The sequence below is a fragment of the Diabrotica virgifera genome, chromosome 6 (assembly GCF_917563875.1).
Source record: "Diabrotica virgifera virgifera chromosome 6, PGI_DIABVI_V3a".
Classification (NCBI taxonomy): Eukaryota; Metazoa; Arthropoda; class Insecta; order Coleoptera; family Chrysomelidae; genus Diabrotica; species Diabrotica virgifera.
The window spans coordinates 230117465-230251402 of NC_065448.1; the positions used below are offsets into that span (position 1 = coordinate 230117465).

General features: G+C 34.0%; 1 protein-coding gene across 1 annotated transcript; it reads left to right on the top strand.

Annotated features, from left to right (window-relative positions):
* Positions 1 to 27262: 27262 nt before the first annotated feature.
* On the top strand, positions 27263 to 117218 carry LOC126886783 (juvenile hormone esterase-like). The gene is made up of 11 exons (XM_050653822.1): positions 27263 to 27489; positions 30020 to 30235; positions 35316 to 35447; positions 35543 to 35696; positions 55960 to 56145; positions 56203 to 56399; positions 57126 to 57303; positions 66147 to 66313; positions 87214 to 87343; positions 105768 to 105900; positions 117019 to 117218. Exons 2-11 carry the CDS (start codon positions 30038 to 30040, stop codon positions 117176 to 117178), a joined length of 1635 nt encoding a protein of 544 aa, XP_050509779.1. The 5' UTR covers positions 27263 to 27489; positions 30020 to 30037; the 3' UTR covers positions 117179 to 117218.
* The last annotated feature ends 16720 nt before the right edge of the window (positions 117219 to 133938 follow it).

The following is a 133938-nucleotide window of genomic DNA, read 5'->3' on the forward strand; positions in this document are numbered from 1 at the left end:
TAAATCCCAGCTACATAGGACGTTTTTCATTTTTATAAAATTAGAACGTGCTTTTTCGATTCTGAATTTGATTTCTGCAGTGTAGTCATTATTTTCTGTTATAAGTGTTCCTAGGTAAGTGTACTTTTTTACTCTTTCGATCTGCTGGCCCTCTACTATAAAGATCTGATCTTGGACTTTATTAGTCGGTAGCTAAATATGCTTCCTCTGTATGTCTCAATAGAAACACACGGAGATTGTTGGTTGTGGTTGATACCCAATTAAACCAGACAACGCGAATGATATCAGGTACAATTAAACCAACACCGAACCAATAAGCTTCCCCGTCTGAGTTACACCTACCGCCGAAGCTACAAAGAAGTCATTCTTTTCTCACAGAATAAAGAAAATCCATGTTAAAAATCAACTACCCATCTATCATGACAAGTCTGACATCGAAATAAATAAAATACGCTCTAGATATCCCCCATTATAAAAAGCCACCTCCTTACATCAGGAAAGTTTCGACCTCACCAACGATTGGAGAAGAAAATGGGAGAGCGACTCACCAGAGGAGGTACACCAAATGACTTGTATCAATCAGAAACTGCCATTCTTTGGACTGCCCTGCAATACATGAACAACGCTGAGCAGAATAAATACAGAATAATTACAAGCAGCGGTAGATGTGCTGACAGCTTACATAGATGGGCAGAAGCCCTTACTCCCGAATATGACTGTGGTGCGCAATGTGACTGTCCGTCACATTGTTAAAGAATGCCGCCGAGGGTGGAGTTTTTGATGAGTTCCTGAATGCGACCCAAAAATGTTTTAGATTATACAGGGTGTCCAAAAACTCTACCAACAAACCAAGACATGAGATTCTTCAGATAATTCTAAGACAATTTAACCCAATTCGCCTAGACCGAAAATGCTTCCTAAGGGAGCTAGAGCTATTTGAAGATGGCGTCTGGTAATTAGTTTTTCTGAAATATCTCCAGAACGCTTCTATTTAGAAAAACGAAAATTGGTACACATATTTATGTTCCAGATATAAATCGATTCCATCCAATGCAAATTTCTATTACCGGTCATAGGCGTCCGTTTTTTGTAGGGTAACAGTTATATTATAGTAACTGTTTTGTTTTTAATTTTTAAGCATTTTTGGGTCTGGATTATTAAAATATAAGGCATTATAGTACTAAAAGGTACTCTTGCTTTAAGTCGGTAGGACACACCGTTTTCTAGAAAAATCGATTTGAAAATTTTTCGTTTTTTGAATATCAAAAAAAAATAAAAAAAAAATTATTCAGAAAAACAAAAACTGGTACGTTTATTTTTATTCCAGAGATGAATCGATTTCAATAATTGCGAATCTCTAGTACCGGTCATATGCGTCGGTTTTGGGTAGGTCAACAGATATTTTATCGCATAACTTTTTTGTCATTAATTTTTAAGGATTGTTGACACTAGATTATTAAATTATGAGGTATTCTAGTACTAAAATTTACTCTTGCTTTAAGTTGGTAAAATACACCGTTTTTTTGAAAATGTTTTTCAATTTTTTTAAATTCAAACAAGAGTACATTTTAGTACTAGAATACCTCACAATTTAATAATCCAGTATCAAAAATGCTCAAAGTTAAAGACAAAGAAGTTATGCGGTAAAATAACCGTTGCCCTACCCAAAAGGAACGCCTATGACTGGTGCTAGAAATTCACAATGGATGAAATCAATTTATATCTGAAAGATAAATATGTGTACCAATTTTAGTTTTTCTAACAAGAAGCGTTCTGGAGGTATTTAAAAAAACTAATTACAAGACGCCATCTTCAAAGAGCTCTAGCTCCCTTAGGAAGCATTTTCGGACATTTCATGAATTTGATTAAATTGTCTTAAAATTATCTGTGGAATCTCCTGTCTTCGTTTGTCGGTAGAGTTTCTGGACACCCAGTATATTTGATGTTTGTTTGTAATACTACATTTAACATATTCTATTGTTTTTAATTATGTATTCCTATTGCATGCCATTAGATAAAATAAAATAATGACTTTAATATTCTCAATAATCTCCCTCGACAGAGCACACTCAGTTTAATCTATCAGTGCGGTTTATAATATAGTTCAATAACTTAATATTGTATAGAAAAGCCGCATATTCTACCAGAATATAGTAGTAATTGCCCTCAAAATTCTTTGATATAATATTTCCATCAAACCATTCGAACTGGTATTATATTTATATTTATACTCTCCGAAGTATTATGCGATTCGTTTGATAAGCAGCAATCGACTATTACAGTGTGGTTAGTGGAATTTTAATGACAAATACCCCGTTTCTACTGTGGCTTAGCTGAGCTCAACCACCAATTGATGCATGATATCTTGATATACTATATATTATAGAGAGAGGACTATGTGGAATAGATCGGTATGATTAATTGCAATTTGTTGACCAGTAATAATATAAGCTGCAACAGTTATAGTGGATGAACTATTTTAGGTCAGTCATTGAGAGATATTCTTATTAGTCCAGAAAGCCACTGCGCATCCGCTAGGAAAAATATTCTAATTCGGATTTTTTGCACAATCTTACTCAAAAAGGACTCCTTTTAACAAATTTCCATGTTGCCAGGACCAAAAGGTGGTCAAAAATTTTTTAAACGTTTTTTTTTGTTTTTTTCCTAAAATTATTATTTTTGCATGGGAAAAAGTTTTTTTAGATTTTTTGGATCATTCCAAACAGAAAAGGTCTTTAGTGACTTTTCTCTAAAAATGATAGTTTTTGACATATAAGCGATTAAAAATTGAAAAATTGCGAAATCGGCCATTTTTAACCCTCAAAAACTATGTGAAAAACTGAAAATTTGAATGTTGCCAAGGTAGGTAGATATTCTTTAAACATCGATTGATGAAATCCCGAAGAGTTTTTGCAATACAATATTCAAAACTCCTTTGTTTTTTAATTGCTAATCAAGCGTGCGCGACACTATTTTCCACCGACAGTATGGTACAAATGAAAGGAATAAATTCGTTATTTCGTAAACTGGCGACTTTAGGGAAAAATCCCGAAACAGGTCGATTTTTATTTTTAAGTTATAATATTGTGGCATATATGGTATACTAGTGACGTCATCCGTCTGGGCGTGATGACGTAATCGATAATTTTTTTAAATGAGTATAGGGGTCGTGCGGTAGCTCATTTGAAAGGTTCTTCAATTCTCTATTGAGTAATGTAAACATTTACATAATTATTTATACAGGGTGTCCTTCTACTTCTTTTTTTGTCAAATAATTTAATTTAATAAAAATTTTTGGACACCCTGTATAAATAATTAGGTAAATGTTTTTATTACTAAATAGAGAATTGAAGAACCTTTCAAATGAACTAACACATGATCCCTATTCTCATTTAAAAAAATCATCGATTACGTCATCACGTCCAGGTTGTCATCAACCTGGTTGACATCAGGTTTGTCATAAAAGGACTGCATCATGGTACAGATACTGATGACATAAAGGCAAATCTAGCAGCACAAGGCCACGAAGCAGTGAACATTCACAATATAAAACATTATGTATCAAAAACCCCCTTGCCAATGTTTTTCATTGATATCGTATCGAAGGAAAACAACAAAGAGGTTTATAAAATAGAAAAATTAGGAAACAATATCATCAAATGCGAACCTCCTCGTACGAAAAGAACAATCCCCCAGTGTACAAGATGCCAAGACTACGGACACACCAAAACATACTGCCGCAAAGTACACAGATGCGTAAAATGTACAGGCAATCACGAAACAAAAGATTGTCCTCGGAAATCACGTGATGACAAAGTAAAATGTGTCAATTGTAACGGTGACCACCCGGCTAACTATAGAGGATGCCAAGTTCACATTCAACTACAGCAGAAGCTATATCCTACACTAAGAGAGAAAAGAATCATGCAACCTCATATCCAAACAAATAATACTCTACAAATACAACCTGATTTAACCTATGCTCAAATAGTCAACAAAAATCAACCACAGTGTAGCTATAACAACCAAACAATACCAGGACCTAACCAACCTAATAACAACTTAGCCAAGCTGGAAGAAATGATGCAAAAACTCATGGAGCAAATGGGCACAATGCTCAATTTGCTTACTACTGTCATCAATAAGATTGCTTAATGACTTCACAACTTAAATATAAAATAGTAGTCTGGAACGCAAATGGCCTTTATCAACGGGCTAAAGAACTCAAAACATTCATACTTAATCAAAATATTGATATATTATTAATTTCTGAGACACACTTTACAGAAAAACACTACATGCGGATTCCCAACTACAAGTTGTATTATACAAATCACCCAGACGGTAGAGCTCACGGTGGAAGCGCCATGATTATACGTGATTCTATTAAACACTCCGAAATGGAAAAATATAACAAAGACTACCTGCAAGCAACCAGCTTAACAATTGAGGAAGCACACGGCCCAATAACAATATCTGCCTTATACTGCCCACCTAAACATGTCGTTAAAAAAGAACATTTCCTAAAATATTTTAACACTCTAGGGAACAAATTCATTGCAGGTGGAGATTATAATTCAAAACATCCGATGTGGGGTTCTAGACTAACAACTCCAAGAGGCAGAGAATTAGCTAAAGCAATGGTAGAAAATAACCTGCAACAAATTTCTACTGGCGAACCAACTTATTGGCCGTCTGATTTAAACAAAATACCTGATGTCGTTGACTTCTGCATCACAAAAGGCATCGATACCAAAAAATGTAAAGCTGAATCATGCTTTGATTTATCATCAGACCACTCACCCTTTATAATAACAATCTCCGAAAAAATCTTAAACAAAGAACATCAACCAACTTTGCATAACACCAAGACTAACTGGTCCCAATTTAGAGAAAAACTAGACAGCCTGATCTCACTAAATCTGTCCTTGAAAAATGAACTCGAACTTGAATCAGCTGTAGATAAACTAACAGAAAGCATACAAATTGCTGCATGGTACGCGACTCCCAGCTACGAACCATCTCAAAACAGAAATAATGTGTCTCCCACAATTAAACAAAAAATTTTAGAAAAACGACAATTACGTAAAAATTGGCAACAGTCAAGAACGGCAGAAAATAAGAAAAAACTTAACAAAGCAACAAAGGAATTAAAGGAATTAATCCATGAAGAAGAAAACCATGGAATACAAGAATATTTAGAAAATTTAACACCAACTGAAGCTACAGATTATTCACTCTGGAAAGCCACGAAAAAGCTCAAACGGCCCCAACAGCATAACCCACCAATCAAAGATGAGGCAAACACCTGGGCTAGGAACGACAAAGAAAAAGCTGATCTTTTTGGCAAGCACCTTCAAAAAGTATTTACGCCATACCCTTCTACAGTATCTACAGAGGAAGAAACAGAACTAACCAGATTCCTAACAGCACCGTTTCAAATGGATCTGCCCCATACGAAATTTACAGTCAACCAAGTAAAACAAACAATAATAGATGAAATCAACATCAAAAAAGCCCCTGGATTTGACCTAATCTCTGGCAAGATTCTAAAAGAAGTCTCGGATAAGTGCATAAAACTAATCACCTTTATATTTAATGCAATTCTGCGTCTAAAGTACTTCCCTAGTTCATGGAAAGTGGCACAAATCCTAATGATCCTTAAACCAGGAAAAAGACCGGAAAATGCATCTTCATACCGGCCTATAAGCCTTTTGCCTATGATTAGCAAAGTCTTTGAAAAAATGTACGTAAAAAGGTTGAAAACGATAATAGACGAAAATAAAATAATTCCAGAACACCAATTCGGTTTCCGAGACAAACACGGAACCATAGAACAAGTGCATAGGCTAGTCAACCAAATAAACAAGGATTTTAACTCCAAAAGATACTGTTCTGCTGCTTTCCTTGACATATCTCAGGCTTTTGACAAGGTATGGCACATAGGGCTACAAATAAAATTAAAGAAGCTCCTACCCTATCCTCACTTCCAGCTCTTAAAATCCTACATAGAAAATAGACACTTCCTTGTGAAGCACGGTACCGAGCACACCAAGATATATCCCATTCACTCAGGCATCCCACAAGGCAGCGTTCTCGGCCCAATTCTGTATCTATTATACACAGCGGACATTCCAACATCTAGTACAACTACAGTTGCAACGTATGCAGACGACACTGCTATCCTGGCATCCCACACAGATCCAACAACAGCATCAAGGAATCTTCAATCAAACCTAAATAGAATTCAGCAATGGATGAAAGTATGGCGCATCAAATCTAATGGAACTAAATCATTACATGTAACATTCACGCTACGCAGAGAAACATGCCCCCCTGTATATATTGATAATTGTCTAATTCCTCAATCCGAGGACGCCAAATATCTTGGCATGCACTTGGACCGCCGCCTTACTTGGAAAAAACATATTTTTACAAAACGAAAACAGCTTGGACTTAAATTGAGAAATATGTATTGGCTCATTGGACGCAATTCCAAACTATCTCTGGATAACAAAATTTTACTCTACAAGTCCATCCTCAAGCCCATATGGACTTATGGGATTCAGCTATGGGGCACTGCTAGCGTCTCCAATACAAACATCTTACAGAGATTTCAAAACAAGGTGCTGCGTTCCATAGTTAATGCGCCATACTATGTATCCAACGAGGTGATTCAACACGACATCCCCCTAGAATCCGTGAAAGAAGCCATACAACGTTTTAGTGTTAAATACTTTGAACGAGTGTTAGTGCATCCTAATGCGTTTGCAAGACAATTAAATGTGCGGGACGTCTTTGAAGTGCGTAGACTAAAACGGCAACTGCCGTCCGACTTAACCAACTGAACGTAATCAAAAGTGTATTCAGACTGATAAAATTTTAGTTTTAGAATTGTAAAGAGGTTACTCACTGGAGTAACTCTCTACATGTCTATATTTTTTACCATAACAAATGCTTAATGCCCAATGGGCAGATTGTTGTACTCAATGGAGTTAATAAAAAAAAAAAAAATTTCCATGTTCTGTTTTTGAGACAATCATAAATTTAGTTTTTTTCTTGTTTATTTTTAGTCCGTATCGAATGCAATAATCGTTAATTCTATTTAGCAATTCTTGTAGTGATTCCAGGGCGTCTGCCATTATAACGGTGTCATCAGCGAATCTTATGTTATTTACTATTGTTCCGTTTATAGAGATTCCATCACTTAGCTCCGCTATCGCTTCCTGAAATATGGCTTCACTGTACAGGTTAAACAGTAGCGGCAACAGAACACAACCCTGTCTTACTCCTCTCTTTATATCAATATTCTCGGACTCCTGTTCTTCTATCTTTATATTGGCCTTTTGATTCCAATACAGATTGATGATAATTCGTAAATCTCGTCTGTCTATATCTCTGTTTTTCAATAATTCTATTAGTTTTTCATGTCGGACCCTGTCGAACGCTTTTTCGAAGTCGATGAAACAGGAGGTAAATATCCAGGTTCATATCTAAGCATCTTTGAGAGAGGACATTAAACGCAAACAATGCCTCTCTTGTTCCAAGTCCTTTGCGGAACCCAAATTGGGTATCATCCATATCATATTCTAGCTTTCTGTATAATCTTCCATGAATCACCTTTAGAAATATTTTGAGGGTATGGCTTATTAGTGATATTGTCCTGTAGTCCGAACAATCTTTGGCGTATATTGTTTTTGGTATTGTTACAAAGGTGGACACCAACCATTTCTGAGGGATTTTTCCGGTTTTATATACTTCATTAAACAGATCCAGTAGTACCGGTAGAGTTTCATCGTCTAGACATTTCAGTAATTCCGCAGGTATTTCGTCTGGACCTACAGTTTTTCCGTTTTTTGCGTTTCGTATTGCTTGTTCGATTTCCTCCATTATAATCTCTGGTCCCGTTTCGCTGTCGATTTCTTCCGGTTCTTGTCTATTATCCTCAAACAGATCTGTTATGTATGTCTTCCACTTTTTTAATTTCTCTTTGACTTCTATAATAATTTTTCCATTTATATCTTTAAGAAGGCCATCTCTCTTTTTTCGCTGTGTATTTGTGATTTCCTTAATTTTCTTGTGCATGTTAAAGCTATCATACTTTTTAGAATATTCTTCTATTTCACTACATTGATTTGCCAGCCAGGTGGATTTGGCCTCTTTTATTTTCTTTCTTATTAATCTCTGGATTTCCTTGTATTTTGCCTTACTCCTGCCTTTATGTTTCCTTCTTTCCTCCATTAGCTCTAGGATTTCTGAAGTCATCCATCTCTGTTTTTTATTATTTTTGTGGATAATATCTTCTTTCCTGCCTCTACTAACGTTTCTTGTAACTACAAAGCACATGACCCAATTTAGTTACTCACTGAAATTCCGTATCTACATTTTTTCAATTCCCCGGAAATTCCCATCAACAAACCTTTTGCCTGGGGCTACAACACTTTTTAACACGCCGAATTCGTTCTGCACAAACTTGTATAAAAGTTTGAGTGTGTTTTGATCAAAGAGATGCTTCGAATATAAATAAGCAACAGACACAACAAGCATACCGTTTAAGTCTTCCAAAGAATTACACCAACTATCACAAAGTTTGAATTTGTAGTCGAGTTGAAGAATGTTCAAGTAGTGCCGGAGTGGATAGTAATTCGAGAAAAAATGCGGGGGAATCGACTTTATCTATTTGTTCAGTTTTATTGCTTATTTTCTTGGCTGCTGACTCTAGGAAGGGGGAAAGTCAGTTTTTCATGACAACAGGGTTGTAGCCATATAAAATTATTTATGGATGCGAAAGTTATTTGATGGAAGTGCATTTTACCTAAGAATAAAACGATGGCTATCTTTCAAGTTATGTATAAATATATCAGTGCAAGAAAAGGTTTGAAAAGAATATATTAATGTTTTTAGTAAATATATTTATTATAAGTTTTGTGTCTTTGGATTTGTCTTCCTCAGGATTAAGATGAGTGTAACATTTTATTGTATATTTATTATACTTCACCTTGCCTGTTTGTTACCGTGAATTGTCATTAGGTACGTCCGAACCGATACAGACACAGTCCTCGTAGCGTATTTGGTATAGCATTCGGCCAGAGATCGAGAGGTCTTGAGTTCGAATCCGGAGCAATCCTATACGTTTTTCTTTATTTTTTTTGAAAGCAGTAAGCACAAAATTAGTTTGGTGTTTAAATAAAATTAAAATAAACTGTTTAAAGTATATTCATTTTTAAGAAATCATATAATAGAATTATAACTTCTTACGTGCGTACAAAGTACACACACATTCTTTTTTTAACTTAAATTACTAAATCATATAAAGAGCTTAATCCTATGTAGTCCTTTATTTTATCACACGTATGGACTACAGCTAGTACAGAACACAGAACAATGCTCTAATTTTTACTAGTTAGACTTTGCACTAACTCAAATGGTTTTCTTTGTTTGAGCCTTCTTTTTAACCCAGTATTGCAAAGGAGTTGCATGGTCTCGCCGTTTACATGACTATGGAGCTGTTATACAATTTTCTTAATAAGCCACATACTTAAGCTATTCCTCAAAATAATACAGGGAACACAAAACAAAAAGAATATAGAAGAAAATATAGCTGACACCCAGTTTGGATTCACAGGAGGGCTAGGAACGAAAGAGGCACTGTTCGCTTTTAACTTTCTCGCGCAAAGACGACTAGATATGAACCAGAATTTCTAGTCTACTTTATAGGTTATCAAAAGGCTTTTGATAGAGAACGTCAGCAGAAACTCCTAGAACTTTTAAAAGAAAAGAATGTGTATAGTCGAGATATACGTGTTATTGTCAATCTGTACTGGAATCAATCGCTGTACAGCGAAACTATTTTTAAGGAAACAATAACAGAGGAAGAACAGGGTATATCAGTAAATGGAAAAATCTCGAACAACATAAGATTCGCAGATAGCACCGATTTTTTGCAGACAGAATAGAAGCACTGCAACGATTAGTAAATAGATTATATTAAGTGAGTATAAAATATGGTATACAAAAAATGAACTTTAAGAAAACCAAGTTCATGATTATTTCTAAGCAACATACAGTAGGAAGGCTAGATATCGAGGGAAAACAAGTAGCAGGTGTGAATAACTACAAATATTTGGGAACCAGGGTAAATGAAAACAATGACCAAGGCAGAGAAATCAGGACAGGCATTGAAATTGCAAGACAAGAAATAATGAAAATGAAAACAAATGTTTGTTAATCGACACCTACCTCTGGAGCTGAGAATAAGATACTTAAGATGCTACGTGTTCTCGACTTTATTGTATGCAATGGAAAGCTGGACAGTAAAGGTAGACAATATAAAGAACATGGTGAGATGTGGTGCTGTAGAAGTATTTTGAAAATATAATGGATCCAACGAGTTACAAATGCAGAAGTGTTAAAAAGGCTACAAAAGTATTGCGAGGTGATAAAGAACATCGAAATGAGAAAGCTGGAATATTTAGGCCACATTACTAGAGGTGCGAAATATGAGATATTAAGGCTCATAATGCCGGGCAAAATTAAGCGGAAAAGATCCATAGGTAAAAGAAGAATTTCCTGGCTGAGAAACCAAAGATAGTGGTATAGCTGTGGCTCAGTAAATATTTTCAAAGCAGCGGCCAATAAGGTACGGATAGCTGTGATGATAGCCAACCTCCGATAGGAGAAGAAACTACAAGAACAAGAAGGAGCTGTTGTTAGTAACTGTTTGCCATCCTTTTCATATACAACCTTTTCAGTTGTATCTTCCATCTCAAGGTTCTTTGAAAGGGCTCCTGATCTGCTTTTCAAAGATGCACTTATTTGAATATTTATTTCTACAAGGTAACCAAAACTTTTGGTTCATTATTGCATATTAAACCTATAATAAATGTTTAGTAATATACAATAAAATTAAAAGAACTATTAAAACTGGAGCTATTAATATTTGTGCAATGAGAAGGATGGACAATGAATTAAGTACATCATTTTGGTTAAACCTATAAAAATCGATATTCGAATAATCTATAATTGCAAAGACAATTAGGGATCTTTCAAATTAAGTATCCCTTAACCTCAATATGTATTTAAAAAAAATCATCCATAACATCATCATCATCATCATTCTCTTTGCCTTATCCCTATGCGGGGTCGGCTTCCCTAATTGCACTTCTCCACACAATTTTATCTTGGGTCATATCAATGTTAATCCCCCTTACCAACATGGCCTGCCTTATCGTCTCCCCCCAGGTCTTCTTTGGTCTTCCTCTCCTACTCCTTCCAGTATTGGGTGATTAACGTCTCGACGTTGAACATGACCAAAAAATCTTAACCTATGCTTTCTCATTTTGGCATCAATTGGTGCCACATCTAGACTTTCCCTAATATACTCATTTCTAATTTTATTCATCTTTGTCACTCCACTCATCCATCTAAGCATTCTCATTTCCGCCACATGCATTCGTTGTTCCTCTTTCTTTTTCACTGCCTGTTTTTATAGAATTTTCCCTTCAGCTTCATTGGAATTTTTCTGTCACACAACACACCACTCGCTTCTTTCCACTTCATCCACCCAGCCCTAATTCTACTGCATGCATCTCCATCTATTTCTCCGTTACTCTGTAATCCCGATCCTAGGTACTTAAAACTATTGCTTTTCACAATCGTTTCACCATCCAAAGGTACCATTTTATTTGTAGTAACTCCATCTTTAAATGAACATTCCAAATACCCTGCTTTTGTTCTACTAAGTTTCAAACCTTTTTCCTCCAGAGCTTGTCTCCACTCTTCCATCCAAAAAATCATTCATAACATCATGATAAATCAGGCGCTCAGAGCAACAGTGGCCTATCCCACAAATTGAGCACTTTTAGGTTAATATATCAATAAAAGCAGCAACAGTAAATCTTCGGATTAACGCGGGTCTACACAACTTACCTCAATATTTGTCTAAATGGTGCTACATAATTTGTAGCGCCATCCCATAAGCACAATGCAAATACGAATGCCAAGATTGCATTTATCTCAAAACTTGATTTTTGGGATTAGGTCACGGTTGGTCTAAACGCCTCAAATCATCACTGATGATTTTAACTATTTAGAATGGGAAATAAGCCACAATATTATTAAAAAATGATTTTTATTAACGTTTCGACGCCCAAATCGGGTGCCGTTGTCAAAATATAAAATACTATTTTATATTTAAAATATATTTAATATATAGTTTATATTTAATTATATATAATTTTATATTTAAAATAGTATTTTATATTTTGACAACGGCACCCGATTTGGGCGTCGAAACGTTAATAAAAATCATTTTTTAATAATATTGTGGCTTATTTCCCATTCTAAATAGTTAAAATTGTAAAAATGCCACAAGAAAATAGCTTCAGAACAACATCACTGATGATGTAATGTCCAACACATCTTTCTTCAATCCTGACACCGCGAAGGGATTGTAGTGGCCGACGTGATGTCCTGTATTGTCCGTCTCCAAAGATTTCTGTTTCTGGTCATTTCTTTAACTCATGCATAGGTCTTTTGTATATTCCTATAATTTGATGGATCCACTTTGCTGGGGATCTTCCTCGTGATTTTTGACCTTTCCTTCTATAATGAGTCTTTCCATGTTTTCTCTATTTGGTCTCATAACATGTCAAACACATACAATATAGCAATTCGTGGTCATTTAACAATAAAATTGACGGGCTTAACATTTATTTAGCAGTTGACTCTTTCTGGGATATAATCAATGTATTCCATACTTTGCATCATACTGTATGAAAACCGTATGATACGAACGAAAAAAAAAGATACTGTCTTCATTTAGCTCTATAGACTGCTCGATCTATGTTAATTTATACCTCTATGGTTAAACCATAAAAATACTTGAATGGTATTATAAACTTCCGAAAATTATACAGGCGCTTTTGTGGGAAACTGAATTTTCACTGTATTGGTTACCACTTAATCGAAAAATTACCATATTCATTATTTACCACAGACATGTTAAACCCTTGGTTAATAAATTTAAAGTTTTACTAACTTATACACTATTAAATTTGAATTTTAATTTAAACTAGACGCACGGGCTCAACGCTTGTACATTAGTGCCATAACTTACTTCCTTAATAATAATTCTTCTTCTTAAATTATAGAAGACTATAAATAAACCTCTTTTGACGGTACGTAATATAGAAATATAACTTAGGCGTAAGTTTAGTTGAACAAACTTTTTATTTGCGTATTAGCTTAGTTTTAGAACGTTGGAAAGTTATTGCTCTTAATACATCATAAATTAAGTCCTTAATAAAATCCTAACCTTCTTGGAGTCGCGTACATTTTCAGGACATGAATAGTCGAGTTTTAAATGTGGACATTTCAAAGAGTGTTAAGGATTTCATGGGTAGATAGAGTCACGAATATATAATAGGTCTGGATCCCGCGTATAAAAAAAAAGTTGATTAATAGCAAGCTGAAAATTTGTTAATAGCTTAAGGGTGTCTAATCGGACAAACTTTGATATATGGGAACACTGGAACAGGGGAAGTTTTAACCCTCCGTTAGTCGCTATCGGTGTCACACACCGACGACAGAATTATTTATTCGGGATTTACAAAATAACTGGTTTTTTCTATCGCCACTTTCTGTACTTCTTCCTATCAACTAACCTCGTGTTAGTATACATTCTTACCTACTTGGGTACAGTTGTGCGAGTTTTATAGCTATTTTTGGTGCAAGACTCCGTAGCGACTAACGGTGTGGTTATTACTTTATTGGCATAACTTGCAGTTTAGGTAAGTATTTAGCACCTTATTATTGCATTTTATCGGAAAGTTTTGGTCAAATCTTATTTATAGATGTCCTTTGAAGCCGAACAAAGACGTTAGTTGGAATTATGGGAAATGGTTCCTAGCGAATATTTTCATATTATAAATAACAATATGTATATTGTTATACTAGGGTTTTTAATTTTATATCTGTTGTTTTTTAATAAAACATTTTTAAAAACATTTTTCAGTCATTCCTATACACAATATAAAATATTTGTATGAATTTTATAGCAATAACTATTTTTTTTTTAAATTGTCGGTCTCTGACACCGTAGCGACTCTTGATGCTCCGTTTATCTTAGCGACTAACGGAGGGTTAATTGTGGAACAGGTTAAAAATTTGGAACGGTCAGACCACGAAAACGGCACATTTATTTTGTCTGACAGAATATACTTGAACTCTCCGAACAGAGATTAAACTCTCATGCAAAAATCAGACTGCTATTTATCACCAAATGGGAGTTTTAATGAGTGGACCATGTAGAATATGTCAAATGACAGGAATTATGACAGGTGATAAATAGCAGTCTGATTTTTGCATGAGAGTTTAATCTCTGTTCGGAGAGTTTAAGTCGATTCTGTCGGACAAAATAAATGTGTCGTTTTCGTGGTCTGACCGTTCCAAACTTTTAACCTGTTCCACAATTAAAACTGCCCCTGTTCCAGTGTTCCCATATATCAAAGTTTATCCGACTAGACACCCTTAAGCTATTAACAAATTTTCAGCTTGCTATTAATCAACTTTTTTTTCATACGCGGGATCCAGGCCTAGAAGTCTTTCGGAGAATAGGCAGAGAGAAGGAACTGGAAAACACAATAAAAGAAAGGAAAGGCTATAGCGGGATAAGATGGTCAAAAATGCCCCCGCACCGATCAGCCCTGTTACTTATGTTTTCGATAAAGGATATAAAATTATGCCCTCATGCAAATTTTTAGCTTCCCAGAGGTCCTAGAACGTCTAAATCGAGAAAGGAAGAATTTTTAGGTTTTATTTTTTTTGAGCGTCATTTTACTTTAAAAACTCTAAAAAAATCAAGAGCTTGGCATTTTTTGAATACAAAACAACCTGATTTTTTTCAGATTTTTGTAATAAAAACTGAGCCCAGGAAAAAATTTTTAAATCTTCAAAAAATTTTTAGGTTATGGTAGTATGATTTGGCCAACTTTTAAATAGTATCTTTTTGTGTACTTTTTGCCGTTCTTTTGAATAGCAGAGACAGAAATTTTAATATCTGAGCGGAAAGAACGAAAAAATCGAAAAAACCGTATTTGGCTGTTTCGAGATGCATCTCAGAACAGCCAATTTTAGGATTTAGGATCCTGACTAAAACAACTGAAAAAAAAACTAAAAGTGTGAATTTTGTCATAAAATTTGGTAAGTGGGGTTATAACAATATTTGGAACAACTTTTCCAAATAACTTTTCGGTATCTTTAACGCGAAGCAAATCGAATCGCACATCGAAAATTCACCCTGTCTGTGGATCCGCAGTAGGCCGCGTTTAAAATTTAAAGTTCAGTTAATTTTTTTAAAATTTTAGAATTTGTAAAACCATCAACCTGTATGACTGTGCAAAATTTCAAATATGTATATATTTTGATAGCCGAAACATATATTGGTGTCTTTATCTTAACCTTCGGAGTACGGAGATTATTTGAATTACTTAGATTACGAAGATGGGTCAAGCGTGACCCATTCTCATTTTATTTATAAGGATGTTTTAAATAGTCAGTATTAATAAACAGTATCTTTAATTCAACAAAAACAAACAAAATCCTAAATTATTATATTTAAATTTTTTAAGATGGTTACCCATGTGCATATACTAGTTCGCTCCGGCGGCCAGATTTTAATACCCTACAGAAAACGGGCATAGGTAAATTTGCTCCGGCCATATATTTGAATACAGTGGAACCTCGATAAGTCGGATTAATCGAGACTGCGGACGATCCGAGTTATCGAAAATCCGAGTTAACCGGAAAATATGGTAAAAATTAATAAAACAAGGTATACTTACAGATAAACTCCATTATAATTGCAAAAACATGAAATACATAAAATATGCACAATACATCTAAATTACAAATATGCAAAATACATCTAAATTACAAATTGTACGTACAGTTGTATACAGTATTGTTTATTTCTTGGTAAAAAACTTGGTCAAAGTGAAAAAATGTTTGTTTTGTCTGATGAAAATCGGTTCGGGTTAGCCGGACTTCCGGGTTACCGGAGGCCGACTTATCGGGGTTCCACTGTACGTATACCCGTAAACAGAGACAGCTGCGATTTACGTGTACCTACAAACATATTGAAAATATTCTTCGAAATCCGAAGACCGGGTCAGGACTGACCCGGCATCATAGATGTTACGTAGAGGAAAAACTGTAATTTTCATGTTCACGAATTATATACGAAAAAATAGATTGAAACAAATAAGGAGGACTTACGATCAATCGGATTTGTAAAAAAATTATTTCATAAAATATTAAGAAATAACTGAATTTCGGGTCACGCTTGACCCAGACTTCGTACTCCGAAGGTTAAATGCGACACACTGTATCTTATCAATGCGATAATTTGTTGCAACTAATTTAGTCGTATTTTTATAGATTCAAAATATACAATCAAAATACTGACTAACTCACTAATTTTATCATAAAAAGTTCAAATTGATTGCATTGAAGTATTGAACCAATTTATGCGTATTAATATATTATTACTAGATGACCCGGTGAACTTCGTTGCACCTTAGATAGTGGGTCATAATTAGATAATGTGTTATAATTTTGATTCTAGGTCAATAAGGAACTTGCATAAATTTGAAATTCGAAAAGAATGTTATAAATCGCAACATAAAACAATTTAAAACATGTATCAAAGATAAAAAGTTGTTTTTGTGTTCCGTTTGGAACCTAAAGACAATTCTAAATTCAAATTATTGCAGCTATATTATTTTTACTACAAAAACGTTATTACGTAGGTCAAAATTTTTGACGTAAGAAAACTGTCAAAACATTAGAATGTGACTTTTCATTATTGCTATGTTTATTATAAACACGGCAATAATGAAAAGTCACATTCTAATGTTTTGACAGTTCCCTTACGTCAAAAATCTTGACCTACGTAATACCGTTTTTGTAGTAAAAATACTATAGCCTAAAACGCGTCGTGACGTCATAGGGTCGTGTGTCTAAATTCTGCACCAGCAAAGTAAACAAAATTGTATATAATTTTAATTTTATTTTAATTACTGACCCGACGAACTTTGTACCGGCGGCGGCGTTATTGTGAATTAAATAATGATATCTCAAAGTTCACTAACTAAATTAACAAAAAATCTAAAAAATATTATGTATGACAAAAATTTGCATCAATGTAATGCTTTTTTATAAACAATACTCTATTCTTGGTGCAAAATTAACAACGATGACGGTTTCCCGACGCGCAAAAATTTTCCGTGTGCCAAACCTGAAAACTCGTTACTTTTTAAACGAAGTTATTCTTGCAATTTTCAAACGGTAAGTCCGTTGGAATCATTAGTATACGCGGGATCAAGACATCATCTTCTTTGTATATTTCCAAACCATCTCTCTTATCAATTAAAACACATATTCTTCTATTTTAAAAACAAAACAGTACAGTAATTTGCATTGAGACATATTAAAAATATAACATTCTATTGATATGACCAAACCATCTCTCAAATGAAATCAAATACGTCATACTCTTTCACTCATGAATTGAAACACATATTTTTCAACTTTTAAGTAGGCAAAACAGTGAGTAGTATTGAGAAATATTAAACATATATACTTAATTTTCTTTTGATATGACCAAACCATCTCCCTCATAACTTACAAACACATATTCTTCCACTTTTAACTCGGTAAAATAGTAATTTGCATTGAGAAATATTAAATATAATATATAATTTTCTTTTGATCTGTCCAAACCATCTCACCCACGAATTCAAACACATATTCTTCCCCTTTAAGCCGGCACAACACTGATTTGCATTGAGAAATATTAAACATAATATCTTATATATTCGAAAACAATGTTATATAGTATATAAAATTCTTTTCATATGACCAAACCATCTCGCTCATGAATAAACAAACCCATATTCTTCCATTTTTTCAGCAAAACAGTAACTTGTATTGAGAAATATTAAACAAATTTGTATAAAATTATTTTGATATGTCCAAACCATCTCTCTTATAAATTAAAACACATATTCTTCCATTTTGAATAGGCAACGCAGTGAGTAGCATTGAGAGATATGAAACATATATAACATTCCTTTGATATGACCACACCTTATCTCTCAGGAGTTCAAACACATACTTTTGCACTTTTAACACAATGCGTGTAACGTATTGTGTTAAAAGTGGAACAATAATAAGTTGCACCCATAGAGCACTGCATGACTCAGTGCACTTTTAACTCGCCCCCATCAAATATTAAATGTAAAATGAATTTTATTTTTTTAATTCATACCTTAAAATTCTAAATATTAATTAATTATGACAATAACAAAAAATATTATCGATCATTTAAGACACGCAATAGTGTTCACGATATTTTTCGTTTGTTCATCTAGTTAACATGAATAAACTGGATGGTTTGCCCAGGCGAAAGCAAGTTTTTTTGACAATTTCGTAAAATTAAAAATTTCATATTTTATCCAATTTGAGTCCAAAAGTTAATCTGCTGCACTTTTCTATTATAAAATTTACCGTTCTTTCTTCTTCTGTGCTCAGAATTTTTCTACGACTGACGGTTCGCGCTAACGGACGGCATAACGCAGTTTGGAAACGGACTGCGCTAGAGAAGTAAAAATAGCACCGTTTTGTTCGCAACTCAGCAAGGAATATACCTGCCAAATTTCATGAAAATCGGTCAAGTGGTTTCGGAGGAGTTTGGCAACAAAGCCTGCGAAAGAGAATTTTATATACAGTCAGAAAAATGAAAGAATACCCATGAACGAACGTATAAAACACGCTGTATTTTCCTGTCACCGTGTCACAAAGAAAATTGTCCAGTGCAAGTACATGTAACAATAATTATTACATGTACTGGCGCTGGCCAATTTTTTGTGTGACACTGTGACAGGAAAATACAGTGTGTTTTATATGTTCGTTCATGGGTATTCTTTCATTTTTCCGACTGTATATAGATGTTAAACCACGAAATTTTTTAAAAAAAATAACGGTTAAAGATAGAAAAGTGAAAATTTAGGATTATATGTATCTTTTGCTTCTGAATCATATACAATTAAGAAAAATCGGTTTGTCGAAAAATAAAAAAAAATTATTAGGGGGGCAGAGCCCCCTTTAGAGGTACGGCTATGAAATATAGATAACAACCTACTCCATGTTCGGTCGAGTATACCTGCCAAATTTCACGAAAATCGGTCAAGTGGTTTCGGAGAAGTACGGTAACAAAGCCTGCGAATTAGAATTTTATATATATAGATAATAATTATAATACATATAATAGAGTTTTATGTATAGAAACCCTCAAGTATCTCGGAAACGGCTTGCACGATTTTTATAGGTTTTGGTGGGTAGGGATTTTCTAATGCAGCAGATATCGCACCTTGAAAACCATAGGGCAGTAACTGCAAAAATCATAATATTAAGTTATGAGCATTTTAAGTTTTTGTAAAGTTAATTTTATTTACTGTAATTCCAAAAATTAAGCTGCAAACCTGGTATTTGGCACAATTGTCTTTAATTTTACATATTTTTATATGAATTAAGAAGTACGTAAAATTTCTCCCAGGAAATAGGTGTTTTAGCACATACGGCCATATGGTATTAAAAAATATATCAATTTTCGCACATGATACAGTAAAAATTCATATAAAATAACAGTTTTTTTATTGATTGTACTTATTTATTACAAATTTTTAGTGTTAACACTTAATCAAAGTCTTGCATATTATAATCTGTCGCTTATATAATGTCTGTCGGTTATAATTCGCTTTTCTTTTGGGATCTGCAGTACGACGTTGTATATCAATTTGTTATAGTCTTGTCGCTTATTTCCAGTGTTGCAATCAAATCTCTATGCAGCACTCTGTTTTGTTGCATTCAAAGGATGTTTCCTTAGTAGATCTTGCTTTCATTTTACGAGCGTGGGTCACATTTTGCACATATTGCCATATAGATCTGGGGTTTTTTTTCCAATTTTAGAACCTTAGAGCATCAACTACTGCAGATAATGCCTGATGGTATAAAAAGAAGAACCGATTTTTGACAAAAGCCATAGGGATGTATCTTTCTGGTGCCGAACTTAAAATTTTTTGCAGACGCTGCTATATAGCATTAAAAAATAGATTTTTTTCTTATTAGACTACATTCAAAGGTCATTTCATGAAAAAATGCAGATATTGCCATATGGTTTTCAAGGTGCGATATTACAGTGATAATTACATTGTTGTCAGATTTTCCGTTTTTCTGGAAATCGAATGAACTTTCTTATTTCAAATGGAACACCCTGAACATTTTTTTGCTACATTTATTAAACAAAAATTTAAAGAAATTATAAAAATCAATTTTTTCGGTCCGTGTAGACATTATTTTACGTTCTTTGTATCATTGGGAACGAAAAAGGTCTTTTTCTAAGTTAATCGTTTTCGAATTAGGTATAAACAATTTAAAACTGAAAAAAAAAATCGAATAATGACTATTTTTAAGGTTCAAAAACACAAATAAAAAATATTATTTTTGAAACTGCGGAGTACCCAAATTCAAACTAAACACTTCTTCCAGGGGCTCGCTATAAAATTTTTTGGCACGTTTTATTCTAAAACATTGCTTTTTAATAATAATGTTAATGAAGCGCATATGAGAGGACGGGCGATCGGGCTGCATTAACAACTAAAAAACAATATTTTAGAATGAAATAAGCTCAAATTACTTACTGTTAACTGATAAAAAAAGGCTTTACCTTGAATTTCTATATTTCGCAGTTTCAAAAATAATATTTTTGATTTTTGTTTTTTAACCTTGAAAATCGTCATTATTCGATTTCTTTTCAGTTTTAAATTATTTATAACTCGAAAACGATTAACTTTGGAGAAAAATTATAAGAGAAGTTTTTTGTTCACAATGGTTCAAAGAACGTAAAATAATGTCGACCCGGGCCGAAAAAATTGATTTTTATAATTTGTTTAAAAAGTTTTTTTAAATAAATGTAGCAATAACTCCGAAATTATGGCCTTTAGGTATAGGGATTACAACATGGAAAATAATCAGTATTTCTTAAGGACTTCAAAACGCAAAATATATACAGGGTGTTACATTTGAAATAAGAAAGTTAATTAGATTTTCAGAAAAACGGAAGATCTGACTACAATGTAAGTATTATTATAATATAGGCCACATTACAAAACCCCTACGCATCACAATCTATAAAAATCGTGCAAGCCGTTTCCGAGATAATTGAGGGTTTCCATACATAAAACTCACTCTGTATAATATTATAATATAATATTATTATATTATTACACATTAATAATAATTGGTTCAATACTTCAATGCAATAAATTTGAACTTTTTGTGATAAAATTAGTGAATTAGTCAGTATTTTGATTGTATATTTTGAGTATATAAAAAATACGACTATATTAGTTGCAATAAATTATCAAATTGATAAGATACAGAGTGTCGAATTTAAGATGAAGACGGCCATCAAGCCCGAAACTATGTTTCGGCTATCAAAGTATATTACAGATTTGAAATTTTGCACAGTCATATAGGGTAATGGTTCACAATTTTTAAAATAGTCAATTGAACTTTAAATTTGAAACGCGGCCTACTGCGAATCCACAAACAGGGTGAATCTTCACATTTATAGTTTTTTTTCAGTTGTAGTCAGGATCCTATATGCTAAAATTGGCTGTCCCGAGATGCATCTCGAGACAGCCAAAAACGGTTTTTTCGATTTTTTCGTTCTTTCCGCTTAGATATTAAAAATTCTGCCTCTGCCATTCAAAAGAACGACAAAAAGTACATAAAAAATACTATTTAAAAGTTGGCCAAATCATACAGGGTGAGGCATTAGTATGACAAAGTCCAATTACTCGTTTGTCGTAAGAGATACAAAAAAAAGGTATTTAGGTAAAAGTTGGGGCACTGATAGGACCATAATATAAAAATATTTTCAAATATACAGGGGCGTGCGTATTGACAGGGTGACACAAACCAATGTTTTTTTAAATAAAACACCCTGTATATTTTTACATTTTTGGATTCTCCTCAATGTTTCCATTCTTAAAATATATGATTTTGTAATATTATACGAGGTAGTTTAAAAGATAATTAAGTTTTTTGTTAATTTCGTAGCAATATTTAGTGAGATCGTAGAATTGTAGTGATTTGACATCAAATTTTTATTTTATGTTCAAACGATTTTCAATATAGTCTACTATTGTTAAACATTAACCGTATAGCGAAATGTTAAATTTTAATATACAGGGTTGGTCGAAACTCGGTATGAGTATTTTCTTAGTTTTCTTAAATGAAACACCCTGTATATTAGTATTGTAATGAAATGATATTTTATGGTACTTTTTTATTTCTTAAGCATTCCCTATACCTAAGTGCTTTAATTTGAAAGTTATTCGTGATTCTTTAAGCCAAACATTAATTGCAAGAAAAATTACGTGAAATTTTATTAGGTGTCCGTGAAAATATTCAATCAAAAATAATTAAAAAAAAAATACATCATAATCTAGCCTGATCCTTAATTTAGTAATATTGGATGAGATATCCAAATAAATTCGTAGTTAAGATTGTTGGTGCGCAAAATATGAATAAAAACATACAATATTCAACCTAGTCGGCTATGACACTAAATTTCCTTACACAATTGACATTATACTATTTCTATAGTTCCAGTTGCTTTGTTACCATTACTTATATGAATTTTTCTAATGATGAACTGATAAGATTTTTGTGCTAATGGAGTATAACAAAAATTTGATACTAACAATAAGAATTTTTCATCAGAAATTCCCTGATAGACGACAACTACGAAGAGAAACGTTTAAAAATATACTAGAACGGTTTGAACGGACTGGACACTTAGATTATGATAAATCTGATCGAACAAAAACTATTGTATATAAGTGAAGAAAACAGGAAATAAATGTAATCCTTAGTGTCACTGAGGATCTGCATATTAGTACAACCGTTCTTACAATCTTAAGTATCTAGTCTGTTGAAACCGTTTTAGTATACTTTCAAATGTTTCTCTTTTTGGTTGTCGTCTATCAAGGAATTGCTGATGATACATTTTTATTGCAAGTAGCTCAATTTTGTTATACTCTCCTAGCACAAAGCCGTTTTAATCAGTTCTTCATTAGAAAAATTAATATTAGTAATGGTAACAAATCAATAAAACTATATAAATAGTATAATGTCAAATGATTAAGCAAATTTTGTGTCATAGCCAACTATGGAGAATTTTGTATGTTTGATTAAAATTTTAAGTCCCAACAACCTTAATTACGAATGTATTTGGATATCTCATCCAATATTAATAAATTAAGGATCAGGCTAGATTATTATGAATTTTTTTTGAAGATATTCTTCTTTAGCGGCGAATCGATGGAGGGTAAAATTGTACATGAACCACGCGCCTGCGCACACTGACAGTATGTAGTTCTGACAGTATGTAGTTCATTGCTAATCTTTCAAGATAGGTATGTATGTATCTGTACCCGTGCAAATAAGTCATTAAAAGAATATATTAGTGGTTTTAGGAAATGTATTATTTATTATACTTCTTGTGTTTTTGGATTTGTGTTTCCCTGTAGTAAAATAATAAAATATGTAGGCATAACATTTTTACAGTTTGTCGCCGTGTTGTGTAATTATATCCGAAACTTACGTGTCAATTCAAGTGGCTCGATGGCGTAGTTGGCAGAGCGGTGGGACAGAGAACGGAAGCACACGCAAGGTCGCGGGTTCTAATCCTGGACGATTCATACTTTTTTTTATTTTTCGTTATTTTAATAAAAAAAATTTGAAAGTGGTAGATAAGAAAGTTAGTTTAATTTTTAAATAAAATACAAATAACCTGTTATTTAGTATATTTGCTTCGTTGAAATTACCTATATAATAGAAGAATATCTTCTTACGTGCGTACAAAGTACACACACACATTATTTTTTAATTATTTTTGATTGGATATTTCCACGGCCACCTAATAAAATTTCAAGTAATTTTTGTTGCAATTAATGTTTGGCTTAAAGAATCACGAATAACTTACAAATTAAAGCACTTAGGTATAGGGAATGCTTAGGAAATAATAAAGTACCATAAAATATCATTTCATTACAATACTAAAATACAGGGTGTTCTATTTAAGAAAACTCAGAAAATACTTAATCCGAGTTTCGACCCACCCTGTATACTAAAATTAAACATTTCGCTATACTTTTAATGATTAACAGTAGTAGACTATATTAAAAATCGTTTCAATATAAATAGAAAACCTGATGTCAAATCACTACAATTCTACAGGGTGTAGATGTTGCTACAAAATTAACAAAAAGACGTAATTAACTTTTAAACTACCTTGTATAATATTACAAAATGATACATTTTAAGAAAGGAAACATTGAGGAGTATCCAAAAATGTAAAAATATAACCTAAAAATTTTTTGAAAATTTCAAAAAATTTTACTGGGCTCATTTTTTATTACAAAAATCTGAAAAAAATCAGGTTGTTTTGTATTCAAAAGATACAACCTCTTGAATTTTTTCAGATTTAAAAAAATAAAACCTAAAAATTCTTTTTTCTCGATTTAAGACGTTCTAGGACCTCTGGGAAGCTAAAAATTTGCATGATTATATCCTTTATCGAAAACATAAGTAGCGGGACTGATCGGTGCGGGGGCATTTTTGACCATCTTATCCCGCCATAGCCTTTGAAATATCTCGGACGTGTGATGAGAGGCAAATGATACAACATCAAGAGACTCATAATTCAAGGAAAAATAGAGAGTAGGAGAAGCGTAGGAAGACGACGCGTTTTCCGATTGAAGAACCCGAGAGATTGGTTTGGTTGCAGCTCAAGGCAACTGTTCAGAGGGGCAACTGCCACGAAGGCCAGAATAGCCATATAGAATAACCCGGCATTGGTCGCTAGGTAGGTTGTTACACGAGTGGTCGCGCGTGAGATTTTCTCTCACATAACCAACTTTTGCCTTTTTTTACAAAATTTTTCAAAAAAGAAGAGGTTTCATAAACGATAAAGCCATTTGCTTTAAAAAGACACGAAGTTTTTCTGTTTTATTATAATTATTATCTTTCTATAAAATGTGACTATTGATGCCGCCAATATTTAACATTAAAAAATATATGGTAAGTGGCCATCTATAACTAACCCGTGAAACAGAATATAGGATTTTCATATCATCGACCACATCCACGGCGCCTTTTAATACATGATTAGAGAGCGGAACATATGCAACACAACATTACCAAAATATGCGCATATATATGCATTACTTTTACTACAGATATGCAGGTATTTTTTCTAAATTTGTCTAAGTATGCAAATGCATCATACCTCCTTCATCCACTCAGCCCTTCAATTATATAAAATGTGACTATTGATGCCGCCAATATTTAACATTAAAAAATATATGGTAAGTGGCCATCTATAACTAACCCGTGAAACAGAATATAGGATTTTCATATCATCGACCACATCCACGGCGCCTTTTAATACATCATTAGAGAGCGGAACATATGCAACACAACATTACCAAAATATGCGCATATATATGCATTACTTTTACTACAGATATGCAGGTATTTTTTCTAAATTTGTCTAAGTATGCAAATGCATATTAAAAATACTCAAAAATAAAACAATATATTAAGTAGTAAGATCTTCAGAAAAGTTGCCTTCAAAAATACGTACAACTTTCCTCAAACAATCGAAGCCTTCATTTTTTTCTAAAACATTTTTTAATTTATTTCTAATTGTAATCCCTGTATTTCCGGGAATTTTTTGACAATGAGCAGAAAAAGTGTTAACAAGATTAACCGAATCACTTAATTGTAAATTCCTTTGTTCTAATAATTTTATTAGATCTGGTAGACAACTAAAATTAACTTTTATGAACATAAGTTCTTTAGCAATTTGTACGTTACTTAAAGAACAAAGTACGTTACTTAAGCTGAAGAACAAAAGCGGAATTGTCTACAATTTGATGGATTTTTGTATTTTGATGATTCTCTCTATGTCCGTCTTTATAGAGGTAAAAGCGAATTTGTCGAATAAAAACACTCTTTCCAGAAAAATTTCTTTTGTGGGACATGATGCTTTTGTTTGTCAGTTCCTTATTTAAAAAATGAAATGTGAAAATGAATGGAACTTACGATTTTGGAACAGGCCTTGCAAAATGCTTTGTCTCCACTTAGCTTTAACTCGGGAAAACACTTTATCCAAGCACTTTTTTGAATGGTAGACATATTTAAATTTAATATATACCAATCACTTCAAAAACACTAAATACGATACAACGTTTACTTTAAACAAATGTTGGCCGGAAACTGACAAAATAATTATTAGACCCTTAAAAGCAGGTAGGTACCTAGACACCCATAATTGTTAAATTCATGTAGTAATGGGAAAGTCCAGATGAGCGATAGATAGATAAATAACGAGCTCGTTCATATCGAAGTTATAAAATTCCAAATAAGGGAGGAAAATTTTAAACTTTTCTATAATTTATTTTTAAAATATGCAAAATAAATCGTGCTTAGCTTAAATATGCAATGTTGTGTTTGTTGTCTGAAAATATGCAATATATGCATCTATATGCACTTTGCATATATTCCGCTCTCTATACATCATAAAAGGATATTATTTAAGGTTTTAAGGAGGAAAATAAAATTAATTTTTATACAAAGTTAGTGACGTCGGTGGTCGCTTGATCAGAGAATCTCTCACATAAAGAGCACTGACTCAACAATATAGTGATTATAAGTAAAGTGAGTCACTATCTGAGCGGACGAGTCTATTAGATTTTCCAGGGAGGATAGTTAGGAGACTAGAAGAAACTACAGTGCGTATAATTTCTCAGAAAAAAAGTTGTGCAGAATTTTCCGAAACCGTGAGAGAAAATCTCATATAGCGACCACTGGCGGGATAAATAATCTTTTAAAATAATATTTTCGAATCACCCGGTATAAGTGTGATTATGTTTATGGTTTACTCGTTTTTTTTCTTCTGAAAGTATAAAACAAAAGTCAATAATCTAATCGGTGTTTAAGCGATATTGATTCCGAATAATCATTAAGCAAAGATTTCGAGAATATCATTATTGTTTACGTATATTATGTATTCATAAAAATTCTTTGGTTTTGTGATAATTAAAGTATACTAAATTTTCCAGCTCGACTAGTTTCATTTCTTTTATCTCACAATTTAATACGTTTTCCATCTTTTTGCCGGTTATTAGCGCGCTCATCACTGTATAGTCGTTGTAATAACGATAATTGTCCATATTATGTAGTGTAGTATATAGTAGTATACGTATATATAGTATGTAGTATAACATATAATAAGTCAGTGTTAATAAATAGTTATTCAAAGGAAGTTTTAACAATTTTGTATTGTGTTATTTGTATGTAAGTATTATGATAATATGACAATCTTCAAAATCTAATATTAGACGCTATGAACTTTGAAATTAATACACTAGTATCATCATTGTATTATGGTTCAAGCGTTTCCACAAAACTTTCTTTGGTCTTTTTTTTATTACTCTCAGGAACGTAATACTTAACTCTTAAGAACTAACACATTAAATTTACCTAGTACGCAGTCTCAAAACAGTCCTGGTAATAATATTATGCAAAAAAAATTCTATAATTTTACTTCACCATTAGCAAATATGTGGTGGATTAAAAAATGTTTAAAAATCTCGATAAAATCTGGCTTGTCGAAAAAGTACCAAGAGGCAAAAAGTTTTAAAAACGTTGTGTTTAACTAATGGACATGGGCGCCCATACCCATGGGTAGGGGGGACCGTGTCCCCCTGGCCTTTCGGGTGCTGTAAACTATATATGGTTATCCAAAGTATATAGTATAAGTCGCTGCTACGTGTTCTCAGTCTTACTTTATGGTGTCGAGTCCTGGACTGTGAATCGATCTAAATCGCTATTCGAGGCTTTCGAAATGTGGTGCTATAGAAGAATTTTAAAAGTTTACTGGGTGGAGAAGATTTAAAACTCCACAATACTAGAACGTCTTAGCAAGACTACTGAGATAATAAAAAGCATCAAGCAGAGAAAGCTGGAGTACTTCGGACATGTAATGAAAGGTCCCAAATATAGGTTGCTACAAAATATCATGCAAGGAAAAATAGCAGGCGAACGCAGTCCAGGACGAAGAAGAACCTCATGGTTGAAGAACTTGCGAGATTGGTATGGTGTTGATACAAGCATGCTATTTAGGGTGGCAGTGAATAAAATTAAGATATATATGATGGTAACCAACGTTCTGAAAAGACATGGTACATGAAGAAGAAGAAAGTATACAAAATATAATGTGCAACGTCTTCACGTCTGTCACCCCCCTAAAAATTTTTATATGGGCGCCCCTGCTAATGGAGTCTTAATACCAAAATAATAATTCAATTGGAATGTACACAAATATTTCGGGGGTTTAAAGTAACAAAACCCCTTAAAATTTTGATGGGCTGCATAAATTTCACTCTTACTTTTTTAAGATGTTCCTGCCATAAGAAAGCCACATGTTCAATGCCAATATAAAATCTCTGACAGTTTTCGATATATTGAAAAATCGATGTGCATTTTGTAACTTTAAAGTATTTAAAGGGCTGTAACTTTTTTTCTGAATAGACTATTAGACTATGCCACATTATATAGAGGTTCCACAGTAAAATCACTCTTCTGTCGGCGCTTTGATCTCAGGAAGTAATACCGACAGTACGCAATTGGTAATTCACCAGTGGTGGATGCGGGTTTTCCCTGTTAAAAGCCGTACGTTTCTATGCGAATAGCAATGCGAGAGTGAAGCAAAAGCGACTGCCAACATTGCGCGGTCACCATGCGCGACTACACATTTTACTTCCAATTTTTCGGAGAGTGGTTCTACTGTCCCTCTTTATACTGTGACTATACCTATAACAATTTAGCGACAGGACCAGGACCAACCCGGTGTGCGAGCAATTTCTTATGAAAATAAATATTAAGGAAACCAAAGTGATGCCAATCCGAAAAACCAAAATGTATCTTATCATTTCTCCATACGTTCAGGGTCCATCCGATCTACGTGGTCTCTCCCTATGCGTCGTCGTGGTCTTGTCCATCTCACTACGTCTTGAACGACTAGCTCTCTCAATGTGTCTTTGTTTCGTATTCTATCTCTGAGTGAGTGTGATACCTCATGGATCTTAGGGTTTTATCTATGTTATTCTCATTATTTGTTTGGTTTTTCTCAGCTGCGTAAGTCAGTAGTATGACGGGTCTAACACATATTTTATAAATGCGGACTTTGCTTTCGGTGCTCATATGTTTATTCCACCAGAATATATCCCTCATGATAAACTTCATTTTTGTTAATTTTGTGTCCATCTTCCTCTTCCTATTAATATTACTGTCTCTTGTAATTCTTCTATATTGTCTGCTATGATAGCTGTACCACCAGCATATCGCAAAATATTTATGGGAATTCCATTTATTTTGATTCAGTGCAGCTGTTGGATCAACCTCATATATTTTCCATCAAGACCAGTCATCCCTAACACCTGTAATAACACATCATCTCTTACATTGTCAAAAGATTTTTGGTAATTGACAAAGCCAATAATGAAGACATCATCTTCCTACAGGTGATAGCATTTCTGAACCAATAGCTATATGCAAAAGAGTTTTTTCGTCTTCCAAAAAATAGTTTAGTGCAGAAATATAGTGAACCATCGCACCTTTCCAACCACATGGCCACCCACCTCGCCAGGCACCTCGTTACGTACCTTGTCAGGCACCTCGCCGCGCACATCGACACAATGGCATGCTTGCCATGGTAGAAGAACATATATTTGTCTTTGTGGCGATGTGCAACTAAGATGAAAAAGACTACAAACGTAGTCTTTTGTACGTATACAATATTAAATAATTTATTTATTGGTTTTAGGTGAGCAACCAAATCAAAATGAATCCTCTAGCTATTCTTCTCCACATATTTTTAGTTTGTTTCTCGTTAAATGGCGCTGAAGTAGGACCAATAGTCACGCTAAACAATGGAGGAAAAATCCAAGGTCGAGAGTTCTCTTCTCACAACGGTAAGTCTTGTTACGCTTTTCAAGAAGTTCCATATGCAGCACCACCCGTAGGGAATCTCCGATTCAAGGTAAGTGGTATTAGTACCCATTATTTTACAGATATATCTTCTTCTTGTCTTATAAAGTTGTGTCATTATGTTGTGTTTCGTATAGGTTTTCATACTATAAAATATAGCAAATATTTCCACAGTTTTTATGGTATTTCTTAACTCAACCATTCTCTATAGTTCTTTCTGCTTTACCAGTTACCTTTCTGCAGATTGCTTCTTTCCATCACTTCGACTACTTCATCCATGAAATATCTTCAGGGTTTGCCTCCCTTCCTTATTTCTATCGGGCTCCACTCTGTTATTCTGTTTATCACATTTTCTTGTCTGCTCTTCTGATTTGTCCGTACCAGGTTAAACTATATCAGAGTTTATTCCCATTATCTTCTTAATCTCCATGTTTTATTCTATCTCTTTTTTTACTTTGCATCTTATCCTTCGGAATTCTATCGCTGTTGCTCTTATTTTGTTTTTGTTTTTCTTATTTATTATTTTCTCGAATTATTGTTGAATTATTATTCACACCCATAAGTCAGGATACTTCTTCCTTGTTATGGTGTTATATTATATTCTTCTCTTTGTTTGTATACTCATACTCATGATATTGTCCCACAAAACCGGGATCAATTTTATATCTTCTTCAGCAGTTACTTCTTCTTCTTCTTTAGCCTTAATAAACCGGGAGATATCAACAGAACTTCAAGTATAAATACTGGAAGGTTAGAAAAGGTACTTACAATTTATGGAAAAATCCACGGGTTTCCTGTGACATTTTCCTGTGAAAATTAGATTTTCCATGAGCAAAAAATGGGGAATTGCGATGAATGTCTGAGTCCTGTCATATCTATAGAATCGAATCGGGTCAATCGAATATATAAAAAAATTGGACATCTGTTTGTGATGCATTGTATAATGCATAAATCTAAATATATTCTGTGATATACTTAAGCCATACGCTAAATAAAAAATATAGAATGACAGGATACTATCAATTTTATAAAGAAAATTTTTTGGGCAGGAGGGTTGCAAAAGGACTAAGGGAGTATATAGATTTAAAAACATGTAATGAAAATAATGAAATTTTCACAATTTTCTGAGTCCTGCCAACTTAATAAATTAAACATAATTATTTGAAAATTATCGAAAAAAATGTTGGCATGACGTCTCCTAATATTTAACTGCACGTCCCTATTAAAATTCTGTGGAAAATGTTCACCCTGGTTCCGTGATTTCCTGAGTCATAAAATAAATTTTATTATAAAATAAATAATTTAAGTAGACATTATTCTAAATGGCAGGATGTTTATACACCTTTTTTACTATACATAGTTAAAAAATGTGTAGAAAAATTCGTGGAAAGTTACACGATTTTCTGAGTCATGCCATTTTGCACATATCTCAAGAATGTTAATATAAAGCTGTTTACAAAGAGGCAGGATGGTTGTATAGTTATTTGTATATAAAACAATCGTACGGTATTAAATATTATTTTCCTGAGTAATGTCTCGGATTTTAACACCTTTCAAATCTAATACCAAACTGTAACATTTTTATTTTAAGCGATTAGATCATATTTTTATCTAAGTAAACGTAATAAAAGTAATAGGAAGAAAATCAGTAATTTTACAATTCATTATTTATAGTAGGATGTAGGGTGTAAGGTGTAGGGGTTATACCTATTATACAGGGTATCCAGAAACTATTCTCAAAAATAAAGCCCGGAGATTCCTCAGATAAATTTAAAAAAATTTAACTCAATTCACCTAGTCCGAAAACGCTTCCCAAGGAAGCTAGAGCTCTTTAAAGAATGCGTATGTACCTAATTAGTTTTTTTTTAATATCTCCAGAACACTTCTATTTAGAAAAACGAAAACTGCTACACCTATTTATCTTCCAGAGATAAATCGATTCCATCAATTGTAAATTTTTAGTACCAGTCATAGGCGTCCGTTTAGGGTAGGAAAACGGATATTTTATCGCATAACTTTTCTGTGTTTAACTTTTAAGCATTTTTGACACTGGATTATTAAACTATGGGGTGTTCTTTTACTAAAAGCTCTTGCTCTTGCTTTAAGTCGGTAGGATACGCCGTGTTATAGAAAAATCTATTTGAAAAATTTTCGGTTTTTGAATTTGAAAAAAAAAAAAAAAAACTATTTAGAAAAACGAAAATTAGTACTTTTATTTCTCTTCCAGAGATGAATCGATTTTATCAGTGAATTTCTGGTATCGGTCATAGGCTTGGGTAGATCAACGAAATCTCATAACTTGCTTTAATTTTTAAGCATTTTTGACAGTAGAGTATTAAATTATGAGGTATTCTAGTACTAAAAGTTACTCTTGCTTTAAGTCGGTAAATACACCGTTTTTTTTTATTTTATTTTTTCAAATTTTTCTTAAATTCAAGATACGAAAAATTTTAAAATTGATTTTTCTAGAAAATGGTGCATCCTACCGACTTAAAGCTGGAGTACCTTTTAGTACTAGAATACCTCACAATTTAATATATTGTCAAAAATGCTTAAAAGTTAAAGACAAAAAGTTATGCGATAAAATAACCGTTGCCCTACCCAAAACGGACTCCTATGACCGGTACTAGAGATTCGCAATGGATGGAATCGATTTATCTCTGGAAGATGAATAGGTGGACCAGTTTTTGTCTATCTAAATGGAAGCGTTCTGGAGATATAAAAAAACTAATTACAAGGCGCCATCTTCAAAGAACCCTAGCTCCCTTAGAAAACATTTTTGGATTAGGTGAATTGTGTTAAATTGTCTTAAAATTATCTTAGGAATCTTAGAACTATATACACGGTGTTCCATTAAAAAACATAAGTTTGTGTCACCCTGTCAATACGGGTAGCCCTGTATATTAGAAAATATTTTTAAATTATGATCCTCTTTGCCCCATGTTTTACCTAAATAACATTTTTTCGTATCTCTTTCGACAAACGAGTAATTGGACATTCTCACACTAATGCCCCACCCTGTATACGAAATAATTATAAAGCCATCCTGCCTCTTTGTAAATAGACTTATATTTAGATTCTTGAAACATGCAAAATGGCATGACTCAGAACATCGTGGAATTTTTCACGAATTTTCTTACAAATCTAGGACTCCTGCCGTCTTACAAGAACCGTTTAACCTTCCTGCCGAGTACCGAAAAAGTACCTATTGATTGTATTTGAGTATTATAACTTTTTAAAGGCAGGACTCAGAAAATCACGGAATCAGGGTGAAAATTTTCAGCAGAATTTTCCAAGGGACAAGTATACTTAAACAGTAGGAGACGTCATGCCAACATTTTTTTTGATCATTTTGAAATAAATATGTTTAATTTATTTAGTTGCTAGGACCCAGAAAATCATGAAAATGCCATTAATTTCCTTACATGTTTGTATACATATATACTCCGTTAGCCCGTTTGCAACCCTCCTGCCCAAGAAATTTTCTTCATGAAATCCATAGTATCCTGTTATTCTACGGATATGGCAGGACTTAGAAATTCATCTCCCACTTCGCGTCGTTCGGCAAACTGCAGTCGCGTGTGGAAAAGAATGACTTTCTGCACTTGTTAGGAAATAGTATATTGTGCAACAAGTGCAGAAAGGTACTAATTTCTCACGAATTTGAGAAGTTGCGGTACGAGCGCAAGCGAGTGCCGCAATTCAAACGAGTGAGAAATTACCTTTCTGCACGTGTTTCACACTATACTTTTTCTACAAGCACAGTTTTTCCTAAAAATAAAAATCACAATTTCCAAACGACGATTAATTATAATAGGTACCTATGTGATAAATTTTAAACTGTATTTAATTAATACCTACTAATCAATTTAAATTCCTTATACCTAAATAAATTGCACAGAAATCAGTTAAAAAATTAATGCACTGCCTTAATTTGTTTAAATTTAAACAATTATTACACATTATTGACATTATATTTATGCAGTCACGGATTTACACAAAACCTACTTCATTCGACGTCTCTTGCACAGGTTGCTAAATCCTTATTGGTTATTTGATAATTATAAAATGTTTAATAAGAATAAAATTGTAAAATAAAACAGTTGTAACATCCATAATTTAGTTTCTATGCTATAGTTAAATATAATAATTGTCTTATAGGTTATATATTTGTCTAAAGTTTAACCACGGATGTAAACAGAATATAACGTTACTCAGGATGCGGTAGTCCACGGATGTAAACAGAATATAACGTTACTCAGAATGAGGTAGTCAACTGTGCAGAAAAGAACTTTGCGGCACAAAAACGTCACTTTTCTGCACACTAATGTCAAATATCTTATACTGTGAAAACATATCAAGTTTGCTAACATAAAACCGTGCAGAAAAGTGCACTTTGAATAGTGGTTGTAGAAAAATGACTATTTCAAACGCGACAATTTTTTCCACAATACCGTAAAAATCTTTGTTTTTCAATATTTTTATATTTCAGTAGATGTTGTTTCTAGATGGTTCCCTAGTGTGACTATTCTACTTATTAACCTTCCGATGACCAACCTTTTCTTGTTACACGGATGACCAAGCGGGGGAAAAAATTACCCCAGGTTAAAAATGTCAAAAATGACAAATAACAAAAAAATGAAGTTTTTTTTAATTTTTTTAAATTATTTTAAATTTTTTTATGGCATGGACTTTATGTCATTCAGCCAGTCACAACATGAGTATTAGTATCATGTGTAGTGCGTATGTTGAGTAAGTGTCTTGTTACTTTGCAAAGTCGACGTCATTAGCGTTAAACTACTTGGAATTACACATAATAGACGCTATTTTACTAAACATCAACTTCAGAATATATTTTTTATTCGTAAAATATAGGGAATTTTTTTTATTTCAAAATATGAGGATATCTAGAATGATATTAGAGTCAAATAAAAAAATAATGAGTTAAAACTTGAAAATACTTTTGAATTTATTAAAGAAAAACATACGCTGAGGTCACAATTTCCCCCGCTTGGTCATCCGAAGGTTAATAAGGCATTTACGTAACACACACACTATACAATACAAATTGGGCTAATAGCGTGTATGCTTGTTGAGTGTAACTACAAATGACAAAACATCGAGTGTTTTAGGACCCAATTGAACCAAAACCGTGGAGTGAAGTACTACAAACTACGAAAAATACAAAGATCTGTATGCAGCTACAACACAGCGATCCAAGAGAGACGGAAGACTGTCTTTATCTCAACGTTTATACCCCAGCGGTAAGTACAAGTTATATCTTAAACAAATAACTACAAAACTCAAAAATTTTGATTTAACAGCAGATTAATGGCAATTATTTTTTTGTTATTCTTAGAAGGACTTTCAAACCAGTTCATTGCCAGTATATGTATTCCTCCACGGTGGTTTTCTCATTAGATGGGACAGTTCATTTGAAAGCTTTGGTCCACAATTTCTAATGGATTATGGAATCATATTGGTTACGCTGAATTACAGACTCGGAGCTTTCGGTAAGAAATTTCAAAATAAAGTAATTGGGTTTGTGTTTATCTTGTCTTGTTACTTTATAATATCTGCTCTGAACTTACTCCATAGGTGGTCGATGGAATTGATATCATCCCAAAATCAACATTCGACTCTCGTCAGAGAATAAAACCTTGCTCCATTGGCGAAGGTCCCAAATGACGTGTTCACGGGCAAACTGAAGTCGAGCTTGTTTCTGACGTGCGTTCGATTTGGGCCCTATTCTAGGTTGTATGGGAGTCAAAGGGGCAGCCGTAAGTCTTCTCCTAACTGCCCACTAAGTGACGGTGACAGCTCGTACATTTCTCAAAGGTTGTTGTAGCTCAACTCCTGTTACGTGGCAATTCCGCAAGGAACTCAGGACAACCCTGATCGTCGACTGTCCCTACCGGTCTCCTAGTAGCGACAGTAGCGGCCGGTCAGGGTCGGCAGGGTCGGCAGTGCCGACCCACACATTTATAGATATAAATTTTTTTAATATTTGTATCTATGAAGTAAAAAAAATCTCTCAGATAATACAGACTAAATTTTATTCCTGGTTTTTAAAAGGATTTGATCAATCCGAGCATTAAAAGTGATCCCTGCGCATAACAGACTTCTCAAAAAATGAATGATCCGAGCCATTCATCTGACTTTTCGGCTAGCCGTACCTGGCCATACCCAACTCGTCCGTAGCTTGTCGATTTACACGTAAAACTCAACGAAATAACAAGTCGATGAGCAAGCGAAAGCGAACATACATACATTCTCTCCGTGGGCTTAAGCGGCCAGGTACGGCATATTTAAATCTGCCGGTCGGTGTTTCATTTGGAGCATCGCATCGGCAGAAATTGTCAAAAATAATCACGCCGTTTTACGTCGTTTGATATTGTAATTTTTTTAATTTGTCATTTAGTGGACATGATGGATCGAAGCATTTGTTAAAAATCAAAGTAATAATAGAGAATTAATAAAATTGTTTTAGAAATATTTACTTTCTGATTCGAAGTGTATTCGTAATACAGAATGGACTAATACATATAATCAAATAGTTACATTTTGAATAACGTTATTGAATCTGAGATTTAGAAAACCATTTGCTTTTCGCTCGAAGTAGATGAAACTTCTGATTATCATGGCATTCATAATTATCAATTATTGTTGTTCGATACGCGTTACGTGGTAATATTTATGAGAGGTTTTTATATTTTTGGTGTTTAAAAGAACAGATTAAAATTTATGATATCAAAAATAAATTGGTAGGGCAAACTGGGGCAATCCTATGACGGCGTTGCTGTGATGTATGGCGAATTGAATGGTCTCCAGGCAAAAGGTAAATCTATTGCATCACAAGCTTTATTTACTCACTATGAACTATGATGCGCATATTATAATAAATTTAGTTTTGCATGATACGTGTAAAAAAATAAAGAATATCGTCTTTTCTTGCCAGTTCAGCTCACCTAAATGGATTACTGCTTTAGAACAAATTTGTATCGAAAAAACAGCGAACAGTTTGTCAGACGCGATGAAATTTTCGCGATGAAATTTTAAATCTCGGTTAGTTTTATCTAAGCAATAATCTCTAGTAGTTTTAGTATCTGTAGCAGATAAGGCGACGATTTTGAAAGCGGCGATACCTCGATCCGTGAAGCAATCGGTTTGAGAATTTCATTAAATGGTTACTCTTTTAATATTCTTTTAAATATTTTTAAGACAGAGTTGGCCCAAGATATTCATTGTTGTTCAAAATCAGTCAACTTACATTATTAGTTCCAAAAATAGAATACGAAAGCTGGTGCAAAATCTCAGAGATTTCCGTAATGATAGTTTCCAATATATGCTCAGTGACGTTTTGGATTTGCTTGATATTTCCGAACCATCCCAAAAAAGACACCGACATCATACATACCTATCTCTAAAAACGAGTAGGTATATCTTGAAATTTTAGATACCTAATATTATATGCGAATAGATACTCGTTTTTCAAATTTTAAAAATTTGCAAATTTTTGACCTCTTTTACGACTTAAAATTTAAACGTTCCCTTTGCCAAAAAATTTCCAAGATATTTATTACTACAAGTTAGGTACTTAAAAATTATTCTGATCCAAATATTTTCAGAAAGTGGGATAAGTTACAAAATATCTATGTATAATTCTATGTAGTAAGTACTGTAATTCATTACAACAAACTGTTCATCAATTTTATTATTATCACCAATTTCTGCCTCAAATAAACGGGATTTATCTTGTCTCAAAAGAATTAACACGTAATGTCGAAACACCATGAAACAAGAAAGAATGTCAAGTACATCAAATAAAAAAAAACAAAAAACTACAAAATCTCCTATGATGATTTAAGCCTTTTAGTTTGATGGTATACCTATATGAGGAGACAAAAAAAACCTTGCTGACCCTGTCTCCAACGCCACGAGCCGCCACTGAGCGACGGTAACCCCTTGAGCCTGCAAACTACGTCATAAGTAGGCAACGGGCGAGAGGCCTCTGACTATAGCTCTCTCGTAATAACGCAACTACCTGGGCCTTCTTCACTGGTGAGGTATCCATTTCTAAAATATTCACTTACTGCACTTCGAAGTGTGCATACATATCAAAGTTTGAAAAGAGGCAGAGACGACCACCGACAAATTTATAGAGGTCTACATTGCATACCATTGCGCTCTGTGATACCTTGGTGTTATCACAATTTAATTACTGTGATACCCTTTATAATTCCTGTGTTACAGAACGTGACAGTTATCGGATACAAAAAATGCAAAATTCTTGTCTGCTTTTGATACATGATATCCGTAGAAATCAAGCAATTAGTTACAAACTTAAAGAAACAGGGTGGTTAAGTATGAAACATAGAAGACATGTACATTCAGTTTGTCAATTCCAAAAAATTATTATTTTGAAAACCTCACCCTCCCCCCGTATCTCTATAATAAAATAAAATTCCGTACTGATGCACAATATTAACATTTCCGTACAATATTAACATAAGACATAAAAACATCATTTCTACTCCATATCATCGTACACAGCAATACAAACGGTCTTTTACATATCAAATAGCCCAAGTTATAAATAAATATATTACTGCTACTAATTTTACTCAAAACAAATTTAAAAGGTTCGATATTGAAAAATTAGGAAATATTGCATACGTAGAGTTTTCTGACGTAGAACTTACATTCAAAGCGCATACTGGTAAACTAAGTTTATGTAATGTTACATTTTGATTTTATTTTATATAAATGGTAGTAGGTAACCCATACATATAATCCTAGATATTTTTTTTATTATTTGTTTTGCCCAGGTTAGCTGAAGAGACAGGACACGTATTGTGCCCCACATTGTATATCTCCTGAACTGAAACTCGCCTGGAGTTTTTTTTCTAATATTCATTATGTAAATAATATTATAGAATGAATAAATGCCTTTATCCAGATTTAGCCATGCGGCCCACACTTCCTCTAAGGGGAAAATTAACTCATCCAAAATACCTAGGGCATCAAAAGGATTTCTGGTGGGACTCTTTCCATGTTATCGAGCCCTAGGTTCTGGCCGTCGCGAGTAGTAGAGCTTTCTGCATGGTCTTGTAAAGATGTTCATTTAGACCCAGCTTTTTGATGTTTTCTATGAGGTTTTTCGGAATGACTCCCGTAGTAGAAATAACAATAGGAATTGTCTGGGTACTTTCCATTCTTCATTGTCTCCTTATTTGTATTTCGAGATCTCTATATTTGGCGATTTTTTTAGATTATTGTTGTTAGGTATCGCCACATCTATTAATGTTGTTTGCCTAGTAAATTTATTAACTAATATGAGATCCGGTCTTCCCGTGGGAGTTTTTTGTCGGTTCTTTCCGATCCGGTCTTTATTATCCAGATTTAGCCATACGGCTCACACTCCCTCTAAGGGAAAATTAACTCATCCCAGATATCTACGGTATCAAAAGGATTGAGCTCTGGTGGGACTCTTTCCGTGTTATCGACCCTAGGTGACTTGGTATGCAGTTGTATCTCCCAAAAATTTTTTCGTACACATCTGGCCGTTGCGAGTAGTACAGCTTTCTGCATGGTCTTGTAAAGATGTTCATTTAGACCCAGCTTTTTTATGCTTTCGAGGAGGTTCTTCGGAATGACTCCAGTAGTAGACATAATAATAGGTATCGTCTGGGTACTTTGCATTCTCCATTGTCTTCGTATTTGAATTTCCAGATCTCTGTACTTGGCAATCTTTTCAGTAAATTTACTAAGTAGATTATTTTTGTTAGGTATCGCCACATCAATTAGTGTTGTTTGTCTTGTTAATTTATTAACTAGTACGAGATCTGGTCTATTATGTGCCACTGTTTGGTCTGTGAGCACAGTGCGGTCCCAGTATAGCTTGTAGTTGCCATCCTCAAGCATACTCTCATGCACGTATTGATTATATGGGAGATGGTCCGTTCGGAGAAGTCCCAGCTTGATCGCTATCTCTTGATGAAGGATTTTTCCCACTGCGTCATGCCGTTCCTTATATTCAGTTGCAGCAAATGCCTGCCAGGCCCCTGTAAGATGTTGGATGGTTTCTTGGGCTTTATATCCATATCAGCATCTGTCGTTTTGAACCTGAGGGTCTTTGACGATATATTTCAGGTAATTTCTGGTTGGTATAACCTGATCCTGAATGGCCAGTAATGAACCCTCTGTTTCAGGGAACATCTTTCCTGATGTCAACCAATAGTTCGACGCTGTATTGTCGACATAGTCTTGGCTGACGTCATTGAGATGTCGCCCGTGGAGAGGTTTACCCATCCAGTTGCGCATTTTTTCGTCCTTAGTGAGGTGGTTTATGCGCATTTCTGGTTCCCTCAGTTTGATCGGTGTTGTGTCATCTACTGCGCATATAGCGCGATATAGAGTAGATGTTTCAGCTTGCCTCTGAAAATAAGTTCTTAATTAGCAACTTGCTTATCTAATTGCTCACCTATATCCATAGTCCTCTTCCTCCTAAATACCGCGGCAATGTCGTTCGTTCTACTGCACTTTTAGGGTGGTGTTTTTGTGCTTTTGTGAGGTGTGTTAGTACTTTTCGCTGAAGATTTTCTATATCCGTTTTTGTCCATTTAACAATACCTACCAAATGAATAGCTAAGCGCGGAACAAGCGTAGGTGTTTAGTGCCTTAAACAAATGTTTACTGTTAAACTGTGAACGAAGCAGCTGTTTTACCCTTCGTATAAACTCAGTAGTTATCTCAGATTTCATTTGCTTATGTTCAATTTTCCGCGCCTGCTTTACTCCAAGATATTTGTACATATCGTTTTCGCCCATGGCCTCGATGCTCTGGCCATTTTGCATATCGAATCCACCGGGCTGTACCTTTCCTCTGACTATATTCAAAACACGACACTTGTCTAGGCCGAACTGCATACTAATATCATTAGAGAATGTTTCTACAGTTTTTAGCATCTGTTGTAGGTGTTCTCGATTGGAAGCCATTAAGTTCAAATCATCCATATACAACAGATGATTGAGCTTCGCTACCACAGTATTATTGTTTTTAATGCTAAAACCTGAGTCATTGGAGTTTAATAGCTGGGAAAGGGGGTTCAAAGCTATACAGAACCAAAATGGACTTAACGGGTCTCCTTGAAACAGACCCCGGTTGATTGCGATATTTTCCGTTTCGATATTGTTTTCACCAGGTATTTGGAGGTGATTTTTAGTCTTCCAATCTGTAATTATATATGCCTTAAAAAGGCCACTATGTTATCATCGACTTTGTATATTCTCAATATATCTACAGTGCGTCCATAAAGTAACGCATAAAATCATTACTTCGTAAATCGGCGACTTTAAGGAAAAATTCCGAAACAGGTCGATTTTTATTTTTAAATTACAATTTTTTGTCATATTATATATCATACTAGTGACGTCATCCATCTGGGCTTGATAACGTAATCGATGAATTTTTTAAATGAGAATAGGGGTCATGTGATAGCTCATTTGAAAGGGTATTTAATTCTCTATTTACTAACATAAACAAGAACATAATTATTTATACAGGGTGTCCAAAAGAATTTTTGAATTAAATTAATTGAGACAAAAAGAAGAATGCATGTAACTTATTTAATTCAAAATTCGTTTTACTTTTGTCAGAAAACAGGAATACATGTTTATTTGACAAATAATAAATATTGCTTTTAGCTTAAATTCAATGTTAGAGCTGCCACCCACCTGCCTCTTGGAAGTTTAACATTACGCTTAAGCGAAAATCAATGTTTAGTTTTTAAATAAAACATTTTTATGTTTTCTGGCATCAATAAAATATATTTAGAATGAAACTAATTACATACATTCATCTTTTTATACCAATTAATTTAATTTAACAGTCTTATTCGTACCTTCGAATCGATCGCAGGCTATCATTTACAGTGAGAACCGGATTTATCAATTTTTGTTGAATTATTAAAAACTCGTTAAAAATTTAATACTCGTTAAAAATAAAATTTTATAGTTCAGTGAATTTTTAAATAAACAAATTAAATTGGTTCCCCCATTATGGGGGAACAAAGTTCATTAGGGACGTCCTCTCAGACGAAAGACATAGATAGTGTAATGGAAAATAATAGTTTTCAACCTAGTGCTACTTTGCCGATAGAAAAACAAAAGGATATCAAATATTTCAACTTGGTTTCAGATAAGTACAATTTAGATAATATTTGGGTTTATATTGAAAAAATTGGGAATGAAAGTGGTCTGTCCAGATTGCATCCTATGTCGATAGGTCACCTACTATTTAAGACCCTGAAACTTACACATATTAAAGAGATAAAAAGCATTGGCCGTAATCGTATAAAAGTTTTGCTGTCATCACGTTTAGAAGCTAATAATCTTGTCAAAAATAAATTATTAGACGCTCAAAATTTAAGAGCTTACATTCCAAATCACTTGTTGGAGGTTAAAGGGCTTGTAAGGGATGTAGACACCCAATTTGACATTAATTATCTTATGGAAAACATTGAATCTACCTCCAAAGTTTTAAATATTTATAGGACAAAGCGTAGAATCCAAAAAGAAGAAAAAATTGAATACGTAGATAAAAAACTATAATTGTCACCTTTGAGGGTAATATTTTACCCAACTATATAGGTTTTAATAGAGTCTATTTTCCGGTAGAACAATTTATTGGTAGGGTCGTTCAATGCTATCGATGTTTGAAATTTGGTCACGTGTCAAAGCAGTGTAAAAGTTCCCAGGAATGTTGTATTCAATGTGGGCAAACTAAAACTACTAACCATACTTGCGATAAAGCTATGTATTGTATACATTGTAAAAGTAATGAGCATGTTACGATATCAAAAAGGTGTCCCTTTTATGAAAAACAAAAAAAGATTAAAAGTATAATGATCGAACAAAAGACTACTTTTTTAGAGGCAAAACATTTGTGTGAACAATCATTTTCTGGTGTTATGAATCAAAATTATTTTTCTTTGCTTGAAAATAATGAACAAGAATTTCCTTCGCTTCCAAAAATTAATAAAAATTCTGTCTCCACTCAGCTAGGCCCACAAACCAATAAAGCGCGCTCTCTAATATCTCCTCAATTGAACATGAATAATTCACATGCATCTGTAGGAAAGAAAAGGAAACCAAATTCTCCTATCATACAATCTCCTATTCATAAACCTATCTTTCCCTTTACATTTGGACCTGCCCAGCCTTTACCGGCTAATCCACATAAACCCAATTATAACAAAGTTGAAAATAAAAATCAGTTGACAAAAACTATAACAAATTTTATAATGAACCTCTTAGAACATATTCGTTCAATTGAAGATATAAAAACGTTAGACGATAAGACTATAATTAATGAATTAGAACAGGTTTTAAATACTGTAAACAATAGTAGCTTCTAATGGCTGTACAAAATATTTTAAAAATTGGTCAATGGATTGCTAGATCTATTATGTCAAACAAAAACAGTTTAATGCAATACGTAAACAATAAAAAAATTGATATTTTGCTAATTAGCGAAACATGGTTTAAAAAAGATTCCCATTACAGTTTTAATGGTTATAACCTAATAAGAAGAGATAGGAAGGAAGACCGGTTTGGTGGCGTTGCGATTCTTATCCGTAACACAGTAACCTTCAGTGAACTAAAACTAAATTATAACTTTAATTCTGATATTGAAGTTTGTGGCATCAAAACAAACTTTAAAAATATTGAACTCAATATATTATCTATATACAAACCTCCTAAATGTAAAAGTACAGTATCTGATTGGGCAAATATATTTTCACAGGTCATTGGTTCAGTAGTTATAGGTGGAGATTTCAATGCACATCATACGATTTGGGGATCTAATTATAATGATGCAACTGGAATACAACTTATTAAAACTGCAGATGACTTAAATTTTACAGTAATTAATAATGGAAAACCTACCATTTTAACTAAATCAGATCAAAATAAATCAGCTATTGATGTTACTTTCGTTACAGCTGATCTAGTCAATAAAATTAATTGGTCTATACATACAGACACCTTGGGATCGAATCATTTTATGATCTATATGGAAATTACCGACATTCATTTACCTGAAGAAATTATTCCTAAAAGTAAATGGAATACAAGAAAGGCTAATTGGTCCATGTACGAAATTTCAGCAGAGCAATTTTTCAATAACTATTACCAAATGGAAAATACGTCGGACAAATATAATTTTTTAATTGATTGTATAAATTATGCAGCTCAACTATCAATTCCACAATATAAAGCTTATAAAAACAAAATCAGAAATTCTCCGCCGTGGTGGAATACAAATTGTGATAACATTATCAAGGAAAGAAAAGAAGCACTTTCAAATTATAAGCAAAACCGTAACTTTGAAAATTACTTAAAATGCCAAGAGAGCAAGGCTAAAAGTAAAAAAAAGTAAAGGAAATAGCTAAAGAAAGTTGGAAAAACTTTGTCTCAAACTTAAACAAAAACACTCCTTCCTCAACATTATGGAATCAAGCTAGAAAGATCAATAGAAAACCAATTACTAATCCAACATGTCTTAATGATACATTAGTCGATGAAATTTTTGATCAAGTTGCTCCTCCATCAGTCCAATTACTAAAAAGCTACAGCTATGCTTCAAATGAACAAAACCATTTTTTGCTAGAACCGTTCAACATTACAGAATTAGAATATGCTCTCAAAAATCGGAATAACACAAGTCCAGGTTTGGATAATATTAAATATCCCATGATACAACACCTTCCAAAAATAGCTAAACTCTTGCTGCTGGAAATATTCAATGAGATGGTCAAAAATGGGAGTTTAGTTCCACAATTTCAAGATGTCATTATAATACCAATACTGAAACCAGGTAAAAATCGCAACGTGGCATAATCATATAGACCTATATCTCTTATGTCATGCCTTCTTAAAACAGTCGAACGAATGATAAAACAGAGATTGGAATGGTGGTTAGAAAAAAAGAAATTAATTCCCAACCTTCAATTTGGGTACAGAAAAGGAAGAAGTACTTTAGACGCCCTTTCAACATTAGTGGTAGATATACAAGATACATTTACAGACAACAATTATTTACCTGCAATATGCATGGACATAGAGGGTGCATATGATAGAGTCTGTCTAGATATTTTAGTTGAAAAATTAGTCAAAAATTTCCAAATACCAGCTCAACTAGCAGGAACAATATATAATTTTTACTCATGTAGAAAGATATATCTCAGAGCACATAACAGTAGTCTCATAGGTCCACGATACAATAACTTGGGGCTGCCCCAAGGATCAGTATTGAGCCCTTTGTTGTTTAATTTGTACACTGCTGATCTACATAATAGCCAAATTGAAAACTGCACTTTGAAGATTATACAATATGCTGACGATTTCCTTGTATACTCTTTTTCAAAAAAATTTGATAATTGTATACAAACATTAGGTAAAATGCACAACTTGTCAAACAATTGGTTCCAACAAAATGGATTTGAAATTTCCACAAACAAATCTAGTGTTTGCATTTTCACACGACACAACTTACCAAATATTGATAAATTACAATTAAGCAATCATGAATATAGTTTTCAAACTTCTATCAAATATTTGGGGATGATACTTGACCGAAAACTAACATGGAAATCACATATTGAGTTTATGCTAAACAAATGTAATCAAGGAATAAATTTTTTAAAAGCAATTTCAAAAACGTGGTGGGGAGCAGATGTTGAAACATCATTACTTTTCTACAAAGCTTATATACGATCAATCATAGATTATGGTTGTGTACTCTATGGCTCTGCATCTGATCGGGTCCTAAGCAGAATCGACGTAACACAAAATACAGTTCTGAGGATTTGTTTAGGTGCTATGAAATCAACTCCAATTAATGCGTTACATGTCGAAGCTTTAGAGATGCCACTGAAATATAGAAGAGAATATCTAAGTAAAAAATTTATTATGAAATTACAACATAAAGATCCTTCCCTTCATATAAAAATAAGCAAATTGAATGAAGCTGATTTGACGAATAAATATTGGACACACAAGAATTCACCTCCACTTTGTGAAGCTTTTCGCAGTATGTCAAACTTTGATGTTACTTCTAATCCAGACGAAATCTTAGACTTTGAAGATTTTCCTGCTTTATTACATTTGCTAAAAGTAATTAAGCCAAGTTATCATGAAAATGCAGCTATCAGTCATAACATCTTAAGAAGTATCTTGGACGTTTTTTCGGAGTCTATAATTATCTACACAGATGCGTCGAAGTCAACGTTTGGCACTGGATGTGCCTTTTATGTCCCATCAAACAATACAGAAAAAATGTATAAAATAAATAATGCTTTCTCAATATTCAGCGCTGAAGCAATTGCAATTTATCAAGCTTTATTATATTTTATGAATACAGCAAATAAGTCTACAGTAATTGTTTCTGACTCACTTTCCGTACTGACAGCTATTCAGACAATAATATTTCCAAGTCATAATTTAAACAACTATATCTTCCAAATTAAAAAAATACTTTATGAAATCTATAAAAAACGAAGAGAAGTGCATTTCCTATGGGTTAACCTTTCAGTGCTAACGCATGGTCTCATAGACGGAGCTAACCTATTCATACCTATAATTAACGATCTATTCCGATATTCGGGCTAGGTCATTCAATAGCTTCATATTTTACCTAACCGTTGTTAGTATTTAAATATTGTTGAACGTAGATACATAGTTCGTTCGTTACACAAGATTTCGGTCTCAGAGACGGATGTTAGCTTTTGCGGCTGTACTAAAGGTAAGAATTGTAACTTTTAGCGTTGTATTTTTAGTGAATAAAATATTATTTTTTTACTTTTTAGAAATAGAAATGAACTACGAAAAGTCGAAAAACAAAGTACAGTTGTTACTAGTGTAATAAATTTATGTCCTTAGAACACATAAAGGGTATATGTGTGGAATGGTCAGAAAAAGATTGACTTTTTTTAAGTTTAAAATTACTTCGTATTATTAGAATTGCTTAAGTGTTGTTATTATAAGTGGATAATTTCATCATTAGTTTAAAAATAACTCAGCAAATTTTTTGTTTCTATTAAGATTTTAGAGTTTTTTTCTCCCTTTTTAGAATAGTTGCTTGTTTTTGTTAAGGAATTATTTTTGTCAAAATAATTGTTTATAAATATAATTTTTAGATAAAACTGCATTTATTTTAAATAAAAAAGTATTTAATTAGACCCTTGAAGTAATTAAATCTTGAAAATTTGTAAAATTTACAGTACTAGGGCATGTATAAACATACGGTCCCAGAGACGGACGTTAGCACTTATGTCAAAATATTTCACGTTAGCACTGAAAGGTTAAAGCACACATAGGTATCACCTGTAATGAACATGTTGATTTATTAGCAAAAAAAGCCATCACACATGGATCGTTAACCGGACATAAACCTTCTAATCCAGATATATGTGCTATTGTTAAAAATGAAGTTAACGAACAATGGAGACGAACATGGAACGAATCTAGCAAACATAGTTCCTCACAATATGCGATGATTCAACCTAAAGTGCCTACTGAGTACTGGTTTAAAAATTATTCGGTTCCCCGCAGATATATAACTTCCATTATTATAATAAAATTTGGGCACGCCTATTATCCTTTTCATTTGGCGAAAATTAACATTTTATCTTCAAATCTATGTCTAGACTGTCAAAAAGAGGGAGACTTAAATCATATATTTTTTGAGTGCTCAAAGTATACTCAACAAACTAATAAACTAATTGAAAATTTATTAAAATATAATATATTTCCACCTCATAATTTATGTTACCTACTTTCTCTAAATAAGAAAAAAATATATGACTGTTTAATGGAATTTATTTGTAAAAATAAAATCAACCTTTAAGCATTATCCACACATGATTATTTACCTTTGTTTTATCCCATATGTATTTACCTCCTATCCGCGACCTAGTCTAGTTATGTCTAAACGAAATGTCTTGAAGGGTCCCTAGACGAGAAGAAGCAAGTGACCCTGTCTTATTCCTACCTTAACTCCTGAATACAATAATTACAATATTAACAACCACCTTTACGGTAACGTTTCTTTATCTTTCTTATTTTTGTGTTGTTTTATATTTTTGAAATGTTTTTAGTTTTTAAAATATACTTATTGTGACTGGCTGAGTGGCGACAGCCCATGCCAAAAAAGGAAAAAAAAAAAAAAAATTTAATTTAAAAAAACATTTTTTGGACACCGTGTATAAATAATTATATTAACGTTTATATTATTGAATAGAGAATTACATACCCTTTAAAATGAGATAATACATGACCCCTATTCTTATTTAAAAAAATCAACGATTACGTCATCACGCCCAGATGGATGACGTCACTAGTATGATATGTATGCCAAAAAATCGTAATTTAAAAATAAAAATCGACCTGTTTCGGTATTTTTTCTTAAAGTCTCCGGTTTATGAAGTAATGAATTTATGCGTAACTTTATGGACGCACTGTATAAGCCATTCATGCGGCACTGAATTAAAGGCCTTTTTGTAGTCAATAAAGGCAGTAAAGAGGTTCCTTTTTTGGTGAATGCCTGGTTAGAAATGACTGAGTCGATGATAAGTTGTTCTTTGCAACCCATGGAACCCTTAGCGCATCCTTTCTGTTGAGGCTCTATGATATTGTTTAGAGCACAGTGTTGGTAGATACGTCGGGCTACACAGGATGTGACCAATTTAAACAAAGTCGGAAGACAAGTAATTGGGCGGTACTTGGCTGGATCTGGGGTGTTATTTTGATCCTTTGGTATTAAATAAGTGGTTCCCTGAGTTAGAAATGATGGTATTTCCTGCGGATTAGAAATACTACAAAACTTTTTAAGCCAGAAGTTCTGAACTCCGTCTGGTCCAGGAGATTTCCAGTTATGAAGCTCTTTGATGACATTTGAGACCTCTTAAGTCGTGAATGGTTCGTAGTTAGCAGTAACGTAGTGGTGACCGTTGTGCATCGTATCTTCTATCCAGCCGGCATTGTTGTTAAAAGCAGCTGGTGTGGCAAGTTGATTTCCCCAAAACTCATGGATTTTTTCTTGTCTTGGGTAAGACTTGTCGACACTTTCTACGGTGAAATTAATTTTTCGGTAGAACGCCTTCTCGGAATTTTCAAAAAGTGCATTGTCACATTTTCTGTTGTTACTAATATTGTATCTACTTAGTCGCCCTGAATAGATGGAGAGTTTTTGTTTTAATGTATCCAGACACTGTTGGGTTGTGTTATTTTCTGGATCGTATCTCGAGTGTCTTGCAGTGCTGCGCATTATTCCTTCACCTCTCCTAATGACTTTTCTACTAGGTACTCCTCGTAAATATTCTGTGACTTGGCCCTACATTGTCCATACGCAGTAATTCAGTCTTCCCTAGCAGTCTCTTTTTCCAGGGTGCAATTCTGTTACCAGTTTCTCCGTTATTAGTACCCCGTCATGTTCTGATCTTAATGCCCATTACATTAGCAATTGCTGTTGCTGCACAGTAGATGAGCATATGCAAATACTCTAATGTGTGAGCTTCTACGACGTAATTGGCTAGGACTTCAGTGTTCGCAATTTGTAACAGCGCACCTAGTTTCTTACAAGAGTTTATTCTTGGTAGCGGTGGTCTGCTAAGTGGGTTTGTTCCATTAAACTCCTGTACCGCACGTGCCATTTCGCTTACTAGGTTATCACGTAACTCGTTATTTTCCTGCTCTGTATTGTCAGGTTGAGCTTCTTGTATGGCAAGCTCAGGAATCTGCTCATGAACTTCAACAGGGACTTGATCTTTAACCCGGGAGTAGTCGCGCTCACTTCTGTAACGTCGATAGTCGCGTGTGATCTATCTCAAAATACGAATTTAAAACAAATTTTTATTTTGTACTATTTTTATCTACTTTTTATATTGAAAATATATATTTCTAACAATTTTATTAAAAAAACCTGTTTTAACGGCCACCTGCCAACATCGGCCACCTGTCCTAACGGCCAGTTTAAAAATTTCCCAAACAAATTATATGTAGACTACAAAAACTGGCAATACCGTCCACCTTTCTATATCGGCCAATAGTTCTTTCATTTTTAGTGACCGTTACTGACAAATTTTACTGTACAGTAAAACCTCTGTTAACGGCCACCTGCCAACATCGGCCACCTGTCCTAACGGCCAGTTTAAAAATTTCCCAAACCAATTATATGTAGACTACAAAAACTGGCAATATCGGCCACCTTTCTATATCGGCCAATAGGTCTTTCATTTTTAGTGGCCGTTACTGACAGGTTTTACTGTATAACGAAAAAAGATAAAATGTGAGATTCTATCTAACGGCGCGACTACTCGCGGGTTAATTGGCTCTCCCCAAAGCCATAAATTCCAGAAAAAGAAGAAGAAGAAGAAGAAGAAGAACAAAAAAAATTCCTACGCATTCCTACACCCTTCCTCGAGGCACTGACGAAATTTTTTCAAAATTGTAAAATTTTTCATCAAGTTATCGCGAAAAAGGATAAAAATTGAGATTCTATCTCACCGCGCGACTACTCGCGGGTTAATTACTACATTGTTATGGATCTCCCGTTCGACTTCGCTTCTGATGGTATTAAGTCTAGTCTCTGGGATAGGATTATTTCTTATGATTACCCGGTATTGATCTGATACTCGTTGCTCCGATACTAGAATATCTGGGTACTCTCTGCAAAATGCGGCATATAGCTGTTGTCGGTAGCCGATCGTTTCTTGACCGAGGTTTGTCACCTTATAGTAGAAGCGCAAAATGTTTTCATTAACCCTTAAACGCCCAAGGGTGGGTAAAAAATGTCCACCTAATGCGTATTCCCTTGTAACATATTTATTACGTGTTTAAATTTTTTTTAAAAATTATTTATTGTTAAAAAGACAACCCATTATCGAATGTTAATTTGGTTCTACCAATATTTTTGAAAATAAAAGCAGCATCTTGAGTTAAATATGGCCTGGCATAAAAAGTACACCCTTGGCAAAACTTGTTACTAAAGGTTTCTATATTATAATTTCTCGTTGGTAGGAAGATAATCCATATAATTATCGATGTATAATTACATAATTTACATAATTATCCGCCAATGAGGAGGCTGAAAGAAAGAATATGGAGAAAATCGACAAATCTGAATTACTGGCTTTTACTGGTATGTTAATTTTGATGTACATCGTAATTTTGTTGTAAGGTTTGTAAATTGTTTATATTAATATTTTAGAAGATGCTGTGTTTATTAAGCATAAGATTCTTAAGTTTAATCCATTTTCAACAACTCTCAATAAATATATTAGCTTTTTTCGAGGTGGACATTTTTTACCCACCCTTGGGCGTACATGGAACCTAAAAAAAGTTGGGCGTTTAAGGGTTAATGGACACAGTCCATTTCATGTGCTGCCTCGGTCGTCCCGCTTGAGTGAGCGCCGGCTGATGTTCCAGCGCAGCACCTTCAGCGGGTGGAGCTCTTGCTGTTGTTTGGCTCGCTTGTGGTTATTATCCAGATTTAGCCATACGGCTCACACTCCCTCTAAGGGGAAAATTGACTCATCCCAGATACCTACGGTATCAAAAGGATTGAGCTCTGGTGGGACTCTTTCCGTGTTATCGAGCCCTAGGTGACTTGGTATGCAGGTGTATCTCCCAAAAATTTTCGTACACATCTGGCCGTTGCGAGTAGTACAGCTTTCTGCATGGCCTTGTAAATATTTTCATTTAGACCCAGCCTTTTTATGCTTTCGAGGAGGTTCTTCGGAATGACTCCAGTAGTAGATATAACAATAGGTATCGTCTGGGTACTTTGCATTCTCCATTGCCTTCGTATTTGAATTTCTAGATCTCTGTACTTGGCGATCTTTTCAGTGAATTTACTACGTAGATTATTGTTGTTAGGTATCGCCACATCAATTAGTGTTGTTTGTCTTGTTAATTTATTAACTAGTACGAGATCTGGTCTATTATGTGCCACTGTTTGGTCTGTGAGCACAGTGCGGTCCCAGTATAGCTTGTAGTTGCCATCCTCAAGCATACTCTCAGGGACGTATTGATAATACGGGAGATGGTCCGTTTGGAGAAGTCCCAGCTTGATAGCTATCTCTTGATGAAGGATTTTTCCCACTGCGTCATGCCGTTCCTTGTATTCAGTTGCAGCAAATGCCTGGCAGCCCCCTGTAAGATGTTGGATGGTTTCTTGGGCTTGACATCCATATCGGCATCTGTCGTTTTGAACCTGAGGGTCTTTGATGATATATTTCAGGTAGTTTCTGGTTGGTATAACCTGATCCTGAATGGCCAGTAATGAACCCTCCGTTTCAGGGAACATCTTTCCTGATGTCAACCAGTAGTTCGACGCTATATTGTCGACATAATCTTGGCTGACCTCATTGGGATGTCGCCCGTGCAAAGGTTTACCCATCCAGGCGCGCACTTTTTCGTCCTTAGTAAGGTGGTTTATGCGCAGTTCTGCTTCCCTCAGTTTGATCGGTGTTGTGTCATCTACTGCGCAGATAGCGCGATGTAGAGTAGATGTCTCAGACTGCATCTGAAAATAAGTTCTTAAATTAGCAATTTGTTTATCTAATTGCTCACCTATATCCATAAGTCCTCTTCCTCCTAAATACCGGGGTAATGTCGTTCGTTCTACTGCACTTTTAGGGTGGTGTTTTTGTGCCTTTGTGAGGTGTGTTCGTACTTTTCGCTGAAGATTTTCTATATCCGTTTTTGTCCACTTAACAATACCAAATGAATAGCTAAGCGCGGAACAAGCGTAGGTGTTTAGTGCCTTAAACAAATTTTTACTGTTAAGCTGTGAACGAAGCAGCTGTTTTACCCTTCTTATAAACTCAGTAGTTATCTCAGTTTTCATTTGCTTATGGTCAATTTTCCGCGCCTGCTTTACTCCAAGATATTTGTACATATCGTTTTCGCCCATGGCCTCGATGTTCTGGCCATTTTGCATATCGAATCCACCGGGCTGTACCTTTCCTCTGACTATATTCAAAACACGGCACTTGTCTAGACCGAACTGCATACTAATATCATTAGAGAATGTTTCTACAGTTTTTAGCATCTCTTCTAGGTGTTCTCGAGTGGAAGCCATTAATTTCAAATCATCCATATACAACAGATGATTGAGCTTCGCTACTACAGTATTATTGCTTTTAATGCTAAAACCTGAGTCAGTGGAGTTTAATAGCTGGGAAAGGGGGTTCAAAGCTAAACAGAACCACAGTGGACTCAACGAGTCTCCTTGAAACAGGCCCCGGTTGATTGCGATATTTTCGGTTTCAATATTTTTTTCACCAGGTATTTGGAGGTGAATTTTAGTCTTCCAATCTCTCATTATATGCCTTAAAAAGGTCACTATGTTATCATCGACTTTGTATATTTTCAAAATATCTATTAGCCATTCATGCGGTACTGAATCAAAGGCCTTTTTATAGTCAATAAAAGCAGTAAAAAGGTTCCTTTTTTTAGTGAATGCCTGGTTAGAAATGACTGAATCGATGATAAGCTGTTCTTTGCAACCCATGGAACCCTTAGCGCATCCTTTCTGTTGAGGCTCTATGATATCGTTTAGAGCACAGTGTTGGTAGATACGCCGGGTTACACAGGATGTGACCAATTTATACAAAGTTGGAAGACAAGTAATTGGGCGGTACTTGGATGGATCTTGGGTGTTATTTTGATCCTTGGGTATTAAATAAGTAGTTCCCTGAGTTAGAAATGATGGTAATTCCTGCGGATTAGAAATAACATGATTAATTAACGTTGATAAGCACTCATGAATACTCCAAAACTTTTTAAGCCAGAAGTTCTGAACTCCGTCTGGTCCAGGAGATTTCCAGTTATGAAGCTCTTTGATGACATTTGAGACTTCTTCAGTCGTGAATGGTTCGTAGTTAGCAGTGACGTAGTGGTGACAGTTGTGCGTCGTATCTTCTATCCAGCCAGCATTGTTGTTAAAAGCAGCTGGCGTGGAAAGTTGATTTCCCCAAAACTCATGAATTTCTTCTTGGCTTGGGTAAGACTTGTCGACACTTTCTACGGTGGAATTGAGTTTTCGGTAAAACGCCTTCTCAGAGTTCTCCAAAAGTGCATTGTCACATTTTCGGTTGTTACTAACTTTATACCTTCTTAATCGTCCTGAATAGACGGAGAGTTTTTGTTTTAATGTATCCAGACACTGTTGGGCTGTGTTATTTTCTGGATCGTATCTCGAGTGTCTTGCAGTGCTCCGCATTATTTCTTCAGCTCTCTTAATGACTTTTCTACTTGTTACACCTCTTATATATTCTGTGACTTGACCAATATCCCTACGCAGTAATTCAATTTTTCCGAGAAGTCTTTTTTCCCATGGTGCAATTCTGTTACCAGTCCTTCCGTTATTAGTACCCCGTCGTGTTCTGATCTTAACGCCCATTACATTGGCAATTGCTGTTGCTGCACAATAGATTAGCATATGCAGGTATTCCAATGTGTGGGCTTCTACGACATAATTGGGTAGGACTTCAGTGTTCACAATTTGTAACAGCGCACCTAGTTTCTTACAAGAGTTTATTCGTGGTAGCGGTGGTCTGCTAAGTGGATTTGTTCCATTAAACTCTTGTACGGCACGAGCCATTTCGTTTTCTAGACTATGGCGCAACTCGTTGTTTTCCTGCTGTGTATTGTCAGGTTGAGTTTCTGGTATGGGAATCTCAGGAATCTGCTCCTCAAGGATTTCATTAGGGATTTGATCTAAAACTAGGTCTTGGTTATTAATCTCCCGTTCGACTTCGCTTTTGATGGCATCGCGTCTAGTCTCTGGGATAAGATTATTTCTTATGATTACCCGGTATTGATCTGATACTCTTTGCTCCGATACTTGAATATCTGGGTACTCCCTGCAAAATTCGGCATACAGCTGTTGTCTGTAGCCGATCGTTTCTTGACCGAGGTTTGTCACCTTATAATAGAAGCGCAAAATGCTTTCATTGATGGACACAGTCCATTTCATGCGCTGCCTCGGTCGTCCCGCTTGAGTGAGCGCCGGCTGATTATCCAGCGCAGCACCTTCGGCGGGTGGAGCTCTTGTTGTTATTTGGCTCGCTTGTGGTTGTGGTTGGGCTGTAGCTGATTGTATGACAGGGGCCCGCCTCCTCAACACCCTGCCACCGACGTCCCGCATGCTGTCACGTCCAGCGCCGGCTCCAGACGTGCCCTGGCGATCCCCAGGCAGCGATCCTAAACACAAATTATTATTCTCCATTCTCATGGGTGTGCATTTTATACCTACTGCCAGGTGTCAGTTTTTGTTCCACGGCAAGTATTCCTGCTACTCTCCGGGTATTGGCGCTACGAATACCCAGAAAGCATCCCCCATTCGCAGGGGGCCGCGCCTGATAGAAGAACTGACAAAAAACTCCCACAGGTTATTATTATTATTATTATTATTATTATAGAATATGTCCCTTACATTGTTTGCTGCATTCTCTATGCCATAGAGAAGTAGTCAAATTGTACAACACGTTGCTAATGTGCATAAAACCATTATTTTTTGGAAGCTCTGTAATCGATAATATTTTTTTAAATTAGTTGTTTAATTCAAATTACTAAGCATACAAACATAAAATTACTAAGCATAAACTATAATTCATCAAATGAGTTGTGTTTTGCTAGCAACTGTATTTTCATTGATTAAGTTAAATCTAAAAAATATTTTATATAAATACATATTTAATATTTTCAGGATTTTTAAGCACAGGAGACGAAACAATTCCAGGAAATTATGGTTTTAAAGATCAAAACCTCGCGCTCAAATGGGTTCAAATAAATATAAAGAATTTTGGAGGAGATCCAGACAAAGTAACGTTTGGAGGTCAAAGTGCAGGAGCTAATAGTGTCGGACATCACATTCTAAGTGAAAAATCTAAAGGTATAATAGTAAAAAATTGTTCAATTCGACTTAAGCGACTCAAACACTTTTTCGTAGGTCTTTTTAGAGCCGCAATCCAAGAAAGTGGATCACCGTTGTGTTCTAAAATGTTTATGAAGCATCCTAGATATTTTGCAGTTCAGCTAGCTAAAGCATTGGATGATAAAATAACCGAAGAAAGTTCATCCGCAGATATTTTGGATGTCGTTATTAATGTCAGTGCAAAAGATATTAAAGATAAGAGTGATTTGCCAGTAAGTCATGCTGTTCATTATGTTAACTTATGATCTGTAATATCTCATATTTATAGTTTACTTAATTATTTTGCTTGTGATTTATTGAACGTAGTAGCTGGCATATACTGAAAACATTTACTGATCTCAGAAACGTTAATTGTATTATCTATATTGTGTAATGTATTTATATTTCTCATTTTTTTTTCAATGAAACGAGATTAAGGGTGTAGGCGCAAAAATTTCGTCGGCAGTGCATTAATTTTTTTCGAATCCTGAGAAAACTAATGAATATTTTTGAAAAATTTAAACGCCGAATACGATATTACATTATTGCCGATGGCTGAAAGTCCGTTAGAATAAAAAAACGTTTCTTTTGAATGAGATATTTGAAATTAAAAATCACAATAAATTTTATCTCTTTTTTCATCCGTGTAAATTATTAAAAGAAACATTATAGAAGTTTTCAGGGACTTTTAGCCGTCGGCAATAACGTAACCTTTTCAGTTTTCTCAGGATTCGAAAAAAAATGAATGCATTTAAAAAGCATTGGAGCCGAAATTTGGGCCTATCCTCTTAATACCCAAATAATTTTTTTACCGGAACATAAGCTAGATCTTGTTTTCTATGTCAATACCGTTTGATCGTGATAATTTTATTTGATTTATCACTGACACTTTCAAAATTCGTTGTTTTCTGACATTGTGATCATTAGTTCTCGAATTATTGTTTTATTCGCTGTTTCAGATACCAGATAACTTGAGAAATTGTGTCGGAAATATAGGAAGCGCAGTGTGGAATCCAGTACTCGAAAACCAAGAAGACGGCTTTGTTAAAGGACTGATGCATGAAAATTTTAAATATGGAAATTTCACCAAAGTTCCTGTTTTGATTGGGTTTAATTCCGAAGAAGAAGTATTTTACAGTAAGAAACTTTTACTTTTACAAAGAACTTACTAGATATCATAAACAATACTACAATAATCAATAATAACTGATACTCAATGACAGAGCTATTCAAAAAGTTAATTATTACTACCATTTGGACTGCCAACTTTCTGTTTATACGTTATAACATATCGATGGGTTTTTGACAAAACATCGTAACCGACAAAACGCACATTTTACAGGAGAGGACTTTTTCTTCTACCGACATTTTGGTTAATATATATAATTAAAATTTTGAAACTATGATAAATTAGTACATAAAAAAATATGAATTTAAGAAAAAAAACTGCATATAACATTCTTTTATTAAATTATGTAACATACGATACTTTGGTAGACCTTGTCTGTGTAAATTTTAGTTGAAGATTGTCGCTTAAATAAACATACGATAGTTTCAAGGTATCAATCTATAAATGAATATTCAAAAATAATGTAAGTATCTTAACAGAAAAAATATTATTAATAACAAAAACGACAAAGAAAAATAAAATTGAATACGTATATTAATCTGTGACACTCTGTGACACTACTAAATTATTCTCATAAACTATTCAAAAAAATCTCAAAAATTTAATTCAAATGATACGACTTTCCAAAAAATCTAATTTTTGAAAACTTCGCAGTTTTACAGAATTACTACCACTTTAAGAGGGCATTTCTTAAGTTTGAAGAGATATTACAATTTTATAGGTGTTTTTTAAAGCTTAAGATGTAATCTTTAAAATGCACTAAACTATTTTGCTTTAAACATGAAATAAACAACCTTTTTTAAAAAAATTAAGAAAGATATAAAAACTGTAATACAAGAACCCAAAAATATCAGTTAAAAAAATGTTTGTACAAAGTCATCAAAAGTTTTTCTGTACAACTTACCTAAAATACATTTAATAACAAACTTAAAAAATTATAAATCTTATTTTTTTGAGCTCTTATACAATATGTCTGCGTAACCTGGAACCTATTGATAACTTTTTATTATCAGATATTAAATTTTATTAATTTCATACGAGGTATGTCAAAAAATATGAATCTTGTTCAAATGTAAAGTAGCTTTATATTTCACAATATCGAAAATTGTTAATAAAAAAAGTTGTTTGGAATTAAAAACTATGTTTCAATATTTGTTCTATATTGACTCATATACATTTGTTTCAGGTATCAGTGAACTTACTACAAGTGTATATACAGGGTGCGCCAAACCTCTGGTCTTCTTTGATTACGGCTAAACTATGAGATATACAAAAAAAAGTTTATAACAAAACTAATGTGTATCAAAGAGGTCTATAATTTAAAATTATTTTCAATTATACAGGGTGAGTCAGAACGACGGTATGAACCAAAGTTGTATTTTTTTAAATGGAACACCCTATATATTAAATCATTTTTAAATATATTATTTAAAAATATGAAAAATTTGTATAAGGTCTTATAGGCATAAAGTTAATAATTTTCGAAATATTTACATTTTTATTGAGAAAAATGGTAATATTTATAGGGTGGTGGATTATGTTTCCAAAGAAATAAAAATTTATTTGATATGTCAAAGTTTTTAAAATATAGTGTTATTTTTAAATAATTTAATATTTTTTACTTTTAGCCATAAAATATACAGTGTGATCACTATTTGCAAATACAAAATTTTCTCATTTTTTTTAAATGGGACACCCTGTATATTAGTTTTGCGTTTTGTAGTAAATATTACAACCTTTCTTTTGGTATAAGGTTGTATGTACCTAGCCTTTTTCGTTTTGTAGATATTTAAAAAAAACTATAGATTTTACGTTTTTGCGGATTTTTTATTTAAAAATTTTTTTGCAAAAAAAAATAATTATAATCTGGTTTTAAAAACATACACTAAAATATAAAATATGAAAATAAAAACGTAATTAAAGATTAAAATAAATCGTATGCTAGTATAATTCAATTGAATTTAATAACTTTAAATTATTTTACAAAAAATATTTTACCATATTAGTGAATACATAAATTAGTTACTAAATTAAATAAACAACCAAATTTTAAATCAATCGTAGTAATTTTTCTACCGCAGCAACTTTCCTGTACCAAATTAATTGTTAGTTATATTGTATTTACGAGTAAGATTAGTTAATATCTTTTTAATTTACGTACATCTTGAGAACGTATAAAGTATGCTTTGAAACAAATGAACGTTATGGAAGTATATTAAGAAGTAAATAGTATCTATGTACCTACTCGTGTCAAAAAAGCTGGTAATAATTTCTAATGGTTTCGCCCAAAACAAATGTCATATCCAAAAATTTTTTGGTTAAAAAATTAAAATTTAAAATATAAAAAATTGTTACAAAAATTTCAACTTCAAAAGTATTACCAGTTTTTGTGACACCAGTAAATACTATTTATATTAAGAAATAATTTGGCTGATACATTTAACATTTATTTGTTTCAAAGCATACTTTATAATAATTTTTATATTCTCAAGATGTATGTAAGTAAATTTAAAAGGTAAATTAAAAGTTTAACTAAACACAATTTAACTAACAATTAATTTGGTACAGGAAAGTTGCTGTAGTAGAAAAATTACTACGGTTGATTTAAAATCTGGTTGTTTATTTCATTTAGTAACTAATTTATGAATTCATTAATAAGGTAAAACATTTTTTGTAAAATAATTTAAAGTTATTAAATTAAATTGAATTGTACTAGCATACGATTTATTTTAATCTTTAATTACGTTTTTATTTTCATATTTTATATTTTAGTGTATGTTTCTAAAACCAGATTATAATTATTTTTTTTGCAAAAAAATTTTTAAATAAAAAATCCGCAAAAACGTAAAATCTATAGTTTTTTTAAAATATCTACAAAACGAAACATGCTAGGTACATACAACCTTATACCAAAAGAAAGGTTGTAATATTTACTACAAAACGCAAAACTAATATACAGGGTGTCCTTTTAAAAAAAATGAGAAAATTTTGTATTTGCAAATAGTGATCACACTGTATATTTTATGGCTAAAAGTAAAAAATATTAAATTATTTAAAAATAACACTATATTTTAAAAACTTTGACCTATCACCTAAATTTTTATTTCCTTGGAAATATAATCCACAGCCCTATAAATATTACCATTTTTCTCAATAAAAATGTAAATATTTCGAAAATTATTAACTTTAGGCCTATAAGACCTTATACAAATTTTTCATATTTTTAAATAATATATTCAAAAATGATTTAATATACAAGGTGTTCCATTTAAAAAAATACAACTTTGGTTCATACCGTCGTTCTGACTCACCCTGTATAATTGAAAATAATTTTAAATTATAGACCTCTTTGATACACATTAGTTTTGTTATAAACATTTTTTTGTATATCTCATAGTTTAGCCGTAATTAATGAAGACCAGAGGTTTGGCGCACCCTGTATATATTTTTTTTTTTGCAAATATAATATTTATGATATTTGCACAAGAACAACTAAAACCATAGTAGTCCATGTGGTGAGACCGCTCCCGTCTGAAAAAATTTCTGATTCGGTTTCTTTGTGGATTCTTATTAAAAAATGTCCCCTTCAAACAAATCTGAAGGGTGCCGGTCGCAATTTTTGGGCAGAAATTGTTTAAACAATTTTTTTAAACAAATACAAAAGATTACGTTTTTTTGCTCTGCAGCATATATTTTTAAGTTTTTTGGCTCATTCTAAAACGGGAAAGGTATCTTGTAATTTTTCTTAAAAATTGACAGTTTTCGAGTTATAGGCGATTTAAAATCTGAAAAATACGAAAATACGCATTTTCGAGTCCTAAAAACTCATACATATTTAAATTAGTATTTTTGAGGTTGCCAGATACTTAAATGGAAGATTAAACATTCAGCTTCAAGATTCTGAAGAGTGGTTGCGTCTAGCCTTAATTTATACCGTTGTTTTTTAATTGTTAAATGTGCATGTTTATCCGATTTTTTGCAGGTGCGGCGAGCTCCATTTCAAAAATCTCCTATTTTCCCCCGAAAAATATTTTTTCTAGATTCTTTGGAATATTCTAAATAAAATAAAATTCTTGACATTTTGCTCAAAATTTATAGTTTTAAAGTTATACGCGATTTAAAATCCGAAAAATGCCAAAAAACGCATTTTTGTATTTTAAATCGCTTATAACTTTAAAACTGTTAACTTTTGAGAAAAATTTCAGGAAACTTATTTTATTTAGAATATTCCAAAGAAACTAGAAAAAATAATTTTCGGACGAAAATAGGAGATTTTTAAAATAGAGCTCGCCGCACCGGCAAAAAAATCGGATAAACACGCATATTTTACAATTAAAAAACAACGGTATAAATTAAGGTTAGACGCAAGTATTCTTCAGAATCTTGAAGCTGAATGTCTGAACTTCAATTTAAGTATCTGGAAACCTCAAAAATACTAATTTAAATATGAGTTTTTAGGCCTCGAAAATGCGCATTTTCGCATTTTTCAGATTTTGAATCGCCTATAACTCGAAAACTATCAATTCTTGAGAAAATTTATAAGATACCTTTCTTGTTTAGAGTTACCCACAAAACTTAAAAAAATATGTTCCGCAGCAAAAAAAGTTTATCTTTTGTATTTGTTTAAAAAAATTGTTTAAACAATTTCTGCCCAAAAATTCCGCCCGGCACCCTTCAGATTTGTTTAAACGGGACATTGTTGAATAGGAATTGACAAAGAAACCGAATCAGAAATTTTTCCAGACGGGAGCGGTCTCACCACATGGGCTATTGGTTATGTCATTACCAAATTAGTCAATTAGTCTTCAAATTCTATTAACCTTTAACTACACGCGCTGGCGTACTTTGTACGCCAGATATAAGAATTCTACTGGAAATATATTTAAAAATTTAATTTTGACCTTGCTTATTTTTCTAACCTCTCACTGGAATGTGCTTTACAATTTGGTTTTAGTTTCGTTATAATCGGCGTTCTGGAAAGATCGTAATTTACATTTTATTATTTGTTGTTTCCGGTGGTGGACAATATACCCCAGGATTATATTACTATAAGTCGTAATATAAGTACATATTTTAATTGTTTTTTAGTCATTATGGCAAAAAATATATTTTTCTTTGTAAACAATACTTTTTCTCCTGTAAAAAATCACATTTAAAAAAAATTTTTATTAGTAATTTTATTTATCATGGAATCCAGTTATTCCATGATTCCATCCAGTTATAAATCCCAATTGGCTTACTGAAAAGGAACTCCAAGTATTCACTGAAGCCGAATAAGGTTTATAACAAACAACTAAGTGTATTTTAAAAAAAAAATTAAACAAATCCGCTGTTTTTAAGTGTATTTTCTTGTGGCGTACAAAGTACGCCACGCGTGTAGTTATGTTATAACTTGATGCGCGGGTAGTTAAAGGTTAAAAAGACAATACACCATAAAAAGCAAGTATTAAAAACTTACCGCATCTATTGAATAAGAGGTTTTATCAAAACTACCACTATTTTTGTTTTAAATTGTTCTACCGAAATAAAATTTGCACTGAGTTCTAACACATTTAAGATAATACTGAATAATCCTAACGGTCATTTTGGTCATTTAATCGTAAGCAGCAAAATATGCAAATGTAACCGACAATATTTATGGCGTTTACTATCATCTGTCGGTACTACCTTGCCGTTTACGATACCAAAGGCACAAAATGAGTTTGAATTGCGGTGGTTGGAATAAAAATTAAATTAAATTTTAGACACTTAGGATGTTATTATGGGAAAAATAATTTTGAATCAGCTCTAAACTATCGTAAGGAACCATTTAAGATAAAAAACCCATTTTCGGAAATTTGATGCTTACGATGTTTTGTCAAAATATGCTGACGTTCCAAACTTTACTAGACATTTTGCTGTGAATCTAGATTTGCTAGACTTATGACTTCACTTCACACCGAAGCTTCAAACTTTTACGAGCAAAGTCGCAGACTTTTACAATTTTTTTTTTTAAATTAGAATTTAAAGAGGAACTCAAGTACCTCAATTTTGTTGTAATCAACACACAGTTATCTCAAGGTATCAACAAACAGTTCTATTATGTTTTTTAATCATTTTGTCTGATTGAGCATGGAGAGGCTTAGTGCAAATTTTCTTAATAACCAAGATTTTTTAATCCTCGCTAGTGCATGTGTTATGAATGGGTTGAAAATAAGTGCAATTTCAGGCCATTTTGAAAAATAATCCAATGCAATCATTATCTGTGTCATCGGAAGTGGACTGCAAGTCGTTTTTCGGAAAGAGATTGTCCTATATCTCCACTACCGATACGATAGGTCATTGTAAAGATGCACCGATCCCTATTGAACTTTTATAGTTCCAATATATTTGGATCTTTTCCAAATATAATGGAATTATTATAATGGTGTACTGCGCTCAATAGGAATATCTGTATCTTCTCTGTATCTCTTTCAATTCCAAAATGTTTTTCTTCATTCTTAAGTCTTTATATTCTCTTATGCCTTTTAAGTTATTTTCTTTCTTTATTTAAGTCTTTCTAAGAAAATCTGATCAAATTCTCCTTCCTCTTTCTTTCTGCGGTCATCTGGAGACTTACTTCTTAAATTACATTCTCGTTTCCTTTATGGAGACACCCCAAGTAGCAATTTGTCGACGCGACAACGTTGTCTACCGCGTGGCAACGTTTTCTTACAACGTTGTTATTGCCTAAAAGACGACCCTATTCTGCACTGATTTGGTGGACGATTTTTGAGTTGTCTTGACGTTGCCTAGGCAACATCCTGTTTAAGCAACATCGTTTCGTAAACGTTGCATAAGACAACTGAAGCGACTATAAAAAGCATCTGCGCTTGCAATGGTTGCTCAAGGAGTCAGACTAGTTATGTTTTTTTACCTATATTTTTAACACCTGTGTGGTGAATGCGAAGACCAAAAAGTAAACTGTTTTGACATCGTATTGGGTATTTAAATTTATATAAATATATAAAGGACTTATTACCTAATGTGAAATTTATAAACGCATCTCAGATTACCGTCAAATATGGATATTTCACCTTTAAAAAACACACGCGCTCCTTTTTTTATGACATTTTTGACAACAAATATGCAAATTTAAAAAATCAAATTTTAATAAAAAAGTGAAAATTTATGTTGAAGATGTTCTGTATAAATTTAATGTATTGATGGTGCTTTTAAAGGTATCAGAAAATGGCTGCATTTTTTATATTCTGTGTTTTCATTTTCTTTACATCCCAAAAATCTCAAGTAAAACCAAAATGGCGCATTAAACAATATTACCAATATTACTAAAAAAATACCGTATAACCAACCTTAGACGGATAAGACAACTAAGTCCAATCGCCAACCAAACCCGGCCGCACCGACTATCAAGACCATTTTAGAACGCACCCTCTTATTGGGTGACAGAGGTCATGTGACCAGTGTCAAAAGTGTATCATTCTCATTAACAGCGTTGCCACATTTAGTAGATTTCTACTTTTTGGTAGATTTTTGATATTTTTTAAAAAATTCTAGTAGGCAATATTTTTTAGTAGATTTTTGGTATATTTCAACAGAATTTGATCCATTTTTTCGAATCATGAGGAAACTATAATAAGTATTTTTGAAAAATTTAAACGCAGAATGAAAGACTGCATTATTTAGAAAAACGAAAACGTTTCTTTTGAACGAGATATTTGGAATTAAAAGTCACACTAAATTTTTTCTTTTTTTCACCCCTATAACTTATTGAAATAAACATTATAGAAGTTTTCAGGGACTTTCGGTCCTCGGTAATAACGTAATCTTTCTTTGTGCGTTTAAATTTTTCAAAAATACTTATTAGTTTTCTAAGGATTCGCAAAAAATGAAAACATTTAAAATACATTGAACATTTTAACAGACGACATTTTGCCCCTACCCCCTTAAGTTAGCTGTTGTTTTTATTATAAAAAATCCCAAATATATCCCAAAAATCCTCAAGTATATTTTAGTTTTTGATTTAGTAGATTTTAGCTAAAAAATGGTAATAACCAGCTGGTCGTTTGGAATAATTAGGTTTCCAATTTTGTGGAATTCCTCTTGGGACATTTAGGACGGATGTGCATATCACTGTATTACTGTATTTACATGGCCTAAAAAGAATCTACTGATTTTGTGAAAACAAAACTACTGAAAGAGTAAAAACTGACCTGGCAACCCTGTCCGCCAAAGATGATACAAAGATTAAGGTTATCAAATCTCAAATCTACTGATAAAACAATGGAATGGAAACCAGCTATTAAAAAAACAAATAAACAGGTTGTTAAATAAATCGAAAATTTCCATCAAAATAAAATATATAATAATAAGAAAAAAATAAGGTTATAAAGTAAATTCTTTTTCTCCTCTGGAAGTTGCCGCAATCGTGTCACACCTCTAGAACAACACAGGGTCGTGACGTGACAGACAACTACAGAGTCGGCCAGGGCGTAAATTAGTTTAGCATTATAACATTTTTAAGTCGTTGCGATTGTTGAAAAAACTGAACTGTGATATGTAGTTGTCACAATGGTAATAAATAAGTTGCCCGTATAACTAAAGGTTGTAACATCGTAATGTCAGTCGGGGTAGGGGACGTTGGCCGAAACAACTGAAAATGCTCTCGGACAACGTTGTATACAGTGCATTTGTTTGTACTGACAACCAATGCGTCGAAAAATTGCTACTTGGGACTGGCTATGAAATTGTAGTACATTTGAATCATCTTGGAATTCTTGTAACTGTTCATATATTGACAAAATTTAATATAATATTGTGATAGGCTTCTGGTTTTTTTAGAATTACTAACCGTTGTATTTCTACATTTTAGATTTAGTGCTTACAAAATCCAAAGCAGGTTATATGGACAGCACCAACAAATATATGGTGAACGGAAACTTAAATATCAAAGAAGAAAACATATTACCAACTGGAAACAAGTTAAAGAAAATTTATACTGACAAGACGTTTGAAGAAGACTTTTTGGCATTGGTTAAGGTGGGTCACATAATTATTGTCAGTAGGAAGTCGTCAGAGACGAAATTGCTACTGAACCTCTAAAAATCATACAAAGAGCTAAATTTTGCCGAGTATGTCAATTATTTTTTGACACCAAAAAAGATACAAAAAGTTTTCCACTCCTACCTCTGGGGTCCTATTTTCGAATTCATTGGAGCATATTTCGCATACGAAATTAGAAGAATTTCGCTCGAAATCCAGTTTTTTGTATTTTCGAATACTTCGTGTACGAATTTTTTCGTATACGATGACTCGAATGGGTATGAACCATTCGAATTTGGATGCTCGTATACGAATTGTTTTGTTGTCATTTCAAGGTCATTTCAGTTGTCATTGATGGTTTTAATCGTTGTTGTATACAATATGTTGTATACAATGTTGTTTACATTGAACATTCTTTTCAATGGGTGGTTTAAAATATTTTTTTAATAGAAGGAAACGACATACTGTATTCTAGCATTGGATGTAAGCTCTAAGCTTGACATATGACACCGTTGCCATATCCTCAATTTTTTCATACTATCCCATTATATAGTTATTTAAAAATAGTTTTGAAACACCTCAGTTTTTTTTTGAAAAGTAAATAGTAAAATATCAGTGTAAATTCTCAATTTTTTCATACTATCACATTATATAAAAGTGCATTTAAAAAATCGTTTTGAAACAGCAAAACACTAGTAAAATATCAGTGTAAATACTGGATACAAAAATAATAATAAACAAAATAGTGGACTTTGCAAACCGATATTACTAATATTATGCAAGCTTAAGATTCGATTTTAGCTAATATTTTAGCTATTTTTTTAATAATCTGATTATACCATTAATTGAAATTATACAAGAAATTAATAAAATAAGTATGACAACACTGTGACTCTTCAGATGAAGGTTGAGTCCAATGTTGTTCGAATTTGCAGTGTTGCCGGTGCAAATTCTGCTCGTATACGTATAACATTTCGAAGGATGTTCAAAAATACAGATTCAGATTCGTATACGAAATTTTTTATTCGAAGTAACTCATATGCGAACAAATTCGATTGAATTCGAAAATACGACCCCTGGGGTCCTATTTTCGAATTCATTCGAGCATATTTCGCATACGAAATTAGAAGAGTTTCGCTTGAAATCCGGGGTCGTATTTTCGAATTCAATAGAATATTTTCGCATACGTGTTAACTCGAATGAAAAATTTCGTATACGAACGTGAATGTGTATTTTTGAACGTCCTTCGAAATGTTATACGTATACGAACAGAATTTGCATCGGCAACACTGCAAATTCGAATAACATTGAACTTATTTGTCATCTGAAGAGTCACAAGGTTGCCATACTTGTTTGGTCTATTTCTTGTATAATGTACAAGACTGTCTTAACTGGGGTATAATGTATAAGAATAAGATTGTATAAGAACGTTTAATGTATAAATATAACGACTTATAGTCTGAACAAATTATAAAAAAAGGGCCATTTTTGGGAGAAAAGTTGTTTAGAAGTTATTTTAAGTGTAATCGAATATTAAGATTGCATAGGTATATTAGTAATATCAATTTGCAAAGTCCGCAGAAAGTGTGCCATTTTGTTTAATATTATTTTTATATCCAGTATTTACACTGATACTTTACTATTTACTTTTCAAAACTTTACTTCAAAGCGATTTTTTAAATGCACCTTTATGTAATGTGATAGTATGAAAAAATTGAGGATATGGCAACGGTGTCATATGTCAAGTTTGGAGCTTAGATCCAATGCTAAAATGAGTACATAAAGTTAGGTTAGGTTATATTTTCAAGGCATAATCGTACATGTCCTTTCTTTCTTTTCTTCAAAAAAAATTTCAATGTAAAAATATTGCAGACAACAACACAATTAACACTATCAGCTGAACCTATCATAACAGCTGAAATGACCTTGAAATGAAACAATAATTCGTATACGAGCATCACGATTCGAATGGTTCATACCCATTCGAGTCGCCGTATACGAAAAAATTCGTACACGAAGTATTCGAAAATACAAGACACCGGATTTCAACCGAAATTCATCTAATTTCGTATGCGAAATATGCTCGAATGAATTCGAAAATAGGACCCCGTGTCTTGTATTTTCGATTACTTCGTGTACGAATTTTTTCGTATAAGACGACTCGAATGAGTATGAACCATTCGAATCGTGATGGTCGTATACGAATTATTGTTGTCATTTCAGTTGCCATGATAGCTTTAGCCGATAATAGTGTTAATTGTGTTGTATACAATATTTTTACATTGAAATTTATTTTCCATGGTTGGTTTAAATAATTCTTTAATAGAAAGAAATAACATGTTGTACGATTATGTCTTGAAAATATAACCTAACCTAACTTTATGTATGCATTTTAGCATTGGATCTAAGCTCCAAACTTGACATATGACACCGTTGCCATATCCTCAATTTTTTCATACTATCATATCACATTATATAAAGGTGCATATCAAAAATCGCTTTGAAGTAAAGTTTTGAAAAGTAAATAATAAAATATCAGTGTAAATACTGGATACAAAAATAATATTAAACAAAATAGCACACTTTCTGCGGACTGTGCAAATCGATATTACTAATATACCTATGCAATCTTAAGATTCAATTCGCAATATAGTCGGTTCGCTAAACTCAAACACAACTGGCTAGTGATTTTAGTAGGTAATTTTTTTGTTTTTGGCCAATTTTGCCAAAATTGGCAAAATTAATAACTATTTAGTAAACTATTTAGTAATTATTTTTTTTGCCAATTTTAGGAAATTGGCAAAATATTTACTAAAATCACTAGCCAGTTGTGTCTGAGTTTAGCGAACCGACTTAAATACCTTTTCCCAAAAAATGGCCTATAATTTGTTCAGACTATAAGTCGTTATCTATATATATATATATATTAAACGTTCTTATACAATCTTATTCTTGTACATTATACCCCAGTATATATAACAAATATAACATTATTTGTTTTTAATACTGCGATTATACCATTGATATTATACAAGTAATAGATAAAAAAATATGGCAACATTGTGACTCTTCAGATGACAAATAAGTTCAATGTTATTCGGATTTGCAGTGTTGCCGGTGCAAATTCTTCTCGAATACGTATAACATTTCGAAGGACGTTCAAGAATAAACATTCACGTTCGTATACGAAATTTTTCATTCGAGTTAACTCGTATGCGAAAATATTCGATTGAATTCGAAAATACGACCCCTGGGCTTTCCCATAACTCCCCCAGCCCACTTCATAGGGGACAGGAATGGTAATTATCGATTTACCAAGGATCTGTACGCCATAGAAAAAAATGTGTTAAACAAATAATGTAGCAGGGATAATTATAAAGCAAAATGTTTATTAGCACTTTTTGTATAGAAAGAACCTTTCTCTCAAAAAAACAACGTTTGAAGCGACCGGTGACTTTGAACGTCAGTTGTTAGGCTCGCGAAATTAATTTTTTAAATGAAATTTGTAAAAATTCTAAATCTTTTGATCAGAGTGTTCTGTTGACAAAACTCATAATGCTTGATTAAACGTGAGGGGTTTCGTATGTCACTCGAATGAAGTCAGTTTTTTATAAAGCTGTTAAATAAATAAACGTTTTACGATTTTTGCCATTTTTTATAAGTCTAATAATATTGAAATATATGCCTAAAAATCGCTAAATTTAAACCTTCATATCTCGATCGGAATCATACTTTTGAAACTGCTCTCCTTTTAGATTTTATATGTAAGTACGTTTTTTGAAATAATATACCTTCAGCTACAAATTCCAGCCAGTGCCATGGAAACCCAAACATTTGTCTATTATAACAAACAAGAAAAACCAAATGGAATTAGACCCTGAAAAACAGAAAGAAATATGGGAACAATATCTTAAAGATTTGTTTGGTTATCAGAGAACAGAAGAGCCCCCACGAATAGATCCAGATGAAAAACTAAATATTATAACCGAAGAAGTTATGCGGACAATAAAAGACGCAAAGAACAACAAGGCACACGGCGAAGATCTAACAACAGACGAACATTTTAAACACCTAAGTGATAATGCTCTCAGGAAATTAACCTAACTTTTTAACATTATATTTTGAACATGGCACTCTACCCTGGCTAACATCCATATGTGTAGCTCTTCCTAAAAGACAAAAAGCAAGGGAATGTGAAGACCATCGAACTGTATCCCTAATGAGTCATGCCGCTAAGATTTTTATGCGAGTAATAATTTATAACCGCATTCACAATAAGTGTGAAGAATACCTGAGTCGTTTTTAACCTTTAACTACAAGCCCTGGCGTACTTTGTACGCCAGATATAAGAATTCTACTGGAAATATATTTAAAAATTTAATTTTTGACCTTGCTTATCTCTCTGACGTACAGGGCCGTCTCAACCATACACGGCGCCAGGGTGCAAGACTCATCTTTGCGCCCCCTTTCGTCAGAAGATTATATAGGTTATAGGTACGCTAAAATTAAAAGTAATTATGTTGGCTTTCTTTATTTATACAGGGTGGGCCAAAGAAAACAGTCCACCTCGATATTTGGCAGTAGTTATTAGATTTTAAGGAAATGCCGAAACAGGTCGATTTTTATTTTTAAATTACAATTTTTTGATATATATTTCATACTAGTGACGTCATCCATCTGGGCGTGATGACGTAATCGATTATTTTTTTTAAATGGGAATAGGGGTCGTGTGTGGTAGCTCATTTGAAAGGATATTCAGTTCTCTATTCAGAAATATAAACATTAATATCATTATTTATACAGGGTGGACAAAAATTAATTTTTGAATTAAATTAATTGACAGAAAAAGAAGAGTCTATGTAATTTATTTAACTCAAAATACATTTTATTGCTGCAGAAAATAGAAAAACATGTTTATTTGGCAAATAAACATTGCTTTTCGCTTAAATTAAATGTTCAAACTACTAAGAGGTAGATGGGAGGCTGTTTGTGATTTCATTTAAGCGAAAAGAAATGTTTATTTGTGAAATAAACATTTTTTTCTATTGTCTAACAGCAGTACAATGTATTTTGAGTTAAATATATTACATACATTCTTCTTTTTGCGTCAATTAATTTAATTCAAAAATTACTATTTTTGGCCACCCTGTATAAATAGTGATATTAATGTTTATATTACTGAATAGAGAATTGAACATCCTTTCAAATGAGCTACGCACGACCCCTATTCCCATTTAAAAAATGATCGATTACGTCATCACGCTCAGATGGGTGACGTCACCAGTATGAAATATATGCTAAAAAATTGCAATATAAAAATAAAAATCGAAATGTTTCTCGATTTCCTTAAAATCTAATAACTACTGCCAAATATCGAGGTGGACTGTTTTCTTTGGCCCACCTTGTATATTAAAAAACATGGTTTCAGTATGCAAAAGAGATCTTATAAACTATACCATACTTTTTAAAGTAGGTATATCAAAATCAACTTTTCTAGCTTTTAAGTTGGAAAAAGTTTGTATTGTTGCAGCGATATATATTTTTACTTGCTTTTCTCTACTTATTAAAGCCAATTATTTTTGATCAATTTGAGTTTAGAAAAAGACCTTTTTCCTTCCGCTATTGTTACTGGAAATGTTAAATATTATCCTTAGACATGTAGAAATATTTGGGAAAACGGAGACTAAATTATTTTAGAATATATATTGTTATATTTCTATTTGATATGAAAATTAAATTTTGATAATTATAAACAAAATTCAATTTAATATAAAATAATTTCAATTTTCTCAACCACGGGCATATAAATTTAAAACAACCTGTATACAACAAATTGTTATATGTAATTTTAAGAAGTGATTAGAATAAGCGTACGAAACTCGGAACAATGTGCTTAGATAAACAAAGTGAATGACGCGTACCATTATCGTTCTTCTCGGAAGGTCGATCATTAGCCTATGCTAAATAAAACTCAGTGAAATAGATGATAGTTCATTATCGTTTTTCGCGGAAGGTTTCGATCATTAGCCTATGCTAAATAAGACTCATTTGAAAGAGAGAATAGGTCATTAAAATTTGTAAATAGTTAGAAAGTATTTTAGAATGGGAATTAAATATTTTCTTTTGAAATCCATTAAGCATATTTAGAAAGATTAAAAATTGGTTTTGAGGAATATTACGAATGAGAGTTGGTGGTGGAAAATTGATTTGTGAATCTGGAAGGGATATTTAGAAAGTAGGGGAATGGATGACAAAGTGAGAGCAGAATGTTTTGAGCTGTCGAGAAGTGAAGTCGAGTAGTAGACGGTAGTGTACGGAGAGTGAGAAAGCCGGTATAGTTCCGTGAGTGTGGAGTATCTATCGTGGAACGAGAAGTAGGCCAGGTCGAGAGTAAAAGAACCTCCTTGAGCCCAGAGTGTCCCGGTAGCTGATAGCAGTTTCGAAAAAGGTAGAACACAGCATCACGACAAAAGCAGGAACGAGAGCTATTCGAGCTAGTTTTTCAAAGGAGAACATCACTGGAAGCCAGGACGAGGTTTGATGGCAGCCAAGGATAGCAGGAAAGGGTCTTGTGTGAGGACATTTTCAGTTCACCAGGAAAAGGTCAGTCTCATTTGTTTGGACATGAATGTATGGGTTTTCGTATTAAATTCCACATAAAAAATTGAATAACATAATCAATAATATCAGAAAAGCTTCATCAAACTTAAATAGAGTTGTTCCTAATAACTCCTAATAGTTAAATGTTAATAAAAACTTTCAATTGAAAACCAAAAGGAAATAAGATTCCCATTTGTAAATGTTATGTTTAAGAATAATAAGAAATAGCAAATATTAAGCATTGATTGCCTTTTAAATAAAACAAAAAATATTTTGATTATAATTGTAACCCATATGTGTATTTTTTTTACTCTTTTCTTTTCTATCCCGATTAGGAACCATTAAGAAATATTTAGAAGCCACGGAAGTAAGTAATTAATTTATAATTCGCCCTGAGATTGAAAACATATTGATATGTGATCTGGTTAATTAATTAGATTAGTATTAATACATTGATTAAATTAAGTAACATATAAGAATATTATCTCATATCAATAATCAAGATCAAATCAACTGTCGTCCAACGTGGAAAGCATTGTAAAGTATTTCTAGTGGCAAATTTGAAGGATAGAAAGAGTAAAGCCGGTATTTGAAAATTTATATGCCTGTGGTAAAAAGTGAGATACTTACATTTGATAACATAAAATTTTAGATCTCTTTAGGTACAAATTTTACATAACTGATTTAATATTTTATTTTTACGATATTTACATTTGATATATTTATTGACAATTTATAATATTTGGGTAAAAAAAAAGTCGTCTTGGTAACATACTAGTAAAATTTCATATTTGGCGGGGATAATACTTCTTGAAAACAAATGTCTGTGACAAGAAGCCAAAGCAAGGACAAAAAAAAAACAAAAAGAACATTCAGACCAAGAAGATATTTTAGACACGACAATCATGGCATCAGAACAGCAAGAATTATCAGGAATAGATAAACTATTACAACTGATGCAACTCCAGTCACAAAAACTGGATGACAATCAACGAAAAGTGGATCGAAAAATGGATGAAACACAACAAAAATTGGATCAGAAAATGGATAAAGTGGAGAAAAAAATGGATGACAATAAACAGGAAACAAAACAAGCGATAGAAGAGAACAATAAGAAAATAGAGGAACGCATAGAAAAGTATGAAATGAAAATTAAAGATCACATGCAAAAACAAGAAATGAGAATGAAGGACCACATGAAAGAACAAGAAATGAAAATTCAAAATAAAATGAAGGAGTTAACGAATTGCCAGAAAAAAGAAATGGAAAGTTTGGAAAACAAGTTGCAAAACGCTATTCAAGCAGACATAGAAGAAGTGGAAAGAAAGATTGCGGAAATCAATACGCAACAAAATGTCGGAGAAAGAAGAGAAATGGTTATACATAGCACAGATGACGTGAAGATAAGGTTTGGCGGGGATGTAAGAAGATTACACCCAGTGCCGTTCATTAATAGCCTGAAAAAGAAAATACAACACATCGGAAATTTCGATACAGCAAAAGAAACTATCAGAAACCATCTCAAATATGAAGCAAGCCTATGGTTCGATAGTAAAGAAGAAGAATTCGGCAATTGGCAACAATTTGAACAAAAATTTTTGAATTATGTCTGGGGAAAGGTCCAACAATTGGAAATTAACAAGGAATTGCAAAATGGGAAATACAATGATAGGATGGGTGTATCAGAAAGGACATATGCTTTGCAAATTTACAATAATGCAAAACATTTACAATATAATTACTCATCGGAACAATTAGTCGAACTGATTGCAAGACATTTCGAGGAAACGCTGGAAGACCATATCACATTGCAAAATTACAAAGACATAGATAGTTTATGCCAATTCCTACAAATAAGAGAATCACGTCTAAGAGAAAGAAAATCAAGAAGGTCGCGAGAAGATTACAGGCCCCGAGAAACACAAGATTACAGAGATAGAAATCAAAATAGGAGGGACTATACAAGACGAGATTTTAATCCCAGAAGGGAAAACGAAAATAGAGACAACGGAAGAGGAAATTATGAACAAAGAAATAGGCAATGGAATGAGGACAGAAATCGAGAATACCAGAATAGAAACACCACACGCTCAAATCAAGAAAACAGAAATAATGGTAGACAAAATGAACAGGGATATCGAGAAAACCGAAACAGATCCGACAGACCAAGAGAAAATAGAAGATAAGTAAATAATACCCAGACAGATGAATATGACGGAGAGAGACATTATGACGAAAATATAAACAACGATGAGCAACCGGCGTCTTTTCACGACGGCGCTCACTAAAAACCAAAAATCAAACAGGAATCTTTTGTCACCCCAAGGAGTTTATTAAATTGGCAGGAAACAACGAAAAGAAAAATGGAGTTAATTTAAAATTTGTGGATGGATTTATCAACGAGAAACCAATTAAAATTATGATAGACACTGGATCTGAAATAACATTGGTCAACAGAAAACTAATAGAAGAAGTTAACTTAACAAATTTAATTTATAAAATACCTAGGGTAAATTTAGTGGGCGCAAACAAACGGACATTGGCAACTATAAATGAAGGCATACGAGTAATGGTACGACTGGGCAAGAATATGTATGCACTACAATGTGTAATAATGCCAAACATGTCACATGACATGATAGTAGGAGTGGACGAATTGGCAGAAAAACATGTAGTGATAGATTTTAAAAATAATACGATGAAACTAACAGAAGAAAAAGAAAAAGAACAGGACAAGGAACATGAGAAACAAAATACGGACGAATCAGGTAAAGAACAAACAGTGGAAATGAATTTGGCAGCGAAGCAAGGACAAAGAAGAAAAAGGAGAAAAGGTCAGAAAAAGATAAAAGAAAATGAAACCGGTGGCTCCTCAAAAGAAGAGTTGAGCCCAGAAGAAGAAAATTTGAGAGTATCAGAAACAAAGGAAACCTGGGATTCCTCAAAAGAAGAGACGGGCTCAGGAGAAGAAGAAATAAAGCTAAAAAATGAAAGTGAAAAGAATATGATTGAAACAGTGGTATTTGAAGAGGAGGTATATGCAAACGAGGATGCAGAATGCACGGTAAACATGTGTGAAGAATCTGAGAAAAAAGACAGAAAATTGATATGTGGAGAAGGGAAAGAAAAAGAATTGCGGTTGATGTTAAGAAACTACGAAAATTTTGATCAATGAGGAAAACAGAGTGGCTAAAAAATACGAACATTCATTTGAGGTGAAAAACTTGGGAAATTTTCGATCAAAGACTTACCCGATTCCATACAAGTATCGACAAGAGGTGAAAGAAGAAATAAATAAAATGTTGGAAGATCAAATCATCGAAAGATGTGATTCACCGTATGTTAACCCGATTGTGATAGTAAAGAAAAGCAGTGGAGAATTGAGATTATGTTTAGATGCCAGGAATATCAACCAGCACACTGTATCACAATATGAATCACCTATAAACATCGAGGCCATTTTTGGAAGAATCACCGGGTCACACATATTTTCGAAAATTGACTTAAAACACAGTTTTTGGTTGATACCGTTAGCTGAAAAGTGTAGAAACTACACCGCTTTTTCTATTGATGGTATTGTCTACCGGTTTAAGGTAGTGCCGTTTGGATTGCAGAGTGCTTGTGCTGCACTCGTCCGAGCTCTACATACCATTTTGAATCGCCACGAAGATTTCATAGTTCATTATATCGATGATTTATTAATTTTTTCACAAGATACTCAGAGTCATCTGAAACACATAGAAATAATTCTGGAAGAATTGGACACAGCGGGATTGAAATTAAACATTGAAAAATGTCAATTTTTTCAAAAAGAAGTCATTTATTTGGGTTTTCAATTGGACACCAAAACAGTAAGATTATCCGAAGACAGAGTCAAGCTCATAGATGAATACCCAAGACCAACGAATTTGAAAACATTGAGAGGTTTTCTTGGCACGATTAATTATTTTAAAAAACTGATTCCCGATTTGAGCCAAAAGGAAATCCCTCTGATAAAGTTGCTTAAAAAAGGAATAAAATGGAATTGGAAAGAAGAACAGGAGGAAGCTTTCGAAACATTAAAACGAGAATTCGCAAAAGGAACGAAAATATACCACCCCATTTACAATTTACCTTTTATACTCCGAACTGATGCGTCCATACAAAAATTTGCAGGAGTTCTGTCTCAAATACAAAACGACCAAGAAGTGCCGATATGTTTTATATCGCGAGTGACTAAAACACATGAGAGAAAATATAGTGTTACAGAATTGGAGTTTGCCAGTGTACTATATTGCGTAAACAAATTGAGGTTTTACTTATTGGGAGCAAAATTCACAATCGAAACAGACCATGCAGCTTTAGTACATATCATGAAGAATAGATTAGTAAATAATAGAATACATAGAGGTATTCTATTATTACAGGAGTATGATTTTGAGTTCCGATATATAAAAGGAAAAGACAACATAATAGCCGACGCTCTAACACGGGATGAGGACACGGGAAAAAAGGAAACAATTACTCTACAGGTGGGACTAAATAGATTAATACAAGAAGAAGGGATATATTCGTTAAATGAGATAAGGACAAACCAAGAAGACCTAGAGGAAAGAGAGAAAAGAAGAGCGGAAGTAGAAAATGACATATATTTTAAGAGAATAGACGGAAAGGAACTATATTTAGTGACACAGACATTGGCCGAAAAGATAATAAAGAAATTACATGAGGACAATGGGCATATCGGTAGCAGAAAAGTTTGGCTCGTTTTTAGGGAAAATTACATCAGCCGACAGGATTACCGCATTGCAAAGGAAATTACCCAGAAGTGCGATGTATGTCAAAAATATAAGAGTCGGAATTTCAAAAACGAAAATGTTGCCAAAAATATTGAAGCCCGAAACAAACTAGACATTGTAGCAATAGATATGTTAAGCGATCTAATTATGACCACTAAAAGGAACAAACATATTCTGGTAATGGTGGATGTGTTTTCAAAATACGTAAAATTATATAGTTGCTGCACCACAAAGGGGGAGGAAATATTAAGAAAAATCGACAATTTTATAGCCATAGTAGGAACACCAAAAAAGATCCTACTGGACAATGCAACGTATTTCCGAAATGATCGTTTCAAGGGACAACTTCGAAAACGAGGAATAGAGACAAATTTTGTCAGCATCAGGCATCCACAGAGTAATCCTTCGGAACGATTCATACAGGAAGTGACGAAATTTCTTCGCATTGCAACAGATGGTCAACATCGCCACTGGGACAGGAAAATGGCGGAAATAGAAAGGTATCTAAATACAATTCCGAGCACAGTAACAAAAGAGACCCCAGAATACATCATGAAGGGTGTATTGCCGATAAGGCCATGGGAAGACCAAGAGCCAAAAGAATATCAACAGGTGATTGAAACCGTACAGAAAAGATTACGGCGAAGCAACGAAAAATATATCCAAAGACAGGAACAAAATAGAAAAAGAAGACCAGTGACTTTCCAAAAGGGTGAAAAAGTACTCGTGAGGGCATTACGAGTATCAAATCTTCCTGGGGGCATTTGCGCAAAGTTGATGCCTGTTTTCGAAGGCCCGTACATCGTGAATAATGAAAATGGGATAAATAGTTATGAGTTGAGGCACAGGAACTCGGAAAAGATCCGAGGAATTTATAATATTCACGATGTATACAAATATCACGAATAAAAGACAGAATTACATGAAGTAGATAGTAAGTTAGGATATAAGAAGTAGATTAAAGTAAGGAAATATACAGGGAGTTGGTTTTGCCTCGAGAAAATTTATTTAAAAATGCAGATAAATTTTATCGAATACAAGGCGGGGATTTGTTATATTTCTATTTGATATGAAAATTAAATTTTGATAATTATAAACAAAATTCAATTTAATATAAAATAATTTCAATTTTCTCAACCACGGGCATATAAATTTAAAACAACCTGTATACAACAAATTGTTATATGTAATTTTAAGAAGTGATTAGAATAAGCGTACGAAACTCGGAACAATGTGCTTAGATAAACAAAGTGAATGACGCGTACCATTATCGTTCTTCTCGGAAGGTCGATCATTAGCCTATGCTAAATAAAACTCAGTGAAATAGATGATAGTTCATTATCGTTTTTCGCGGAAGGTTTCGATCATTAGCCTATGCTAAATAAGACTCATTTGAAAGAGAGAATAGGTCATTAAAATTTGTAAATAGTTAGAAAGTATTTTAGAATGGGAATTAAATATTTTCTTTTGAAATCCATTAAGCATATTTAGAAAGATTAAAAATTGGTTTTGAGGAATATTACGAATGAGAGTTGGTGGTGGAAAATTGATTTGTGAATCTGGAAGGGATATTTAGAAAGTAGGGGAATGGATGACAAAGTGAGAGCAGAATGTTTTGAGCTGTCGAGAAGTGAAGTCGAGTAGTAGACGGTAGTGTACGGAGAGTGAGAAAGCCGGTATAGTTCCGTGAGTGTGGAGTATCTATCGTGGAACGAGAAGTAGGCCAGGTCGAGAGTAAAAGAACCTCCTTGAGCCCAGAGTGTCCCGGTAGCTGATAGCAGTTTCGAAAAAGGTAGAACACAGCATCACGACAAAAGCAGGAACGAGAGCTATTCGAGCTAGTTTTTCAAAGGAGAACATCACTGGAAGCCAGGACGAGGTTTGATCGCAGCCAAGGATAGCAGGAAAGGGTCTTGTGTGAGGACATTTTCAGTTCACCAGGAAAAGGTCAGTCTCATTTGTTTGGACATGAATGTATGGGTTTTCGTATTAAATTCCACATAAAAAATTGAATAACATAATCAATAATATCAGAAAAGCTTCATCAAACTTAAATAGAGTTGTTCCTAATAACTCCTAATAGTTAAATGTTAATAAAAACTTTCAATTGAAAACCAAAAGGAAATAAGATTCCCATTTGTAAATGTTATGTTTAAGAATAATAAGAAATAGCAAATATTAAGCATTGATTGCCTTTTAAATAAAATAAAAAATATTTTGATTATAATTGTAACCCATATGTGTATTTTTTTTACTCTTTTCTTTTCTATCCCGATTAGGAACCATTAAGAAATATTTAGAAGCCACGGAAGTAAGTAATTAATTTATAATTCGCCCTGAGATTGAAAACATATTGATATGTGATCTGGTTAATTAATTAGATTAGTATTAATACATTGATTAAATTAAGTAACATATAAGAATATTATCTCATATCAATAATCAAGATCACATCAATATGTAGCTTCAAATATCGAGTGGAGATGTGTCTATATTTTTAAAAAATATTGGTAACAATTATTCTAACTCATGGAATAGATCTTCATAATCTATGTCAGATCTGTTCCAAGCGCTAGTTTTTTGTAAATTTAAACATTGTGTTGTTTTTTAAGTGTTCTTCCGAGTTTCTCCAACTCAATATACTTTCCATGAAAGAAAACTTATAATTATGTTCCCTCAACATTTCAAATCTTTCACTTAATTTTGCAATGGCAATGTCCAATATACATATAATAATTGAAGTCAACTTTAAAATTTTGTTTAGGCAGCGTTTGGACACAGCGATAAATCGCAACAATTTATAAATATCAATCGAGTTGCTTCAATTTATCATTGTGTGTAAACGGTAAATCGCAGCGATTTTTCGGAATTGTAATTGGATTGGAGTTGGTATCGGATTGCATTAATTTATTGTAACGATCGAGTTGTTTCAGTTTATAATCAATCGCAACAATTTATCGCAGCGTCTAAACAGCTTTAAAATATTCAATAAATCGCAGCAATTTATCGTCACAATAAATTGCTGCGATTTATCGCGGCGATTCGGATACACTGATAATTTTTACAAGATGGTGATTCATTGTCAGTTCACATTCAATATTGGTCAAAATAGTATATCGTCACCTTTTTTAAATTATTGCCGGAATAATCTAAATGGATTTCATATTTCATTTCTATATCGTAGGTGTAGTTAAAAGCCTTAATAGCCTTTGTAAAAAAATACCGAAAGTGCATTTGTTATTTGTAGTTTTTTTAAGGATAAAAAGCGCAAGTTTGAGCCTAGCAACTCCAAGAACACCAGGACACGGCGCTTGCCCCAGTGTGTTTTTCGGACTGTTTGCTTTTGCTGCCAACACTAAACATTCACCTCAAACCCTGAAGAGGACAAAATCCTAAACGGGGAAGCACATTGAACGCATTTCTTCTGAACATTATCCAGACAAGCAAATCAAACAATGTAGTAGTAGCCTAGCAAGTGTTCAGATTACGCCCCTTGGACTTGGCGCCCGGGTGCCTCGCACCCCTTGCACCCCCGGGTTAAGACGGCCCTGCTGACGTATAACTGGAATGTGCTTTACAATTTGGTTTTAGTTTCGTTATAATCGGCGTTCTGGAAAGATCGTAATTTACATTTTATTATTTGTTGTTTCCGGTGGTGGACAATATACCCCAGAATTATATTACTATAAGTCGTAATATAAGTACATATTTTAATTGTTTTTTAGTCATTATGGCACAAAATATATTTATCTTTATAAACAATACTTTTTCTCCTGTAAAAAATCACACTATAAAAAAATTTTATTAGTAATTTTATTTATCATGGAATCCAGTTATTCCATGATTCCAGTTATAAATCCCAATTTGCTTACTGAAAAGGAACTCCAAGTATTCACTGATGCCGAATAAGGTTTATAACAAACAACTAAGTGTATTTTTTCAAAAAAAATTAATCAAATCCGCTGTTTTTAAGTGTATTTTCTTGTGGCGTAAAAAGTACGCCACGCGTGTAGTTATGTTATAACTTGATGCGCGGGTAGTTAAAGGTTAATATGGTTTTAGAAAAGGTACAGGCACCAGAGAAGCAATTATGGGATTGACACTAATGGCAGAAAGGTATCTTAAGGTTCAAAAACAGCTGTATGTGTGCTTTGTCGATTATAGAAAGGCCTTCGACCGCATTAGACACGAAAAATTGATTGAGATGCTGAAATAAGTAGGGTTGGATGGACACGACATAGCTATAATAAATAATACATACTGGAACCACACAGGATGCGTTCGAACAGACAACGAAAACACCAATTACGTAAACATAGAACGAGGAGTGCGTCAAGGGTGCATTCTGCCCCCTCTACTATTTAATGTCTATGCCGAACATAAATATCATCAGAGCTTCTCTTGAAGATCGCACTGAAGGTGCTAGAGTCAATGGAATCATCATTAAGAATGTAAGATATGCCGATGACATTGTAGTATTCGCGGAAACAGAAGACCAACTAAAAATATTGATGAACATACTATCAGAAGATAGTCACAGACTGGGCTTTGATATTAACCTTTCCAAAACCAAAATCATGGTATTCCACAAGGACCCCCATGAACAAATTACACCCAAGATACAAATCAATGGTATCACCCTTCAGAGTTGCCAAAGCCTCATATACCTGGGCATAGAGCTAAACAGTCAGTTTGACTACTTAGAAGAAATTAGAAGACGCATTGAAATAGCAAGGTCTGGCTTCATAAACATGATTAAAATGCTCTGTAACCCCAAGCTATCAGTCACAATAATATTGAGGACACTAAAGTATTATGTGTGTCTATTGTTATATGGCTGTGAGACCTGAACATTAGAACAGTATGATATCAACAAACTGAATTCATTCGAAATGTGGATGTACCGCCGAATGCTAAGAATAAGCTGGACCAGCAGAACTACAAATGAAGAAGTACTGGAAATAATGAACGCACGTCCTCATCTGGTCAATACAATCAAAATTAAAGACGTCATATCTAGGACACATAATGCGCCATAGGGAATTTGAGCAGCTGCAGGCAAAATCGAAGGAATAAGGGGTATAGGAAAAAAGAAAAATTCTGGCTCCGAAACATCAGAGACTGAACCCACACAACAGGGAATGACATGGGAATTCATCAAGCAAAGAACAGAGAAAAATTTGCTATATTGATCGCCAACCTCAATAGAGAAGCCGCTTAGGAGGAGGAGGAGGTTTTGAAGATTGAGCTATAACAATTGACATTTCACAGCGATCGTCAATGAAATTGATAAATTTTTTTTAATCTCATGAGAATCGTAAAAATTGCACAAATCGCGCAACTTTTATTTATTTAACAAGGGGACAGAGTTGCTCGCGTCCGTGGTCTATCGTAAGGTACGATCACACGAATCCCTACTCGAAACGGCCCTTCTCAGGGCAGCGACGCAGACCTCAAAGTCATCTTCTGGAACGCTGGAGGTCTAAGCAACAGCAAGTTTTTAGAACTCAAACGAAGCGTTCTCGAAAATAACGTTGATATATATGTCATTGTAGAGGCAGGAGCCGCTACAGACACACCTCACCTCTACTCTACAGTTGGCTATTCAACCCATGTGCTGAAGAGGAGTCGACAAGTAGCGTCAGGAATTATCATCGGAATCAAAACCCCTCTAGTATGCAAGACTAACATAATCCACGAAATGCAGGATAGAGATAAACTGGAAATGTTCCAGGTCGAAGTCTGGAAAAACTCAAAACATGTCACCCTTTTCTTACTATACAATCCGCCAGATAATATACCTGCATTGGAATTGGTAGAGCAACAAATCCAGCCAAGTACCATCATAATTGGAGATTTCAATAGTCCATCCACGAGATGGGGCTACTCTAGAACCACCAACGTTGGGAAACACCTCGAGGACTTTTTGGATAACAACTATCTTGATGTAGTGAACACCCCACCTACGTTCTTATCGTTTAGACGAAGTCAATCAAGGCCCGATCTTGTCGTAACACACCCACACATTACAGGGAAGACCAGTGTAACCCTCCTGGACGACGCAGCAGGCTGTGGTCACCGCGCTCTGCTAGTGACATGCAAACTGGCAAAGGACAAAAAAGCCCAAAACCGCTCCCCGCGCTGGAATTTTAAAAAGGCGGATTGGAAAAAGTACACGGAATGCACAGATGAAGTCCTTACTCAACTAACACTACAAGAACCAGAAGAAGCAGCAAAGAAAGTAACCGAGGCCATACTTAAATGTGCAAAAGAGTGCATACCGCGAGGTCAAATTAAGGGGTATAAGACTTTCTGGTCCCCAACGCTATCCAAATTGAAAGCTGCCAGAAATAAAGCCAGGGGCAAAGCTGAAAAATCCAGGCAAATGAACGATTGTGTAGAGCTTCGAAAGAGACAAGCGATCCTAACTCAAGCCATTAAGTCAGGGAAAAGAGAAGCTTTCAAATCCTTCCTTGCTAAGCTCTACTTCCGAAAAGACGGCGTCAAAGCGCACAGGTTCGTTACTACGCTAAACAATGATGGAAACAAGCAACAGCAAATGCCAATGAGAGGCATGGCTAGAGAACTCACTACACATGCCGATATAGCAAACGAACTCTGTAAACACTACACAAAAGTGAGTAATATTAAGATAAATAAGAGGGAGAGAGCAAGACTGTTGCGCTATCCCACTCCCTGGCGGATGAGCAAAAGTATAAAGGACATCTGTACAGAAGATTTCTCGATATCAGAGCTGGAAGCGGCTCTCTCTGACACAAAAACGAAAAAGGCAGCAGGGATTGACGAGTTGTACCCGGAAATGCTTAAATATCTGGGTGCCGCAGCCAAAAACACCATTCTGAACTTGATTAACCTAACATGGAATTCAAGAGTCCCAAGTCAATGGAGGAAGAGCGAGGTCATACCCACCCTAAAGAAACAAAAAGACCCGAGCCTGACTGATAGCTACCGGCTAATATCCCTCACAAGCTCCTTATGCAAAGTAGCCGAAAAAATGGTTCTGGACAGACTGAACCGAGCCATAACCCATCTTGAACTGATTGACGACGCACAAGCTGGCTTCAGGAAACACAGGAACACCATGGACCATGTAGTCGAGTTTGCTCAAAAAGTCAAGGATGCTTTCCACCGTAAGATGTCAACAGTTGCAGTGCTAGTAGACCTCAAAGCTGCATACGACACAGTATGGAGAGGTTTGCTGTTACACAAGATAGCGAAGTCTGGAATTGACGGTAAACTGTTCAATTGGATAAAATCTTTTCTCGATGAAAGGTATCAGAGAGTCAAATTTCACAACCATTGTTCCAAATTCAGACTACAAAGACAAGGGTTGCCACAAGGAGCTGTCATCAGCTGTCAATTGTTCAACCTAATGATAAACGATGTGCTCGCAATGATTAGAAAGACACCTGGTGTTGATGCTCTCCTGTATGCCGATGACCTCCTAATATGGGCATCAAGTAGCAGTCTGAAAGCGCTCGAGGGAGTAATGAACCAGGCTCTCAAAAATCTAGAAAAATGGGCGGATAAAAACTGCCTAACTGTCAGTACAACCAAAACCGTATATCAAGTACTTACCCTTTCAACAAAGCAGACTGCTGTCAAGCTGACATACAAAGGAGTCGACCTGGAAAGAGAGGATGTAACAAAATACCTGGGGGTGTGCATAGATAAGAAAATGACGTGAAAACGTCAAATTGACGACATTGCAGAGAAAGCCACAAAGAGATGTCGACTGCTCAAACGTCTCACAGCAACAAAATGGGGCGCCACGCAAGATGTCTTGGTAGCAACATACAAAACCTATGTCCGGCCGATACTAGAATATGGGAGTGAAGCTACAATAACTGCGAGTACAAACACCACCTCCAAGCTTGAAGTCGCCCAGAACACTGCCCTTCGCGTAATCACCGGTGCTCCAAAATCAACACCGATTACATCAATGGAAGCCCAGACCGGTATTGAACCAATACAATGCCGCAGAGAGCAACACGCGTTAACCTTCTGAGAAAGGCAAAGACGAATACTTCCACAGAAATGGGACGAATATAGACAAGCAGCCTCACGTCTTAAAACACAAACCACTCCGCTTACAGTAGCAAATCAAATCATGGAAAAATACCACATTGACCTGTCGAAAGCCGCCCCCTTCCCAGCGCAAACTACACTCGCCCGCTGTCTACCAAACACAGAATTGCGTCTTGAAAACCATAACGACCCGAAGCACTTATCGTCAGACATTGTCCTAAGGAAAGCCGCCCTAGAGACGATACACACCAATTACCCAGCGCATGAGTGGCTCCACATCTACTGCGATGGCTCCTCGATGCCGGACTCGGGAAGAACAGGAGCAGGATATGTCTCAACGTTCTCCAAAGGCTCCATAGCTGTGGGTGCCCCTCTCACCAACTATGATGGCGAAATTGCTGCTATACACGAAGCCGCTAAAAGTCTCGAGAATCTACAACACCCCCAAAAAGTTGCCTTCTTCATCGACTGCCAAGCCGCAATCCTCGCCCTGTCGACAAATCGATATACCGACTGTGCCCAAACAATATCTTGCCGCGTCCAACTATCGAACTTGCTGGAAAAAGGGTGGCTGATTACTTTACAATGGATCCCTAGTCATGTCGGTGTTGAAAGGAATGAAGCGGCGGATGAACTTGCAAAAGAAGGCACTACTCTTCCACAGCCCCCTAGCTTCCAATCGTACACATCAGCAAAGTCCACCATTAAAAGAGGAATCAAAGCGAAGATAAAAGACCAGCAAATACAAGCCGGTGCTGGAAAATCTTGGGCCCACCTAATAGAGTCACCAATCCCTCACAACTTGCCGAGATCCATCAGTGTAGCCGCGTTCAGAACAACTACGGGGCATGACTACCTGGCCTCCCATCTACATCGCATCGGCGTCCGTGAAAATGACAACTGTCCACTATGTAATCAGCCCCAGATGGATGCTGCTCACCTCCCAGAGTGCCCAGCCCTGATAACAGACCCACCCGAGGAGGATGAAGATCGCCTACGAGAAACGGCTCGTCTATACTGGTCAGCGCGCCGCCAAATGGCTAACATGCCAAGGGTGGGCGTTGGCTAGTAAGTAAGTTATTTATTTAACATCTTTATAAAATCTGACTTTATTTGAGGCAATTTTTCATGTCCAGATTTTATTTAAAAAATTGTTTTCCCTTTCGTATACTGATTTAAAACCGCCGGTCGGTTCAAGAGTTGTTTATAAGGAAACTGTTCATTTTACGTAAAAAAATTCTAATAAACAATACTTATTGTTCAAAATTAGCTCAGCTACATTTCTCATTTAAAACATATTTTTCTACGACGTACCTACAGATTATTGGTAAATTAATGTTTTATGACCCCGTCCTCCTACGAAGGGGATTTTAGGAGGAAGCCGGGGGTAAGGGTGGCAAGCTTTTTTTCATCTTTTCTGGGGCGCCAAAGTTGAAATCCATTTTATAATACTTGAGATCTCTTTTTCAGTTTGCAACTGATGCTAAATATACCACTGGAATCTGTAGACAAATTGAACTTCAATCCAAATTTGCAGATGTTTATATGTATCAATTTTCATACGATGGTCTATTGGGAGGCGTCAATAATAGTGTACCTGGTATGATATACACTTATATATACAATTATTATTTTATGGAAGTGAATTTCAAATAACCAAGAAAAAAGCTAAATGATTTAAACATAAATTTACCGATGCTTCACACATTTCACGCATATCCTAAAAGTTTTGACACAAAATATTAATCGGATTTTTTTACTGAAGAAAATTTAAATACTAATTAGTTATCATAAATTACAACTAAATACTTATCTAAACTGTACTATAGAATTATGTGGAGTGGCCTTAAAAAAGCTAATAGGTCTGGATCCCGCGTATGAAAAAAAAGTTAATTAATAGCAAGCTGAAAATTTGTTAATAGCTTAAGGGTGTCTAGTCGGACAAACTTTGATATATGGGAACACTGGAACAGGGGAAGTTTTAATTGTGGAACAGGTTAAAAATTTGGAATGGTCAGACCACGAAAACGGCACATGTATTTTGTCCGACAGAACAGAATTAAACTCTCCGAACAGAGATTAAACTCTCATGCAAAAATCAGACTGCTATTTATCACCAAATGGGCGTTTTAATTAGTGGAATATGTCAAATGACAGGAATTATGACAGGTGATAAATAGCGGTCTGATTTTTGCATGAGAGTTTAATCTCGGTTCGGAGAGTTTAAGTCTATTCTGTCGGACAAAATAAATGTGCCGTTTTCGTGGTCTGACCGTTCCAAATTTTTAACCAGTTCCTCAATTAAAACTGCCCCTGTTCCACTGTTCCCATATATCAGGGTTTATCCGACTAGACACCCTTATAGTCCGTTCTTTAACGGTAAAATATTGCAAAACCTCTAAATTTTAAAGAACCGCTTGGATTGACATGAAATATGGCATACACATAGCTAACAAGTCAAAGAAAAAAGTGATATTGTGCCGATATGTGCTTTTGCCCTAGGGGTGGTTTTCACGGCCTCTTGGGGGTGAAAAAATATTCGTCCAAAGAAAGTCAGGAAATGGATAAACTGGCTAATTGTAAGTAACTTTTGTTCTATAGAGCTTTTTCACTAAGTCAATACTTTTCGGGTTATTTGGCAGTGAATATGTTCATTTTTTCAACAAAATATCCACGCTTTTAGACGGTTTTCCGCAAATAACTCAAATAGTAAGTATTTTGTCGAAAAACCATTCTGAGCAAAAATATAGCCTGTAAAAAATTTAAAAAAAATGGTGTATATATCACGTCTCTACATCTAGTAGAAGCAGAGTTATAGCTAATGAAAAATAGGTTCATATTCGTCAAATTTCAAATGGAATATTTTAACGTGAAATAACCAAAAATGAAGCACATTTCGGGGAAAACTTATTACAACTTATTTAAAGTGTTTAAAAAAAGCTTCATTTTTGTTTTATAAAAAAAAATTCTAGCATCAAAATTAAACCAGTTACGCTCAAAATAAAGTTAGTCCCTTTTATATATATAACACCGGTTTATAGCGTCCTGCACCTTCCGGTTCCTATTCTCCAGCCGCGTCGATCTGTCCAATAGGGTGGGTCGATTTTGTAAAAAAAATTTTTTTTTTCAAATTTTATAGGTGGGTAGGTTTCAAAAGTTGCACAATACTGAATAGTTTGAGATCATGCTTTTAGTTTTTTAACTCAATATAGTTTATAGCCCTCTACCTGCGTTTGAAATGTCAGATTTTTAAATTTTTTTTCTATGATTTTTAAACGGTAAAATAAAATTTAAACAAGCTGTTTAAAAAATAATAATATTTATTATTAATAAAACATACATTTTTGACAATTCCAGAAAAAAACTATGTACAGTAAATATAAGATTTTAAGTTAAAAATATAATAAACTGTGAGTAAAATTGCAATGTTAACACTTAAATTCGGCTTTACAATCAAAAGATGGCATAAGACCTCTAGACTCAAGTATGGTGCGGATTAATCCATCACGAGCCTTTTCACCTGCTACAGTGATAGATGCCTCAGTTACCAGTTTTACACAACGTTCAACTGCTTGAGTATGACAGGGAAATTTTGAAAATTCTATTTTAATTGAACATATGTTTGACAGCGTATCCACAAGAGTTGAGTTAGTAATGTCTCCTAGTAAGGGAGGTGACGTTAGTAGTAAATCGGCCCAGTGTATCATTTCAATGTAGTCTGTTGCATTGAAATTTAGTTTCGGAACTTTAAACACTCTTAACTTATTGCCTGATTCCTTTCTTGCTTTTATGATACGTCTGAGACCTAATTCTTTGATGAAACCTCTGTTGTCTGTAATCATAGCAAGCAAAAGATTCTCTGGATGGGCAAAAAATGCATTACGTTGTATTACTGGATCAACAACTATTTTCAGTTTATCTGATGAACATCTGGAGTATTGAATTAATTTAAAAATATGTTTGGGACCCATTTCACACGAAGGTTGCCCTTTGATGTGGAACCATACGGGAGCATATACTTTCATGATATAATCAACTAGTGTCTGTAGTTCTTCAGATGGGTCAATGGTTCCAATGTAAAGGCGTAATATGCGGTTGTCCGTTGTAAGTAAGCCAGCGAGAATGTGACATATTGCCAGGCTGCCTGTTAGTGAGTTCGTCGCTTCACACACCCAATGATACTGCCTCACACATTTCTTAAAGATTGTGCTTAAAGATTTTATCACATCTTCTTTTTGAGAAATAAGGTTGCCGGAGAAAGAGATGAATGCTTTAACACAGAGATGGTCGCAGGTTTCCAGTGCCTTTCCGATAGGCCCAGTGAATCCATCAGGTCCGCTGGTTCGCCTCTCCAATACACTAAATACATGTCTTAGAGGCAATTCGTTTGCATGTAGTAGGCAAATAAACCATTGAAGAGACTTTTGTAGACGTAACTTTATAAATCGAATTGCTCCAGACTTCCATCCAGTATTCGTTTTAGTACCGTCACATCCTATACATTTCAGCATATCTAACTTCACATTATTGGTTGAAAGTAAGATAAGAAGAGAATCACATATGCCTTTTCCGGTTCCAATTACTGATGTCGTATGTCCTAAATATTGTGAGTTTAGTTGGCCTTTGATAGAGATATGTTCTTTTGATACCAGTTTTCGATAAGAACGATCATTTTTCTTGTCGATCGTTAAGGTTTTATCTTTTCTCCCATTGAAATACGTAAATACTTTCTAGAACGCTTTGGTTTATATTACTTTGTAGATGTTCCCTTGCTTTATTTCGTGCTCGACGTACCTTGCTTTTATCTATAACCAAAAGTTCTCTTCGGAGGACACTAGACCGACATCTTGTAACACTGCAGTAGCAATAGCAGTCGCGGATCGGTTTGAAACTCCATATCTATCGCAGATTCTTGCGAGTTTTGGGAGACGTAATGTATTATAGGTCTTATTAGACTCTGAAGTTGATGTTGAAGGTATAGGTTCCGTATCAACGTCAACAATATCAACATGTGCTTCTGAAATATTCTTACTCATTTCGGACATCTCTCTTTTTTTTGCAAGGACTTCTATCGCAATGCGCGCTGTAATTTAATGGTAGTATTTTTATCGACGCCTGTTATCATCATTTTTCTTTCTTTCCTCTGGTCTAATAGGAAATGAGGCTCGATAATAGGTACTTTATGATTCTTAAGGCACTTGCAAAAATCAAAAGTCACGCATTTACACGATGCAATGTCAAAAAGTCTTGTCATGGAAGTTTCTCGGAAAGCGTCCACTTTTTCTGTGTAAGTATCAGACATTTTTGTTTTTGGATATCGAATTAACTTCAAATGTTCATCATAATACCTTTTAAGAAGGTCCTTAATGCGTTTTGAGCTTACAGTTGGAATTGAAGCTAAAGAAGCCCAGGTCTACCGCCTATAACTTCGGTTATAGGCGGCTGTTTACCGGAGTTTTGTTCTTGCAAATCATATCGCACATATAATATACACCTTATTATGTCACTAACAGTAGGTAAAACACTTGAAAATAGTTCAGACGGTATTCCAAATATAGGGCAGCGCACTTTACTTCGAATTTTTAAAAGTTTTGAACTCATTTTACAAACACACTTATACCCATCTATATTCAATAAACTAATTAGTTATTAAAAGTTATTACGGCAATAATACAGCACACAACACGAAGCAGTTTCAATTATGCCAAATCCGACAACAAATCATACAAAAACAATAGTGATCTGCCGACCTGTTCAGACAAAACTGTACTCCTGTACTGTACTGCGATTTCTACGAAATTAGGTGAAAGGTCAGTCTAGCAATCTCGCTCGCGCATGCGTGCAACTAGTGACAACAGCTCATCAGTAGCGTAACACACATTAATTTTCTTTAGAACCAACAATTTAGATGAATACAACTTTGTTTTATTTTGTAAAACTAATTCGAAAGTCAAGTCGAAAATTTCCATTTATGGGAAATTTCAAGTCCCGGTAGAGAGCTAAAACATATATATGTGATATATTTTATATTATTTTTATACTGTTTCTAATAGTCTAATGCAACTTCCGATTCATACCCATACTTGTTTTGCTCGATTTGAAAAATTCGACCCACCCTACTGTCCAATCTCCTGGTCGGAGATCTCTCTCAGATATGGCTTTCTGGATTCCACTTATCCAGGTTGTTTTCGGTCTGCCCCTTTTCCTTCTTTCCGGGGGTTGCCATTCCATTATTAGCTTTGGGAGTCGATGTTCCTCCATTCTTTGTACATGGCCATACCAACAAAGTTGTTTTTGTTGGACTTCTTCAATTATGTTTGTTTTTCTATTCATAACATCTCGTACCCGTTCATTCGTTATATGTGAGACTCTGGAGATGCAGGCCGATCTTCGCCAGAAGTCCATTTCCAGTGCAAGCAACTTCTGTTCTGTTCGCTTATTCAGTTGCCAGGTTTCACATCCATACAGTACCACGCTTTTAAAGATGCTATTATAAAGCTGTGTTTTCTTTTCTTTTGATATGGTTTTTGACCAAAGTAGCGAGTTCAAAGCTCCTATTACCTTCTTTCCTTTCATAATTCTTTCCTCTATTTCGAATTCTGTCCTTCCACTTTGTTGGATTCTCGTTCCAAGGTATACATAATCAGAGCTTGGCTCGATAACCATATCATCCTCTAGATGTAACTCACTTTTCTGTCCTCCTATACACATATATTTGGTTTTCTTCATATTAACGTATAGGCCCCATTTTTTGTATTCTCGAAACAGCCGGTTTGTCATAAATATTAGATCATCTTTATCCTGGGCAATCACCACCTGATCGTCAGCAAAATGCAGTGTGTATAATGTTGAGTCGTCGTTTAGCTGTATCCCCATTCCAGAACACGATTTGCGCCACTTATGCAAGACCTCATTTATATAGATTTTAAACAGTGTTGGCGATAAGCTGCATCCCTGTCGTAGTCCCTTATTCACCATGAAGCTATTGGATAATCTGCTGTTGATTTTTATGTTTGCTTGGATATTGTTATAGAATTGTTGCACTGCTTTTATTAAAGTTATATTAATAGGGGATTTTTCCAGGACTTGCCATAATTTACAAAGTGGTACGGTATCATATGCCTTAGTTAGATCAACGAATAGTAGATGTATTTCTCTGTCTCTGGCTACTTTTTTTTCATTGAGTTGGTTGAGCGTGAAGATGTGGTCGATACAGGATCTTCCTGCTCGGAATCCTGCTTGTTGTTCGATCTCTATAGGTGCATATTCATTTTCTATTTGAGCTTTTAAAGTTTTCCAATATAATCTGCTAAAGGTGCTGGTTACAGTAATACAGCGATAGTTCTTGCAGTCTTCCTTGTTACCCTTTTTGTGTATTGGGGTTATCCATCCTGTTTTCCAATTTTCTGGTATGTTTTCTCCATTTGTGTAGTTGTTGAAAATTAAGGTTATTAGTTTGATCAATTTTGCAGTTCCATTTTTTATAAGTTCCGCTGGTATTCCTTCTGGACCACATGCTTTTTTATTTTTTAGTGATTTAATCATTCTCTCAACGAATTCGTCATTTAATTCTACGACTTGACCATTTAAATTGTAGTGCTTTGGTGATGTATTTATGTATTCCTGTCTATTTTCTTGAAGTTCTTCTTTGTAGTGGGTTTTCCGTTTTTTTAAATCAATCATTTGAAGGTTTGTATTATTTCTGTTTTCATTTCTTAGATTTCGAATGAACCTCCAAGCTTCTGAGGATCTGCTTCCACCGAGATGGCATTCCACTTCCCTACATATCTGTTCCCAGGTATTGTTCTCATTTTTTGTTAACATTTTTTTATATTTGATTAATTCTTGGCGGTATTGGGTTTTATCATATGCGTTTTGTGATTTTAACCATTTATGATATTTCTGTTGTTTTATTTGTTTCTGTTGTTCAAGTTCATTGCTCCAGACGATGCTGTTATTTTTCCTGGTATTTGTTATCTCCTCCATGCCTAATGCTTCACTGGCTGCTTCCTTAATCGCAAGTGTTATTTTGTCGTAAATTATATTTGTGCTACATGTCAGGTCAATTTGATCAAGTTTTTGATCCAGTCTGTTCTGGTATAGGAACCTGGTGCTGTCGTCATATAGCCCAGTTAGTTTGTATTTGGGTTCTTTGATTATTTCTTCTCTTTCTTCTTTCGATGTTTCATTTATTGCATATTTGAAGAGGATTTTGATTCGAGATATTAGTAGGTAATGGTCAGATCCGCATTCTACACCTCTATATACTCGTGTGTCTTGGATTTTCCATTCTGATTTTTGTTTTATTATAATGTAGTCTATAATCGATCGTAGTTGTCTTGTCTCTTGATGCCAAGTGAACTTATGTATGTCCTTGTGGGGATAGAAGCCGTTTAAAATTTTTAGGTTAAATTGTTGACATATACTAATGAGCCTTTCTCCATTATCATTGGTTACTTCTTCCCCGTAGTTTCCTACAATTAGGTGGTCCTTCTGTCTTCCTGTTCTTGCATTCAGGTCGCCCATCATTAATATCTCCCGTTGATCTCCGATTTTAGAAATCGTGTCTTCAAGCTCTTGTTGGAATGCGTCTTTTTCGTTTATTAATGTATCTTCGGTAGGGGCATATATACCTATTACTGTGGTTCTGTGTCCATGGATGTTTAAGTTGACAGTCAGAATTCTCTCGTTTATTGCTTCCCAATTTGTTATTTTATTTTTATATCTCTTATCGATAAGGATTGATACTCCTTTGGCAGCTCTTTGATGTTTTTGTGCGCCACTGAAGATGTGGATAAAATTATCAATTTCTTCTATACCTTTACCTTTTCTTTTTGTTTCAGTAAGAACGGATACTGATATCTTGTGTTGTCTCATTCCTTTGATTACGTCTTCAATTTTTCCTTTTAAGCCTTGGACGTTCCATGTACCATAATTCATTGTCCCTTTTCGTTGCGGATGTCGTCGTGGTTTTTTCAGGTCCGGATTCCGAGGCTGGGTTTTCGGATTTTTAGCAGTTCCTTTTTTACGAATGTAGAGTCGCTAGCCCTACGATCCAACCCGCAATATGCAGGGCCAGAGTTTAATTTCCAAGTTTGCTTTCTTCTAGATGGACTGTCTTCTCTACGACTCTAGAGCTCCATCTGCCCATTTGTATTTGATTTTATACCATCCCTAAAATCGGGGGTCGCCACTTCCGCCATACACACCGTACCGAAGATTTTCTTCTCCGCCGTGGATACCGTTGTGGTCTTCATCCTTCACCCTGGACAAGGGACCCTAAGCAGGTACTAGTTTCCCGGGTCAGGAAACTCCTGGAATCTGCGGAAGGCAGGGATTGATTCACTTTCCCTGGTAGGACTGTCCAAAGGAGTTCCTACCCGCTACCCGAGGTAGCGGGTAAGTTAGTCCCTTTTGGTTTTGTTAAAAAAATCGGGAAAATCACCCCCTAATTAGTATCTTAAATGAACTTAATCGTTACGACTTCACAAGTTTCTTGACTCGTGTATATATTGTTTATATGATCTGTAAGTTTCATTGGTTTAAAGTCCTTATTATTGAAAGGGCTGTAGTTAAAAGGGGTTGAACGAGTCACTGATCACGAATGTATGCAAATTTAGAAACAACAAATCTTAATCAATTTTTTTCTAACAGAAAAACAAAAAAAATACATGATATTCAGAAAAGCAAATCTGACTTTTTTTGTTTTTCGAGATTTTTAGTATATCTAACAATTTTTAAGTTATTTTGAAAAAAAGCATATTTTTCAAAATTTAAATTTTTAAAAATTTTACTTTGAAACCAAATTTTTTCAAAAATAAGCACTTTGAATCGATGAAACTTACAGATCATATAAACACAACAAAGTAAAATAATTTGTGGAGCGGTAACGATTAATTTCATTTAAGTTGCTAATTAGGGGGTAGTTTTCCCGAAAAACAAAAGGGACCAACTTTATTTTGAGCGTAACTTGCTTAAATTTAATGCTAGAAACTTTTTGTAAAAACAGAAATAAAGATTTTTTTTAACACTTTAAAAAAGTTAAAATGGGTTTTCCCCAAAAAGTGCTTAATTTTTTGGATATTTCACGTCGAAATATTCTATTTGCAATTTGGTGAATATGAATTTACTTTTCATTGGCTATAACTCTGGTTCTACAAGGTCCATAGACCTAACTCGTACACCATTTTTTTGCTTTTTTATAGGCTATATTTTTGCTAAGAACGTTTCTTTCGACAAAATACTTACTTTTTGAGTTATTTGCGAAAAACAGTCTAAAAATGTTGTTATTTTGTTGAAAAATCAACATATTCACTCACAAATAACTCGAAAATTGTTGACTTGGCGAAAAAGCTCTATAGAACATAAGTTACTTAAAATTAGTCAGTTTATCCATTTCCGGACTTATTTTGGACATATATTTTTTCACCCCCAAGAGGGGGTGACAGTCTCCCCCAGGGCAAAAGCACACATCGGCACAATATCACTTTTTTCTTTGACATGTAAGCTATACGTATGCCAAATTTCATGTCAATCCAAGCGGTTCTTTAAAATTTAGAGCAAAAACCGTGAAAGAATGGACTATTAAGCTATTAACAAATTTTCAGCTGGCTATTAATCAACTTTTTTTTCATACGCGGGATCCAGAGCTATAAATGATTTCAACATAAATTTACCGATGCTTCACACATTTAACGCATGTCCTAAAAGTTTTGACACAAAATATTAATCGGATTTTTTTACTGAAGAAAATTTAAATACTAATTAGTTATCATAAATTACAATTAATAGTCGAGGGCTCATCTGTTTTGAGATGGACGTTGAGAGGTGACTCAAATTTTTTTGCAGAAATTGCTTGAAAATAACTTAAATAATAATATGTGAGTTATCCTCCCACTCAAAATGGTCCGGAACATTGTTTAAATAATCAAAATATCAAAATATGAAGGAAAAATTCGATTTTTTTATTGGTTTTTTGATTATAACTTTAAAACTGTTCATTTGTGAGAAAAGTTTTACTGACGTAAAAGTTGTGTAATTAAATTTCCTACAATATAGAATTGGTTACAAATTTAAAAAATAGTCACCCTTGTTGCAAAATAGCAATACTTGCGAAAAAAAGCATACCAAAACAAGTATTCGCATTTTACGTTTTTCAACCATTTATGCTACACTTAGGACCTTCATATTTTACCCAAGAAAACTTTATGATATCATAAAACAACACTGTAAATTTCATTAAGATCGGTTTAATAGAGTTTGCAAAATAAATTTTGCAATCCAGCTTTCGCAAAAAAAATTCATTTTTTAAATATGTTGCAGGACTGAAAATACAGCAGATAGTAAGTTGAATTTTTTTTGCTTATAGAAGTGTACTGTACTTTTCATTTGCAATTTGCAAAATTAAAATCGAATAATTACCACGGCGTCAGGAAATTTTTTAAATAAACATTAATTTTTGGTGCTACGCGCAGGACCGCGGTGTTCGATTCACACAAGTTGATTTCCACGAAAATTTCTTCTAATCTTTATCTAATATATTATTTTCTTACTCTATATTTCGTTGTATTTTAATATTTTAATTCCACAAAAATCAAACTAATTTTATTATTGTTTGTGAAATATTGTTTAAACAATTGCATATGTTTAAAAATAATAAACTTTTATTCTCTAAGTTAAAATATATGAACGAAGAAAGTTTTTGCTAAAAAAAGTGTTATTTAAAAGGATAAAGTATGTGTTTTTATTTTGCAATAAACAAATTTATTTATTTATATCGAAATGTAATAAAAATTAAAATGTATCAATCATTATTAAAGGTCATTGAAATGCCCAATCAGAGCAAACTATCCGCTGTCCTGCGCGCAGCACCGATAATTAATTTTAATTTAAAAAAATTCCTGACGCCGTCGCAGTTAATCGATTTTAATTTTGCAAATTGCAAATAAAAGGTACAGTACACTTCTATAAGCAAAAAAAATTCAACTTGCTATCTGCTTTATTTTCAGTCCTGTAACATTTTGAAAACACGAATTTTTTTTGCGAAAGCTGGATTGCAAAATTTATTTTGCAAAATTTATTTAACCGATCTTAATGAAATTTGCAATATTGTTTTAGTGTATCATATAGTTTTTCTGAGTGAAATATGAAGGTCCTAAGTGTAGCATAAATGGTTGAAAAAACGTAAAATGCGAATACTTGTTTTTGTATAGTTTTTTCGCAATTATTGCTATTGTGCAACAAGGGTGACTATTTTTTAAATTTATAACCAGTTCTATATTGTAGTAAATTTAATTATGCAACTTTTATGTCGGTACAACTTTTCTCCGAAATGAATACTTTTAAAGTTATAATCAAAAAACCAAGAAAAAAATCGAATTTTTCCTTCATTTTTTGACATTTTGATTATTTAAACAATGTTCCGGACATTTTTGAGAGGGAGGATAACTCAAATATTATTATTTGAGTTATTTTCAAGCAATTTCTGCAAAAAAATTTGAGTCACCTCTCAACGTCCAAATGTACTATTTTTACAGATCCGCCCTGGTCGATAAATTATCCTATTATGTGGCCTATTCTCCTCTACTAGACGCAGGTTTCTTCTAATGTCTCTCATGAGGTCCTGGAAGGAATTCAAATCAATTTCTCTCAGTCTTTCATAAATTATTCAACATCAACACGTAGCGCTACAACCCTGGGTGTGTACTGGCTGACTGTTCAACTTTCTTCCAATTTGTTCGGTCTTCCATCAACCTACGGTCAAATGAAATGTTAATTTTTCGGAGATCTGATTGGATGTTACCTCTCCATCGCATTTTGGGACGCCCGAGTGGTATTTTGCCTGTATGAATCTCCTCCCATACCAGCTTTACAAGTCTCTCGTTATGAAGTCTGTGCACGTGGCCTGTCCATCTTAGTCGCTGTGATATAATTTCGCGAACAATATCGGTGTCATTGTAGAGTGCTTTTAATTCGATGTTGGTTCTGATCCTATACTGGTTTGTTTTAATGTCATAGTAGGTTATTGATTATATTCAAAATAAGATAACTAAAAGGAACTACAACGTTAACGGGGTTTTATTATTTCATATGGTCAATGGACATCTATATATGAAAAGACCGCGGAGTGGTACCATTTAAAGGGGTGCGTTTTTGAGAAATGGGTGAATTAGTCCCTGGGCACATTTTACATTAGGGTGATTTCTATGCACTTTTGGTAAAAACATACCTACATAAAAATTGTTCCTGGTTAAATTTTCTATCTAAATATCACGTTTTTAAGTCAATGGTACTTTTTATTACAAAAATATATTCAAAATAAAAAGCACAAAGAAACCCAAAAGAAAGAAATTTTGTTTTTTGTCCCATAACTTTTGTCCACGAGGATATAGGTATAGACATTGCTTTACAGAAAAAAACCTACATATTTCTTCTTTAAAATTTTATTTAGTAGAGATAATTAGGATTTATAGTTTTAATTACCTATAGAAATCAATTACCTATAAAATGGTCTACTGTACAAAGTTGTACGTCTTTTTTTTTAAGAGATTATGGTTTTTCAAGGTTTTATACTTTTAACGATTTTTTATAATATAATATAAAAATAAAATAATATTATTATATAATATATTATAAATTATATAATGACTAATATACAAAAAATATTATTTTTTACATTTTGTTACGATTATTTTTGAAATTTCTCTTTTTTTTTGTAGGTACATGAATATACTAAATATTGCTCAATAAAGAGGGCTTACTTTCTGTTCTTTAAAATGGTTTATCATCTATATTTAAATAATGGAATCCGAGTGATTCTTTGATATTTTTTTACCTGTATTATTTAAAATTATTTCTTTTACAAAAATTACATAAACATTAGTCTTAGAAAACATCACTTTAGTTAAAATTATTTAAACGTTGACATTTAAAAAACTTTCAAAATCAAAGTCCATCTCTTCGTTAGCATTAGCTTCAATATCTTCCTCTGACACCCCAGTTATCTTAGAGTTCCCACAATTAGTACCCATGCACATGCACCCTTTGCAGAATATTGAACAACTAATTCCTATCTTCCTACAACCGCAGTTATTTTGTACATCCTTTGGTACATTTACATGCTATTTTTTCAAGCAAAGCTTCGACGGTAAATATTGGAATTAATCCATATTTTGAAGTTTGTGCGGCCGAGTCAAGTGCACCGAGAGAACAATTTCTTTTCTCCTAAAACACCGATTTCTTTGAGCAATATTTCTTAAAAGTTAACATATCCTATTAACTTAAACATACCGGTTCACATATAAAGAAACGAGTTTTTTAAACACAACTCAATAATTTCTTACAGATAATTTCTTCAATATTAAGAAATGCATTAATGGTTACATTTTAATTTTTTTATCCTAAAGTTTTTATTTCTTAAATTGAAAACTACAAATATTTTGCAGTATAAGAAATATAATGTTAAGTTAATCCATAGTTATATTTGAGGCGCTCAGAGCAACAGTGGCCTAACCCACATCACACAAGTTTACCAAAACGCTTTTATTACATTAAAGTTATGCATTACTTAAGTATTTTCAGATGCAGAGTGGCTCAGGCAACCATTGGTTGAGCTACTCTGCATCTAAAAATATTTAAATAAGGGAAAACTTTAATGTAATTAAAGCGTTCTTGGTAAAATTGTAGGATGTGGGTTAGGCCACTGTTGCTCTACGCGCCTCATTTGTGAACAAGAAATTTTCTTGCAATCAAATAAATATTTTAAACCACAAGAAATAATTTTTCAGAAATACCCTCTGTAGTAACTGTGGTTATAAAATAAAAACTTTGTCATTAATGCCGAAATGTTACTTGCAAAGAGATTTTCTTCCACAAAAGAATTGCGCAGATTAACTATTTATGATTTAGTCGTCAGTGTTTGTCAAGATGGCGTGATATGTTCATGTTCATATAGATGGATTTTTGATTTATTGGTGTTCTTTAAAAATTAACGGATAGTTTGAAGGTACGTACATATATAGGTATTAAATAAAAGTAAATTGAGTAATTTAAGATGTAATAATAATATTGTTTCGTATCCCAATGGTTAAAAAAGAAACATAATAGTATCTTTATATGCTTTTTAGGTATAATGATGGACGACTTTGAAATAAAGGAGCTTATTATTCTAACTGGGAAATATGCCACAATTTAAAGCTGGGACAGAATGATATAATATATAGCTTCAGAACAATATTAAGAAAGGAGTTATTAACCAACTGCGGGGCCTTCCAGAAATGGTAGAACTTCATACATGTAAGTACCTTTTTAAAAATGTGTATACTTATGAGTATCAACTATAATAGGTTTCTTGAATGTATCGTCTTCTATAAAAATATACAATACAACGCTATATCAAACATGGCGGGTGCAACGCTAAGGATGTTTTCTGTTAATTTACTTGAGATAAAGAAATCAGTTAGTCTAAAAGAAATATATGTTTATGGTTAAGAAATGTTATTGCCGAAAACCGTGAATTAGTTAATATGTATTAAATGACTTAGATGTAAACTAATAATACTTTCCCGTAATACAATTTCTTAATGATTAGGTGTGCTGTCTCTTTTAGATTATAAAAATTAAGAAAATTACATATTATTATGTCTGCTTCAATGTTTTACATTGGTTGTATTTTCCCTCTTGTTTTAGCTAAACAATGTTTATTGTGTGACTTAATATTATACAGATAAATAATTAATATTTCATTAACAAAAAGAAAAAAATAATCAAAGATGTGTAGGTTAAATAATGCCATGTTTGAACTAAATATGATTGATTATTATTAGTACTAATAGTAATAGTTCTTATGTGGGGCCGTGTATTTGTTCTTTTTTGTATTTCCTAAATTTGTCAAAATAAATATCTATATCTTTATAAAAAAAATTTTATTAAAGTAAGTTTACTCTTTCTACATAACGATTTTGTTTTAGTGAATTGCTGATATACAAGGAGCTATTAACAAAATAAGGAAAATTTGAGGAAGTTGGATTTGCCTCTCCATCCTTTTATTGTTGTGTAGAAGCCAGTGGTTTAAGAGCGGAGAAAATATTTATATGTAATAATAACGTTTTATATCTTGTTTTATTAATAAATAATGATTTTACCTTAACACAATGATTTATTTCGCCGTATGTAATATCACTTTATTTTCAAGAAATATTAACTTAAGTCTAAATATACGTTTATCTCTGTGAAATATATTTCTTAACATTAAATACATTAATTATTAATAGTAAAATAATAATATTCCTTACTAAGAAATATTATTGCTCAGAAAGAATAGTTTTGTAATGTGTAGAAAATATATTTTTATGACTAATAAAATTAATTAATATCAAGTGTAATTCCTTTCTGATAAATGGGTTTGAAGTTTGCCAGAAAGTGATAGTTCAATCATGTTTAAGATATATTTCTTTGGCTATAGTATAATTTATTTGAAATATTTTAGAAAATTATATCTTACATACAAAGATATATTTCTTAGGCAATATGCCAAGTCGATCTTTCTTAAATATTAATAAAGTTTCTTTATGTCAAGAATTTTTTTCTCTCGGTGTGGATCCAAAGTATTACCTATAAAAAATAAGATTCAATCATAACACACAATCACATAAAAAAGTTATAATGAGAAATTTAAAAAATAATCCTAAAATCATATATCGTTGCAAGTACTTATTACATTTTGAAAAAGCATATCTTATTCAAAAATAATCCTAGAATTTTTTATAATACACCATTTTAAAGTAAACAGAATAAGCTTTCTTTTTTATTATATAATATATACCTAAATGTAGAAAAAAAAGTTATAATGGGAAATTTAAAAAATAATCGTAAAAAACATAAAAACTCGTTGAAAGTATAAAATCTTGAAAAAGATAACCTCTTTAAAAGAAGTCGTACAACATTATACAGTAGAACATTTTAAAGGTAATTGATTTCTATTCCTCGTACATGTACCATTGCATATGCCTAAAGTTGCGTAGAAAAAAGTTACAGAACAATATTTGCGAAATAACAAAGAAAATTGCCCAAAATTGCTGTGAGTGACGAATTTTGAAAAATCATATATCGAAAACTGTAGATCGTAATGACCTCTACCAAACAATATTTTAAAGAAAAAATATGTAAGTTTTTTTTCTATGAAGCAATATCTATACCTATATCCCCTTGGACAAAAGTTATGGGACAAAAAACAAAATTTCTTTCTTTTCGGTTTCTTTGTGCATTTTCTTTTGAATATGTTTTTGTAAAAAAAGTATCTTTGACTTTAAACAGTTATATTTAGATAGGAAATTTAACCAGGAATAATTTTTATGTAGACGTGTTTGTACCAAAAGTGCATAGAACTCACCCTAATGTAACCTTTGCCCAGGGACTAATTCATTTATTTCTCAAAAACGCACCCCTATAAATGGTAGCACTCCGCGGTTTTTTCATATATAGAGATTCATTGACCATATGAAATAATAAAACCCCGTTAACGTTGTAGTTCCTTTCTATAGTACATAATCAATAGCCTATAGTGAGGTCCGAAAATTTTTCTAAGTATTTTTCGTTCAAAACGTCTGAGCTTTTCTTTGTTTGATTTGGTCAGGGTCCACGTTTCGCATCCATATGCTAGTACAGGTGTGACGATGGATTTATAGATTTTGATCTTGGAACTTCTTGTAAGATTTTTTGATTTTATAAGCTTATCCAGTGCAAATAGACAGCGATTTGCTGATTGGATTCTGTCTTTTATTTCTTCAGTAACATCGTTGTCACCTGTGACTACGGCCCCCGGATACTTAAAACGTTGTACTCTTTCGAAATTGAAGGTGTTGACCGTCACATTATGTGCTATCCTATCTGTTCGTGTCGTTCTATTTATACGCATATATTTCGTCTTCTCTTCATTAATCCTCAGACTTACTTCGCTTGTTGCTCCTTCCACCTTGTTGAAAATGGCTTTTGTGGATAGGATGGAGTCTCCAACGAGATCAATGTCATTTGTGTAAGCTAGTAATAACTTGGGACACTGAACCGATAGCAGTTCTGTTTATATTTCGGCCGACCTCATGGCTTTCTCTAATACAAGGATAAAATGTAGTGGAGATAACGCATCACATCACCCTGTTTGAGTCCACCGTTGATTTCAAATCTGTCAGACAGTTTATTATTTACACGAACTTTTGATATTCCACCCTCCATACAGGCTTTAGTAATCCGAATTAGTTTCGTTGGTATTGAGAACTCCGCCATGGCATTCCATACTTGGCTTCTTTCTATGCTATCATATGCCTGTCGAAAGTCTATGAAGGGATTGTGTATGGGTCGGTTATACTCCCATCCCTTTTCTAGGGATGGGAGAGTTATTATACAGATTAGTCATCCTAATTATTATTGTTCTGCATCTTGGACTTCCCAGCCTTCATGGTAAACTTTCCTAAACAGTAAGGCCCCAAAATTCTATATTGTGGGAGTCTGCCGCGAGATTGGTGGATTACCTTTTTTGGGAACAAAGGGTCTGTGGTGTTGTGGAAGTCAGTTTTGGGTATCTCTTGAGTAATAGCATGATGCTAGGTCTGACCAAAACGTAATATCGTCATTAGCATTATGTTCCCGGACAAACTGAAGCTCTTTCGAGGAAAGACAGTTATAAATATACATCTGGCTATTCAAAGCTTCAATCTTAGTCTTCCCACAAAAGGTCAGCATACGCCCCTGTTAGAAATTGCATACCAGATACGGATTTTACCTGCAAATTTCGTTTTGTGTTTATATTGTCATTGTCATTTTTATTGTCATTGTCATTTTCATTGTCATTGTCATTGTCATTGTCATTGTCATTGTCATTGTCATTGTCATTGTCATTGTCATTGTCATTGTCGTTGTCATTGTTATTGTTATTGTCATTGTCATTGTCATTGTCATTGTCGTTGTCATTGTTATTGTCATTGTCATTGTCATTGTCATTGTCATTGTCATTGTCATTGTCATTGTCATTGTCATTGTCATTGTCATTGTCATTGACATTGTCACTGTCATTTTCATTGTCATTGTTATTGTCGTTGTCATTGTCAGGACATTCCCATACTTTGTCCGTAGAAAATATATCGTTTCCTCTTATTTCAGATTTACTCAAAGTGAAAAAATATAAAATGTTTCATCAAATATAATGATTTTTCATTGCCAAAGTGAAGCTGCGCTTGAGAGTTAAAACATTTACTTCTCTTTTGATATTTAGGACCATTGCTCCTCAATTAGAAAGATATCGTACTCTTAGATCTGTAGGGACAAGCCAATCTCCTAGTTTACATTCCAACCTGGTTTTTTGCTCTTCTCATCAATCTTTCTGACCTCTGTGCAGTAAACTCACGTGGTCTTCCACTTTTTGGTAGATTTAAGCATGGTATACCCTGCTTGCACTTCATTATTCTTCTATTAATCGTTCTCTGTGAAGTGTTTTCATTGTGGAATATTCGACAGATTTTAGCTTTCTGTACTTACCTAACCTAATTGTAGATATTTTTCTTATTTATAATTTATCTTCTTCCTTTTCTTTTGACATTATGTTCCTGGATAGGTCTTTGTCTCTCTGGCTATGTCATTCCATTCATATCTCTCTTGTTCTATTCTCCTACACTGTCTTATATTCATGGTTTTCAGGTCGTCTTCTACGTCATCCAACCATCTAGTCCTGGGCTTTCCTTTTTTTCGCCCTCCTACCAGCTTCCATTGTAATATTTTCTTAGTCGTTTTTGTATCTTCTTGTTATATTTCTAATTTATACGATATCTTAACGCAAAAACTTCGAAATAAATACATCCCAACAGACAGTAGACAAAATAAACAAACTTTAGTTTCCGAAGGCAACTTGATAATATCTATTATATTTTTGTTAAAACTTAAGTCAATAAATTTTGTGGCAAAACTTTTAGGACATACGTTACTTCATCTCTTTTAATGCCACGTCCCACAACTAATATTGTAACACTTACTTTCAGGTGTCGGACACACCGAGGAGCTGAATTATTTATTCCAATCGTCGAAAAACAGCAATATTAATGAATACCCGCCAGAAGATTTAAAAGTTCAGAAAGATCTCCTGACATTATGGACCAACTTCATTAAATATTTGTAAGCTACTTCGCGCTCAATTGGTTTTCGTAAACAAGCGCGTGTAGAAGTGTAGATTGATTACACTGCTCTGTGAATTTATTTTACTCACAATCGGTTAGTAATTTATGGATTTCTAACCTTTGAAGTAATCAGGAAGCGAGTTATTACTTACTTTACTATCCCAGCTAGCCGGGAAACTACTTTCCCGGCTAGCATCTGTCAAAGTACATTCAAATTCACTATCAGACATTTTTGTAAAATAAACACAATTTGATTATATGTACAATTAATTGCGTCGTGTATCGCCTAAATGTCAGATTCAACAAACTTGTTTTGTTACCTAGCAACGATCTCACAGGTTACTTAAAATAATTCATCTTATCACATAATGAAAATGGATACAGATATTTGAAACGAAATTATTATTGGTGGATTGTGAGTATTAGAAATCCATAAACTACTAACCGATTGTGAGTAAAATGGTACACAAACCTCGCGGGAACTCATTCTAGCCTCGCGCCTGTAGTTTACCTCGGTGCTTCGCACCTCGGTAAACTACCTTGCCGCTCGGCTGAAATAGAGTACTTTCCCGCTAGGTATGTAATATACTATTACATACTTCCTTGAGTTACATCATCGTACTAACTTTGGAATGCGAAAAACGAATGTGATAAGGATAAGCAAATTATTTTATGAGCTGTAGTTTTTCTTTAACGCTTTTCTTTAGTTACGACGTACTAAAATTAAACATATTATAAAAAAAATCAACTAAAAAGCAAAAAATAAAAAAAATCAAACTCAAAGCATTATTCTAAAAAAAATGTTCGTTAAAAAAATGAAAAAATCTAACAAATTCGTTAAAGAAAAGCGTAGACCGCTATCCTCAAACCGTTTATACGATGAAGACGCGCCCCACGCTTTTCTTTAACGAATATGTTAGATTTTTTAATTTTTTTAACGAACGTTTTTTTTTCGAATAATCCTTCTAGTTTGATTTTTTTTATTTTTTGCTTTTTAGTTGATTTTTTTTATAAGTTTAATTTCAATCACTCGTAACTAAAGAAAAGCGTTCCTTAAAAATATTTTTTTCATATTTTTTTATTTTTTACTTTTTAATCTTACACTTTCCAAACATTAAAATATATCGTCATGTTTAAAAAAAGGATGTAAGTATATGACAGATACATTTTTTGCGTTTATTTCAACTTTTGATACATACATTGTACATTTTCTGTAATTTCTTCATACATTTCTTAAATCAAAATCATTAATTACACCCATTACAGTTTTCGCAGTTCCATCTCTTCTAAAGCTTTACTATTGCACAGCGTAGACCCTGTTAATTTCTCGCAATGCAGTCCTTAGATGCGCAAGCCGTCTAAAGGTACGTATCCATACAAGGGTAAACCTCGCTCAGTGTACTAGCTCCACATAGTGGATACGTGTCGGTGATCGCCGCTCGGCGCTTACCCTCTTCGATTCAACCGGTTTGCGGTTTATATGTAAGGGAGCGCATGCTGTATCTATTTGAGCAGGTACACCGAGCGGGGTTCACCCTTGCATGGATACGTACCTTAACCCTTAAACGCCCAAGGGTGGGTAAAAAATGTCCACCTAATGCGTATTACCATGTAACATATTTATTACATGTTCAAAAATTTTTCAAAAATTATTTATTGTTAAAAAGACAGTCCTTTATCGAATGTTAATTTGGTGCTACCGATATTTTTGAAAATAAAAGTAATATCCTGAGTTAAATGTGGGTAGACACAAAAAGTACACCCTTGGTAAAACTTGTTACTAAAGGTTTCTATATAATTTCTCGTTGGTAGCAACATATTCCATATAATTATCGACGTATAATTACATAATCGACATAATTATCCGCCAACAAGGAGGATGAAAGGAAGAACGTGGAGAAAATTGACAAATCGGAATTACTGGCTTTTACTGGTATGTTAATTTTGATGTACATCGTAATTTTGTTGCAAGGTTTGTAAATTGTTTATACTAATATTTTAGAAGATGCTCTGTTTATCAAGCATAATATTGTAACAAAAACGAGCGTTCGGGTATTTATATACGACTTTATTATTTATTTATACAAGTTTACTTTACAAACTTTAGCTTAAGACTAAACTCTATTTACAAATATGCCCGTATTTATACCCAGTTGTTATTCTGGAACAATCGACGCCCATCTCTAGCTATCAGCGTGTTCCGCCTACGGGTCGTACGTTCGAGAAGTTCCTGCTCCTTTCCGCCGAGGCCTAGATCATTCGATGACGTCATTCTCGAGGTGTTTACTGTTATACGGCGGTCGGCCAAGATTTCTCTTTTGTTACACTGCTCCCCTCTTAAGATCTGAGCGTCCCGATCAGCAACTCTAGATGAAGGCCCAGGATGGCGGAATCTACACGACTCTCCAGCTCTGCATACACCCTTCAAGAAGAAATAGCAGTCTACTGTCTTTGAAGGGTATGACATCTTCGGGTTCATGCAACACACAGTAATTCGTACGCCAGTTTCTCTGAAGATCACTTCAAGCATGCTTCTCACAATCTTCCAATCCAGATTTTCTACTGCATGGCCTATTTTTGGTAAAGCCAAATCTTGGATGTCATAATTACACACGGTTTTCTTCAAATTAGTTAGAGCACGCCATATGTTCTCGTAGCTTGGCGTGTCCGTGTAAGACTTCCTGGTCACCATATACAGCAAAGATCGAGGACCATCTTCCAATCGCAGTACTCTTCCAATTTTAGGGTGCTGATGTCTTAACTCGTCCAGGCGGCCGAACTTTCTATTGAATACGGACGAGATTCCTTTAGTCATCTCGAGGTCTTGGGCAACACAGTGGGCTAGAGAGACGTTTTCTGGAACACCAAACAGATATTGCTGAACTTCTGTGGTCACGCCGAATCTAGCACTCTTTCTCGCTGCGTAATTTGACATAAATTGATTAAAACTTGGCTGTGCGGCGTCTTTCATCTCCTGTTGGAGGACTCGGGCTTCTTCCGTTTCATTTGAGCCAGCATATGGTGCAAGACGATTTATGTGAATAACTTTTGGTTTACCGTTTGGCAACTTCTTAATTCTGTATATTGCGTCATTTATTTTCTTCTTAACTTCATACGGACCTTCCCATTGTCTTTGCAGTTTAGGACACAAGCCGCGACGACGTTGTGGATTATAAAGCCAGACAAGATCACCTACTTCGAAGCTTTCATTCTTGCATCGAGAATCATATTGATCTTTCATTCTGTCACTGGCTATCTGGATGTGTTGTCGGGCAAATTCATGAATGTTGTTCATTCGTAACTTCAGGCGGTCGACGTATTCTTCGCCTGCAACATGTTCCTCGGAAGGTCTGCAGCCAAACTCTAGGTCGCAGGGCAAACGAACTTCACGACCCAACATCAGGCAGGTTGGTGTTTGACCTGTAGTTTCATTTACGGCCGAGCGGTAGGCCATCAGGAATAAATGAATGTGTTGGTCCCAATCTCGCTGATTTTCAGATACAACCTTGGACAAGTGTTTACCCATCGTTCGGTTCATCCTCTCGACCATCCCATCTGATTGAGGATGCAGGGGTGTTGTTCTGGTCTTATTGACACCAATCAATTTACAAACGTTTTGGAAAAGAGCTGACTCAAAGTTTCGCCCTTGGTCGGAGTGGATCTCCAAGGGAACACCAAATCGGCTGAAGAATTCTTTAACAAGTACCTCTGCAACGGTAGCAGCTTCTTGATTTGGTAATGCATAGGCCTCGGTCCATTTCGTAAAATAATCCATGGCTACCAGGATGTATTTATTTCCAGCATCAGTTTCTGGAAATGGACCTGCAATGTCGATTGCTACTCTTTCCATAGGACTGCCAACATTGTACTGTCTCATGGGTGCTCTCTTTTTACCAACTGGACCATTACCGGATGCACACAGTTCATATTTCTGGCACCATCTTCTTACATCATCTTTACAGTTCACCCAATAGAACCGTTCTCGAACCTTTTGCAGAGTCTTCGTAATACCAAAGTGTCCACCTGATGTACCGTCATGCAACTGACGCAATACTTCTGACACTTTACTTTTAGGTACAATCAACTGAAGCTTAGATTCTGTACCATCATCGTTCTCAAAGGTTCTGTACAGAAGATCATCTTTTAGTATCAGGCAATTCCATTGGCTCCAGTAGGCCTTGACTTCCGGACTACATGCACTAATGTTTTGCCAACTAGGTCTCTCACCTCGACGCATCCAATCCAATACTCTTTTTATACGTGGATCGTCTTCTTGGGCTTCTTGTAACTGTTGTGGCTGCCATTGCTCATTAACGACGGTAGTTCGTCTCACAGGGCAAAGCTGTTCATCTACTTTAAGCCGGTGGTTACAACTTTCACTGCATGGCCGTATCGAGGAAGCATCTGTATTTGAACCAACTCTTCCAGCCCTTTTCATGCGTCTCTTCGGCATCGTGTCACGAATCACCCTCCGTACCATTTCCACCAAACGTTCATCTTTTCTCTTATCGCCTTTTTCCACGGTTATTACTCGATTGTTTCGTGAAGCTTGGCTAGCTGCTTCGTGTTCCAAGGCAATAGCAAGTGCTTCATCTAAAACTTTCGGTCTTGCTAGTCGTAAAGCTTTCTGTAGTTCACTATCTTTCAGCCCATTGACGAAGGTATCTACCGCAATTTCTTCTAAAATACTGTCTGGCGCCTCCGGATAAGCCAACCGCACCACACGAGCAACATCTGCTTCAAATTCTTGCAGATTCTCACTTGCCCGTTGACTTCTACTTCGCAGTTGTGCTTTGTATACTTGTTGTAGATGGGCATCTCCATAGCGTTTTTCTAGACGAGTGAACAAGGTCTGGTAACAATTTTCTTGACCCTTAGGAATTGATCTTAATATATCTGCAGCATCACCTCGCAAAGCAGCAGTCAAGGAAACAGCCTTTTCCTGTTCGGTCCAATGATTGGCGGTCGCAATAGCTTCAAATTGTCTAAGATATATGGACCAAGAGGACTTTCCATCGAATGGTGGTAATTTGAATCTCATATTATGCGACGTTTCGTCTCTCGGTAGTTCATCTTTCACTACAGGATCTAACGCTGCTGCATTAACTGATGGTTGTACTTTTGTATCGGTTATAATGCTCTCTAGTTGTTTGATCTTTTCTTCTACGGTTTCTACACTTTTCTGCATCTTATCGAATGTTCTAGAAACTTCTTCAAATTTCTCGTCATTCCGTCTACAAACGTCTTTAATTACTTGAGAAACACTTTCAAATTTATCGTCGCTTTTTCTAGAAGTTTCATCGATCTTTTGAGAAACACTTTCAAATTTCTCGTTGTTCTGTCTACTAACTTCTTCAAGTTTCTCGTTGCTTCTTCTAGAAGTTTCATCGATCGATTCAGAAACAGTTTTTAATTTCGATAAGATTACTTGTTCTGCTGACTGGAAGTGGAACGTCTTTGGGTCTTCTCCGTTCTTCGTGAGGACATCCTCGAGTCGTGCTTGTAGGACTATCTTGAGCCCACTGCTGTCCAGATCCCGTTCCTCTAGCTGTTCACGGAGCTGTTTTACTGTAAGTTCTTGTAGCAACATCTTTGGTCGGCACACACGTACTTTCCAAAATGTCTTTTAACAGTCTTTCCGAATACCGAACAATCAACGCACTTTAACTATTCCCGACGAATAAAGTCCAAAAGTCTTTTAAAGTCTTTCCGAATACCGAACAATTAACGCACTCCGGTTATTCCCCACGAATAAAGTTCAAAAGTCTTTTAAAGTCTCTCTGTAATTCACTTATTTATATCGCACTAAGTTAACCGAACACCGACACCAACTGTAACAAGAACGAGCGTTCGGGTATTTATATACGACTTTATTATTTATTTATACAAGTTTACTTTACAAACTTTAGCTTAAGACTAAACTCTATTTACAAATATGCCCGTATTTATACCCAGTTGTTATTCTGGAACAATCGACGCCCATCTCTAGCTATTAGCGTGTTCCGCCTACGGGTCGTACGTTCGAGAAGTTCCTCCTCCTTTCCGCCGAGGCCTAGATCATTCGATGACGTCATTCTCGAGGTGTTTACTGTTATACGGCGGTCGGCCAAGATTTCTCTTTTGTTACAATATTCTAAAGTTTAATCCATTTGCAACAACTGTCAATAAATATATTAGCTATTTTCGAGGTGGACATTTTTTACCCACCCTTGGGCTTACATGGAACCTAAAAAAGGTTGGGCGTTTAAGGGTTAATGATCGCACTCGGCTCAATGCAACGTAAGCTTTGCAGGCTTAATGCAGGCTTTTAAGCCTGTCCTTACGCAAACACTTTCGGGCCCAAGTTCACGGCAACAGTAGTCAGTAGTCAAACCTTGCGTTTTATGGACAGTCGAAGCCCACGACAATACTAAGGGCAGCATTCCTCTCTATGCGGTGCCATAACTTCTTTTCGCTGAAAACTGGATAAAAATCGGACAGAAACTGGATACATTGGAACCTTTATTGTTTATGTATGAAGCATAACGTAAACAATTAACGTAAAAAGTGTACAATCTGTACAATTTTCAAGTTTGTACATTGTAAAAACAAGAGAATTTAAGCATTTTCCATTAAAATGGTTTTTTTTATTTAAACAATTTATAAACACAAAAACATTTTTCGATTGACTATACGTGTATTAATAAAGGCAGTCAAATTAACGTCTAAAAACTTGACGCAAACGATTGAACTAAATAAAAGCGTTTAAAAATAGGTATATTTAAACATTCAGAGAAAAAACACACTTTTTTACTTCTTCTCCTTAGCCTTCTATCTATCGTCCACGTTTGGACATAGGCCTCTCCCATTTCCTTCCACCGCTCTCTATCTTGAGCAACATATTTCAAATTTCATCATTAACCCACCTGATCTGTGCTCTTCCTCTCGATCGTTTATTTTCGTAATGTATTGTTGCATTCCAACGTTGGTCTTTGTGTCTAGCAGTGTGGCCTGCGAAGCTCCATTTAAGTTTGACAACGTTTGTTGTTATGTCCTCGACTTTTGTTTTTGATCTTACCCAGTCGTTCCTCTTTTTATCTGACAGTCGTATACCTAACATTGCTCTTTCCATTGCTCTTTCTTTTATGGTAAGTTTAGCTTATCCAACTATAAGTTTTCCAAATCCTGCACCACATACTAGTCTCGCTCTCTTAGTAATTTCCGCATTTTGGTTCTCTTTGTCAAGTTTCAGGATTTGCCTAGGTAGATATATTTCTGGACTTTTTCTATCTCACTGCAATTTATAGTTATACGTCTAGGGTCATCTGTGTGTGTCATTAATTTTGTTTTTTTTTTTTCGTAAGGCCTACTAAATTAAATTTGACCGCTATTTATTTAAATAATTATATAAAAAATTTAAAAATCAAATTTTCAAAAAATTATTATTTCCGTTTTAAATAAGCACTGTAAATTATATTATTTTTTCTACGAGCGTGCAAAAATGTCTAATTTCGCGCACGCATTTTAGTTTAGAAAATTTCACTTTTCCGCACGCGTGTTACTTTTCCGCACGCGGTTTTTACTTATCCGCACGCGTGTTAATTTAGATATGTTAATATGACCTTAAAGTAATTATTATAATACATGCAATAAACTAATATTTAGATATTATTTACTAATTTATTTCAAATATATCTTATTGTTTTAACTATTTAGAATGGGAAATAAGCCACAATATTATTAAAAAATGATTTTTATTAACGTTTCGACTTTGTTATTTATTTTTTATTTCGGCACCCGATTTGGGCGTCGAAACGTTAATAAAAATCATTTTTTAATAATATTGTGGCTTATTTCCCATTCTAAATAGTTAAAATTGTAAAAATGCCACAAGAAAATAGCTTCAGAATATCTTATTGTGTACCTGTTTTAATGAAATTAACGCGACAATTCGATGAAATAAAATTATTTAGACATAATATTCGAAAATCAAATCGGTAGACAATAACAGTCGTTTTGAATCATCGTCATGGAAACCAAGATCGTCGTCATGCTAACTAATTATATTGAAAGTTTGGTTTTGACAACCTTGTCAAAGAATTAATTTGTGTATGTATTTTCATATTAATTAAATTAATTGATTAAGATTTGGTAATTTTTTAAAAACTCTTAGAAAAAATATTGTTCCTAACTCTTGCAGAAAGTATCTTTTCCGCACTCGACTGCTTGCCGAACTCCCGCTTCGCGTTGTTCGGCAAACTGCAGTCGCGTGCGGAAAAGAATGACTTTCTGCACTTGTTAGGAAAATAACTATAATAGGAGAAGTTGCGCTATGTTACCAGTATTAGGCAGAAAAACATTGGTTAAAAATATTTAATAATTTATGAGATATTTAATTTCTTTATTAAATGTTACTATATTTTCAATTGCAAAAACGCGGTTGTTACCAAAAGAATATAAATCTGTGTATAACCTCATTACTCTTATTTGTAATATGTAAAAATGTTTTCCATAAATGTATTGATAAACTCAAATTTAAATTTAACTCCCCTAAAAAGTAGCATTTGACAATTATTGTTCTAATTTGTTTATAATTTGTTTTTTTTAGTAACGTCGCGGGGATTAAACATTTTGAAATGCTGTTCCGCAATTTTTCACTAATTAACAATTTTTTTTGTTTTTTCTTCTTTTTTTTCCTTATAGTAAAAGATATAGTTTTGCTTATGGAGGGAGTTTCATTAAGAATGTCCAATCTCTGTGTTGTAGATTTTAGACCTCAAAAAATTTAAGATTTAACCAAAATCGCTTAAATAAAATATGGCTTCTTATTGAGTTACAAGGTGTTTTATTTAAAAATTAAAAAAAATATTTTTGCTCAGTATTTTAAAACTATTCGACGTATCCTTTTTATACTTTGTAGAAAGTTTAAGTACTATACACCCTATGAAATTATGTTAAATACAAGTTTCCGGCCATGACCAGAGGCGTACGACATGGGACAGTAAATGGTTGACCCTTCGCAAATTCTACGTCACTGGATAAATTGCCATTTTAGCACAATTTTTAGATTCTGCAATACTCTCTATGTAAATAACATCCTCTTTACTCGTAACGATAAAATCATTAGCTTTCGAGATATTTGAAATTAAAAATTAAGCGCCACAAATTAGGACCTAATCAAAATAACTGTACCGTTACATGTTTAACTGCAAATATCTCGAAAACTAATGACTTTATCGTTACGAGTGGAGAGTAAGTTATTTACACAGAGAGTATTGGAGAATGTAAAAATTGCTATAAAATAGCAATTTCGCCAGTGACGTAGAATTTGGAAAGGGTCGACCATTTTCTTTCCCCTGTCGTACACCTCTGGTAATAGCCGGAAACCTGTATTTAACATAATTTTATAGGGTGTATAATAGCAGCTACACTTTCTACCGAGTATGAAAAGGATACGTATAATAGTTTTAAAACACTGAGCAAAAATAATTTAAATTTTTTTAAATAAAACACCCTGTAATTCAATAAGGGGCCATATTTTATTTAAGTGATTTTGGTTAAATCTTAATATTTTGAGGTCTAGAATCGACTACTCAGAGATTGGACATTCTTAATGAAACTGCCTCTATAAGCAAAACTATATCTTTTACTATAAGAAAAAAAAAATAAGAAGAAAAAACTAGAAAAAAACTTTGTTAATTAGTAAAAAATTCCCAGGAACCCGATTATAGAAACAGCATTTCAAAATGTTTAATCCCCGCCACGTTATTAAAAAAACAAATTAGAACAATTTTGAAATGTTATTTTAGAGGAGAGATAGATTGAAATTTGAATTTATCTACACATTTATCGAAAACATACATAAAAATAAAAGTAATGAGATTTTAAACAGGTTTATACTCTTGTGGTAACATCCGCGTTTTTGCAATTAAAAATATAGTAGCGTTTGATAAACAAATTAAATAATCTCATCAATAATTATTAAATATTTTTTAACCAAATTTATTTTTGCTTAAGGCTATGGGTACATAATTCGCAAATATTTTACGTATATCCCTACTTTTTCTGTCTTTACACGGCAAAATACGTGTAGTAAAATTCACACTGGTATGGATATGTAAACATTACTAGAATGTCATTCTACTTGAAAATGTCATCATTAATTTAAAGAGATGGGTTTTGAATGTTCTTGGATAACTGTTATTTTTATAATTGCAAATTATTAATTCAGTTAATAAATGTGATAATTTTTTCACTAACTATGTATTCAGTGATTGTAATAATTTATTTGTACAACAAAGACTAATACTCAATCGAGAAAAGAGGAAAAGTGTTAAAGTGACTTTTTAATAATATATTGTTATGGAACGCTTACAATTTTGAACATCTTTAACAACAAAATACTTGGATCACAGAATATATTATCCTGATGTATTCTCTGCTTGGATCTTCCACAAATAATATACAATAAATATCTTTTTATTCAGTTCACGTCTTAAATCAATTATTTATCAAATACACTATATATCAATAATATTTAATCAATAACTCAACATATTCCCGATGTAATGTCAAATATTTAAAATTGTCACTGATTGTCTGTGTCTGACTGACAATATATGCTGACAATAGTATATTCGGCTGAGTGCGTTGTAAGACAAAGATAGATTTGGAAAATATTACCACGGCATTGTGTTCATTTTTTTCGAATCCTGAAAAAACCAATAAATATTTTTGAAAAATTTAAACGCAGAATGAAAGATTAAATTATTACCGAGGGCCGAAAGTCCCTTAGAATAAATAAAAAGTTTATTTTGAATGATATATTTGAAATTAAAAATCACACTAAATTTTCTCTTAGATTTTCACCCCTGTAACTTATTAAAATAAACATTATATAAGTTCCCAGGGACTTTCGGCCCTCACTAATAACGTAATCTTTCATTCTGCGTTTAAATTTTTCAAAAATACTTATTAGTTTTCTCAGGATTCGAAAAAAATGAATCCCCATTTGAATAGCATTGCAGCCGAAAATACGTACCGATCCTCGGCGCGTGTGCTCTGTTAAGAACTAAATTTGGATTATTCTATGTAGTTAACTTATCTAAACTTACCCTAATATAACTTATTTTTTTAGAGACCCTATGCCAACTAAGAAATGGACCAAAGCCAACGGCGAAAATCTGATTTACATGGATATAAACAACGAGTTGCAACTTAAGTCAAATCCTAGATACTATCAAGAAATACGAGAAATTTACAATGAATATGCAGAAGAAATCCAATACACTTACTAATCTTTTTTATTAACGTATGAAATAAAGCATTTTATAAAAAGTGTGTTTAATTAAATATGTATAGGTACTAATACCCATCCTACATGATAAGCTTGATAAGGAGTTGAATAGACTGGGCTCCAGATATCCCCCATTGTCAACGGCCATAATATATCCTTACATCAGTCACACATAAACCTCACCAACGCCTGGAGAAGACAATGGGAGAGCGACCCTCTCATTGAAGAGTTGCGCAAGACAGGAAGTATACCAAACGGCCTGTCTTCTTCTTCTTCTTCATCTTTTTCTTCTTCAATTCTTCTTGGTAAATTGCATTCAGTGCTTGCCCACGACTTGTTTGATATTATCATCTGTCCACCTCTTCTGCGGTGTGCCTACTTCTCGCCTGTTATCTATTGGTTTCCAGTTTGGCAATTTCTGTGTCCATTTTTTGGGATTATATCGGGCAACATGCCCGACCGATTGCTACTTGAGCCTTGCTTTACGTTCCGCGACATCAGCAATCTTTGTTCTTTTACGAATATCGATATTTAGAATCCTGTCTCTCAAACTAATCCCTAGCATGGCCCTCATTATCGCTCTTTGGGTTATGCTGAGCTGCTCTAAGGTTTTCTTTGTAAATGCCATGGTCTCCAGTCCATATGTAGTTACTGGCAACATACGCTTGTCATAAACTCTACGTTTTAGACAAATTGGTATGTATATACCTTTGTTCTTCAAAATAAAGCTTAACCTGCCGAAAGCTACTCAAGACAAATGTATGCGTCTTTTATTTCTGCTATTATACTACCACGCTTTGAATTGCCCCTCAATACATGGACAACGGTGAACATACTAAGAACAAGTGGCGGTAGATGTGCTGAGAGCTTACATAGATGGGGAAAAGGCCTTAATGCTATTCTTGTCAATTCTATCCAACGACAGACTTTCCACCATATTGAAAAATTCCCTGGAAGACGATATCCTGAAGTTTTTGATGAATTCAGTTCCGCAATGCCATCGAGAATGTTTATTCTGATATTATTAGATATTCTTTATTATATTATTTCTAAACGCTTATCTAAATATTTAGAAATACACAATAAAATTATAAGAAATCATAATTGGAGTTGCCATTAAGTCATTGTAATGTAAACAACTCGATTTGCATCCCACGTGTTGGGAAATTCAATAAATTACCTAAAGACATTATCCTTGTTGCTATGCATTTTATTTAAGTATGCAACTTTAATGCATCCATATAATATTTAAAGGGTTTTTGTCCGAATATTTCTTTGGTGGCTCAGCTGGCATCCAATCTGTCTAACACTGATGATGATTTTTTATAAAATCGAAAACGTTTTGTTGTGACGTATCCCTTAAAGAGACTTTTAATAAAAATTTTATACTTTTTATAAAGGATTTATTCCAATTTTGGTGATTGATGGGATACAGCCAACTACAGGAAATTTTTTTCTTTTCCTTGTGGTTTTTATATTATTATTTGTGCAATGAGAAGGAAGGGCAAGAAAGTACATCATTTTGGTTAAATCTATAGAAATCAATATTCGAATAATACATCATTGCAAAGACAATTAGGAGATCTTTCAGATTAGATAAATAATCATCACTGATGAATTTAAAGCTCGGATTATGGGCAAAATGCCTTTTTTTGCCTATTTTGCCTATTATAATTGTGTTTTGCACTTTTTGCCTTTTTTCGTAAATTCCGCCTATTTGTGCCTTTTTTAAAATTTCATGGTACTACCCATGATAATATTCTATTACTAAACCATTCTATAATAAAATTTTGGGTCAATAATAAAATATCAATGGTTTGTTTATATAACAGATTTCTAGGAAAATGTACCTGATCGAGACTTGAGGGTTAACTATTTGGAAATCCCTAAGCTTTATTAGTTTATTATCAGTTGTACAGTCGGTTACTGTATCAGAGTTTAGTCACAAATTGCTATATCCTAGTTTAGTTTTGTTGCGTAGACCGAAAAGCAAAGAACACGTTTTAAAACGTTTTAGATATTTGTGTGAAAAGATGACATCTAAATTAAGGCTATGGATCGCAACTTATTCGGAACTTTCTCTAGAAGGAGATGAAGCATTTTGTAAACCATGCGGCAAATCGGTAAGTTTTATTTTTTCTCTTTTTTTCTCGTCCCACAACATAACTAAATTCTAAAGCGGTTTTAGAATTCTAATTATTTTTTTTTTAATTCTCAGATTTCAAGTAGAAAATAGTACTTTATTGACCAGCATTGTGGAACCCCACTTCATAAACGTAATTTGGAAAAATTAAATTCCTCTAAGTTAGCCCAAATATCTCTGCGGGATAGTTTAAGCAGTTAAAAAAAAAGGAGGAAGACGCATTTAAATTTGATTTATGCCAGATGATGATTGTATCCAACATTCCTCTATATAAAGTTAATAACCCTAGTTTTAAATGCTTTTTCGAAAAATATCTTAATAAATCCTTACCGGACAAGAGTACATTGAGAAAACATATATAGTTCAGCTCAACAGGCCTTAGGGGCCCAAGGCTTCAATTGTTTTCTTCCATTTCTTTCTGTCTTGTGCTAGGTTTTTCCAATCTTGTACCCTCAGCGATTTCAGATCTTCTTTTGCAGACTCCAACCATCTTCTTCGGGGGCGTCCTCTTTTTCTTTTTGTATCAGCCTCCGTGTTTATTAGTTGATTGGGAACTCTTCCTTCTTCCATTCTTGCTATATGCCCAAGCCATCTTAATCTTTGAATTTTGGCGAGTGTTGTTATTTTTGGTTGTCCATATATTTGCATTATTTCTTCATTCGTTCTTCTTCGCCAGATATTCCCCTCTTTTAAACCTCCATATATCCTTCTGAGGATCTTTCGTTCCCATCTATCTAATTTTACTTCCATATCTTTATTTAATGTCCAGGTCTCGCTAGCATAGAGTACCGTAGGTCGGATAACTGTTGTATATATTCGTTTTTTTGCTTTTCTGGATATTATCTTCGACCTCAGTATCTTATTTAGACTTCCAGCACTCTTACTACCTTTCGCCATTCTTTTTGCTATTTCTTGGTTCTCTTCGTTCCTATTTGTTAGTGTTACTCCCAAGTAATCGAATTGGCCGACAATTTCGAAGTTATATTCTTTACTTGGGCTTTGTATCTCAAAGGACTGTCCCAGATGATTTTCATTTCCCTTCATCACCATATATTTCGTTTTCTCTTCGTTTATTTCTAAACCATATTCCTTGGCTGTTCTTTCTAGTCTATTGAAGATTTCTCTTAATTCTGCAGGTCTCCTTGTTATTAAGGTAATATCATCTGCGTATGCTACACATTGATGCCTGTGATGATAAACTGTGCCTTTAGATTAGATATTGCATTCTCGTATAATCTTCTCTAAAATTAAATTGAAGAAATCTGTTGATAACGGGTCACCTTGTTGCAGGCCTCTATTGGTGATAAAGCTATCCGAAACCCGTCCTTCTATCATAACTTTACTTTTAGTGTCACTAAGTATGCATTTAGTCAATCTTACTATTTTTGGTGGAAATTCAAAATATTCTAGTGTTTCATATACTTTACTTCTTTTTATGGTATCGTATGCCTGTTTAAAATCAATAAATAACATATTTAATGCTAGGTTGAATTCATATGAGCTAGATAAAATTTGTTTCATTGCAAAAATTTGGTCTATTACCGATCTTTGTGCTCTAAAACCTGCTTGATATTCACCTAGACAATTTTCCACTTTTGTTTTAATTTTATTTCTAATTAATATGGCCAGAATCTTATATACTGTATCTTGTAGAGCTATTCCCCTGTAATTTCTACAATCTGTAACGTCTCCTTTTTTATGTACAGGACATAGGATAGCTTCTTTCCACTGATTGGGTATATTTTCTTTGATCCACACTTCGCATATTAACTCGGTGATTTCTTCTTGAAGCCCTTCGCCACCATCTTTTAAAAACTCTGCAATGATACCGTTTTCTCCCGGTGCTTTGTTGTTTTTTAAGTTTTCTATGATATCTATAATTTCTTCCTTGGTAGGTACTTCTTCATTCACATTTGGGTCTCTTTCTTCTTCATGTGGTAGTTGCATCTGCTCTATTTCGTCTTGATCGTCTGTGCATAATATATTCTGGAAATAATTGGCCCATCTTCTTAATTTTTCATCTATTCCACCTATCAGATTTCCCTCTTCATCTTTATAATATCATGATGCGGTTTTGTACTGGTTTCGGTCGCGTTTTATTTCTTGGTAGAAATTCCTGACTTGTTTATTAAAAAAATCTTAAACTAAAAAGGGGTAGTTCCCTGGATTGGCTGTATACCTTATAGTTAAACAAACTGGAACATGAAGTAAAAACCACTTCTATGTAAAAGGTATATTTACTAAAAATTTTTTAGAATCCCAATGGATTCAATAAAATGAGTTCATCAGAACGTTTTCAAACCTATCGGTCCATCATCAGTGAATCTATGATAGATATATCTATAGATTCACTGATGATGGACCGATAGGTTTGAAAACGTTCTGATGAACTCATTTTATTGAATCCATTGGGATTCTAAAAAATTTTTAGTAAATATACCTTTTACATAGAAGTGGTTTTTACTTCATGTTCCAGTTTGTTTAAAAAAATCTTCTTCAATTCGGTCTAATTTCTGCTCTAGATTTAACCGTTTCTTTCTTCTACAGATCTTCTTTGCTTCCCGTCTTTTTTCAGCATAGGCTTGTTTACTTTCTTCATTATTTCTCATTATGCTGTTTATTCTGGCTTTATTTCGCTCCCTAATTGCTTTCTTACAATCTTCATCGTACCAGTCTGTTTGTTTATTTTGCCTTTTTCTTAGTAATACTAAGTCGGCTGCCTCTTGAATGTTTCCCCTTAGCTGTACCCATCTGCTTTCTATATCATCTACTGTTGTCTGGCTTTCTATTTTCTGTTCAATTTTCTGCTTGAATTTTTTCTTAACCTCTTCATTCTGAAGTAGTGCACCGTTATATCTTTTCATTTTTGTGCAACTAGTCTTAGGGATTGTGGGAATTATTTGCTCCATTTTGACTCTGACCAAAAAGTGATCAGAATTTGCATCTGCACCTCTATAACTTCGGCTATCTTGTATGGCTCTTGCATGTTTGGCTTCTATTAGCAAATGATCTATTTGATTTACTGTTTGTCCATCTGGTGATACCCAGTTACCTTTATGGATTTCTTTGTGGTCGAAATAAGTGCTCATAATTCGCATATTGTGTTCGAAAGCAAATTCTATTACTCTTTTTCCATTCAGGTTACTCTCCCTGTGTTTACTTTTCCCCCCTGTTATTTGTTTGTATACGTCCTCTCTGCCAATCTTGGCATTGAAATCTCCTACAATTATTTTTGTGTCGTATGATGGTATTTGGTAGAACAGATGCTCTAACTGTTCATAAAAGCTATCTTTAACATCTTCTTCTGTATTTTCCGTTGGTGCATGTACATTTATAAGGGATATTTTTCTGTATTTTCCCCTCATTCTTATTTTGCATATTCTGCTTGTGACTGCCTCAAAATCTATCACCAGACTGGCAAATTTTTTCTTTATAAGGAATCCAACTCCAAATATACGTTCATTGTCTCCACTGTTGAAGAATACATAGCTTCCCACATCTATGCATAAATTTTCTTTTTGTTTGAGAAAACATTGAGAAAACATAATGTGGAAAAATGTTATGTGGAATGTATTTCAAAAATTAAGCGGGAGTTAGAGGGCAATTTTTTGTATATTATCGTGGATGAAACGACAGATGTATGCGGCAGGTATATAGCTAATTTAATGATTGGAATTTTGAACGAAAACTTTGCGAGAAAACCTTATTTAGTTGCCGTTAAAGAATTGGAAAAAACAAACAATTTAACAATAAGTCCATTTATACAAGATAGTTTAACAAACCTCTTTTTACCCAACCCTATACCAGTGAATAAAATAGTTTTAATGCTTTCAGATGCTGCGGCATATATGTTAAAAGCTGCTGTTAATTTAAAGATTTTTATCCTAATTTAATTCATTGCACTTGTGTAGCCCACGGGGTAAATAGAATTGGTGAAGAAATAAGAAATCTGTTTCCGTTGGTAAATAATTTTATAGGGGAACACGGGGCGGAATGGCACGTCTAATTTTGATGCCTTGACTAGTCAACCAGTTTTTATTGAAAATGAAAACAAACTGCAGAAATTAATGAATCAATTATTCTAAAAAACAATAAATAGAATAAAACTTTAGAAAAAATCAAGATAGTTGACAATTTTACTTGATACAAAAAGTAGTTCACTTTTCCCATTCCGCCCCGTATGCGGGGCAGAACGGGATTTAATTTTTTTAATAGGTTTTAATGAATACAGTCATAAGAAAAGCATGGAAAAAAAGTATAATTAGTGGGAAATAACTTTATTAATATTACGCCTAACATAATTTTTAATTTGCACATTGGAGTCAGAGACTTCTGCCCAACCTCCAGGTGGCAAACCCAACTCAAACTCTTGCTGCGTTCGTTTCCTGGGGAAAATTAACATCGGGGCCATGTAAGATCCACTAGCGGAAAAACACAACTCCACAGTCACAGTTTCACCTCTCTCAGATGATGTTAGCGTGCCTACCTGCCGTTTGCCCTTCCTTGCTAAGATTTTAGAATGTCCTTTTGGATTCACGCTAATGCCGGTCTCATCACAATTGAAAATACGATCAGAAGTCAGTTTATATTTATCAATGCATTCTTTTAGAAGAGATTGGAATTGTGCTACAGCTACCTGCCCGATTAAAGCCCATCGCACGAGCTCCAGAGGTTGCCTCAGGTTTTCTTAAACTTAAATCGGGATGTCTCTTCAAAAAGCCATTAATCCAGTCTTGCCCTGCTGTTTGATTAATTTGGTTAAAACTATGAACGATTCTATTGCGGTGTGCTAACTGATACGCTAGCCTACGTAAATCTTTCATGGATAATCCAAACAATATTTTTTCCATGTCTTAAACGTAATTAACAAGTTCTAACTCCTGCTGTTCATTGAAAATAAACGTAAATTTTCCTGACTGTTTGTTAATGCGAAATTCCGGACTATTCCGCTTTTTCTTCACATATCTAGCCAATGTTGATTTTGGTACACCAAATTGAGACGAGGCTTTGTCTAAACTTATATTACCGTCAATTACTGCGGATATTGCCTGTTCCATAGAATCCACAGGCCAACTTTGTTTCTCTGTTTTTCTAGCAGTTTTGCACCATCTGTAACAAGAAAACTTGAAGGTAGTTTTTTTGCTTAAGCAACAAAAGATAAAGCGGGGCGGAATGAGACACGTCTCATTCTGCCCCGTACCGTTCTGCCCCGCAGTTCGTTATTTTGAATTTCAAAGTTTTGTGAGGTTATACAGCAATATTTTAAAGAACTATGGGGGTTTACAGCAAGCTAAAATGTCTATTTCAATAGTAAGTAATGCTGAATAAGCAATAAGAAAAATTTAGTCACTTACCTTCAAATCTAAAATGGACAGAAAGTGCAACAAAACAACTGAAATTCACAAATACGTTATAAATACCACCACCGCTTCGCAGTGAACAATGGCGACTACCAGTTACAGAACTACTCATCGAAGGGTAGCTTACTACCAAACATCGTAGGTGGCAGCATAATACACACGTCAGAAAATACAAATCTCATTCTGCCCCGCCGGTCCATTCCGCCCCGTATTCCCCTACATTTTATGAAAAAAGTTTTTGTAAATGCTCCGTTGAGGGTGCAAATATATAAAGAAAGACTTCCCGGTGTCCGTTTGCCACCTAAACCAGTAATTACAAGGTGGGGAACCTGGCTCGAAGCAGTTTTTTTTACTTTGAACACTGCAATGAAATAGAATTAGTTATGTCAGAATTTGATGATGATATTTCCGAAGCCATTCGAGAAGCAAAAAAATATTAAAAAATTACAAATTGAAACAGGAACTCGCTTATATCAGTGACAATTATAAATTAATAGTTACCACAATTACCTTATTAGAAAAACAAGAGATAAATTTATGTGAGTCAGTAAAATTAATAGATAATTTAAAGACGAAAATTAAATCGGCACCTAGAAGTAACGGTCAATTAATTTAAAAAAAAATGAAATATGTTTTCGACAAGAATGAAGGTTTTTCATTTTTATATAATGTTGCTAAAGTTTTGAATGGGACATTTTCCGAGGAATTACAAATTATGCCAGATTTATTATCCGCTCTGAAATATGCTCCAATTACATCTGTCGATGTCGAACGTTCGTTTTCAATGTACAAATTAATTTTAAGTGATCGAAGACATAGTTTTAAGACCGAAAATATTTAACAACATTTAGTTGTTTCTATTAATGATAAAATTTTAAGTGGTTATAAATAATAAGTTATATTCCTTTATTGCCTATATTTTGCCTAAATGTTAATATTCCTGCCTTTTTTAATAAAAATCTTTGCCTATATAGGCGCCTTTTTCTTCAATTTTTGTTGCCTATAAATCCGAGCTTTACTGATGATGTAATGTCCAACATATATTTCTTCAATCCTGATACCGCGGAGGGATTGTAGTGGCCGACGTGATGTCGTGTATTTTCCGTCTCCAAAGATTTCGGTTTCTGGTAATTTCTTTTAACTCATGCATAGGTTTTTTGCATATTCCTGTTTTTGATTGATCCACCTTGTTGGGGATCTTCCTCGTGATCTTTGACCTTCCACCTTTCCTTGTATAATGAGTCTTTCCATGTTTTCTGTATTTGCTCTCATAACATGTAAAACACATACAATATAGCAATTAATGGTCATTTACACAATAAAAGTGACGTGCTTAAGATTTATTTTAACAGTTGTCTCTTTCTGAGATATAATTAATGTATTCCATACTTTTGCATCATACTGTATGAAAACCGTATGATACGAACGAAAAAAAAAAGAGAGTGTCTTCATTTAGCTCTATAGACTGCTCGGTCTATGTTTATACGTCTATGGTCAAATCATAAAAATACTTGAATGGTATTATAAACTTCCGAAAATTATACATGCTCTTCGTGGGAATTTTCAGTATATTGGTTACCACTTAATCGAAAAATTACCATATTCATTATTTTCCACAGACATGTTAAACCCTTGGTTAATAAATTTAAAGTTTTACTAACTTATACACTATTAAATTTGAATTTTAATTTAAACTAGACGCACGGGCTCAACGCTTGTACATTAGTGCCATAACTTACGTCATAAATAATAATAATTCTTCTTCTTAAATTATAGAAGACTATAAATAAATCTCTTTTGACGGTACGTAATAATATAGAAATATAACTTAGGCGTAAGTTTAGTTGAACAAACTTTTTATTTGCGCATTAGCTTAGTTTTAGAACGTTCGAAAGTTATTGCTTTTAATGTACTCTGGGCTAATTAGCAAAATACATGGAAAAGTTATTTACCAGCAATTTTCTTGCTGGAATCGAATCTTATGAGTCTATATATGAATAATATAGGTATGCACAGTCCTCAGATAGTGTGCTCCTTTTTTTATAAACAAAATGGCGTCCGGAAATCGTGTTTTTTTCAATTTTTGCTCTCTGAGTAATGAGTAATGAGTATTTAAAAGATATATAAATTGGTGTGCAGAAAGAGGACAAAAATAAAAAGGTGATGGTTTGAAAATTATGATCATATTCGTTATATCTTTGCCGTAAATGCCGGTCAAAAACCGGTTGTATCTCAAAAACCACTCATCACAATTAAACCTTTTTCTTTTAAAAGAAGCATCCTGCCGCTTTTTTCCAATGCTGTTTTTATGATTTAATTTAATTTAATATTTCCTGAGATATTCTATTTGATTATAAGCCAAAAATTTTTTATAATTTTAAAATACTTGTGAGGCCGCACAAATAGGCCAATTTCAATTCTATATAGTACACTAGATAGGTACATTGTCTACTTATATAAAAATCATAGCTATTCTTATGTATCATCATTATTGTGGTTATTATAGCGACCATAAATTTTTAATTAACAATTCAATTGTTGCTACACTGTTAATTCAATTTTCATCGTTTTCTGGAATTTTAATCTATATAAAAAGAGCTTTGATACTCGTATTAACAAGTTATTTAATTATTGGTAAGCAATTTCTTATCTAAAATTTAGTTGAAAATTGAAGATTTTGTTGGAAAAACCCGCATTTTCCGGGGAAAATTTTCGTCAAAATAAATCGCAAAAAACACGTCTCTATGCAGAATTAAATTACGGTGAATTTTTATTTAGGTATTTTTGGTATAAAGTTAAAATCTTTAAAGTTACAGAGCAAAAATTGAGAAAAACACGATTTTCGGGAGCCATTTTGTTTATAAAAAAAGTAGCACACTATCAGCGGACTTTGAATACCTATGTTATTAATATAATATTAATTAATATTAATATAATTAATTATTCCGACTTTGTTATTAACAAATTTTTGCAAAAATTAAGAGGAAACAGTAGCGATCAACAGGTAGCGAAAACGCGTTCCAAGATTGCGGCTGTAATTTTGAATATTTTTTCGAGATATTTGGCACACGTATTCGTAATATAATAAAGAATGGCGGTACAGAGCCCAATTTGAAAAATATATTAATATGTGGAAATTACTCTATAATTAAATGCAATATTAAAAAAATGAGCCTCTACCGCCATTAAGAAGAGCAAAAAAATAAACTTTCTTCAAATAAACTTTTTTATCCGATGCCTAGATTTTGTGTCATTTTGGAACTACTAATGAAATAAAAAATTAGAGTAGTTCCAAAATGACACAAAATCTAGGCATCGGATAAAAAAGTTTATTTGAAGAAAGTGTATTTTTTTGTTCTTCTTAATGGCGGAACAGGCTCGTTTTTTTAATATTGTATTTAATTACAGAGTAATTTCCACATATTAATATATTTTTCAAATTGGGCTCTGTACCGCCATTCTTCATTATATTACGAATACATGTGCCAAATATCTCGAAAAAATATTCAAAATTACAGCCGCAATCTTGGAACGCGTTTTTGCTACCTGTTGATCGCTACTGTATCACCTTAAGGTTCACTCACCGTTTTTGCTCTAAATTTTAAAAAACCACTTGTATTGACATGAAATTTGGCACACATAGCTAACATCTCAAACAAAACAAGTGATATTATACCGATGTCTGCTTTTACCCTGAGGGTGAGTTTCACCCCTTTTCGGGGGTGAAAAAATAAACCTTTAAAATAAGTCCGAAAGCGGATAAACTGATTAATTATAAGCAACTTATTTTAAAGATTTCTTTTTTCACCCCCGAAACGGGGTGAGACTCACACCCAGGGTAAAAGCACACATCGGCAGAATATTACTTGTTTTGGTTGACATGTTCCAAGTGTTTTTTTTAATTCAGAGCAAACACCGCGAGTAAAGGTACTATAAACCGTTATTTTTGCAATAATTTACTAATAACAAAGTCGAAACGTGGTATAAGCTATCACACTAGTGACAATCGATTTAGCGTATAAAAATACTATGAAAAAGACTACAAACTTGCTGTAAATAACGCATTTCCAGCATTTTGGCCAATAAATAATTATTCTGTTATTAACAAAATAAGAACACATTTTGAGTAATCCTCACTAGTCGCATTCGATTCAGCGATCAAGAATACACCAGAGAAGACCTTAACAGTATCCAATATATTTACAGGGCTTCTAATAATTCCTGAAAAACTCCTAATTTTACCACAATTTATTAATAACAATTAAACGCACCACATTTGGGCTTCCACACCACTTCCATTGGATTCAGCGCTCAAAAAACCTATAATACCAACATCAAATCGCGGCGAGCTAAAAGTGTCACGGGACCCCCTATGTTGCGACTAGACTATATTTATAAAATATAATATACCTACTTCAGAATCAACTTAAAACTTACCGGTTACTGTAAAATTTACTATTTTTTAAAAACCTATAATAAAATTAAGAACACTTAAAACTTCTTTAATACACCCTAAATGTTCCCTTAATGTACACTTTTAAGTTCACATTAAACCTGTTACCGGTTTGCACTTTAAAACAAAATCTAATAACTTTTTAAACATTCTCATAAAATCTTTACTCTATCGAAAAGTTCCATCCGGCTTCTCTTATTACGAGATGTTTTATTGGAACTGAGACACAATCAAAAAATGCTTTTTATTTGCAATATAAAATTTAATATAAGACCCAAAGGAAGTATACTATCCGTGACAACAGAAAGGCCATCTCCTCGTCTATATTACTTTGGGGTGCATGATATTAATTTCATGAGGTAATAAATTGAGGGAAGTTGAAGAAAAATTCGAATAAGTTTCAACAGTCGGGGATTTTATGTACGATCTAGATATGCAAACCGCGAATGCAGAAACGAAATTTTAACATCCTTCCTACAGAGGCAAATAACATTTATTTCCTTGTATTTATTCATAACGATTCGATATTTACAAATGTCATACATTACAATGTAATAAATCATGCACTCCGAAGAAACCATGACAATAATAAACGACAAAGTTATAGAAAAAGTTAAAGAATAATATATATGTTATAGTCAAAGCCCGAATTTCAGGCACTCCTAGGTTTGACTAGGCAATCCTCAGTTCTGACTGACGGTTTTAGTCAAAGCCCGAAATAAATTACATTTTCGGCCTTTGACTAGTCAAACCTAGGAGAGACTGCGTTGGTCAGACAAAGGTCGAAATTTAATTATATGAAATCGGGGTTCGACTAGTCAAACCCCCATCAACTATTAAAATGTCGTAATTTGTTAGATTAGGTTAAATGGAACGTCATTTTTTAATTGTAATGTTTAATATTTTTATATTGTCGTAATTAAAATAAAAAAATTAGTGTTTATTCTTGCATGTTGAGACGTTATGGCATTTATAGTTGCACAATACGTTAGACTTTTTACACATACGTGGTTTTGGAGAGCAATCCTTATTACAGTGGTATTTTATAAATCCTTGTCCTGCAAATTTAGAATCTTTTGTACTAATTTCTCTAAGAGACAGCTTAACGTCTGAAACATCTTCGAAATTAGGAAAATTCTATTTGCATTCTCTTTTTGATTTCCTGGAAAAAGTGTGTTTACTGTTCCGTATTTCGTACCAACTCTAAATAAACCGTCAATTATTGTTTTATCTTGTATTGTATGATACCCAAAGTATTTCGAGTATCTCCTTGGCATGCTTTCGAGCATGCGTTGTGCACAGACAGAAAAGATTAAAATAAATAAAGGAAATGCGATTGAAGGTCCTCATGCTCAAAATAATGCTATGAAACGATTAAGTGAAAAAAAATATTCTCCAATTTCGATCGGAAAAACTGTAACAATACCTATCCCCAGCTTTGATAGAGCCAAAGAGGATGCTCGAAATATTTTGAGTAGCATACAAGATAAAAAATTGACGGTTTATATAGAGTTGGTACGAAATACGGAACAATAAACACACTTTTTTCAAGAAATCAAATAAGAGAATGCAAAGAGAAATTTCATAATTTCGAAGATGTTCCAGACGTTAAGCTGTCTCTTTCTCCAAGACAAATTAGTAGAAAATATTCTAAATTTGCAGGACAAGGATTTATAAAATACCACTGCAATAAAAAGTGCTCTTCAAAACCATGTAAGTGTAAAAGGTCTAACGTATTGTGCAACTCTAAATGCCATAATGCCTCAACATGTGAGAATAAACACTTATTTTTTTTTATTTTAATTACGAAAATATAAATTACAAATGACGTTTTATTAAACCTAATCTAACAAATTATGATATTTTAATAGCTGATCGGGGTTTGACTAGTCAAACCCCGATTTCATAAAATTTAGTTTTGACCTTTGCCTGACCAACTTAGTCTCTCCTAGGTTTGACTAGTCAAAGGCCGAATCTGTAATTTATTTCGGGCTTTGACTAAGACCGTCAGTCAGACCTGAGGATTGCCTAGTCAAACCTAGGAGTGCCTGAAATTGGGGCTTTGACTATAACATATATTCTTAGAACAAAAAATAATACTAAATAGGGAAATTCAAACGGAAGAAATAAAAAGAAGAATAAAGTTAGCATGGGTAGCATTCGGCAAACTGAACTACATACTCAGAAATTAGTAAATTCAACTACATTTTAAGTTTTTGATGCTTGCATTACTCCGATATTATCATATGGGGCACAAACATAGACAATCACAAAAAAGAATATGAACATACTCAGAGTCACTCAACACGCGATGGAAAGAGCAATGCTTGGCATATCACTTAAGGACAGGAAAACAAACACATGGATAATACAGAAAACCAATGTCACCGATGTGGTACAAAAATCATTAATATTGATTTGAGAATACGATGGACATGTAGATAGGAGCGATCTAAACAAATAGCATAGAACAATTCTAACCTGGAGACCATACCAACACAAAAGACCCAGAGGCAGACCTCCTATGAGATGGACAGATGATCTGAAACGAACTGCCGGGAAAAATTGGCTACAAGTAGCGTAAAAACAAAGAGCAATGGAAAGGAAGACTTGAAGAGGCTTTTGTTCAGATGTGGACGAGGATGGCTAGACGAAGAAGAAGAACACGTCATTAAGGCTCCGTGCTCCGTGTAGCTGCTCAAATGGATATAGCATGCGCTCGCCTACGTATAAACCGCAAACCGGTTGAATCAAAGAGGGTGAGCGCCGAGCATCGATCACCAACGTATCCACTATGTGGAGCTGCTACACGGAGCACAGAACACCAATATATGGATACATACCTTTAAGTAGTTATAGAAAAAAAAAGAATGGAAGATCACATCAGTAGGTAGTCGGACGCATGTGTTGGTAAAATACCAGAGAACAAATCTCAAATGGTAGAAGAAAATATCAATTGCCAACACAAGAGAGAGTGACAATCCTCACGCATTGGACAAGATATATCATTCAAGAGCCACAACCTCTCCCTGTTATGTCTCTATCCATCTAATTAGCCTTCTTCGGTCCATCTTTCAACATATGCCTCCCCAATCCGTTTCCATTCTTCTATGTCTGTCGCTACAGTTATCTACCTAAAGCCCACGTGCTTCTTAACATCATCTGCCCATCTCATTTGTGGCCTTCCTCTGCTTCGTTTATGTTCCCACTGTCTCCAATTTATGAGAATTTTGTTCCATCGGTCTTCTTTTTGGTCTTATAGTGTGTCCGGCAAATCTCTATTTCAACTTTGCAACTTCTTGTCTAACATCCCTAACTTTGGTTTCCCCTCTTATCCACTCATTTCTCTTTGTATCCATTAGTCTTATGTGCAACATTTGCCTTTCCATTGCTCTTTGCGATTTTATGATCTTGTCCAAATTTGCTTTCGTAAATGTTCACGTTTGGGAACCGTAAGTGAGAACAAGGAGTACGCATTGATTGTATACCTTGGTCTTAAGATGTTGTGGATATCTTTTGTTTTTAAGGATGTAGCTTAGTTTTCCAAATGCCGCCCATGCCAGTATAACTTGTCTTTTGATCTCTGCTGTTTGGTTTTACTTGTTTACTTTTTTAATTTTACTTACGTACTTACTTACTTACTCCGTGGCGTTACAACCCTTCGTGGGTTTTAGCCGACTTGACAACATGCCTCCACTGTTTTCTGTCTTGAGCAACCTCCATTCAATTCTCCACGCCCATCGCGCTTAGGTCTCCTGCTATATTATCTCGCCACCGGAGTCGAGGGCGTCCGCGTGGTCTCCTTCCAGTTGGGACTTCCTCCCACACCAATCTTACTGTTCTTTGGTCAGAATGTCTTCTGAGGTGACCCGCCCATTGGAGTCTTCTGGACTTTATTTCTTTTATGATGTTGGCGTCTCGGTAAATTTGTTCGAGCTCTTTGTTATTTCTTATCCTATATTGTCCTGATGCTTCATTCAGTATAGGACCAAAGATCTTCCTTAGGATTCTTCTTTCCCAAACAAGTAGTCTCTCTTCGTTTGCCTTTGTTGTTGTCCACGTTTCGCTTCCATACATCACGACGGGTCGTATGATTGTTTTATAGACTTGTATCTTCGTACGTCTTGTTAATTGTTTTGATTTTATAAGGTTTTGGAGGAAAAAAAGACATCTGTTACCGGCCTGTATCCTGTGGCCAGGATGGCTACCCCATCCTGGCCACATAGCTGGTTTTTAAATCCACCCAGATATATATTCGTGAACTTGTTCTATTTCATCTTGCCCAATCCTCATTGTGATGTCCTCGTCTGTATTTGTTATGATTTTGGTCTTGCTGTAATTCATATTAAGGCCTATCTTTCCGGCTTCTATGTCCAGTTCTTTCATCATTTCAAACAATTCTTCTTTTTTATCGGTTATCAATACGATGTCATCCTGTTATGTATCGCAGCAAAACTATGGGAAATAATAATATAAAGAAAATCACTAGTCTTCAACTAGTGCATCCTTGCTATCATGATATATGGATGTCAGACCTGGACCCTATCCAAGGCAAATATGAATAAACTGGCCACAACGGAAAGGACAAGAGGGACGAGTGGGTAGGATCAAAAACAAAAGTCGAGGATATAACAACAAACATTGTCAAAATCAAATAGAGTTTTGCAGGCCACACTGCGAGACAAAATGACCAACTTTCGAACGCCACAATAAAACATTGGAGACCTTACGAAAGTAATCGACCAAGAGGAAGACCAAACAATCATGCCTCTACTCTCTTTGCGCTAGAGCAAAAAAAGAGAGGT

Excerpts from the sequence above, each read along its gene's own strand:
- LOC126886783 (XM_050653822.1), top strand. The coding sequence starts at position 30,038 with ATGAATCCTCTAGCTATTCTTCTCCACATATTTTTAGTTTGTTTCTCG. Across the intron at positions 30,236-35,315 it reads TAGGGAATCTCCGATTCAAG|GACCCAATTGAACCAAAACC; the intron begins GTAAGTGGTATT and ends CGAGTGTTTTAG. Across the intron at positions 56,146-56,202 it reads TCTAAGTGAAAAATCTAAAG|GTCTTTTTAGAGCCGCAATC; the intron begins GTATAATAGTAA and ends ACTTTTTCGTAG.